This window comes from Rattus norvegicus, chromosome 8, assembly GCF_036323735.1.
Source record: "Rattus norvegicus strain BN/NHsdMcwi chromosome 8, GRCr8, whole genome shotgun sequence".
Classification (NCBI taxonomy): domain Eukaryota; kingdom Metazoa; phylum Chordata; class Mammalia; order Rodentia; family Muridae; genus Rattus; species Rattus norvegicus.
The window spans coordinates 80,742,742-80,886,920 of NC_086026.1; the positions used below are offsets into that span (position 1 = coordinate 80,742,742).

General features: G+C 43.7%; 1 protein-coding gene across 1 annotated transcript; it reads left to right on the top strand.

The window, feature by feature from the left end:
• The first annotated feature begins 15,899 nt into the window (after positions 1-15,899).
• Positions 15,900-95,150, top strand: Aldh1a2 (aldehyde dehydrogenase 1 family, member A2). The gene is made up of 14 exons (NM_053896.2): positions 15,900-16,025; positions 51,479-51,583; positions 52,204-52,344; positions 54,611-54,740; positions 61,043-61,104; positions 63,067-63,195; positions 63,315-63,428; positions 81,087-81,189; positions 82,834-83,018; positions 84,259-84,423; positions 84,532-84,689; positions 85,327-85,401; positions 92,852-92,940; positions 94,489-95,150. The coding sequence occupies exons 1-13, from the start codon at positions 15,909-15,911 to the stop codon at positions 92,922-92,924; spliced, it is 1,557 nt and encodes a 518-aa protein (NP_446348.2). The 5' UTR covers positions 15,900-15,908; the 3' UTR covers positions 92,925-92,940; positions 94,489-95,150.
• The last annotated feature ends 49,029 nt before the right edge of the window (positions 95,151-144,179 follow it).

Sequence of the window (144,179 nt, forward strand, 5' to 3'; positions counted from 1 at the left end):
TATGTCTCTCTATATAAAACTACATATATATGCATTGCTTGAATATATATATATATATATAATTTAGTATTTAGATTTTGATATACACCATTTTGGTACATCGTCATGTGCTGTTGGAACTCACTGAGAAGCTGTCTGTGGTAGTAGGGTTGATCCTTCTCCCCATATTTCCAGCATGTTCGTCTCAAGTGTCCTTTAAGGCCCATTGTCTAGAGATGTGCTGGCTCCCCTAACTCAGTAATAGAGAGGGAAAGAATAGCAAAGAATCCCAAGAGTAGAAACATCCTGTCCTTGGAAGCCTCTGGAAGGCAAAGCATTTGCAACAGAAGAAGCTATTATTTACCCCATGGCATAAAGGGGGTAGAGTTGAAAAAGGAGTAAGTTGGACATTCAGTCATGGGAAGCTCATCCGTGGGGAGTGGTAAGGGCCCTGTCCATCAAGAACATCAACCCATTGCCTCAAGTTCCCCAGTCAGTTTCTACTGGATATTTCCAAACCCTTGCTTGATTTAGTGATGTTATCTGTTCTTTTTCTTGGAAGTCACACTGGGTGACTGACTTTCTTTGCCAGACACCCTGGCTACCTTAGCAGGGCATCTCAGTTAGTTTCTGCTGGTTGTTTTGGGAATCCAATTTGATGTTATTTTGCTGTTATCTCTCTGTCTGTCTGTCTCACTACTTCCTTATGTTTGCTATTTATTCTTTTACTTTTGATTTACTATATATTAGTAAACTTACTCATCTCAAACCAAAAGTATGGTCATTCTCTGGACCATATAAAGCATCGGTCTACCTTAAATGTCATGACTACTCTGTGTACTTTCGAAGAGAAAGACAACCATTTGTGATTAAGGGACTTCCCTTTTCTTAGGTATTTGCTTTTTTTTCTTATGATGAATGGGTGCTGACATTTATTAAGTACTTCTTGTGTACTTCCTGAGACGGTCATGATCTTTTTAACTTTGATCTGCTCAGGTTGTGTCTCTCATGATCTGATTTCCTAATTTTACCGGAGTCTTGCTTTCCTGGAAAAGCTCATCTTACTAATGATCCTTACAATATTGCATTTTTTTTCAAAACTGTATTCATTAGCAAGATTGACCTATAACTTTGCTCTTTTGTAGTGTGGTTTTGGTATCAATATTAGGAAGAGCTTGGAGTATGAGTTATCTTTTTTCCAGAAAGAGTATCTGCCTTGAATATTTGGTCACAGGTGGGGAGTTTTGTTTTTGACAACAAATTGATCTTATTTCTTTAATAGTAAAGAAAATTTCTATTTCTTGAGTCAGTTATGTTTTCTATGTAGTTATTGCTTTGCCTTAGTTCTCAAATGTATTGCAATACGATTGTCTATGATATCCTCTCTTCTTTAAACCTGCAGCAACCAAACTTTGTAAAACAGATTTTATTCGTTTTTGTTTTATGTTTCTGGGTGTTTCGCCTGCTTGTCTGTCTGTGAAGCATCTGCAGTGCTTCCCTGGGTGCCATGTCTGAGGAGGCTGGCAGGGGACTGTCTTCTGGAACTAACGTTAAAGGTGGTTGTGAGCCTCCATGTGGGTTCTGGGAACCAAATCTGCCCCCTTTGTAAAACCCGGGTCCTCTTCAAGAGTAATACGTGCCCTTAATGGCTGAACTGTCTCTCCAGCCCTGGGAGATAGCTCTTTTCCTTCCGGATATCAGATTTTCTTCTCTTTTTCTTAAGTTTAACAATAGTTTGCTGATTCTAATTAAAAGAGTCAACTTTTAGTTTTGTTAATTTTCCTGATATATGCTTATTTTCTATTCAGATGAGTTTCAGATTTCTTCTATTTTATTTGGGTTTAGTTTGGAAATAATTTTTAAAATCCTTATAAAAGGTGATCTTTGGACAGTCTACAGTCTCTCTCTCTCTCTCTCTCTCTCTCTCTCTCTCTCCCTCCCTCCCTCCCTCCCTCCCTCCCTCTCCCTCTCTCTCTCTCTCTCTCTCTCATACAATCTGACTTTTTATTGATTCTTCACAAATTTCACACTGTACACCCCAATCCCACTCATCTTTCTATGCCTTCGCATCCACCTTCTGCTCACTGTGGTGACCAAGGGAGGTGCACGGCCCACTTTCCCAAGTGCTGCAGGTGAAGAGGGGTGAGAGTGAGAGGGCGTCACTCTCTTGCCCATGCCACCACAAAGAGGACAAGTTTCAGGGCCAGCTCTCCTGCCTGCTGCAGGGGCAGGTGTGTGTGTGTGTGTGTGTGTGTGTGTGTGTGTGTGTGTGTGTGTGTGTCTTGAACTCTATCATCATTATTTAAATTATTTACTTATATTAAATTGTCTACTTGTTTGTTTGTGTGTGGGGTGATGTGAGTGCATGTGTGGAGGTCAGGGGATAACTTGCAGAAATCAGTTCCCTGCCTCTATCATGTGGGTCCTAGGGATCAAACTTGGTCATCAGTCATAACAGTAAGCACTTTTACCCACTAAGCCATCTTGCTGGCTCCTTCCTCTCCAACCATTGGCAGCTTTTATCTATAGTCCTCTCAGGCGATGTTTTAGCAAAAAACAAAAAGTGGACTGGACCTCTTACATGGAGGCTCGGGGCCTCCAAAGGAGCAAGTGCAGAAGGTTTTAGAACCGGGTGGTTTGGTCCATCACTTGCACGGCATCATTTCTGTGCTTTTTTTTGAATCAGCAGAGCCAAGGCAGATGCTCAATGAAGACAGTAGCTCTACCTCTCCCTGAGAAGAATGGCACATACGTTGTGGCTCCACTACAAACTATTTTCTGAAGGCTCACACTAGTCAATAGCCCCATTAGTAGTGTTTCAGGGTTTCCATCGGTCTCCATGGTTACCAACACTTTGCAAAATCATCTTTTCTCATTTTAACCATTTTTTGAGTACATAGTAGTCTCTAAGCACTTAGTTGGCATTTCCCTGACTCCAAATAAAGTTTATTTTTATTTTATATGTTTATTCATTCATTACTTAGATTTCCCATTTTTATATATGAAATGATTTTTCAATATTTAATTGAAATTTGCCAGTCTGTTTTTTATAATTTGTTTTTTTAAGATTTATTATATTTATTTCATGTATATGAGTACACTGTTGCTATCTTCAGACACATTAGAAGGGGACATGGGATCCCATTACAGATGGTTGCGAGCCACCATGTGGTTGCTGGGATTTGAACTCAGGACCTCTGGAAGAGCAGTCAGTGCTCTTAACCACTGAGCCACCTCTCCAGCCCAATTTATTTGTTCTTTATACTCTTGGACATGAGTCCTTATCAGGCAGTCCTTACAAAGAAGGCTTTTTGATATTCTCTCTCTCTCTCTCTCTCTCTCTCTCTCTCTCTCTCTGTGTGTGTGTGTGTGTACTTTTAAAAACTATCTTAAATTGGGTGCTAGAGAAATGACTTAGCGCTTAAGAACACTGGCTGCTCTTCCAGAGGACCCAGGATCAATTCCCAGAACCCACATGGCAGCTCACAACTGTCTATAACTCCAGTTCTAGGGGATCCAGCACTCCCACGGAGACATACATGTAGGCAAAACGCCAATTCATTTTTATAAAAAGACATCTTAGCCTTACATCTTGTATTCTCTGGTATGTCTAGTACCTGACGTCTATGATTCTACTGTGGGATTTTCTCCTGCTGGCTCCTTCCATGACGATTTATTTTCCTAAGTTGTGGAGTTATAGCTGTTAACTCATGAGTGGCTATTCTCTGAGACCCAGGCTAAAATTAGGTTCCCTCAGACAAGACGTCAGCGCAGCTTGTTGGGAGGAAAGATTACCATTGTAAGGTCATTTTGTTTCTCTTTCACATCAATAATTTTAAAAACAACTCCAAAGTTACAGAGAAATTTGCAAGGATATTTTCTTCAACTATTGGAGAGTAAGTGGTCAACTAATGCTCCCTCGGGCTGTACCTTCTTCAGTTCAACCTGAACCTGATCCTCTTTTACATACAGGTTGCACCCATCCTTTGAGTGGGAACGTGTAGTTGGAGTTTTTCTTCTGTCCTGGTAAGATCATGACAGTTTTACAAAATAAGCTGGTTGTTTTCCAGAATATCCACACTTTGTGTGTGTTGCATGTCTTCTCCTGTTGTAATTTAAAACAGAACATGACAAATGGTACGAGATCAGGGTTGAAGGTAAGCTCAGAGAGTTGGATGGTAGCTCAAAGGAATACTTACCTTCAGAAGAAAGAGCTGTAAATGAGACTGGGTCAGGAGGGCAGTTGGAGAAGCCATGTCCCCTTGACCTCACTCTTCACAGCCAAACTTCTTCAAAGGCAAACCCCATCCACTTCCTCCTTGCCCACTCACTTGGTTCTCTCCACACTTTAGAAAAAACCCCTTTTAAAGGTTACCAGCAACCTTCAAAACATCAGATCCTATAGCTGTTTCTTGGTATCCACCCTCACTCTTCCTGTAATAAGTTCATCCCATTTTTATAGATACCCATTTGAAATCAGGCCACACATCATATGGTTCATCTGGGGGGCAGGCATTTTCCCTAGCTGCTGTCCCTCAGTTGTCACATCTGCTTTTAGCCTAATCTCTTTTCTGACTTCATACACTTGGCTAATTTAGACATTTCAGATAAATGGAACCAAATAATACATGGTGACTGTTTTGTTTTAGATCTTGAAACTGGCCTAAGGTTTTCAAGCTTTCTAATGCCAAGGCCCTTCGATACTGAGATCCCCATGTGGTAATGATCACCAATCATAAAACTATTTTGTTGCTACCTCAAAAATTGTAATTTTGCTATTGCTATGAAGTGTACTGTAAATATCTGCGATGTGGGATATCCAATATATCACCCATGTGAAAGGGTCATTCAACCCTCAGAGGGATTGTGACCCACAGGTTGAGAACTGCTGTTTTAGGTTGACTTCAAAGTTCATCTGCATAGTGGCTTGCAGTCATGGCTGAGTCCATTTCGTGGATTCACACATTGGCTTATCCATTCATCAGTCATCAGTCATGTGATATTTGCCTTTTGGCTGTTGCTAATCATGCTGTTTTAAATATCTTGTTTTGACCTGGAACCCCACATTATGCTGAGAGAAAAGAAAGAGGTAAGAATCTCTCACAGACCATTTCTTCTCATCACTCTGCCCCCCCTTTTCCCTTTTTCCTATGGCCCCAGGAATTCCTCCCCCAAAGACCCTTTGGCTCCATGTCTTTTTTTCTGCATTTGCCTTGCTACCTGTAAGGCTGGCTGGCAATGACACACAGAACACTTTCCTGGGATTGTGTATCCTCTGGCTACCCCATGTAGTAATACGATTGCATAAGCAGATTCCTGGGTATGTGAGAGACAGAGCCTATTTGTTCTTGCCTCCCCTTCTGCTAACAACATTTGACTTCTCATTCAGACAAATAAGAAGGCTTTCCTCTATGGGTATGTTTTATGGTAATGAAACCTTTTAAAAAATTTCCCTAGTCTTTCTACCACCCCCACCCACTTATCACTTAGGTCCAGTTCCAATGCCATCTTTCTAATTCTTGGGCAGATAGCACTTTTCTCTTTCACACCATTCAGAGCACAATGTCACCTTAGGGTGCTTCTCAAGGTTTGAACACAGCACTCCTAACACGAGGCCATGGCTCCTTCTGGACCCTGGGGTTCCTAATAGAGCTGTGCTTGCTTACTCTTTGAGGATGTGAAGATGTAATGACCAAATCTTGCTCATGCCACAGCTTTTTGTTTTGAGACAGGGTCTCACTGTGTATCCCTGGCTGGCCTGGAACTTGCTATGTAGATCAGACCCCAAACTCAGAGATCTGCTTGTCTCTGCCTTTCCAGCGATGGGATTAAATGACCCAGCTCATAGCACAACTTCTGTGGCCCGAGGGTACTTATTTCACAGTTTTAACAGATGCCACATGGCCACATGGATAAAGAGTTCGTTTTCTTTATAGTTAGAAAAATGCACTTGAAGAAATGTTTTAAAAATTTTTATTATCATGTGTTTGCGCATGCATGTATGTGCCACTGAACATTGATGGGAGTCAGAGGACAACTATATAAAGTTGGTCCTCTTGTTAAGCCCTTACTTGGATTCTGGAACCCAAGCTCAGGTCATCATGCTTGCACAGCAAGCTCTTCTGTCCATTTAGCCATTTTACCCACTCACATGGGTTTAGCCAATAGTGCTCAGTATTTGGGAGACCTTTTGTAAACATGTGTATGCTGTACCAATTCACTTTTTTTTTTTTTTTTTTGGTTCTTTTTTTCGGAGCTGGGGACCGAACCCAGGGCCTTGCGCTTCCTAGGTAAGTGCTCTACCACTGAGCTAAATCCCCAGCCACCAATTCACTTTTACATACTTTGTAAACACATACTTGATGCTATAGCAAGGATACTGTGACTTTGCACTTAAGGAATGTGATGTTTATAGCCCAGTGTAGCTCTTAGCCTTCATCAAGGAGTGGTCTCTTTGCAGCAGACAAAGACCATTAAAGGAAACCAAAGTGGGTCATAACGCAGAGAACAATTGAGAGTCTGTGCCCAGACCCAGTAGATACATTTACAAAACAACTCCTAGACTACCTCTTGGGCAACACTTTGGAAGTAGGGGTGGAAAGGGTGTAAGTGTCAGGGTACCAGGAAGTCTGCTCTGCTATCGATTGATCGTGTCTCCTAGAGATTTCTACTAAGGACAGCTGATAGAGGAAGAACTAGTTGTCCCTGAGGATGAGCCCCTAATTGGTTAACAAATGCTAAGTGGTCAACCCTGGAGTCATATATGTAAAAGCAACACTAAGTGGACTCAGCAAGTTGTAGCTCTATGTGCTAATAGATATATTTAACAACAGCAGAGGAAAAGAGGTCATGATTTAGAGGGAGGTATGGAGTTACATGGAAGGGGTGGTAGGAGAAAAGGGAAGGGGTTGGGGATTTAGCTCAATGGTACAGCACTTGCCTAGCAAGCACAAGGCCCTGGGTTCGGTCCCCAGTTCCGAAAAAAAAAAAAAAAAGGAGAAAAGGGAGGGGGAAATTATGTAATTATATTTTAATTTTAAAAATAAATATTTCAAAAAGAAACATGGTGTTTTAATAATACAAATATCTTCATAAATGTAAGGACTATAAATTGAATTTTGTCCCTCGGTGGAGTACAATGCAGCTGTTCTGAAATATTTTTGTGCTTCTGTGCGTGTGTTTGTTTGTTTGTGTGTACATGTGTGTGAAGGCTAGAGGTTAACATGAACCTAGAGCTTACCTAGTGGGCTAGTCTGGCTATTTAGGAAGTTCCAGGGATGTCAGCTCTACTTCCCCAGCACTGGGATTACAGATGCAGGCCACCACACCCTGTCTTTTTACCAAATTATCTCCTCAGTCCCTGAAACATTCCCTCTGATTCATTATAGACATCTGCGGTGGTGTGACTAGGAATGCCCCCCTAGACTCCTGTGTTACAGTACTTGGCCATAGAGACCAGCACTATTAGTTGTAGTCTTGTTAGAGTAGGTGTGGTCTTGGAGGAAGTGTGTCACTGTGGGGGTGGGCTTTGAGGTCTTCTATGCTCAAGCTCACCCAGTGTGACACACGGTCCCCCTATGCTGCCTATGGATTAGGATGTAGAACTCTCAGCTCCTCCTCCAGCACCGTGTCTGTCTGTAGGCTGCCATGCTTCCCTTCATGGTGATAATGGACTGAACCTCTCAACTGTCGGCCAGTCGCAATGGAATGTTTTTCCATGTAAGAGGTGTCTTGGTCATGTTGTCTCTTCACAGCAATAGAACCCTAACAATGTCAGTCTTGGTTTGACATGGATGTAACAGTACCACAGATTTTTGTCATTGGCTTTTCCCACCTGGCAGTCTTGGCACTCTTAGTTTTCCAAGTGAATTCGAGACCTCACACTCGTTTCTTGAAATTGGTGAGTTTTTCCTTAGCTACAGCAAGTGATGACCTCTTTAGAGTCAGAGAAATAACAGGCAGAAGTCCGGCAACTGAACATGTGTGCAAGTTCTTTTATGTTCTCTGAATTATCTGCACTCAATACAACGGAATTTAGGAGCATCCAGTTTTCTAAAGAAAGTCAATACACTTACTTCAAGCTGCAAAAGTCACATGACTTTGGAATGAACCCAGTACATCCCACAGTTAAAGATGTCTAATTTAGAGGCTGTGGAGAGATGGTTTTGGGTTTAAGAGCACTTTCTTCTCTTCCGGAGTACAGGGTTCACTTTCCAGCACCAACATGGTAGCTCACAGCAGCCTGAGACTCCAGTTCCAGATATGACAGTCCCTTTCTCACCTCCACAGTCTCCTTCAGCAGGAAGTGTACTCATACATACATCAGGGGATACATGCACAAATAAAATAAAATAAAGTATTTACAATGCTTAATTTGTAATAATAATTGTGCCCTTATGTATATTTTCCTAAGCATGTATTATTTTACAAATTTGCATTTTGAAAAAGTGATTGTTTACATGACAATGTAGATAGACCTGTATATTGAGGGGGGGCGTTAAAATGTGTTTTCAGATGTTTCTCTTTCAGTCTTGATTACCATATTCTTCCAAAAAGGGAGCTATCTCTGAGCAGAGACTCTCAAATGGAAAGTTCACGTGTTTAAACTACATAATAGATTGCTTCCTTTTTTGTAAATGGAAACTTTGAGTTTCACGTGGCAAGCAGATGCTGCCCCCATGCTGCCTCCATATTCATTAGCCTATAATGAATCTATTAATTGAATATGTAAGTTTGACTAATTAGACGGAAGACATTTCTTCAGATTTAAAGGGTAATAATAAAAAATTTAAATTGCAACACCAAATCAAGCATTTAAGAGTTGATAAATGTGAACTGGAAAGTGCACAATTCCAACATAAATTAGTTAACCGTCTCTGTTAATTTAGGTGAAACACATTAGTGGAAAGGTCAGTCCATTTGAGGCTCGATCTGTTTTTCACATACTAAATTTAAAATAGCAAAGCTAGAGCGGTAGGAAATGAGCCGGCATCCGAACCCGGTGAATACAACGCCCAGGCCCCATCTGAACATTAATCAATACCCTGTGACTCTTTTGAAAATGTAATAGAACGCTTGGACCAAGCTCACAGCCTTACCACTGAAGGAACTCAAGGAGAAGCCATGGAAGAACACCGCTCACCAGCTCACTCTCAGGTTCAGGGTTAGCTCAGCTTGTATTCAGTGCGGGATCTTCTGCCTATAGTGCCCTGGGCCCTCCTACATCAATTAACAAGGCATTCCCCTCACGGACATACCTACAGGCCAGTCTGATTTGGGCAATACTGCAATTGAAGCTTCGTTCTTCGGTGACTGGACTGTGACAGTCAAAACCAACCAGACAGAGAGTAGCCGAAGTCTCTGGAGTGGAGTCAGACATTCACACCTTTTTTTCTTTTTCTAACTCTCTAAATAATTGGAATTAAGGTTAAAAGTCTGGACTGTTGTTCCATGAATGTCTGTCCCCAAGCTCCTATATACGCAGGAGTAAGATGGCCAAATATATAAACAAGAAAACTGCCAATATTACAAGTAATGACTGCTTTTCTGCTGTGGGGAAAACATACTACTTTCTTCTCTGTTTCCTCTCTTTCTTCTTGCAGTGAAGGGTCACACACTTAAGGTCACGCCATCTGGATGTGGAAAGCTGAAAGTGGTGTCGAGTCCCAGCATTTGCTTTTGGGAATCCCATTGCTAGTGTACTGGATCACATCTGTGTTACCTTTGCAGTACAAAATGTCACAAGATGGGGTTAAGGAGAAGGTTCAGTTGACACAGTGCTGTGGCTCAGTCCCCAGAAGACATGTGACAAGCTGGCTGTGGTGGTGCCTGCTTGGTATCCACACACAGCAGGCAGACAAGTGAAGAGAGCTCACTCACTGGCCAGCCAGCCAACCAGGTCAGTGGGTTCTTAATGAGTGAGTCTCTCTTTTAAAAGAGGTTAAAGTAGGCAGCTTCTTGAGGTTTAACACCCAAGGTTGTCCTCTCTTCTCAAGGGCATATACATGAGCACACATATACATGGAAAAAGTCACAGGAGTTTTCTGTTGGAAAACCCTGTGTTTATCTTTTGGGATTTGTATCTGTTCCCATAGCAATCAAAAGTACAAAGAGACCCATGGAAGGCCCCACGGGAATAATTGAGGGACTTTTGCCTTTCCTGATATTGTCTTTGACTACCATTCTGCATTTCTCCTGAGGCTATCCAATGGCTTTGCACATTACTTACTGTCATTCAAACTCGCTACAAATTCTAGGATAGGGACATGTCACATAGGGGTGTGTGTGTGTGTGTGTGTGTGTGTGTGTGTGTGTTCTTTATAAACTAGTATTTCCAGGTTTAGCAGCAGCAGCCAGTTAGTCACAGTCCCCCTGAAGGGGAAATATGCATGCAGGAAGCAAGGCTTCTTGTTGTTTGCTTCTGGTTGTCCAAAATGGATGCTCATGTCCTGTCATTGAATGCCTCTTGTTCTGGCCCTGTGCCTTCCACACATTTATAGTTGAGAAGTAGTTAACTTTCCTCTACTGCTACAAAGACATCTAGTATCCCTCCTTCTGTTTTCAGTGGCCTTCCCAGAATGCAATGGAGGACAACAGGATTGTTCATTTAGTTCTGTTTTCTAGTGGCTATGAATCCGGGTTTTTATCCCAAACATTACTGATGTTCACATGAGAGCACCTTATTCCCCCAAAGATCCTTGGACTTCAATGTCTACAAAAAGCCATCACTTGGGAGGAAGTGTGTGCAGAGGAACCAAAGAGCTCTACAGAAAGCAACAACAGCCAGAATTCTTGAGGTGAGGGTATTGAGGTGAGGGATTTTAAAAGTCAAAAGAAAAATATAAACTCAGGAACACAAAATGGCGGGAGGTGGGAGGATCTGAATTATATGCCAAGCACTTAAATGGTTGAAAAACATCTATTAATATCTCCAGATCTGGGCTGTTATGGTGGCTCCGCATGTAAAAGGTACCTGGTGCCAAGCCTGACCACCTGAGTTTGGTCTTGGAGATCCCCATGGTGGAAGGAGAGAACCAAACCAACTTTTGAAAGTTGCTTTCTGTCCTTCATATGCACGTCATGGACTGTGCACCCACAATTCTCTCCCAACACAATATAAATGTAAACATCTCCTATCCTGACATAGTAGTAATAGTTGTGTCTAGTCTGTGACTCACACACCTCTAGCTCTAAAGTCTATGTGAACAGGTTCTAAGTGCATTTTCTATGCCGTATTTTCTATGGCAAATTTGAGCTTTTAGAGATATTTCAATGACAGTCTTTCTTCTAAGCTATCTTTAGCCTAAAACTTTTCTGAATCTCCAAGATGTTTTCCTGCACATTAACTTAAGTTAAATTTTAGTCTTAGCATCAGACAAAACACAATGAAGTTAAACTCTTATTCACCTGCACATACACATCATCAGCTGCAGAGGGCGCTGATGCCTTTTTCCTCAGGCCTGGCAGAAAAGACTGCCAGCTGGGATCTCCTTTCCGTTCCTCATTTAAAGTGTGGTTACTGATAAAACGCAAAGCTCCAAGGCAGAGCTGGATCGCTCACTGTGGCGTGCATATGAAGTAGAGATGGCTATTACAAAAACCACAAACCTAGTTCCCACTTTTCAAATCATCTCCCGGAGTCCCCCAAACATGGAGGATCCTTTTCAAAAGCAAAGTATTGTGCTCTGTATTGAAGCAGAGATTTGAAATCATATCCAGTCAGTAACCCACATCCTGCAGCCGCAGATATTCCTTTCAGTAGAATATGGTGACCAGGCCACATTAAGAAACGAGGGAGTTAATATCTAGAGAATTTTTATAGCTAATAAATGGTCCAATCTCAGCCTCTTCTGGGCATTAGGAGGAAGAGCTAATTAAATGGGTGTTTAGATGGCCAATAAAAAAGTTAATATTGATGTTAAATAGGTGCATTTGTTTTTATAGAATTTTCATAATAGGTCCAAAATACTTCATTAAACATTTCTGGGTAAAAATAGGTAACGCTCTTTATAAAAGCTTTTGTTAATGAATAAAATGTATTTCCCTCTAAATATACTCTGTGTTAACCTTGTCTGTCAGAATTTTCAGGAAACATTTTAAATAAAGTGGCCAGGCACATCCCATTGGAGATGGATGAGACCATTAGGAGACACTTAGACTTGAAATGAGCTCTGAGATCATTCTGCATACAACATAAGGGCCCTGATTTTTTTTTTTAATATTTCAAACAATGTGCCTCTTTCAAATCATTAGACATAAAGACATTTAAGGAACTGATTCGATTATCCGGGATGATAGAAAGGCTATAACATGTGATTTATTTTTTGGAAGATAAATTACAATGCCAGCATATCAGTTAGAAAAGGTAGGCTGTCAGCGTGGTTAGTGATGGAAAGTGGAAGCCATTAAGCAGGCCATCTGACGCTGAGATGCTTCCAGAACATAGAGGTTTGAAGTCCCAGCTGAGTGTTCATTGAAACAAAGGTACCTTCCTGGAGAGAAATCTTTATGTCCCATTCAGGTTCCTTTGTTGATTTAGAAAGCACATTTCTTTTTTCTTTTTTTTTTTTTCTATTTTTCGGAGCTGGGGCACATTTCTTAATAAATACTTGCATACTCTTAAAATATGCAGCCCAAATTGTTAGGGTTGTATCCCTTAAAGATGACCTTCACATAAAACCCAGGCCTTGAAATTACAGCATTGTGTTCTATGTTTCAGGTGAGGAAATATGAGGCAAGAATTTATTTTTCTCCTCTACAACTCCAGGATATTGGCTCCACTGGGCCTAATAAATTGTTTTCACAAGGAAACAGAGCATTCTGTAGCTTAGGTTACCTGATGCAGGGCGTTTCAAATGAGATGTATCCAAAACAATAAATAATTACAGGTTGGGGGGGTGGGGAGGAGGAACGTTGTAAGGGTGGGAAAAAGACGTCGTAACTAAATCAGGGGCAAAGACCAAAACTTAGAAATAGGAAGATCATTTCCAAAATTATACGTTCTACAGAGGAAATGAGACAGTGACAAAACAAGATAATAAAGAAAAAGGACAAAAGAAAGAAAACATCGAGGAGAGACATGGAGAGGGTCTTCAGCATAGAGGAACGTAAGTGCTGGGAGTCTACAACACGCAGACTGAAGAAGTATTATGGCTGCAACACTCTGTTCCCTGCTACATTTTGTTCCCATCTTGAAGTGAAGCTGTTGATCCAAAGGAGGATATAATCTGGAGTTTAAGATGCAGACGGTTTTCCTATGGAGGAAAGCATCTTACAAATGCTTGAACATAAACATGCATAGCAAACGATGGGACAAGTAAGGAAGCTTACAGCTTCAAAAAAAAAAAAGTGCTCTCTACTTGGAGAAGGTCAGAAGGTCTGTCCACTGTGGGAGTGGACAGCTACAATACTTTTGTCTCGGAACAGCCAATAGGAATGCTTTACAGTGCCTAGTGTTGTTTTAGGGACCGAGAAAGGCAGATGGGAAATAGAAGACTCAGGTCCTGTACTATCACTTCACCGTCTAATTACAAAGTGTTAAGGGAAAGGGGCCACGAGGGAACCATCCAAACCAGCTGTCATTGAGCATGACCTAGGAGATGTCCAGAGATGCTAAGTCAAAATACACACCCTTAACTCCCAAGACAGAACTCAATTTACCTGCACCAAATGTTGATAATGATCCATGCATACTGACTGGTCTTTCAAATTGCAGTTAGCAAGTAAGAGAGGGGTCAAAGGGGCAAACTTTCGGCTTATGCTTTTAGGCAATCCTTCCAGACCATTTTCAGCCTTCCGACACAACACAAGTTTCCCCGTTTGCGTTCTTCCTCAAAGACTTCTAATGGGTTTTCAGTACTTCCATCAAGATCCCCAGAAGCATTTAGGCTCCCACAAGCTGGAGTTAACTGCCTTACCCGCCTTGTGTGCTGCTCCCCCGGTTGCATCTGATACTCCCTGGAACATTCTTGCACAGCTCTAGGGGTTCAGGTGCCTTTGCAGACTCTGCGGCAGTTTTTCTACCTCTACCAGCGAAGTTTCACTTCTCTAGCTACAAGCAGGGCAAAGGTCAGCTTCCCTAGTTACTCAGCCTCGGCTTTAGGTGGAGCACCAAGGTCCTTGCTCCACGTCTGAGAGCTGTCCCTCCTGTAGTCAGTGATCCTATAGATCTATAGGAAAGGTTCTGAGCTTACCCGGGAGCAAGGCTAGATTCATCTAGTTTTAAAGTGACCTCCAGCATTGTGCCCTGCTTGAAAGATGGGGAAAATACCTCTGAACAAAACAAACGAACAACAAAAATAAAACACTCCAAACAAAAACTACAATAACAAGTCGAAGAACAGCAACAAAAACGATTTTCTGGGGCTTTTGCTCTTCCTTCGCCAAATCCTGAGATCACCCTCCCGCCCCCACGGCAAACACACAAACACGCACGCACGCACGCGCGCGCGTTCTCCCTCCTATAAGGGAGGATGAACTTCTAACCCTTTTGTCTCCACCTCCCCGGTGGGGTGCTGGAATTATAGGCATGCATCACTACCCCAGTTCTGTGTGGTGCTGGCAACTGAATCCAGCATTCTAGGCAAGCACTCTACCCACACAGCTACCTCCCCACCAAGTTCTTATTCTCAGTATCTGGTCCTCTACTGTTTAAATAAGAGCGATTCTTGGGAGTATATTCGGTTATTATGACATACTCTTCGGCCATAAATGGTCCCTGTGAATGGAAACCTCTCAGCTGCTCAAATTAAGCTCTATTGTTGCTCTACGATGCAGCCCACTCGGATCACTTTAGGCAGATTCTCAGAGCCTGAAACTGTCTCACAAACTCAATTAAGACAACAGCATTCTGTCTGCGTAGAATTTAAGCACCAATCATTAGGGAATTTTAGTTAATGACCACATCTATAGTAAGCGTTTTGTCGTAAACAACATGCAAAGAAATGATTCTGAGTCAAGGAGTTCTGAAAATGAAGGTAAGAATGAAGCAGTTGCTTGGGAGTTCAGTCTTCCACAGAAAAACGGGTGGAATCTGTGGGTAAAACCGTGAGGCTTTCACAGGGATCGAGGCGGAAAGCCTTATAAGGAGCTGTCTACATGGGGCCCTGACATTAGTCCAGTGACGCTCCCACGCTAAGTGGAGGGAACTGTTCCTGATCAGCGCCCATCTTTACTTAATTGTGAGGCTGCTTGTAGGACGAGAAGGGAATGGAGAGGGAAGCTCAACCCGGAGGTCTGACAGGATGCCCTGAAGAGCAACAGACAATCCCGAGGGTTTATGGTGTGGTTGGGATCAGGAAAAGAAAGGGCTGGGAGGAGAACATCAAGGACTGGAACTAACTACCTAACCCAGGGCAGATGAAGCCCACGGCCTCAGGCACAGCTAGGCCGCGGGGCCGGCAGAGGGCAGCAGTTGGGCTGAGAAGGCTGGCGGGGGCCAGCGCGGCGTCGGCGGTTCCAGAAGGTTCTCCTCCGGAGTGTGGGGAGCATCTATTACCCCACCAGCGGCCACGCGCCCTTCGCGCCACGTGAAAGCCTGGGCGAAGGCTCTCTCGGTCTGCTCCGGACCGCGGGGGTTGGAGGAGAGCGAGTGGAAGGAAGGGCGCATAGCTCGGCAGGGCTGGAGCTCGGGCGCCTCTCCTCCGGGTCGGTCAGCGCTTAAGGCTCGCGGGGCCGCCATCAGCCAGCGCGGTCCGGCCGAGGCGGCGCTCCGGCCGTCGAGGCCCACGGGGGCGCCCGCGGGAGCGTGGGCCGCGGACTTGACCGTGCGGGCGCCGCGCACGGCCGTATGCAAATGTCCTCATGGGCCGGCCCCCCGCGCCTGTGGGCCGCACGTCCAATAAGAAGCGCCCCCCGCTTGACACCTGCCTATATACAGCGAGCGCGCCCCGGCCGCGCAGCGCCCCGCGCACACCCACCCGCGGCCGCCCATGACTTCCAGCGAGATCGCCATGCCCGGCGAGGTGAAGGCCGACCCCGCCGCGCTCATGGCCTCGCTGCAGCTCCTGCCGTCACCCACGCCCAACCTCGAGATCAAGTACACCAAGGTAAAGCCGTCCTGCGGACGCTGCCTAGAAGCGTCCTCTAGATCTCTTCGGTGACCGGGTCCCGGAGGTCGCCTGTCATCCCCGCGCCTCCGCGGGGACCGCGATGCGGGCTTCTGAAGTTCCTCCCTGGCTTGGGGAGAGTCTGAGGGAACCGGTCCCAACCAGAAGGCAATGCGGGGTCCGCCGGGGGCGGCGGACCGTGGGGACTGCCTGGGGGGGTGGGATTTCTCAGAGCAGACCTGGGTCTGGTTCTGGGGATCCCTACGACTCCTTAGAACCGGCTAGGGTCCAGTCCTGAGGTCCCCTAGATGTCCCTAGGGCAGAACGAGGCTTAGTTCTGGGGTCCCTTAGATCTCAGAGCAGACCAGGGTCCGGTTCTGAGATTCCCCAGTTTTATCAGAGCAAATGGAGTTCTGCTCTGGGGTCCCCAAGTCCTGGCTCCAGCTGGCAGGGGTGTTCCTCTGGGCTTCCTCAGCGCATACCGGGGTGCAGTTCTCCCAGTCCCTCGGTCTCAGAGCAGACCAGGGTTCCCCGCCAGGTTGGCGTTGCAGTCCAGTGTCGCCCGGCGGTCCTTCGGATCCAGGGCTGTGCGACCGCGCCGGGTTAGCTTCCCTCAGAGCCCAGTCGCTGAAGGGTTGTCAGGACCCGAGTCCCACAGACTTCGCGGGGACCTGGCGGAGACGCAATAGGTCTAAGTCAGGATTTCCTCCGGATTTTGTAGGCAATGGACATTTTAGAAAAAGGGAAAACAACCGAATTCACGCAAATTAGGGAGCTCACTTTTGCACTGATAAGCCTAATGATTTTTTCCTAACGAATTCTGACATCTTAGTTTGTCAAGCACGAATTATTGTCGTTAAACTGCATTAAAAAGCAATACACGCCCGCTGCCCCATGTAAATTGATCCTCCACCACCACCGTTCTCAGGGGGAAAAAAATATCCACGAGGGAAATTTGTGAAATACATACACAAGGGGATTGAATGTAATAGCAAAGAGGCGACTGTAGCCTTTAAAGCCACACTTCCTGAGAGTTTATTTTAGAATACTCTTGTTTGATTTTCATTCCTACCGCAAACTTTTGCCAGTTAAATGCAGCGCACGCACAAGATACAGCTGGTAAGTGTTCCACCGCGAGCATTAGACGATACGCGAAATGTAGAGAAGTTAAGTTGCTCGCATCTGACAACTGTTAACGTCGAAAGAGAAATGCAAAAACGTCGTTTCTTAATTTTTGTTGCATTGAGTTTCAGAATAAGGATCGGTAGGATTCGTCTTTTTGAATGTGGATTTAGGTGGAGTTAATGTACCTGTTAGCTTTTAGATGGTGTGACAAATTTTTGAAAGCCATTTTAATGAGAGGTCGTTAATGGTTATAGCCCTTTAGGCATTGTTTGCATAACAATAGTGCCAGTGTGTGGCACATCTCGGGGTTTAGGAACAAGCCAGGAAAGCATGCACATAAAAGTTTTGTTTTATGAGGGTCCCTAACCTCTTCAGATGCGCTTTAGAGATCTTAAGAGGCAAGATCCACACGTGATTCCAGAGGGTTTGTTTTACACGTTTGATCAGATTATCCTAACAGCCCCTGAAAGTCTGCAGTAGATATCTTTTTTCAGAATTTCATTTGGAAGCTCCTCCAATTCTGCTTTTCTCTAGCCACCCCCTCTCTTCTCTCTCTTGTTCTACCCCAGTAGGAAAGACAACTGATTTATAGCTAATTGGAGCCTTTAATGTCGAGTCTTTTTAGCTCCATGAAGACTTTTATCCAGTATCCACTTTCCCACTTATTACCAAGAAAAACAATCAGAAATGAAATAATGGATTGTAACTTGATTCTTTAATTTGTGGGGAGGAGGCGCCTTATTTTTTGTCTTGACAAACAACCCTCGTAAATGGTGGAGTAACGCTCATCTACAGGCGAGCTCTTTCACAAAAACTTTGTAAAGTCAGGTATCTGTGAACACTGGAGCAGCTTCTGTGCCCAACTCTTCAGTGAGACTTCTACATTTTCTAAGACAGGAATCATGAAGAACCAGCTCTAGTTCAGTTTATTTAACGGAAAGATCAGTGACTGCTCTTTTGGTAGCCTAAGGTCTTTTTTTTTCTCCACCTCCCTCTTCAAAAGAAAGAGTTGGGAGGTCTTTTAAAAATTCATTCATGATCAAAAACGAGGAGGAATGTATTAACAATTTCAAACAGAAAAATGGACTAGGTAGATAGGCAGTCCTTTAGTGCTATCATATTTGTTAGGAAAAAATTTAAAAGTAGTATGCCTTGGGATCTGTTGAAAAAGAGGAAACAAAACATTTGTATCAAATAAAGTTACTATATGGCAAATAAATTTATCATTAATTCTGTATCATTAAACATGTTCTTATTGAATGATACTGTGACTTTTCTATGTGATCTGACAAGAATATAAACTGATTAATGACCAACATAACTGGTCAGATTATGAAAGTTTAAAAAGTAAGTTCTTCGAATATTTTGCATTTGTGATCGTGCATTTATTAGCCATTTTCATCATTTTACATCTTCTTCCAAAAGGACTTTGCACTTTTAAAATGAAGGAATGGGGAAAATAGCCAATATTATGTTAATGCCAATTTCTGTCAAAGGTTCTGTAAAAACAAATGCTGTGAAAGCAAAGTTCAATCTAGAAGCATTCTGAAAGAGCTTAAGTGTGGCTTTGTATTGGCTTTTAAGTAATTGCATTCCATTAAAAATAAAACAAGCCTGTGGCTTGCTCCAAGTTCTAATGTCCATTTTAGACTAAGGATAAATGACAGTAGTGCCTTTGGAATATGTCTGTTTTCTTCTTCTCCTAATACAGGAACCTAGACAACAAGTTTCTTAAATGATTCTTGCTAGGGAATGGGGGTTTTGTTTGTTTCAAGATGTACAGTCAAGGAAGAAGAGCACTGATGTAAGACAAGCGTGGAGGGCACCCGTGTGGAGCTGAGAGAGTGCATGCTCCTTTGTGTTCTTTGAAGACTGCTCAATAGTTGATCTGATTGTGTTTCGCTGTGCGTTTCTCAGTTTTTCTGAGTTATTTCTGTTTTATCTGCCTGGCTTTTTGCATCGCCAGCCATGTTCTGGGAGCGCGCACATTGTAAAACTAAGGCTTAGCATTCTCCTAAGAACTGCCCCTGACTTCTGGGAGGGGTGGGGTCTCTCTTCCTCTCAGGATGTCCCTTCCCTCCTTCTTTCTCTCTCCCTTTCACAGATTCCCAGGTCTTTAAAAAAGTTTATTTTGCTGCCTTTCTGCTTTCTCTGTTGGCTCCATCTTTCCTTCTGGCTCTACTGGTTCATTCCTGGAGTGAGCAACTGAAAAAATGCCCGTAGCTGACAACATGAGGCTGCTCTCCAGCATTTGATACTTTGGAGAGGTATTAGGGTCCACGAAGAGGGCATTTTTGGGCACTGTATGTTACACCTACAAGAGAAAACACAAAAGGCAGCTCACTGGGAAACATCAGGACAAATGTACATCTGGGTACCTATTGTTTATTCTTTTATCATTCATTTAATAACCTTTTAATAAGTGCACTCTGTTTGCTGGGGTCAATTTCAACTCAGTTCAAAGGGTTTTTTGAGGCGCCGTGTCCTTAACAACAGTGTAAATTGGATTATGGAACTGCTGCCTTCTAGGAACTTAAAGTCTTATTAGGAAGGTTGAATGCCAAAATTTTCTTTTCAACATATCAGTAGATCAGTTGATCAACATAATGAGAATATTTCAACATCGCCTGCATTTTCATAGGGCCAATTGCTTTACTTAGCATTTTCACACATGCACACATTTTTAGTTCTGTAAAATCCTTAGAAAGAGAATAAAAACAGAAATAATTGATAAGGGAGAACTTGGCCTCGAATTTTAAAAAGAGACAGAGCATTCCTGCCATACTCTTACTTTTCTTATTTCTGACACCTCTTTTTAAATGTAGAAAGCCTAGATCTTCGCTTTTTGTGCTACTTCTAATGGAAACAGGAGAATGGGACACTGATCTACTCCACTTAGAAGAGTCTCTATGATTTTCCTCAAAATACATTTAATTTTAGGTGTATTTCGGTATCCCTAAGTATGTGTGTGTGTACTACATGTGTACGAGTGTCTGAGGAGCCCAGGGAAGGCTGGGTGTCATATCCTCTAAAGCTGGAGCCTGCGAGCCACTTGATGTAAGTGCTAGGAACCAAACCCAGGTCCTCTGCGAGAATAGCAAGTGCTTTCAGCCACTTGAGCCATATTTCCAGCACCACCTTTATAATTTTTGATTCATTGACTTTAATTACTATTTGTTATTTTTGTTGTTATTCTTGGTCATCACCTCATCGTTCTTTTGGATCTTGCCCTTATGGATCTCATTCTAAACCTTCATTCCAAATCCTACTCATGGTCGTTGTGCTAATAAATTATCCATCTAGCTGCCAGTATATAGAGGACTTTTACCTATCCCTCCTTCCCTCCCTCCCTCCCTCCCTTTCAGAATCTGGGAAGATGGCAAAGTACTTGGCCTTCAAGAATGAGGGCCTGATATCCTCTCCTCACCACACATGTAAAAAGCTGGGTGAGACAGCCCACGGCCATAGTCTCATTACTGGCAATATGGACAGGAAATTCCCTGGGGCCTGCTGACCTACTAGTCTGACTGAATTGGTGAGCTCCAGGTTCAGCGAGAGGCTTTGTCTTCAAAAATAAGGTGAAGAGTAGTCAAGGAGGATATCTCACATTGACCTATGACCTCCACATCCTCTACTTCCCCCACACAAGCAGTAAAATACCTTTTAAAAATAAATATACAGCCTTTTAAACAAGGAATATGCGTCCCCTTTTAACCAAGAATAGCTAAATAATGTCATTATGGAACTTGGCTTAGATAAGTCTCCTGAGGCCCTGGCTTTCTACTTCAGAGACTGGATTATCACAGGGGACCATCATTTACTGAGGCATGGTGAACAACAGTTAAAGAATGGTGAACAACAGTTATAGAATTGTGAACAACAGTTATAGAATGGTGAACAACAGTTTTTCTATTTCAGTGAAGACTTAGACACCTGCTCTGTGAGGTCTGACTTCAGTCTAGCCAACTAGACTGGCTTTTTAAAGAAAAGCCAGTCATGTCTACTTGGTTTTCTCTCTTTTCCATTAGTGAATCTCAGTGATCCAACCATGACCAAGCCTTAGCATCTCAAGTCCCAATTGCTGGTCCTCCTCAGTGAAATAATGAGATGCAAATACCAATGTGTGATTTTGTATCTTTCGCTGTTGTTTGTTTGTGTCATTTTACTAACAGTTTACTGTGGTTGACAGACTGCACAGCCCACCTGGTTGTCTAAATATAGTTTCATTGTAACACAACCCTGTGTGTTCAGTAACATATTGTCTATGGTTTCATTTGGATTGCAATATCAGAGTTGAGTCCTTGTAACAGAGACCATATGGCCCACATTTTGAGAAACGTTTACAAGCCCTTGCCATGGAAAAAAGAAATGGTTTGAGCTAAAATAGGTATTTGATCTAATCCTGGTCAAGCATGTATTTCTTGACTATGTGAACAGTTAACATATATTAAACACATGGTGTCATGTCTTAGAAAGGAAGTAGTCAAGAGTATGTATGGGCTTCTCTCAAGGAGTCTCTTTATTGAGTTTCAGTTTCTACACTGATCAAAATTGGAATAGTAGTACCTGCTTCTCAGGGGTCTCATGAGTGCTAAACAAGAAAGTATTTATATAGACAATCAGCTAGTGTTAATTTTTGTTTTGCAGGCATAATGATTTCATTTAGATCATCATTATTATATTTGTAGTTCCAAATTGAAAGTGGCCAATTTTAAGAAAGGTCAGAATTGAGTTCTTATATGTTTACAGTGTATTCTGTACTCCCTCAGCATTTCTTCAGCAGGTTATTATATTTATCAAAAAGTCACTAAATCCATTTTCCAGCAAGTGTTTTAATAACAAATTCTTTATCTGACTCTTGAGTCAGATTTAACATTAATATATTCAGTTGGCTGGACTGAAATGCCAAGTTCTGAATACTTTTAAAATAGTTTGAACAAAGATGTAGCCAGAACTCAGAAGGTAGTTATCTTTTGGCAATGGAATGGTGTCTTTGATTTATGTAATCTGAAACTGAAAAAACTTTCGCTGGCTTTGACTACCCAAGATAATGCCTCAATTTGGGAACAGGGGACAGTCACCTTCCAGAAAGTGAAATATCTCTAGTGACTAATTGACAGCTTTCCTGGCCTCTTCTTAATGTCTTTATTTATGATGACAGGTCATTTGAGACCCTTCATTTCCTCTCAAGCACAAATCGAATGTCAACAGAGCAAGTTGTCACTATGCCACTTGGACTAATTTTTAGCTGCCTTTCAGACATTCTTAAAACCCTACTCCACGTAACCGTTCAAATGTTCCAAATTGGGAATTTCTTCTCTTGGTATTTATTACTTGTTTGTATTGTTTTAATATGGAATTGTATTTCAATTGTTTCCTTTTTAAATTATTAACTTTTTCCTAATAGGTGAGCTCTCTGCCACCAAAACGCCTAAAATCTTAACTTTCACTAGTGTATTTACTTAAGTCTCTGTCACGTGTCTCAGGCTTTGGAAGTTCCTGTGGGAATAACCATTGAATGGCTGCAGCACCCTGACTTTTGCAGGGCCCAGTGCTTTCCCAGGACTCACATGGGAGTTAATTGCCCTCCTCTCAATGTGGTTAAAAATTAGGATGTCCTGGGGTAAACATTCTTATTTTTATTCTAGAAAGAAGCCTTCCTGCTACAGCAGTTGGGCATTGATGCCTGGAGCACTTATCTGCTCAGCCTCCTTACCCACATTTGAGTTCTGGAGAACCAAAGTAGAAGTTTCTTTATCCCTAGATCTCCTGAAAGACACAGTTTGCTGTCCTGATGCAACTATAAACATCTGTCTCTTATTTGTAAGAATTTAGGGGAATATGAATATGAAAATTCCTTCTAATATTCATTACTAAAGTTTAGAAAACACTTCAGGGGGCTGGGGATTTAGCTCAGTGGTAGAGCGCTTACCTAGGAAGCGCAAGGCCCTGGGTTCGGTCCCCAGCTCCGAAAAAAAAGAACCAAAAAAAAAAAAAAAAGAAAACACTTCAGAATAATTAAGAGATTATATTTATATATTTAACCATAATTTTCTTTTGTCTAGCCTAACCCTGCCTATTTTAAGTTTGATACTTCAAGCGTTTTGCTTGAAGACAAAATGCTGTCGGTCACAAATCCTTTCGTGTAAATAGAACTGCTCCAGGAATTAAGTCTGACAAGATATTGAAAATTTAACAAACTCACTAATAAACAAAAATAACCCATTTTCTCTTTTTTCAGCCACCAGGGCCTATAGCAAATCTAAGGACTGGGTATGATGATGTAAAAATTTAGGGAAATAAGGTACAATAACAAGACATTGGCTAGGAGAAGGAAATTGGGAAATGCCTGTGTGAATTTATGGGAACAACTGGAGGTCTTTCCATAGGAGTAAAATTTGCACTTCCTCAGCAAATCCTTTGTTGGGAGGAGATTAGGAGTCAATATGAAACTTTGGTTTCATTCCCTAGCAAACATGAAACTGTATTTTAAGCCTGACATTCACGATACCAGTGTAACTTGGTAGAGAGGCTTTCCATGTTTTAATTTTATATTCTTTATGTGTGTGTTGCTTGAGTGTTTGTCTGTGTCTTGTGTCTGTGTCTGGTGCTCAAGAAGGTCAGAAGAAAGTGGTAGAATTCTCTAGAATTAGGGTTATAGATGGTCGTGGTCGTCATGTGGGTGATGGGAATTGAATCCAGGCTATCATGTGCTCTTAAGTGTTGAGCCATCTTTCTAGCTCCAGAGAAAGCTATCTAGTTGTATTGCCTAGGGTCAGTTTTTAACTGGAACTGGAGCTATCCTTTTGCTACAGGAATTTGCTCATTCATTTATCAGTTTAGCATTTATTAAGGCCTCTTTTGTACAAAACTTTGGTAGTTACTGTCTGACACAAGATGATACATAGATGTGGTCATCACTGGGAAGAACCTGAGGAGAAATCCCACTCAGCCACAGAGTGAGGATGCACACGTAAGTGACTCTCATGAGTGATCACAGAATAAGAGTGTATCAAGTGCTGGAGGAGTCAGAAGTAAGGAGACTTTTCAGGCTGGTCGAACAGGTCACTGTATTGTTAGATTATAAGAGGAATCGATATATGAAAAGGTATGGATGGTAACCTACATGTGTGTGTGTGCGTGTGTATGCGTGCGTGTGTGTGTGTATGAATATAATAATAGTTCATATCACGGATGATTTTCCAATCTCAGGTTGAAGCTGCCTCTAGTAAAAGAGTCATGAAACACATGTACGCTACCTGACATCACAGCTTAGCAACAGTGTGCTGCAGAGGAAGCTCGTGCATTCCAACACAGAGCTTCTAGAGCTGTGGCTCCCTCCCAGAGTCACCCGAGGGGGGTCTTTTTCATTCCCCCTGCTGGGGAAAAGAGCAGCATTTGAAATGTAGTTTTTACTGGATGGATATTGATTGCTTTTAAGCATAAATTTGAAAATCTCAAGTGAAGCCCTCATGAATTGGAGACCATCTGTAATTACCACGTCTTCAAGAGTTGCACTGAGACCCTCCTGCAAACTCCTCCCGTTCCCTGTTTCTTCCTCAGAGGTATTCGTCTTTATCTAATCCATGCGCACAGGTGAATCCATAAACACCATGTTGTTGTTCTGCATGCTGAGATGTTCTGTGTAGGTGTTGCATGCTACATATGTCTTCTGATAGATTTTGCTTTGCTTGGCATCATATTTCCAAGGTTCACCTGTGCTGCTGGGTGAACCCACAACTTATTCATTGTCATTATTATATATTATTTCATACTGTGTCTCTCTCCTAATTTTAATTTAATCAACTACTGACATAGAAAATAGTTTCGATATCGGGCATGAGAATGATACTGTGGTAAGCAGCCTTCAGTATGTCTCCTTGTATAACTCATAAAGAACTCCACATACAAGAGATCTGCTGGCTTGTGACTGTGCTCTGAAGGTTCAAATGGAAATGCCATGTCTAATATGATTCTATAAGTTTCCATCTTTGCTATGAGCCCTCTAGTGTCCCCACTGCTCAATATCCTCAGCCGTACTTGAGTTCTGATATTTGCCAGACTTGACAGTCTAAAAAGGGTGACACTTACTGCTGACATTTTCTCGATTTCTTGTGACACTAAGCATCTTATATTCATTTGCCATTTGGTTTGGCTCCTAGGTAAACCAGCTATTTTTCCCTTATTTTTCTGTGTATATGTGTTAGTGTTGACTTAGAGTAATTTTTTTCATTTTCAGAATTGTAGTCCTTTGTCAGATATCTAATGTGCAAACATTTTCTTCTTGATTATATTCTTTGCCATACTTTTTGTCTCATTTTCATAGAGTTTTAAATGCAAATGAAGACATTTTGTTTCCTGACTAAGAAACACAATGTAATTTGAAGTGCTTCGGGTGTTCTCACATTGTCCTGAAAGTTTTTATTTTTTTCTTCTTCTTCTTTTTTTCCTTTTCTTCTTTTTTCTTTTTTTTTTCTTTTTTTTTCGGAGCTGGGGACCGAACCCATGGCCTTGTGCTTGCTAGGCAAGCGCTCTACCACTGAGCTAAATCCCCAACCCCGAAAGTTTTATTTTTATTATTGGGAGTTTTGTTTTTGTATTTATGTCATGATCTCCTTGGGATTGGGATTGTTTATGTGCAAAGGCACATAAATGTGGAGAGCACTTAAATGGATAGGGCAAATGATGTGGCTTAGAGAAAATCAGTTTTATTAATGGGTATATTGTTTTGCATTGTCTTTGAATTTTGTTCAGTGTAATCCTATAATAAAATTAGGACATCTAGATTGTATGGTCTCCAAGCCTGGTCTTCTCTGTTTTGGGAGATGCTAAGAAATTGATGGATAATTTTAATAATATTGGATATTATTAGAATAAGGATACTTCTAAATGAACTTACTTTAAAACATTGAGATAATGTTTATTACAATTCACTCATGCCATATTTAATTATTCTTATAACATTCTTACGTTACCTATGATTATAAGTGCTTATACATTAGGCATTATTAAGCTGACATTTATGTAATGTCAGCTACTGTTATTCTCCCTCTTTGTCTCTTGCTTTCTCTCTTCTGTGAGTGTGTGTGTGTGTGTGTGTGTGTGTGTGTGTGCTGCTCTTCCAGAAGACATGCATTCAATTCCCAGCACCACACGCTAGCTCACAACGATTTGTAACTGACACTCTCTTCCAGCCTCTTTAGACACTCATTCATGTGGTACACAGACATATACTCAGGCAAACACTTGTATGCATAAAATAAAAGTAAGTAAAATCTCAAAAACAAAACAAAAAAACCCCAAGTAAGTGTGTGTTTCATCTCGCATGTGTAGAGAAATTGAATTATTCCTTCAGGATTGAAAATAACACCGTAGTCCATCCCACTTTAACACTTTAACTTATGTTTAAAAGTCAAAGCTTGTGTGCTACACATTTAACCTTGTGTTTGGATCTGCAGGCAGTGTGGTCCATGCAGTTGTGTGTGCCTAGAGTTACAAAGACTGCTGTCAGAGATTCTCTGTAACATGGAGTCCAGTCACTGGGTGTAGTCTCCCGTAACACCGAGCAAAGTTGGCTGCCTGATACACTTTTCCACAATGAACTTCTATGGCCTGTGTACCCATATTACTTACTTGTATTTCTTTGAAATTGTAGAACTTTGTGTTTGAGATTATACTTGTCTATATAAGCCTATTACTAAGTTGCAAATTCTTATTTATCAAGGTTTATCAAAAGGATGGGCTCTATGTATAGCTGTGTAGATGCTTTGGAAATGTTTGCTGAATGAATGACTACTGGAGAATTTATTATAAGTAGCTGCCAAATGGAACCGCTTCACATATGAGTCTATTTAATTCTATGGTAATCCTATGATATGAATATTAGAGTAATATCTCCCTTTTATAAGTGAAAATACTGAGCATATTTAAATTAAATGCCTTTTCCTGGCTCCTCAACCATAGTAGGTGACAATGCCAGCATGCTGTCCTTTTCTTTACTGTTGGTAACAGCAAGAAGTGCACAGGAACTCTAAGAAAAAAAAAATCCAATCCGGACCATGAGCTCTACTGACCTTTAACAATGCATTCCAAACCCAGTTCTTTGACTACAAACCCCAAATTTCCAGTTGAATGGTTAAAGAGAAAAGGCCAAGGGAGTGAAGGGAGACAATCTGACATCCTGGGTATGAACCACCTGCGTAGGTGTGATTCTGCCGGTGACTGTAAAGACAGAGGGTGTTGGAGGTTTCTCACAGGCTGAGGACTCACACACTGCCCCGAACAACACCTGTTTGCTTGCTTCTTTTTCATTTAAAAGGTGCTCCTCTTTGTCATGGTTATGGTGGTTCCCTTGGCAAAGGAGGGTGTGCTCCATGATTCATTCCTATTTGGAAGCTCCCCTCCCCCAGCTGATTATTTTGTATAATATTATTGTTACTTTCCCCAGTTACTTTTCAGAAAGAGTTGAGTGGAGATGTTTACTTTGGCTGCCTATGACAGCTTAACACCTGTCGGGTTCTGTGGGCCTGAGCAGGAACACAGAACAGCACAGCCCTGCATATCCAAAGCTTTCCAAGTAGGGTCAGTGACAGACAGAGGAGCTGACTGGGTGCATGACTACTTTTCATTGGAAATGACTCAAAACTCTATGCAAAGAAATGCTGACGTGAGTTGTCTCCTTTGTGGGATCTTAGAGCCTTTACATTCCTTTCTTCATTTTCAAAGAGGAGCTTTTTTCTCTTCACATCCTCAAAGCCCCATCCCTCACTCTGCCTCCTCCATTCTTACTCACATGTGTTTCTCTTCTGTGTCTCAGAAGTGTTTTTCTTGGGACAGACCTTTGATAACGGGCAGCCCAAGTTAGACTCCTGTTTTTATAAATAGCTGGTTGAGATGGGCAAGCTTTGTGGTTCTCTCTTCCAGCTGTTGCCCTAAATAGTCCTTAGGGAAGAAGCAGTGAACATGGAATAGCCACATTTGACTTCTATGAGCCCTCTTGAGAATTTAGTAATTACTTAATGGATTGAATTGACGACATACCAGATAACAGCCTGGGTTGCATTAAATTAACCTTTGCAAATGGGCATTTATTGGTGTACTCTTAAAGACCTACATGTGTTGGCAGTAATTGCTCTTCCGTGTCCCTATACACTGGTAGGTATTTGTACTGAGTGCACATCTTCTCAGATTAGCGCCTGGGTGGTAGTTTTTGCCATTTAGTGATGTGTGCATTGTGTTCGACACACTGAGCATAAATCCTGTCTTGTAAACAGCAGGGAGACTAATGAGGTTCGCCCACATTTGGGTGTCATTACCAGGAGTTCCAGCAGAGATAAAGAGAAGGCTTAGAAAAGAGGTGCACTGAACAGATTTGGGGACCTTTGATGAGCTGCTTTAATGAGGGAGATCATTGCTTAGAATTTACTGTAGATGTCTGTACACAAATATGGGCAAGAGAAATAAATGTGTCGCCCTTACTGAGCACTTGCAAAGTCACTGACTCAGTTTTCCAGAGGGGTAGTGTGGGATGGTTTGTATTTCTGATTGTGAGTGGTCTAAAGAGAAAGATGTCTGTAACCATGGGCGTGCCTTTTGCTTACGTGGACCCTCATCATTTCAGTCAACTAAAGCAAACCAAGTCTCTTACAGGAAGTCTTCTAAAAGGCAGTGCTTGAGATCTATTTCCAGCATCTGTCTTACTACTGTAAAATGAGGCAGATGCTGATGCTACACCGGAGAGTGTAATTATTGCTTAATGTTTACACTAACTTTCTTCCTGCATTTGATTCTTTTTGCTTTTGAAATTATTTTTTATTACAATTTTTTTCTATACAAAACATTCTTTCCCTACCCAAATTCCTCCCAAGATGCCCCCTGCCCACCAGGTTTCTTCTTCTTTCAGGTCGCGGTTCCTTTGATACATTGTGTACCCCAAACATTTGGTACACAATGAATGAATTAATTCATGAGCACACACTGGAAAATAAAATTGCCTCACTTACTTGTGGAGTCACTAATTGGTGAAATGTCAACTAGGAAGTGAGTGCCAGGATATCATTTTGAAATAACTGTCTCGTATGTGTTTCTTTTCAAGAAAACATACACATCTCAGGGCGGGAACCTCCTCTACTCCCACTGACTTGTGCAGGCCCTCACTGAGGGTACACATATAGGAGGACACAGGCAGAGCACTGGACATTTGAGGACCATGATCTGCCTCTAATGTGGGAGCGCTTAGTGGGTCCTCATATAACATACATTTCTTCAGCTAATGAAAGCAAAATCATTTGATTGCGGTTTGAGTGCCCCAGTACATTAGGTCCCAGAAACAGGGTGACACTTTGTGGTATTGAATGACAATTTCAAACACATCTTTTTTATTACTAATAACAGGACAAAATAAGATGCATATTTATTTATCTACTTATATAAAGAACCAGAAGAACTGTTTTCCCTATCTTGATGCTTTGAAACTCTCCATTCACCAAGCCCCAGAACCCGGGGTTATGAGAACAGGAAGGACAATACCGAACTTGTTCACACTTAATTGTCTTTCTGGGACCAATTTTGGGATGCTTTTGTTAAGAATACTTTCCCAAAGATATAGTGGTAATTACCAAAGAGTGGTCCACAAAAACCTCTGTTAATGATTCCCTTCCTATACATGAGTGGTTTGCAGTGCAGTAAAAGTTCATTGAGTAGGAATGAGTTCGGAGTCTCGTGTTTTGTTTTAGGTTTTTAAGCATATCAAAAGACAATATTTTGCTACATAAAAAAAGAGATCTCTGTATAAAAACACACCCAACAGAGATCACATGGGTCACATTTGCTCGATTTACAGCCCTAGAAATTAGAGCGGGGGCTGCAGTGATAACTCCTTCAGAGAGAGGGAAGGCTCGCAGTCACATCTTTAAGCTGTTGCAGCAGCTTTTCTGCCAAGCTAAGTTCAAGAAAACCACAGAGGGCCCAGAAACTCTGAGGTGAGAAAACGTGTCAGCGGCTCACAGCTTTTCACACAGTCTAATAGCGACTTAGCACTTGGCAGGTCAGTGCCACTGCGATTTGTCTCTGACCTAAGAGTTCTGGAGTTCTTCACATCAAAACCACATCTTGCTGAGCTGAGATCAAACGCAGGAAGGTAAGGACCCTGTCAGTGATTTATCATGCCAGAGAGAGTGCTCAGGCCAGATGGGGCCACTGGGAGTGAAGCTGACATCCCAGCAGCTCCTCATACACGACTATCATGTAGTTGTAAGTAGTTTTTCTTGAAGACGAATTCCATGTCACGTGGTATTTCTTAGACGGACTTATTGCCAACAAGGGGTTTATTTCACAATCAAGTACTACTGATAAATTGTTCTTAACATTTTTATTCTAAGTAGAGATTTCTTGACTGAATAAGCATTTGATAGTTTTCCCTCCCTCTCTTCCTCCTTCCCTTCTTCCCTTCTCTTCTTCCTTCTCCTTGGAAGGTACCTATTTAAAAAAAGAGGGAAGGAGGATGGGGAAAAAAGGAACAAATGAGTGAATTAATGAGCTTTGAGATCTCAAAAATTTAAAAGTCTTTCTAAACATTAGATGGACGCTCAAGGTAACAAGTAGAGTCCATAAACTGCAATGCCTGGCATTTATTAGCTCATTATCCTTTTACGTCAAAGATGTTCGCAATGAATCATTGTAAATAATCTACAATCTAATTCCTGAGGTAAGAGCCAGAAAGAGTAAGCAAGAGAGAGAGGGGGGGGGGAGGGAGAGAATCATATAAAATAGACATAATTATGTTGGAAATTATTTTATTTTCAGTCAGAAATTCACTGATTCCTCTCTTTAACTGTACCAACAGTATAAGAAAACAATTGCTTTTTATTTCTTGTCATGAGGAAACGAGGTGACTTTCAATTATTGGTTCAGAAGACGTTCTCGGCCTTAGACTATCCAGCCCTTTTAGCATAGGGTGTTCACTTTGCACCGCAAATAACAAGGACTACTCGCTTGTAAACCTGTATATTAATTTTTTATTCAGCCAAAGGTGCCAGTTGCCTTTTTGGCCTTTAAGTTTCTCTATGATGAGAAACGCTTCTGTAGGTGGACCGGACTTCTGTGCCTGGAATTAGGTTTATCCTGAGACTGAAAACTCATGTCATTTCCAAGATGTCACTTTATTCACACACCAGGGTTATTCTATCTGAAGAAACTCTCGAGCTCCGCCAAGAGTAAGGTTTAAGTGCAACAGTGAGGTGATCCTGCTTATTTTTCACTCAGCATCCTTGAAACACATGCCGTGACCCAAGAACATCTGATTAAGTTTGGCAGATAAGATATATCTAGTTAAATTTGAACTGGGTTATTAAGAAACTCTCTAGTGTAAGTGTACCCCAGGATTTCTCAGGGATTTGGAACATACATAAACTGAAGTTTCACTCATTTTCCCTTCTTAATAAATCCCTATGTTATTGGCCACCCTGTACCTTGTTGTAACTTGCTACCCAAAGCTATCGGACAGAAGGCTTATGAGTCTTATTTGTGAGCAACAAATAGACAACCGTTTATGTAAAATTAATTGGCATGAAAAGGAAGGAGGATTCAAAGAATCCTTTCTAATTGTTGTACTGGGACCACTGAGCGCCCTGGAAAGAGTCCTCTTAACCCTCGCAATACTATTGAATACATAGGCCAACCAAATCCATTGTAAAGACAGCTTAATCTCCTAAATGAATTGCTCCAACCTTCCAATTCAAAATCATACAAACAAAAACATTGAGATAAGCTGGGTGCTTTTCAAATGGGGACCCCTGTGGCTTTGAAAATAAACACTCCAACCTCTTTCCACTCCAACACCCACACCCACCAACCTTTCTGATGTCCTCTATTTGCAAATGAACGGTCAATCCTGAGAAAGACAGAAGACTAATTAAACCCAGGGAAGATAGGCAAAGAACATTTGTTTCCAAGCAAAAGACAAAAAGAAATCGTGTTCCGTTGGGCTTACTGCCCGTGTTCACTAGCCTCTCCCTAGCTTTTCTTCTCACAGCCCATTTCCCAGGCCACTGATCAGGCCCCTTTCCTGGCCGGGACTGTTTGAGGCACCTTGGGTTTTTTGCTTTTTTTTTTTTAAACCCTGCTTTCCTGCAGCACTAAGAAGGGTATCAGGGAGCCTAGATCATATGTGGGATGGCTGCTTCTGTCTTTCCAGCTCTCTCTGTGATGGTTTGGCAATGGATAGATGATCAAACACACAGGTGATTAGAACACTCACAAGTTGCCTTTTAAAGAAAGATTTATTTTTATGTGCATGGATTTGTTTGCCTACACTCACGTATGTATACTATGTGCATGCCTGGAACCTTCAGAAGGCAGAAGATGGGGTCGGATCCTCTGGAACTGAAGTTACCGAGTAAAGACTTAGCCACCACGTGGGTGCTAGAAACAGAACTCAGATCTCCTGCAAGAGAAACAAGTGCTTGTAATTGCTGAGCAGTCTCTTCAGCCCCTTGAATTGGTTGTTTACATCTTGCATCAAAATCCATAAAACATCTCAGTGCTCACTGGCCCAGGATTTTCTGTAATCCAGTACCTTATTCAATCAGTATTACCCCTTGGCACAGTGTTTTCCTCTTATGTTGTGTATGAGAAAACTGAGCCCTAGAATGCTCACAGGGCATACCTAAGTTATGCTCTTTAAGTAATTGTAACGCATGTAGGAATTTAACCCATTGAGGATCTATGTGAGGTATAAAGGGAGTGTGGGCACATGTGCATGTATGCCGCTGTGTGTGTGTGTGTGTGTGTGTGTGTGTGTGTGTGTGTGTGTGTGTGCGCGCGCGCGCGAGCGCGCATGCAGAGAGCAGGGAGAGACAGACAGACAGGTCAGGGGGAGGTGGGAGATTGAGATTTGATAAAAAAAAAAAACAAAACTAGGAAGGCTTCTAGGGGACAAAATCAAGTATAAGACTAAGACATGGCCTATGTCTGAAAGAACGTGGGAGAGCCAGGATGTCACAACTGGTATGAAATGTCCCTTTCAGTGCTTGGATTTATGCTCCAAGGGAATACAAGGTCTGTGCTGACCTGGAACACAGGGTTTCTGCATTTTTTATTGTGAATGACTTGAGAAAGCACGGAGCTGTTTCAGCAGCACTGAAGAGGCTAGGCATCTCTAACTCTTTCCCAGCTAATCTGGGGATAGTGTTGTCCCTCCTCAGGCTGGCCAAAGTGAACTGTCCTCTGGAGAATTCAACTGATGGCCAATCAGATTCTCCTTTTGTTTCTCTGCTTTCTCAGTGTCTTTTCACTTTTGGGGGGTGGGGGATGGAGGGAGACAGAGAGACAGAGAGACAGACCGTAGATGGCCAGCTCAGAAGCTGGGTGTCTCTTTTCGGTCTCACTGCCAGTATCCTGTTTCTTCCTCCCTGTGTTGTTACAGCTAATGTCAATACTGCATGTTGGTATCATATATTGGGCATTCAATGCTTGATTTAAAATACTAACTTACAATCATCTCAGAAAAATAATTGACTCAAACTGTTTCATTTGATTTTTAATTTGTGTGTCCAAATACTTTTAAGAGTGTAGTTGCTCTCTTTCTGGGAAGCCTATTCTCTTTTCTGCCTTTTGGTCCAGTACATAGCATAAGTGACATTTAGGTCACACTCTGTTGGGTCCATTATTTAGATTTTTTTTAGTTGATTTTTAATTAGAATTGATGAATTAAGTAATGGCAAAGTAAGTTTGTTAAAAACCATGCCTTTGCCAATAAAAGATCACATTTATTGGACAAAGGCTATGCCTGCACAATACCAAGGCAGAATTTAAAGTGGAAAATGCCATCAGTCACCTAGGTGGTTTTTTTCCATAAGATGAGAGAGAGAGAGAGAGAGAGAGAGAGAGAGAGAGAGAGAGAGAGAGAGAGACAGGGAGAGAGAGACAGAGACAGGCAGAGACAGAGATAAACAGACAGACAGACAGACTGATAGAGTTTTAACACTTCTTAGCCAAATGTTTTGGCATGAATCAAGAAAGGAAGCCCTCACTTCTGTTCCAATCATGGAGGTTGATATTTGAAGAGGGGGTTTGATCTTCACTATTAGTGAATTAGTGATCTAAACCAGCTCTGTCTTTTTATTTTGTATTTTTAGACTCTTAGCTATCAGTAAAATAAGCCGAGATACTTTTCTTAAGTTAAAAAGACTTTTGTTGCCTTTGTAATGCCTCAAATTATTAGCTTTACTGAGCACTGTACTGCGTTGGCCACCAGTGCTTGGCTCTCATTCATAGAACTGCAATCAAGTGTGTCCATCGAGACAGCAGGTAGACCTGCACGTGCAGGTGACTGCGCACAGCCAGTCTTCAAACTGTTGAGCCTCTGTATACAAACGGATGGATCTACTACTGATCCACTAACTGGTACTCTCCAGTGGTGATCCAAGTGCAATTCAGTGGCAAACTAAGTATTATTTAACTTCCCAAGGCACTGCATACTGCAGTGTTTACAACACATAATTTAAAGCATTGACTATAAAAATAACAAAACGTTCTACTATTGAAATTAAACCTGGCAGCTAAGTCAAAGGATTGATTGACAATAGGAAATGGTTTTCATCTAAGTCCTATCCATACCAACTGTTTAGAAAATTCCTCAGACTTCAGATTTTCTGGTTAGAATATTATTCATGACCACCCCTGTCTATACTGTAGTCATGGCAACTGTTCTGCAAGCTGAAAATGGGTTAAGCCTGATTCCCTCTCCAGAACTGCTTCAGAAGTGGTTAAATGATGCAGCTTGCATGGCTAATGTGCACCGTCGAGTCTTCTTCTCAGTAACTGATGAGATTAAAAAACAACTTAGTGCAACCGTTAGGATAATCTGTCCTGGTGTTAGCTAATCTAAATGCCTTATTCTGACTACCTTCCCTTAGGAACTTTTTTTTAATCTTTTGGGTATTTTCTCATGCTTGCTATCTTAGGATATAGGAGAAAGCAAATAAAACTCAGAGACTTTTCATGAAGGAATAGAGAGAGAGGGGGACCTTTCATTTTAAGCTGTAGGCACATACGTACTCTACCTCACTAATGGCACGCCAGCCTTGCAAGGTAGGTAGATCTTCCTTCCTCTTCCTATGGAAGAGGAAAAAGCTTAAAGAGGTAACTTGCCAACTTGCTCAATGTTTGTGGGCACAGGCAGACTGATAGTTATATGGATGTCTTAAACTCTGGTACTTTCCTAAGGGGCTCTATAAGAAAGATGAAAAAATACTTTCAAGGTTAGTGACTTCAGACCTTGGTGGCTTTCCTACTTTACTTTGTTTTCCATACATAGATACAACTCTCTGATCCTGGAGCTCATAGATTGGCTGCACTGACTGACCAGTGAGCTCCAAGGATCTACCTGTCTCTTCCCTACCTACTTCCTTATTGAGCTTACAGACACACACTGTACATCTGACTTTTACACGAGTACTAGGGATCCCAACGCAGGTCTCCAAGCTTGTGCAACAATCATTTTACTGTACGATGCATCTCCCTAGTCTCTCACTCCCAATGGTCTCTTAGAAAATAAAACTGTATAGGCCAACCCGATTGCCTTGAACTGATGTTAATATGCACATGTAGATGGTCTTTCTGCGTTAGCTCAGTAGTACAGCCATATTCTCCACTTACACATCTGAACATCTCTCCTGGAGACAATGAGTTGTCTATTCTTTTATGTGGGAAGGGCCACTCTGGCAGAAAGCATTCACTATGGTGCATTGTCCTGGTTAGGCTTCTTGAAAGCATACCTCTGGGAAGATGGTATTTCTGAGAGAGGAAAGTATTTTATATGACATTTCCTTCCCAGGTGCTGATCATCTAGGATGTTGTAAAATATTTACAGAAGGGAATTATACTTCAGTACAGAGTTTTTCAGATGCTCTCCATGTAGTGCCTCTAATAAAGTGCCAGTGTGGATTTTTATTTTCATGCTCTTAGCCAGGAAGGGAAACTGTTGCCAAACAGCTGTGACTGGTTCATAAACACTTTGGCAATTGATGACTTTCTCTTGCTTGGCTTGGATACCTAGATTCTACAGAGGAAGAGAGTATGAAAATGCACCTACTCACTCAGATGTAGTCAGTTCCTAAAAGCAGTCATTGGCCATTCCCCCTTTCTTTCTACTCATCCCAGGCCAGCCCTTCTGGGCCAAGTCATTAGGATAAAATTGCTTTTGAAGTCTTCCCTTGTAGCTGCTATGTAGATGTTCATGGTTTTAAGAGCGCACAACTATTGTTTAGGAATTGCAGAAAAAGAGTGCTATCAGAAGTTCATCATAGTCTGGTTGCTATCTGTTCCCTGGCAAAAGTTCTCCTACACCTAGGGACACCACCGATGGAGATAGCCTAGCACCACATGTCGTAATGTAAGCCAGGGTTTCCTCAACACATTGTGCCTTTAAACAATGAAACGTGGCGTAACTGTCTCTCTGTGCTGGTTGTGCTGGAAGAAAAGGGGTCTTAGATGCCAGTGAACTTTCTTCTGCTGAATAATTTCTAAGATATTCTATTAAGATTTCTAACAAACCCATGAAAGAAGCAGGGAGGGCTAGCTCATGTACCTTATTGGCCATCCAGCTGGCTTTTCAAGTCAATATCAGCAAAAATTAAATGTAGGAAAAACACTGGCATGGGAGTCAGAGCATGGTGGCTTCAATTGTGCCACTTTCGGGGGACACACAGTCATTGACAAGGGATTGGATTTTATGTACTTACGTATATTGTGTAAGTTGTGTCTTAAGGCTTCTTCTAGCTCTGTGACTGTGTCGTTGTAGCCAAACCCAGATTCTATTCATATTCAGGCCAGACAAAGATACTCATGAGTAAATATTAAAATAAAACGTTAGTAGGCTAGGCTGTCAAAGCAGTAGCATGCAGATGGTTACACAGCGGGGACCAATGCCTGTTCTCTTGGGAGAAGTATGGGGCACAAGCCCAGCCGGCTGGTGTTTTCCGACTCTTCTACCTAAATTTTATTATTCTTTGTGATGTCTTTGTAGTCATCGTTACATATTAAAGCCTAGCTGTAATGGGCAAATGGTACAAGCAACTTGTGAATGCAGAAGGTGAATTCAGCAGCTGTTGTCTAAATGACTGTGAAACGTTCAAGCACTCTGAGGGTATAGAACATTGTGCTTTATCACAACTTCTGATAAGCATCTTACCAGGTGCCGGCTGGTGTTGTGCCCGCTCTTTTGGACCTCAGATATAAACAAATGAGAATGGCAAGGCTGGTGGAAATGACAATGGATTTGATCACAGCACCATTTCTCAGTTAGTCGATAGGAGATTCCTAAAGTACACTTTCAAACCACACCCAGAAACTCATCCAGAAAGTGTCTGTCAAGGGGTGGGAAGAGTTTGTGTCACAGATGCCATACATGAGCCTTTCTTTGGTTACCAAGGCTGAGACCCACAGGAAGACAGTGAAAGCTAGTAAAACAGTCACTTGCCATGTATTTAGCATGAAGCTAGGATTAGAACACAAGTAGTCTTTCTCCCTGTTTCTTCTGCTTCTCCTCCCAACACACACTCCCAGTGCCATCAAAGCAAATACTCACATAAAGTAATACCTCCTTATATATAAACGCTTGAGTTTGTTGTTAAGACTGTTTGTTTCAAGCAGTCTGTTGAAATTGAACTGTAGACTGGCTACACTAAGCGTTCGCTAGTGGTCAGTGTATTACAAGGGAGCCTGCAAAGCACCTTTGTCCCTAAGGGCCATAACAAGATATTGGCATTGTTTTAGGACACTAAAATCATATTCTGGTTAAAAACTGTCTACAAGAAACACACGCAGACAAATATCCTAATAGTGTAGCCTAACCTTGGAATCCAGACAAGGTAAGGGGGAAAATAGGCAAAGTGATATTCAGTGTTGACTGAGGGACAGCTTGTCTCAAAGGTGAGAAAAATGACTCTAGGAGTCCAAGAACCTCGATTTTGAAGGGCATATTCTAGTTCTTAAAGAAGCACTTGCTTCTTAGGCAGTATCAACACACAGCAGGGTTGGGGATTTAGCTCAGTGGTAGAGCGCTTGCCTAGCAAGCGCAAGGCCCTGGGTTCGGTCCCCAGCTCCGAAAAAAAGAAAAAGGAAAAAGAAGAAAACACACACACACACACACACACACACACACACACACACACACACACACACACAGCAACTTTTATTGAGCACCTGCTAAGGCCAAGTTCCATTTCCAGATAGCTATAAAAATGAAGATGGCATAGCGGTGTAGTTGTTCTTAAGGAGCAAACAGCAAAGCAGGGACATCTATAAAAGTATTGCAGGCTAACACGATAGATAGATAGCAGATGGTGGAGGATCTTGGGAAGTCTTTTCCAAGAGGTTGTATTTGAACTGTGTTTTGAAAGAGTGACGTTACTTTAATATTTTAACAAGTAAAGAAAGGGAGCAGCATATTCAAATATCCTGGCTCATAAAAGTTTACATCTTCCTAAAGAATTGCTTTAGTTTTAATGTGGAATTTGGGAGGACTGAGAGTGATAGATAGTCTGAATATCTATATCTTTCCCCAATTTTTTATGTTGCAACCCAAGTGATTAGTTAGGCAAGAGTATTGAAGGTGAAATCTTTGAAGAGTGATTAGACAGTTCCCCAGGAATGGGCTATGTCCTTACCAAAGAGACCTAAAACAGATAGCCCATCTATTCTGCCAGTGAGTGCAAAGGGGAAAGGTGTCCTCTGTGAACCAGAGTGGCTCCTCACTAGATACTGAACCTGCTGGTGTCTTGATCCAACTCTCAGAGCTGTGAGAACTGAGTGTTGTCTGTAAGCCACCTGCTTTCTGTTGTTTGTAGTAGCAGTTGAATAAATTTAGAGAGGAGCTTAAATCTGCAGGATTTATGGCGCTGTCTCCATTGGTTTATGCAAGGCTGTTGGTTCTCCCCAGAGGCACCAACTCCCACCGTATTTAGGTATGGACACATACTTGATGGAAAATACAATGTTGGGAGTTCAGCATGAAATGATGTTCTTCTGCATCATTGTTCTGGCTTAGGCATAGGTGAAGGATTGTCTGGGCCAGATCAAATAGGAAGAAACACAGAGGTGCCTTGCTTAAGACAGTACAAATGCTACTCGCAGGTTATTCAACTTGGAGGAGGCTGACTGGTTACTGCCCTGTTTCCAGTCCACACTCATGCTGAGCAGAAGGTACCTGGTTGCTGAGGTTTTGGACTCCAGATCCTTTTTGTCCGTGGCTGCTGGCAGATTCTTTATATTCCTGAACCCCAGCATCCTCATCTCTAGAACAGAAAGCACTCACTTCATTGGCACTCCTGAGCATAAAGTATCTAGAACCATGCCTGTATAGCCGATGTGTGCAAATGTTGGATTCCAGTATTCCCTTGATAGCCATGTTTTATATTTGACTTTACAGTCATATTATTTTTCTCCTGCCTTGACTGGACAGAACACAGGTCTTTTTAGTGTCAGCTTGGCAAACAAAAGGAGGAAGCCTAGGAATGCTGAGTAGAATGGACAGAGCTCTGTCAACAGACTAACTTTCAGGTTTTTGCTATGTAAATTACCTGTGGCATGAATTTGGGCTTGTAACACAAATCATAGTTTATTCTATGGGAAAGTAAAACAGTGCGTACATCACAGATTTGTTATATAAATCAAGTGAGATAGTGAGGGTTCTTGGTACGTTTTGGGTAACTGATGGTATCAGCTGCTCAGGATTGTTTTTCTGGAGTTCTACTATCCATGTGCTTCACATCAAAACCAAGTGCCTTCCTAGATTATTATTACTTCTCTTCTGCAGGCTGTTTCACTCTTCACCGTGTTGTCCGAACCATGTATCTAGACTCTCAGCGTAGTTCTTTAAGAACTTGTGCTTTAGTAGTCCTGCCTCTTCAGCTGTGCACTCAAAGATGAAGCCCAAACCCTTTCTTCAGAAGAATGGAGACAGGCAGATGTGGTTGCTATGGCTGGGTTTCAGGGAAGCACACAAATTATGCCTCTGATAATATTATATGCAATTTGAATATAAAACCTATCATTTTGATTGGAGTTGGGGAAATAGTTCAGTCAATAAAGTGCTTGATTTGCAAGCACAATGTTGTGAGTTTGATCCCCAGAACCCATTTAAAAAAAAAGTAAGCATGATGGTGTGGATCTGTAATCCCAGCTCTGTAAATGCAGAAACTGCTGGCTCCTTGGGACTTGCTGGCCAATCAGCCTACCCTTCTTAATGAGCTCTAGGATAGTAAAAGACCCTGACTGCAGAAAAAGTGGAAGACGCCCGAGGAAAGACTCCTCTGGCTTTCACATTCGCACGGACACTTGTGTATGCACACACACTGGCAGACATGAACACGCACAAAAGAGTGTGCCTAGGCGCGTAGGAGATACTCAAACTAAGTGTTGCTAAACATTGCATTCCTCCAGGAACAGCTTGGCTGGTCTCCCCATCCATGGCACTACGCACTTGGTGTTAAGAGTAGGGCTAGTCTTACCCACCAGTGCCTAGCATGGTGCTTACATAGAGTAGATGTGTAGTAAGTGCGTGGACCAAAAGGAGTAATGAAGAGGGAGATAAGAAATAGGTACCAACTGCCTCCCTGACCTTTGTTCTCTCCTTTTCCCTTGTTCTTTTCAGTTCCTCTCTTTCTCATAATGAACAGTGTCATGAATCCCTTAAGTATCCTAACTATTACCTTTTAAAGAAGATAATACTTCTTTCATTTTCTCTCCACAAAAATGAAAAGTGGCATGCCTCTATTATAAAGAAATGGCCTCAGCAACTTCTGGAAAAGCACTAGTGGTTAATCAGTTACTTTTTATTTAAATACATATGCTTAATGCTGAATTACATTGTAAAACTCTCAGGGTGATTTATGGTCTAAGTCGGCCTTAATTAACATCCATTCCAGGGGAACAGTAAATGGGAATGGCTTTCACAATCGAGGGCGAACAATGAACTCTCTGGGTGTTGTCCAATTTGTAACATGATTTACATGGAAGCAAGCCCTTCTTCTCTCGGGGTTATCCCTTTTTCATCTGGTGTTTAGGACGGGTTATATATAATCCATAGATAGGGACATTTGCTGTCAAATATGCTGGCTGATTTAGAGCTAGGCCACAAAATGGTCACTATTAATAAAGAGGGGGAAGAGAGAGACAGAGAGAGAAATTCTCATCTGAGACTTTGCAGGGATTCCAGGTCCTTGCTATGTCTCGTCGCTTGTCCAGCCCATGGCGGTTTTACGAAGTGACCGTAATGAAAGTCAGATTGAATGCACAGGATACATACATTTAATCAACAGCCATCGGAGCCTGGAGTGCTGCAAGCATTATAAGTGCCCCGTGAATGCAAATTTATGGTGAAAGAGTCCACGGGGCGGGAGGAGATGAATGTCTGCTGGATGGTACTACCTGACACGGGACACCAGAAGACTTTGCAGAGGGAGGGATTTCAGTGTAAGGCTTGCCTTGTAGAGCTGCCAGCTGCTTGGTTTCAGAACTTGAAACATTTCCAAAACCTTAGACGAGGCACTTTATACACGCACTAGAGTAAATACTCTGGTTTTACTACCAATTTAAATGTGCTCAGTTTACAGTAATGAGCTTGTATAGGCATTACCTTGTTTATAGAAAGTGGAACAGGAAGAAATGAACATTATCCAGGACCGGTAGCAGTTCCCAGTGCCTTCTCCTGCCACACGGAGGGGTGGCCAGTCTAGTTTCTTCCAGTTTGGGACTATGTCACAACCGACACTGGTGTATGTGCTTGGCTTCGATGCCATGTTGCTCCAACAGAGTCCCAGATCACCCAACCAGCTTCTATAAAAGCCACCCACTTGACTGTTTCTTAACTATTTTTAGTATAACAGATGCCAGTAGCACGGTTAGGAATTATGGGACAATGGAGTGCACATGGTTGGTTTTATTTTAGCCAAGTCTGTTTTCTACAAGTGATTTGGTCTCCAGAGTCATTTCTTTCCTCTTAACAATATTTGCATATGATTTGATGTGGATATGGAAGCCCTGGTCTTTGTCTCCTGGAGTGGTGAGTCAGGACCCTCTGTGGCCCTCTTACTGATGAGATCATATGCTAAGGTCAGACAGATGTGTTTAGACTGAGGGACACAAGGCCCTTGGCCTAGAGAAGAAGGAAAACAAATCTAGGAGACCCTGGAAAGCATGGTGTCTAGAAGAGAGTAGACACTCAACAAATATTGGTGAAAGCGATAAGAAGCACAGAGAAGGGGGAAAGAGACGGGTGCTAATAACAAGAGACCAGAGAAGCCCAGGACCAAGAGGCACAGCCTCTTGAGTTCATCTGTGTTTAGATTTTTTGAAAAGAAAAACGAGGGGAGAGGCCACATAGGAACATTCTGGGGTTAACAAACAAGGAAGCGTGGACAAGGATGGCATTGATATTCATGATAGAGATTTATTAGGCATTATAAAGAAGAAAGAAAAATTTTCTGAGTCCCATTGACCCCCACATCTTTTGGGTACATTGCCTACATACAGCCCAAGACTTCTGATCTCTGGGGTCTGGCTGCTGGTCTTTATTTTCCATTTCTTTACATGGCTTCTCAGACTCTTTGGGACCAAGAACACAGACTTGCAGCTATCAGTATGGCACTCCTCCAGCATAAGCACACTCCTGCAGTCCCTCCCTCACTGTGGAGGGTATTAACAAAATCCAAAGACTGCTGAAGCCAAGAGCTGGACTCAAGCCTACAGCAAATTAAGTTCTCATAGCATAATCATTATGTACGCCTGACAGCTTTTGTTTGCTTGTTTTCATGTTCCAGGCTCTCTGTTTGCTGACTGGGCTTGCTTTAAAAAACAAAACAAAACAAAACAAAAAACAAAACAAAACAAAAAACAAACAAATAGGTTTTCATGTTGAGAAAAGAAAAACAAAGCTAGTTATTGCGCGGAATAAATCAGAATGTCAGCGCTTACACTCTGAGTTCTCCTCGGAGCTGAAACCTCTTTGCCCTTGTATTCCCTCTTTCTGTCTATTCCCTCACCTCTCGTTCTTGAATACCTTCCCTAGTCATTTATTGCCCTGATGTGTTCCCCATCTCTCTGTTTCCTTGCCTTTAACTCACAAATTTCTTCTCTAGTCATTTAGTTACAATATTAAATCTATGAGGCTATTTTGGGGCCTCTTCTCTTTTAACAAAACTATATTATAAATATTTTTTTCGGGGCTGGAGAGATGGCTCAGTGGTTAAGAGCACTAACTCTTCTTCCAGAGATCCTGAGTTCAGTTCCCAGCATCTACATGGTGGCTCACAGCCATCTGTAATGGGACCTGATGCCCTCTTCTGGTGTGTCTGAAGACAACTAGAGTGTACTCATATACATAAAATAAGTAATTCTAAAAATTTTTTTCTAGCATGATTTTAGTGACTTAATGTATTATTGGAAACTTCTTTTCTTTTTTTTTTTTTTTGGTTCTTTTTTTTCGGAGCTGGGGACCGAACCCAGGGCCTTGTGCTTCCTAGGTAAGCGCTCTACCACTGAGCTAAATCCCCAGCCCCTGGAAACTTCTTTTCTCTCCCATGATATTTTCACCCCATTTTATCTTTGTCTTTATAAATGTGGGATTAATTGATAACCCTGAAATTTGTTTCTCTTTTGGCATGGCTTCCTATTTTCTATGACTGGCTGCTTCTCATGTGGTTTTGGATTTACTTGCTATTGTGTGTGTAGATTTCCATGATTCCTGAGCCTTGCATCCCTGAACGTTCACCCCCTACGCTGAGGAGGACGCTGTGGTAGAGGCTGGTGTTGAAGAGCGAGAGGAAGCTCAATCCTGTGAGCTTTCTGTAGGGCCAGAGACTTGGTAATGGGAGGAAAAGCTAAATGTGCCTTTCTTCTCTGCCACACTTAAGCCTGGAAGGATGTCAGCTGGTTCCTAGAACGGGGCTGTAGTCAAAGAGGGCCTGCCAGGACAGCGGAATCATTTTATTAGGGATAGAGTTTCTGTCTTCTACCTTCCCTGCCCTATCCCAGGCCACCCTTCCTCGTTATTTCTTGTTTCCTGTAGTATTCTTCTAACATTTCAGCCACACCATCGCCCAATACCTCCCTCCTCTGTAAAGAACATTTGCACTGCTTATCTCTGCTGTCCATCTTGGCACTAAATCACACAATCCCTCACTTCACTTAACTCTCCTGAAAGCAGTCTCATCTGTGAAATATTATTATAAGTCCCAGAACTGCAGAGAATACATCGTCTCTGTGTTTTCAGTAGCACTTACAAACAAGTCCAGTCTTCCTTTAGTAAACATTGTATAGGGTTTTCTTTTTCTATAAAATAAAATTTTTGCTTAATCCCCCCTCCCCGCCTTAGTTCCAAGTTATGCTATTTAGGTCTTGTCAGTTTATTTGACAGGGGAGGATGTTAGAAAGAGTTGTGCAGATCTCTTAATCTCATGAGTTGTTGCATTTCAAGCACAATTCATAGCTCTTTGTTTTGGACTTTTCTTTAAGCAAGCACTTGTGCATTTCCGTGTTTCTAGAGGCTAGTAGTTGCTGCTGGAATAGTGACACAAGACTTTGCTTTAATCAACGGAGGAAAGTATGACCTTTAAGATTCTTCCCAGTCGCCCAGTGTACCTAGATCTTGGACAAATATGTACAAATGTGTACATATGCACATTACAATTATATATATTTAAATCTCAGTTTCCAGGGATCTTTGATAGTATGTCAATCATATATCAATCTTACATGCTAAGGTTGTGCTAGAAATTTATAATCCTGTTTTTGTAGATTTCTTAGGAATTTACATAAATAATGATGACATTTCTAAAGATGATTTTCCCAGTCTCTGCCTTATTATATATGTTAATACATAATCATCTGTTATAACATGAAATGTTACACTACGAACGAGAAATACTAAAAGCAGACATCCTACAGCTGTTACTTTTAATAATGAAAAGGAACAATGCCCTGAAAAGGAGCAGAGAGCTAAAGGAAACCACAAGAGCTAGGTTCTCTCTCGCAGCAAATCCAGGCGCTGGGTCTAAGAACAGTAAGATAAACCTGTTCAACACAGCAGGATGCTCAGAGAGCAGCCAGTAAGGTGGACACATCCAGGGCTGCAGACACCATTTAACAAATTCCAAACAGTGGCAATAAGACAAATACGCTTCCAGACCACAGAGGGATGAGCTAGAACAGAAGGACAGCCGTACAGTCCCACCTCCTTGCAGTGCTTGGAGGCGGAACAGCATAATTCTAAACCATACCAGTGCCAGTGGGGGAAAGAACTCAAGAGAAAGTGAAAATATTTTGAACTAGATACAAATAAAGTATCAAAATAATATTGGATGTATATATTAAAAGAAAATTAAGCTTCTGTTTTAGGAAACCAGAGAATGAAGAACTAGACTAGTCTAGACTAAACAAAAGAAAATAATTAAAAAAAACAATAGCAGAAATGAGCTAAATTAAAAAAAAATCAGTAAGTACCAAACTGCTGGCCTAGCTAGCCAAAGTGAGAAAATTCAAATTACTATTTTAGGAATGAAAAGGATTCATTTAAAATTATTAAATTAAAAATTAAAAGAAATAAAAAATTATGAACGACTGTGGACCCACAAATTTGATAACTTAAGTGAAATAAACAAATTCTTTTAAAGATGCATTCAACCAAAACTTAAACAAGGAAAAATAAATTTAAATAATCTAAATGTATCCAAGAGATTGAGCTGGTAATTAATAAACTTAAAAGGATCAAATCCAGATGTTTTGTATCAAACATATAAATTCTTCACATTCTATTCTAGAAGGCAGAATGGGGGGGACATTAATTTTTTATGGGGCTATCATTATCCAAATACCAAAACTATATAATGACTTTATAAGAAAAGAAAACTACAAAGTAGACTCTCATGAACATGACTGCCAAATATTCAACAAAAATGTTAGCAAATTTTAGTCCAACAACATGTAAGAACAGACGCCAGTGTGTTTCCTAACCAATGAACTGATAAAGGAAAAAACTGTATTATCATGTTGCTCCAGGGAAAAATGTTTGACAAAATCTTAATGCCCAGTCAAGACAAAATGCCTTTCACCAAACTAGGAACAGAACGAGAATTTCCTCAACTTAATAAAAAACATTTATATAAAATGTAGAACAATCAGTATATTTAATGGTGAGAAACTAGATACTTTTATTCTTAACACTGGAAGAAGACAAGGTGTCCCCTACTGTCACTCATCTTTAATAGTGTAATGAATTCCTAGTTAGTCAGTAAGCTTAGGAAAGGAATAGAAGTATATGGTCTGAGAAGGAAGAAATGAAATGGCCTTTTTTAAACAGATGAACTGATGTTGTAAAGTCTCTAGGACACTACCCCTCACTCCACAATAGGAAGCTCCTTAAGACTAGTGAGAGATTGCAACAAGGTTGCAAGAGCAACCTTTATACAAGAAACAAGCACTGGGATTTAAATTTTAAAGTACACAGTACCATTGAGGGACTAGGCAGATGAGAGAGATGGCTTCAGTGTCTTTAGAAGAATATATTCTTCTTCTTCTTTTTTTTTTTTGGTTTTTTTTTTTTGGAGCTGGGGACCGAACCCAGGGCCTTGCGCTTGCTAGGCAAGCGCTCTACCACTGAGCTAAATCCCCAACTCCGAATATATTCTTTATAAGCCATAGTTTAGCTAAAATAATTCAAAAGAGTGGAGAGATATCCCACGGATAGGAAGACTTGGTATGTTAGAAGTCAGCTCTTTTTACCTTGATCAGTAGATTAAATAAAATCACAAAGGCTCTAGTAAATTACTTTGAAGCCATCAGCAAATATAATATATTCTAAGATGAATATGGAAAGGCAAAAGACCCAGGATGGTTAACCATTCAAAGAGGACAAAGTTGGAAGGCTAGCGTTATCCAACTTAAGACTAACTAAAAAGGTCTAGTAATGAGGCAGTGTGGTACAAGAAGAAAAATCAGTAAATAACTTATTATTTATAGAGATAAAAATGATGGAGCTAAGGCCTACATTGACAAGTTCACATCAAGGTGTAAGGTTGAAGCAGATTACTCAGTTATCATAGGACGAACAAGTACAATTGACTGTAGCCATCAGCATCCCATTCCACAGGACTGAGACAAGAGTCACAAGAGAGCTGCCTCTAATAGTTAGTACCGGGGCAAGAAAAGCAAAGAAGATCCGTAAACAGAGATGAAGGGAAAGACCAGCTAGTTGTTAACTCTAGTAGCAGGACGGGTTGAGCTGGAGGTAGGATTACCGAGGAGCACTCAGGAGGGTTCAGCGATGCTAATAGGCTAATGCTTGCCTGGTATGTTCATAGTGTGTTACAGATGATATGGCTTAACTTGTGCTTTTGTGATACAGACCCTTTTGTATAAAGTGCAACAGAACATAATAAAAATGTCCGGCCCAAATGAAGTCTTGGTTTTTCACGTGTTTGAGATGTCGTCTTGTTGCAGAGCAGAGGCATTATGTTTCCACTCTTAATCTGTACAGATGTTAGACAGTGATTCATGTCCCCTCCCGACAGACACTCCATTCCGGTAACATTGATGAAGGCCCCATCATATCCAGTATGTCTCTTAGTACTAACAACAACCCATAAAACATCAGTGGGACTTTTCACAACTATGAAAATAAAGTTAACGTTCATAAGCTAATTTGTCCCATCCTCTTAGGAACCTGAAAAGGCCAGGTGCCTTCCTTTATGGGCCGTCTGTTTCTTTCACCACAGAATTATGTTAAAAGTGAATGCTCATTGTTTGTAAAGAAATAAAGCAATAGTCAGGCTGGGAGTCAGATATTTTTTCTATTTTGAAGCACTCCAGAGGGGAAAATCCACATTTTTCCTTACTCTTACCCTGAAACCCATAACACTGTAAAACAGAATTTCCTAATATCTTGCTAGCAAGCCTTTGAGTGGAAATAACATGAAAAACATTAAATTAAGCATTTTTGGCAACAGAGGTCTATATTTTACGTTAGTCTTTGAGTTGTTTTATTTTCCACACACTGAACTTTAAAGGATGCTTTGGAAAAAGGAAGGTGTTGAGACATTTATTTCTTCATTCATAATGTTTGCTTGACATTTTATAGTAAAAAAGGCACTAAAAGAAGACTCATAACTCTCAACATCTTGATTTTTAAATAATTCCAATCAACAATAAGTTGAAAACTAGTGTTAAATCTTCACCCAGATTCTCCAGATGTTCTCACATAATCACAGTATAATATTAAAAACCAGAAATTTGATCTTGGCCTATTATTCTCTAACTTTAAAGCTTTAATCATAGTTTATCAATTCTCTCACTATCTCCTCTAGTGTTCTCCCTCTGGTCCAGGAGCTGGTCCATGGTGACACGATGCAGTCCTTTTTGTGACTTATTATTCCTCTCCTTCTTTGCGGCCTTGACTCTGTAGAAAAGCATGGGAAGCTATTCTTTTGGGTGTTGTGAATTTAGATTAACCAGAGTTTTGTCCTGACTAAACCCACATTGTCATTGGGAAGCGCTGCAGAGGACACCTCACACCTCTCGGACGTCACAGACTGATCCTAATTTGTTTCATCACTTCTGTCAAGTCTGATCTCAGGACTGAAATGGTGTTTGCAAGGTAGTAGTTTTCTCTTTGCAAGGAATAAGTATGGAAAGAAGATCCTTGAGGCATGAACACAGGAATCTCCATGTTCTCATTAGAAGTTTTCCTTCTGGTTTTTTTCCGTCAGTGGAGATCACTGCTGTGTTTGATGGATGCTAAGCATCCAATCCCGTTCTTTCATATCTGCTCTCTGGACTTTGAGGACTTTTACTGTCTCTCGTTTAGTCATTAAACTATATCACTAAATATCAGATGCCATTGTCATTCCATGTGTAATAATCTGTTACCATCATTAGTCATTTTGAGTAACAAAAAAAGAAGCTTTAGAAAAAAAATAGAAACCCTGAAACTAGCAGCTTAGGTCCAAGTGATGTAAGAATTGCTGAGCTGGAGGAAGGAGCAGCTGTAGCACAAGCCACGTGGGAGGGGTGCAGACACCAAGCGTGAATTCGAGAGCACTGGAGTTCTAGGACTTAGATCCCATTATTGACCACGGGGAACCCCTTCATGACATCAACACTGTATGCCAAGAAGAATACACATGTCCCTTCTAACTCAAATAAACCCTTGCTGATATTTTTAGCAAGGCTTTACATTTTCAGTGAGTTTTGCCAACTGTAGAGAGATGATAACGGACTGATGAGAGCACGGTAAGAACCGAGGTGTGGCAAGTGACACTGCCACTCCGTACTGACCCGGGGTCGAAGCATTAACTGTGGCAAGCTTGGCGGGTGAACACTGTCACCCGCACAGCAGCCGCCACCGCAACCTGGAACATCTTTTTCATCTCAAATACAGATCCCAGATTTTAAAACACAGTTCTTCTGGGTTGCACTAGGTCCATGCTTCTGGTTCTTCCTGCCCCTGCCTTCTTTCAGTGCAGTCTTCCCAAAAAGTTTCAAGGTTCATCATTTTGTAGAGGAGATCTGGAAGAGCAGTCAGTGTTTTTATCCACTGAATAATCTCTTCAGCACCAATGGCCACTTTTTCTTTTTTTAAAGATTCATTTATTTTATTATATATGAGTACACTGTAGCTGTCTTCAGACACACCAGAAGAGGGCATCAGATCCCATTACAGATGGTTGAGAGCCAACATGTGGTTGCTGGGATTTGAACTCAGGACTGCTAGAAGGGCAGTCAGTGCTCTTAACCACTGAGCCATCTCTTTGGCCCCGATGGCCACTTTTAAAATATTATTTATTTATTTATTTATTTATTTATTTATTTATTTATTTATTTAATATTATAGTTTAAAAGTCTTTCAGTTTTGGTTTTATACAAGTTGTATTAAGTAAAGTTTACTCATAGGTATCATAAAGATAAAAGTATTATATGTATTTCTATTAAAACAAGATGACTTGGTGCCTTGGTAGCCTGCTTATACAGTATTAAATGATTACATTCTTACTGAGTAATGTTTTTCTCTTTCTCTGTTTTATGGGGGGTATGGCTGTTTGCTAGCAAGCTTTTTTGCTTTGTCTTCTTTTGTTTTTCTGTTTTGGAGATCACATCTTGGATCGTGTATATGAAGCAAACATTCTGTCACTGAGCTACACTACCACAGGCTAATGCTTTCTTCAGAGTTTGAGAAAATTTATCTTACAGCCTCTTAACCAAAGATTTTACTAGATAGCCCCTGTTCCCTCACCAGAGCATCTCAAATGTGCCTCTGCCTCCACCTGCTGCTCTGAGGATCGGGCAGCTTCTTTCTCTGTTTACTGCCCTTTGTCCCAGGACAGAGAAACTTAATTCTGAATTCTTGACTCTATTCAATAAAAGGTTAAAAAATATGGCCAATATTATGTCTCTGAACTGTTTTCTGTGTGCCACAGTGGGCACCCATGTATACATACACACTGGAAGACAAATAAATAAATGTAAAAAAAGAATAAAAAATAATTTTTTATTTGTTCTTTAGAAAAGCTCTAAGAAATAATAAAATTCATGCAACCCTTAGAAATACACCCCATAAGAAAACATAAAAAGTAAGCTTAAATCCAAAAGACGATGGGGTTATTTCAAACACTAAGGAGTGGTAACACTGGGGAGAGTTCTTTAAATCCCTTCTCAACTGTAAGAAAAGCATGCCTCTAATAAACTCTTAGACCATTTGAAAGTTCTAGAAGCCCTCTGGTTTTGCTAACATATGTGCCTTGTAATTTGTTTGACTCACTAGTTAGACTAGGTACAGTCAATTTTAATTCAGGAGCTGACTATAATAATGGATATACTTATTCTAGCACCGTTTGAGTTCTGTGAAGATTCCCTCATGCTTCCAACAGAAAAACTGGTATGAAAGTCCTAATGACCATCACTTTGACCCAGGGTTCTATTATCTGTAGATAATGGTCAGAAATTGGACTACCAATAGTGTTAGCATTTATGTGGAATTGTGCACAAGACGCTTTGCCTTTCTGTTTTTATTGATGGAAGGGTACTCTTAATTGGTTGACATGTTCACCTAAGTTAAGATTCCTACTACTTTGTCTTTGGATGAAACAGCTGTCATGAGAATATACTCCTCCTGCTTTAGGAGAGAGGTGGACTTGATACTCTTCTGAATGCCTTTCAACACTTCAGAATCTGTCTGTACCTGTAAGGGAAGAGAAGTGGTGTTACCATGGTACCTCCATATCGCTTGTCTTGTCTTCTGATCTCCCAAATCTCACATCCTATTTTGTTGTGTCCTATAGATCTTTATTAACAATGAATGGCAGAACTCAGAGAGTGGGAGAGTGTTCCCTGTCTGTAATCCAGCCACAGGAGAGCAAGTGTGTGAAGTTCAAGAAGCAGACAAGGTGTGTATTGCTTAGAAGATCCCTTGTGGAATAACCACCAGTAACAGCACAATGAATATGTGTTCCGTGTGCCAACTTAGGTTTAAAGCATCGTCTCTTTGATGACAGCATGTAAGAGGGGTGTGTGCGTGCATGCGTGCGTGCGCGTGTGTGTGTGCGTGCGTGCGTGTGTGCGTGCGTGCGTGTGTGTGTGCGTGCGTGTGTGCGTGCGTGCGTGTGCGTGTGTGCGTGCATGCGTGTGTGCGTGCGTGCATGTGTGCGTGCGTGCGTGTGTGTGTGCGTGTGTGCGTGCGTGCGTGTGTCCGTGCGTGCATGCGTGTGTGTGTGTGTGCGTGCGTGTGTGTGTGTGTGCGTGCGTGCGTGTGTCCGTGCGTGCATGCGTGTGTGCGTGCGTGCGTGTGTGTGTGCGTGTGTGTGTGTGCGTGCGTGCGTGCGTGCGTGTGTGTGTGCATGCGTGTGTGCGTGCGTGCGTGTGTGTGTGCGTGTGTGTGTGCGTGCGTGTGTGTGCGCGTGCGTGCGTGCATGCGTGTGTGCGTGCGTGCGTGCGTGTGTGTGTGTGTGTGCATGTGCGTGTGTGTGTGTGATGTTTCTCTTCAGTTGTGCCTCTTCCTCTTTAACAGGTGGATATAGACAAGGCAGTGCAGGCGGCCCGCCTGGCCTTCTCTCTTGGTTCTGTGTGGAGAAGGATGGACGCTTCTGAAAGAGGACGTCTGCTGGACAAGCTTGCAGACTTGGTGGAACGGGACAGGGCAACTCTTGCAGTAAGTAAAATAAGAAAGCTGTTATGTTTTTACTCCAAAATGACCACTCAGCTGCAAAGTATTCTGTGAAGTGTTGTCATGTAGGGGAGCTAGGGGAGGGTATAGTATATATATGAAATATGAGAGATCTTTGGGGAAGCTCTTTGTGGGAGAAAAAAAGGCCGTAGCATTGCATCACTACTAAGGATCTTCCTTTCTCATTTTCTCACACCTCCCACAAGCGAAGCAAAACACATCCACTTGACAAGCAAAACAAAAGCATCAAGAAACAGGACTTCCAGACTGTTTGTAAAAGACAAATGCCAAGTGGCTCTTTTCAGATCAAATAGGAAAAGAAGGATGTGTACCCTCATACATTCTACTTCGTTTGCTCTGCCCGCTTTTAGAAGTATGATGGAGATTGCCATTTCTTTTCACTACCCTGCACACGTACCCTGCAAACATAGGAACTTCTTATCTGATGGACTTTGTTGTTTTTGCTGCTGTTGTTTTTAAAGTAAAAGTTGCATTGAGAACTGGAGTGTTGGCTTAGCAGTTAAGAGTACACCTCTTTCAGAGGACCTGAATTAAGTTCCCAGCAGTTCATAACTGCCTGAAAATCCAGATCCAGGGAATCAGACCTTTGGCCTCTATGGACATCTGTATTTATATTTATGTGCTCACACATATGTGTGCGTGTATATGTGTGTGCACACACATGCACACTTTAATTAATAAAAGAAATATTTTCTAAATACCTAGTTTCTTTGAAAATGAAGACTTTCTGGAGATTAGGACCACTTAAGAATGTAAATGGGGAGGCCCTGGGTTCGGTCCCCAGCTCTGAAAAAAAGAACCAAAAAAAAAAAAAAAGAATGTAAATGAGGGCTGGAGAGATGGCTCAGTGGATAAGAGCACTGACTGCTCTTCCAGAGGTCCTGAGTTCAAATCCCAGCAACCACATGGTGGCTCACAACCATCTGTAATGGGATCCAATGTCTTCTTCTGTGTGTATTTACACTGAAGACAGTTACAGTATATTTATAACAAATAAATAAATAAATAAATAAATAAATAAATAAATCTTTTTAAAAAAACAGAATGTAGACAGTGTGTGCCACGGATCCATTCTTGGACGCTCCTCGATTGGTTATAGACTCTGCTTCTTCTCTATGCTTTGTAAACCTTGGCTCTTTGCTAGCTAACTATGTAGGGAATTTATTATCCAATTTGTGAATATATAAATGTTTCTAGAAGGACTTGGAACTTACTGAATCTTCTTTCATAAAAGTGAGCCGGTGGAGTGACAAGCAGCATTTAAAAATGAGCTCCATTTTGTGCAGTAAGTTGGTGAGCCGTGCTGTCATCACAATGAATAGTGTCCTTTAACTTCAGTGAATGGAAAACATTTCAACTGTAGCTTTGTCAGTAATTAATTTTATACCAGTATGTGTTATAAAATGTTCTTCTAGAGAGAGATAGTAAATTATAAATATCCATTTTTGTTTATTTCATTTGTTAAACATCTAACAGCCTAGTATTTTTCAAATGAAAACAGTCTTACTTCATTGTTTCAGTGGTCATTGTTTTTGTAACAGACTTAATCAATTTAGGAACATGTCATTAAAATAATGTTTATAATGTAAAGCTGTTTATTATTGCTATTTTTATAAATGGACCAGATACTTTACTCTTAATAGATAATGGTTGTTAACATAAATGTTTACAAAAACCAGTCTTTAAATTGTTAAAGTCTGGGTTTCCCCACAGGAGATCTTGTTTATTTGGTGGTAATAAATAAGCTTGCTGTGCACCGTGAATATTTCACTTCTCAGCAGGGGTCTTGGCAGCTGTGTAGAACATTTTATATCCATGTTGAATGCATACAAAACTGATGTCCCTGCTTCTCTTTGTGGATTCGAATTACCAGAGCACTCTCAGGAAGATCTCCATTCTACTCTGACCATTAATATAACAGAAGGAGGTTTGACAAGCAGAGGATTCTTTATCATCAGTTAAAGAAGCATTGTGTTTATACGAAGGACAGTAGTTAAGGAAAATGCACAGGCACAAGAATAGCACATGTGTGTCCATGTGGTCTTTTACTAGTAACTAAAGCAAGCCTCTTAGGACTGGACACCTTCCTGTTTCAGAAAGTAGAGTTGAACAAGTGTGCATCACCACTCACACCCCAGCCGGGTTCCCTCTGTTCCTTGTTTCTTCTAAAGAAACTAGTGTGTCACTATAAAGTTCTGAGGTCTTAACTATTCTATTTCTTTTCCTACAGACTATGGAATCACTAAATGGCGGTAAGCCATTCCTGCAAGCTTTTTACATCGATTTGCAGGGAGTCATCAAAACCCTGAGGTATTATGCAGGCTGGGCTGATAAAATTCACGGAATGACCATTCCTGTAGGTATGTGAAACGCGAGTGTGTTAAAAAAAGGGAAGTGTGGGGCTCTGTTAGTAGTACTTCATTGAACACCAGGAGAAGCCGTGTACATTGCCGATATGAGACACTTGTGTCAGCTTGAACTGAGCATAAGGCCAAACATTATGTCACTAACCCTGACAATGTTCCTTTTTTGTGTGTATAGATAGTCTACATATAAGTATGAAGGGACATTTAAATCAGTTTATCAGTCAGCTGGGGAGCAGGTATGCAAGGATTTGCTGCTAAGAATTAGGTTAAACCGTCAGCTAGAAGTGTTTGAGGGCAGAAGGGGATTCAGGAGTATCTAACCACGAGATAAAAGAAACTTTATAGGAAAGAGATTGACGGAAGGCAACATGCAGACCCACCTCCTGGTGAGGGGTCTGAGACTAAGCCAGGAAGCTTCTGAGGGAGATCTCGTCAAAGAGATCCTAATTACTTAGATGCTTATTCTTAGATATTCACATTTGTCTTTTGCAACACTATAATTCAATTATCAATTTGATTTCATTGTTGATTTCTTCTCCAGAGTGAAGTCCAGAATTTAAGAAGGTCATGTGGTCTTTATGTGTTACCTGCATTTCTCTGCAAAACATCCCCAGTGTTTGTTTGACAATAGAAGACAAGAAATAATGAATGTTTATTTGCATAGCAATTGAACATGTTAAGTGTTCTTTCATATTTAGAATCCAAAGACCCTGAGTAAGGAAGAGTCCAGTGTAAGACAAACTGGAATTAAAGAGTGTATGCCTAATGAGATAGTAAAACTTAGTGCCTCAACAAAGTCACTTGGTAGTAAATGTCAGGTCTAAGACCCAAAATGTGTGTTAAAAATTACGGCACGGTGTTTTGTGCACTTTGACCATAGATGGGCAGTCAGGTACAGAGAAAAAGTGTCTACCTTATTTATCTTCTTGAAGGATAGCCTTTTGCCAGAAGGCTTTGGGGGAAGGAGAGTGGTGATCATTTTGAACCTTCAACAAGATGCTGTTTTCCTCTGACCTGGTGGTTTCGTCCCCACACTGTATTCCACCTCATTCAAGACCCACCGTCAGCCGCTATTGCAGAATGCATTATCTTTGGGTCGGCAAGGGCCTGGTGCTATTCTCTTTACAACCTACCCATTATTTCCATCCTCTCTGACCGTAAATCCCATGCTTTGACCCTCCTTTGGCAACTCCTACTTATGATGGTTAATAATAATCATTACTTGGATTTATTGGACACTTTCCTTTTGCCTGTTTATTATCTCTTCTGCTATAGTAGCCCTGAGAAGTATTAATCCCCCCTTTCAATCTCTGTAACTCAAATCAGAGTCCTCTGTTCCTCTCCTGCCCATAGCTTCCCTGCGATGGAGGATAGATCAAAACTTACGTAGTTTGCTAAGGGTAAAAGAAAAGGTGTGGTGCTTCCTGGTTTCCTCTGAATGAGTGATGATTTTATTGATTTTATAGTAAGTGGGAGAATGTGGTCCATACTTTAAGCTGAATTTTGTAATAAAGTGGCTTTATGATATGGCAACATATATAGCAAAGATTAAAAACTACCCAAACATATATAGTTATTTATCAGTTTCATTTTTATGTCAGTTTTACCTCTTAAACTGAAGACTGAGCTAAAAAGGCAGATAATGATCAAACCCTAGGCTTTTGCCTTTCGCCAGCTCGGTCCGGTGCTGTCAGTAGTGAATGGAGGGTGAACTCCAGTCCTGTTTAATCACAGTGAGAGCAAGGACTGTTTGTTGCACCCACTTGAGGAGAGCCCAGGTAGTTAGTAGGGTATGACTTGATGGTGACAGGAAGCCATGAAGTCGGCTCCTCACCAGGAACCTTTGGAGACACTGCAGAGATGCTGCAGAGGTCCTGAGGGATCCATAAAGCCAGCCTCATTTTACAGACACAGGAACCAAGTGGAGAGGAGAAAACGTAAATCTTTTCACGACTGTGCAATGAAACAGAGATAGAATTGAGACCTATTCATGGAAGACCGGGGAACATATAATGTCACTTTTTAGAATCTACCAGTAGACTCCTGGAAGGAATAGTATCAGTGCTAATTTATGCTAATGTAAAGTTTCATTCCTTGAGTAAGCAGCCACAGAATTTGTCACTGTTGCAAGATGCTCAAACAGCGCTGCACGGTGTCTACACACACTGGAATCTACTAGAGTATAGAATAGAGTAGTTCTCCAATTTTATGCTCAATGTTTACTACTTGGATTATTTAAAGGGTTGCTATCTCCTCCAGAGTAATTCTACTGCAGTCAAATGCTCTACCACTGAGCTATGCCCTCAAACACAGAGTAATTCTATGTGAACATTAGAGAGAGCAAGATGGCGTTCATTATTCACTGATTTCACTGATTTTTGCTACAGATTCTTATGTTACTAAAGGAACCCGTTTTTATTGTTACTGGCTGTGTAAGACTTGATACAGCTGTTGGAATGCTGTCGTTATCTTGGGAGCTTGGGGTTCATGTCACATATCTCAATTTCTGATATGTTAAGATTTGTTGACTATAATTGCAATTATATCATTAGACTTTAGTTTATTCCAGGATGTGCCAGAATATGAGAATAAAACTTACATTAATTTAAAAAAAAAGTTTAATCCCCGTCTTTAAAAGTAATATCTTTCTTAAAGGAATTACTCAAATACTAAACTTTTGATTAACTAAATATGGAACTTTCTCTGTCTCTCCATCTGTCTCCCTCTTTCTTTCCATCCCTTCCTCTTCCTTCCCTCCCTCCCTTCCTCCCTTCATCTCTTGTGTAATTTAATCCCTAACAAAAAAGCGTAGGGAAGTGGCTTGATCTTTCACAAAAAGTCTTGTTCTGTACTGTCTGCTCTAGGACAAAAGCGTGCCCTAATGTACCTGTTGGGAGTGCATACTCCACAGAGATTAATGTAATGTTCAGCTAAGCTTATAGCACAGTGAATATCTAATTGTAAGGTTTTCACATTCTTTATGGCCAGAGGGTTCAGAATGTATACGGCAAGATCACTGGGTTCTTAGAGCATTGAAGTGTGAAAAGTACCTTGTAGCATCCAGACAGCACATAGAGCCTGCAAAACAGGTTCCAGGCAGTAGTGAGGGAGGAGATTTGTTTTATTTTAACTCTCAGGTTTAAAGACTATGGGAAGAAAAGTGTTACTAACTTGTGAAACTTGTCACTTGGTCATTTTCCTTGAAATGAGGCCAGCAAGTAGCTAACTCTTACATTGGTAAGGAGTGAGCTAACTTGATCAGGCAAGTGACTTTGGGAAAGATTAGGAAGGCATCTCCCAAATGACTGCCCCCCGGTAACCCTGATCTAGAAGCCCTGGGGACTTGGAGCAGGGTCCTGATAGCTGTGAAGGACCCCCAGTGCCATCAGTTCTTCCCAAGGGCCCCGTAGAAGGTACATGTCTCGTGTTTTCCAGGAACCACAGCTACCTAATTGGGGGTATCCCTTGGACATGCAGGAGCACCCTCCGAGTCCACAGGGCCCAGAGCCCTTTCTTATTCTTTTCAGTCAGTGTTCTCTTGGGAAAAGTTCAAGAGACAAGATCCCCATGTTTATTTAGGATTTAGTGAGACCAGCCACAAGGACTGCAGGAGCTGGTACCCTTTCTGTGCCAACCTTTAGCTCAGTGTATATCAAATCTGTGAACAGATCATCAAGTACATTGTATTCCTCATAACTCAGTTCATCTTGGGACACAACTATCAAGTCAAGTTTACTCCCCGTTGGATCAGCTTCGAAAGCTGTTGTCTACATTTTTCTTTCCTTTCATTTTTCAGTAGCTTTCAACACTACGTGATACATTTACAATCTTGTAGATATAAGAAGCAGATGGAGAAACCTATGAGGCACCTTGCTGTGCTTCCATAGGTGACTGGTGAACCTTCTGTGAACCACCCATTTTCTCATTGTATTCTTATGTCAACTACCCTGTTCTTGCAGCTCATCTGTCCCCCATCTCAGTGTTCATCCCTTCCCCTCACAGGTTCACTGCTTCGTATTTAGTCACTGGAGTGCATCACCTCAGCTAAATCATAGTTTAGTAGAGAGCTTTCCTTGCCAGTGGACTTTTCTTGAGTATTGACCAGTATTGTGCTGCTCATGAAAGCCCTTTCCAGAGAACGATAAACCGATGGGTTTGTACTGATGACTTGTACTGGCACAGCTGATGAGATCCACTTCGAAGATTCCCGAGTTGGCTCCACACTGAGTTGCTGTAGGTTGGTCTTTAAAGTACCACTTGGACTAATGTCATCCTGTGGATGCTTTTTGCATATTGGCTTGCTCGCCCACCTGCCCAAGCCTGCCTACCTCCTCTTTCCTCCCCTTAGGCTAGACTCTCTTAAACAACACCAAGGGACTAGGTGAAGATTGAGGAAAAGGTCTGCAAAAGCATGACAGAGAACGAACTTTTTCACAGTGTTCCTCAAATAACTAAAACAATGAAGGACCTGAGAGAAAAGGGGCAAAGGATTTAAATTTGAAGGAAAAAATTGAAAATGGTTAGTACGTTCATCCTTAAATATCATTAAACACAATTCAAAATTAAACACAGAACAAGTTGCCATATTCTAGATTTCAGATTGGCTAAAATTCAGATATTCAGAAAGCTGGTTAAAGAGTAGAAAACAGCATTGTTGTTAGGACTTTTTATAGCTTTGATAAATGATGATTTTCAAATATTTATCAAAACATTGAAGACACATACACTTTAATCAAGAAATCCCAGTACAGATTACTAACACACATAAAGTGCTGTCCTTACTGTACTCTGTGACTGAGCCCGGGGAGAGACTTGTAATTAGCTGGGCTGAGAAAGGGGGAGGGGAAGACAGCAGCATGAGTACCCTTGTGAGGAGGAGTGAAAGTTCTCAGAGAAATGAAGGTAGGAGATAGCTAATTTGGGGAAGAAGGATTGGGGATCAGAGGATAGGAAGGGCCTGGAGGAGAAAGAGGAGCAGAAAGAGAACTTTATTTAAAAATGTAATTTTGAACTTAGCTTAAACAACCCTGGGTGAGAAACGTTAGCGGTTAAGATGTGCTGAGAGATGAAGATTAACAGCCTCCTTCGCCATCTGTCTCTGTCTCACCACAGCCTCCTGTCCTCACCTCCATCCCCAGCTCCAACAGCTCTCCTGCCCCAGTCTGGACTGTAGCTTCACTTTCCTTGGGGGAGGTGCTGCTGCTTTTGACAGACAATCCGCTAGTGAAGTAACCAGCAACAAATCGGGAAACAAAGACTTGGCTCCATTAGCTTTAAAAAGTACCCAGATAAAAGCAACAGCATCTTTCTAAAGAATTTGGTTGGGGCTTCCTGGCTGCCTACTATTTCCATAAGAGAAGCAAGGCTGCCCAGTGTCTCAGGAGCTTTTCCTTCAAGCCCCAAGGGGTACCTGCCTGTGTCCCCAAGACCCAGGTCATGCCTGGGACAGTGCATTGAGTGAGGGGATATATTTTCCTTTTTTTCTTCATATTTTCCAGCTGCCCAGCATTTGAAGTGTGCTCAATTACATTTCGTTTAATGGGTTTTAATTTTGAAAACTACCCAGAAAAGCTGTTTAAAAACTTGGGGTACAGGGCTGGGGATTTAGCTCAGTGGTAGAGCGCTTATCTAGGAAGCGCAAGGCCCTGGGTTCGGTCCCCAGCTCCGAAAAAAAAAAAAAGAACCAAAAAAAAAAAAAACAAAAAACAAAAACAAACAAACAAAAAAAAAACTTGGGGTACCTGAATATTTAAATTAGCCTTTGTGTATCATAAATTTGTCCTTCCTTTAGTTGTAGATGTCCTCTCATCTGTTCTGGTCATGTGGTAGGTTTATCTGTAGCTGCCTGTGTGCATGCATACACACACGCGTGCACAACACACACACACACATGTGCGCGCGCGCACACACATGCACACACGCACACACACACACGCACACACACTCACACACACAGTGCACACACACACTCACACACATGCACACACTCACACACACGCACACACTCACACACACTCACACACACGCACACACTCACACACACTTGCGCGCACACACATGCACACACACGCACACTCACACACACACTCACACACACTCACACACACTCACACACACACGTGCACACACACACACGCGCGCGCGCGCGCGCGCGCACACACTCACTCCTGAGGACTGGTGCTGTAGTACTTGGAGAGAAGGATGTTCCTCGGTGTCATTTCTGGTGTCAGCTGCCATGTCAGCTCTCCTCTGACTCCCCCGACCCTCTCTGGAGTGACCGTGCTTATCTCTTTCAGATGGAGACTATTTTACCTTCACGAGACATGAGCCCATCGGAGTGTGTGGACAGATTATCCCGGTGCGTGCATCTCCTCGCGCTTCATATTTATTTTCATTTGACTCAGTTCTCTTAAAGACACAGAAAACATGGTCCTTAGTATGTGTGTTTTTCGTTACTGGGAAGAAAACCTGAGCTCATGTTGTTGACATATCTCTAACAGCCTCTCTGCAAATGCTTATTTGAACAGGTGAATCGAGTTTCGGGCCTATTACCGTGAATGGAGTTCTCAAGTCATGGGAGTCTCCTGATAAAAATAAGCAAAGCCAAGGACAGTGTATGAACAACCCAGCCTTGGTTATGAATACCTATCTGCTTCTGGGGAATTAACATGGGGTTGTATTTGCTGTGTCTGTTTCAGATCGGCAGCTCAGCACCTTTCTAGGCATATTGTTTTATATGATCCCTTTAGTTCTTCTTTCTCACTGTCTCTTTTCACAGGAGTCTAAAGAAAGGTGCTTTAAAAGGCACAACAGCACAGTTAACATCATAGTCCACATTGAAACCTTTCTGGGCTGTTGTCTATCTTGTAAAGAAAAATAGATGTAATGACTAGTGTTTGGATTGGAACATTGAACACTGTCCTTCACTCTCTCCCGTGCACACCCTTGGCACAGCACAAAGCATCACGCAGGCTTCAACAGTACTATCTCACAGTTCTGGCTGGGATTTCAGGGGGTGGGGGGCTGTGCTGACACTAAAGGCAGTATAGATAAGACACGAAGTTTTTTCTTTCATCACATAGAGGAATGATTCAAGAATAATCTTTGAATTTGGAAGCCAAAGATTCTTAGGGGCTTATTAATATTTGTTCAAATGATCAATAAACCCTGGTTTATTTGTGGCCTTCACTAGAGAATGAAGAAAGGAAAGAGAAAGTTTTGGTTGAGTTCTCTCTCTACTCTCTTCAAGGAAACCCCTCTGTGTCTGCTACCTTCTCTGCAAGCATCAAAGCTGCCCCTCTTGCTCTCCCAGGTCCTCAGAGCCTCAGCTTCCCTCACAAGGCAAGAGCTCCTGTCAGCCAGCTCCCTCAATTACTGCCTCCAAGATTTACGCACTGTAGATGGAATTAAAACATCACCAAGGACTCCTAAGTTTATAAACAACTAAGGGGAAAAGAAATTGGGTGTTTGGTGAAGGCAAGACACTTGTATATTTTTGCAGCTTGCCAGAGCAGTGAGAATCCTTCAAGGATGGCAGCTGAGAGGCTTCAGGCAGAAACACATTGTATCAGGGGCTGAAGCTGGGGGCCTGGAGTGCTGCTTTCTTCATTGATGTAATCATTAGACACTTGACAGTAAGAAGTCTTATGCTTATGACAATACAGGCTTAATATTGTATCAAAATCAGCTTAAACCATGTAGTTCCCCTTTTCATATTCTCATAAAGATACTTTAGTTTGGTTTTCATGCTATTTTGCTGGTGAAATTTTTTTATTCATTGGTAGGTACATTTTATAAAATGTATAGTTGTATTTTTATGACAGTACATTCAAAAAGGCCACATTGAAGTCTTAAAAAACAATTGATAGCTAGGGTTTCCGTTTCTAGATAATATACATAAAACATTTTTCAAATCAATGTGAAAATCTTGAAGTAAAAATCCAAAATTCAAGAGGAAACATTCACATATTGAGACTTTGGAACAAAGCCCAGTTTAAGAAATATGAAAACAAAATAAAAAGTAAAGCTAAACAAAGAAACGTCGCTCGCTGCTGCTCCTCAGCTCGAGCTTTCCTAGGTGGGCATTTGGAGTGTGAGGATACACGGAACAGAGAGGAAGGAGACTTGGAAAGCCAGTGCCGCTCTCTTCATGGTGATGTCATACACCCACGGTCTACACTTGGTGGCGGAGATGATCTATGTTCAGAACAGTTTTGAAAATCTGAGAAGTCACAGTTTCTTTCTTTCAAAATCTGAGAAGACAAAAATAAGCAATGGAGAAACATTTTCCCCATCTATTAGCCTTGCCTTTCCCTTTCAGTGGAATTTCCCCCTGCTGATGTTCACCTGGAAAATTGCTCCCGCACTGTGCTGTGGTAACACTGTGGTCATCAAGCCTGCAGAGCAGACACCACTCAGTGCACTGTATATGGGAGCCCTCATCAAGGAGGTAGGAATAAACGGACTCCAGGGGCTTCTTCCCCTCCCTTATGTGGAACCTGTGAAGCAGAGCACAGCCAGCCTGAAGGGTGATACACGTACACCTTTTTTCCGATTTGTGTTTCCTAGGCTGGCTTTCCACCCGGGGTCGTCAACATTCTGCCAGGGTATGGGCCAACAGCAGGGGCAGCAATAGCGTCTCACATTGGCATAGACAAGATTGCATTCACAGGCTCTACTGAGGTAAGTACCTGAGAGACCATGGGCTGAGGGGAAGTCCCATGAGTGAGTAAAGGGGTTGAATGGAAATGCAAGTGTAGTGTGCACGTTTGCAATCTCCGTTCTGGGGAGGTGGAGATGGCAGGTCTCTGAGGTTGCTTGTCAGCCAGCTTTGGCTACTGGCAAGTTTTAGGACAGTGAAGAGGGTCTGTCTCAACAAAACGAAACAAGGTGACTGCTCCTGAGAGTGACAGACACTTGGGGTTGTCCTCTGGAACACACACATATGTGCACACACGTGTAATGTAATACATACATACATACATACATACATGCTGCAAATAGTGCCTATAGAGTCACACCCACAGAGAGCACCCAGGCCCCTCAAGGGGCAACATCAGTCTCATTTCTAGATCACCAATGAGTGTGAAAGCAGAGGTGCACACTGACTCTTTGTGATTCTGTCTGTGTAAAAACTACCCCACAGGCTGGGACTCTTTCTTTTCATCAAGACACAGGACAGAAGCAAGAAGAGAACTGAGGATCTCTCTAGTCTATAAGGGAGGAAACAGACAACTTTCCCCTTACATCTCGCCGGGTCCTATGATGCAAGCCGTAGGAATGCTGTAGAGGTTTCTCTACATGTAGGAATGTCAGCAGGGCTTTCTGTGAAAGGCCAGACACTTCGGTGTTGGAGACTTCACAAGCAATGCGGTCTCCATTTCATACTCTACTACGCCTAACTGGTACCACGCATGCGTCACATGTGAATTTATGAATCAGGCTGTATACAAGTAAAACTTTTACATAGATGCTGAAATTTGGATTCGATGTCACCATAAGGTATTTTCTACATCACCAAATACCTTATTTTTTTCAAATAGTGAAAAATATAAAGACTGTTTTTATCTAGTAAGTCAAACCAAAAACAGCAAGGAAATACGCGCTGTGGTTTAGTTCATCCTGATCATCATGCCCTATCATGTCTTCCATTCCGGTTCGGATGACGACAACGTTTCAAGCTGTTGTTAGAGACTAGAAGCGATAGAGCGCCTGCGTCTAGTGAGGGTGGGATCAGATAACGGAACTAGAAGTGTTGTTCTCGCTATCCCTGTGAGCTAGCACTGTTCCAGAACCGCAGCTGTCCTTTTGGAACCCCATGGAGGACAGCAGCACTGGATGTGGGAGATCCACAGGGCTGTAGTAGTCAAGCTACGAGAAAAAATGAGAGTTATGTCTGCCAGAGTAGAAAAGGAAAAGGAAACACATGAAATTGGTTTATAACATGTTTAATACAATATTTTAAAAACATCATTTCAGCTATCTCTATACAATTACTAACTCCATAATTTACGTTCTCTTTGCCGGCGAAGCCTATGAGATCTAGTGTACGATTTACATTCACACTACAACTCAGTGTCATTAGCTGTGTTTCAGGTCTTCTATAGATATGTGTGACTTGTGGCCAGTATATCTGCCAGAGAGATCTAGAAATTTCTTTAAGTCAGGTGATGCAAAATTAATGATATTCAGTTAAATGGTTTCTTCTGGCTTTGTATAAGCTAAATAGACTTGCATGCTAATTTACACTCTCTGTTTCCAAACTTTTATTTGACTTTTACTTGCTATCATAATTTTGAAATGTATGGAATATGCAACCCAAAATGTGAATGTGAAACGACGCCGTATTCTTCTGGGTGCACAGAGTCTGTTGCTTTAAAAGTCTTTGCTAAAGACGCTAAAGAGCACCTGCATCCAATTACAATCAGACTGGAAAGTAATATCCACAGAGCAAGCCACTGGGAGGAACTCTGAACTAAAGACGGAGGCTAACATCTAGGCAGGCTGTTAAGGGGGTCACACGAAACCCCCATCTTTGTCCCATGTGAGGAAGGTTGGCAAGAATCCTGAACAAGATACTTCCAAACAGAATGAGCCTTTCCAATCTACAAAGGATTATATACCACAACCAAATAGAAGTTAATCCAGGAAGGCAAGGTTGGCTTAATGTAGAAAACAATTCAACACTCTATATTAGTTGAATAAAAAGTAAAAGTTACATGATCACCTTAGTAGACATAAAAAAGAACTTGACAAAATCTGCCCAGCGCAGAAACCTATACACAGCTGTTTATAGCATTATTATTCCTTGAAGATGTCCCGAATGTCTATCAAATGATGGATAGATAAAATGTAATGTATCCACAAGTGGTATATTATTCAATAATTAAAAGGCGGATGAAACACAACATAATATGGGTCGACTCTGGAATGTGGCGATGACAAGCTGTATATTTTATGATCATACTTAATTGAGAAGTGTCTAGAAGAGGCAAATGTATACACTCAAAGCAGATTCGTGATTGCTAAGGGCTCAGATGAGTGACTGTGGATGACTATGAAATTTCTTGTGGTTTTGTTGAATTTAGATAGCTGTAATCATTGTGGGAGTTGCACAGCTCTGTTAATAAACTAAACTGCCTGAACCACATACATCAAAAGGAACATCTTATAGGGTATGAAATGAATCTCAACAAGGCTGTAGAAAGTGAATGATTCTGATGGAGGCTTTAGACCTTGGATATTAATAGTCAGCACTGATTGAGCAAATACTTCTTAATGCTAGCCAAGTGCTTGTCATCCTACCCTGTGCCTCAGTGCCAAAGAAGGTGCGGGGATAAGCTTAGCCCAGCTGAGAAGGCTAAGTAACTTATCCTGCTACATGCTAGTAAGTTACGAAGCTGTAAGCCATACCCAGAGCTCCAGTGCCAGACAGTACAGCTCTGCTTTCTGACTGTATTTTCACACGTGCCTTCAGCAGCCAGGGTTCACTGAAATCCAGAATAGCAGATACTCTCAAAGAGAATTTTATTGTTTGTTTTATTTTTTTCTGAGAGCTCCAACTACTTTTTTCTTTTAATTTTTTTTTTTTACTTATTCACTTTACATCCTGTTTACTGCCCCTTCCCAGTAAGCTCTCCCACAATCCTTCCTCCATCTCCCTCCTCCCCTTCTCCTCTGGGAGGGGCTTATTTTTTGAAGCAGTATTACTCTGCAGGCCACGCTGACCTCAAACTTATGACAGCCCTACAGCCTTAGCCTAGAAAATTCAAGGAATACAAATGGGACCACTAGGCCCAGCTCTCGAAGAACATAGTTTTTAGATAGTGCAGGATTTTTAGAGGAAACTGTTCCATTGCAAGAGTTGTTTAAAAGTATTTAATTCTGAAAGGCTCTCACCATTGTTCTAATTATTTTTTTCTAAATTTCAAATTTGGATTGCATCTTTTACCTCTGTTGTTTGATCTGGTACAGGTTACTTTAACGTTTGACCCCAAGTCACCCCAGGTCAGTCCCACCAACCTTTCCCGAGCACCGAGCTACCATCTGCTGCTATGCTTTGGGGAAGCAGCAGTGAAGCCTGGGTCAGGATAGCCCACAGGGCAGCCTCTAAGTGGCGCATACAGTGTGCTGTGCAAGCTCAAACAAAAAGTTTCCTTTAAAGTTGCCTGGTTTTAAAGATGTGTTCTAATGGGATCGAACCAAAATTCTCCTCAGGAAGTTGCCATGTATCTTTTGCATCTAGAGAAATTTCACTGTTCAAGACATTTAAACTTGAATAAAGAACTACTTCGTTTAAAAAGAAAAATGCATTTTTAAATTAAGACCATTCCTCCTTCCTTATTTTTGAGATGATTTAAAAAGAATCATATTGCTTTATTTTATGTGTATAAGTATTTGATTGCATGTATGCACGTACAACACATGCATGCAGTGCCCATAGATGTCAAAAGAGGGTCCCCTGGAACTACAGTTATAGATGGTTCTGAGCCACTATGTGGATCCTGAGAACTGAATGAGCCATATCTCCAACAGTAAAAAACATTTAAGGAAAAAGATAATTCTACCTCTAAACTCTGTGGTGGCTACTGCCAACTTGGGAAGGATTTGGGTATACTTTCCTTTTAATGTGAAAATTCAGGTTATGGAACCGAATTGTGAAAGAAGCAGGGAGGAAAGGACTCAGCTCTGGAGACCGCTGTGAGTGTGTTGCCTGCCATTATTAGCTATGTCTCAAACCTAATCCCACAGCCAAGACCAGTGCCTTCCGAAAGCTCAGTTCTTACTTTCCTGTAGGACGGGGAGTCAGTTTTTATGCTCCCTAGCGATAAGGTGGAGGTTTTATTTGTTCATCTTTCCAGCAGATATTTAAAATTCCAAAGCTGCAGACTACATACCAATACATAGGCTTTCCCTGTCCAATAAAGTCTTTTCCAGATAATGCGGAAAGATGGGGCCAAACGCCAACTTAAAAACTTGCCACACCAGATGGCACCTGTCAGTCAGTACATGTTTGATTTCCTAATGTCATCCTCACTTGAAGGTCTAGCCTGCCTGCCCTGGGTCTCATACCCCCAGTGACTGGTGGACATGGAACCTCTGAGTTCTTGCTGGGCTATTTAATCTTTAAGGAGTACAAAATATGTGAGAGTAGATAATGGTGAGGTTTCCTTTATAACTCTTTCCCTAAATCATCTTGCTAGACTCCTGGTCATGGTCCTCAGCCATATTAGACTGAATTAATTTCCATCTACAAAGCTATGCAGGGACAATAGTTGGTGGTCAGTTGAATTAGCCTCATACTAAGCAAAAACTTCTAGAATCTTACATTCACTTAGGAAGTTAACTTAGTCCAGCTTGAGTTCGTATCCCTTGGTCTTTTCCTTAGAAAATGAAGTACAGTGCAGCTTGGGAGAGCACTGGTATTATGCTACCCTGTGCCTTTCTCTAGAAAGCAGTGGATAGAGTTGTAGCTTTTCAGAAATTCAAACATAGGATTCAAATCCCATTAAGAAGAGCAATTAAGATCACATATGCCAGATTTGTACGTGAAATCTCAGCTTGCTTTAGATGCCTATTATGGTTGTATGCACTTGGTTACAGGACTCAGTACCGTGCAATCTTTGCAGTCCTCAGATTTCCTTCTATAGATGAGGGATGATTTTTATCTACTTTGTGAACTGAGAGGGTAAAAGAAACTGGACTGAAGTGTTTGGCATGGGGTCTGGTTCTCAGCAAAGTGTCAGTGCAGATGAGCCATCCTTGTTTTCTGGATTTCGTTGTTATTTGTTTGAGATGGTAATCTCACTGTGTAACCTTAGCTGGTCTAGAACTCGCTCTAGTTAGAGGCTGGTAGAACTCCATCTCTTTAGTCCTGGGATTAAAGGTATGTGCCACCACAGGCAGCTGGTTGCTACTTTGTTTGTTTGGGTGTCTTAAGGGAGGTGGGGGATTGAGTCAGGGTCTTACTGTATAGCCCTGGTTGTCCTGGATCTTGACTGTGTAGGCCCGACTAGCCTGAAACTCACAGAGATCTGCCTGCTTGCTTCTGTCTCCTGAGTGCTGAGTTAAAGGTGTGCACCACCACACCCAGCTCCCTATTTATTTCTGAGTGACATTTATAGGGCAATCTAATCTTAGGGAAAGTGTAGTATAAAAGAAGGGCCAGTGGATTCTCCCAGATAAGGGTTAGGGCCCAGCTTTCTTACTCTGTGATCTTGGCCTCCTTCCTGTCCTTCAGTTTTATGTTTGGCAGGCTGTAGGAACTCTGTAAAGGCTTATTTGTGGGTTGGGACAACACATTTGAAAGGTCCACCCTTACTGCTTGGCACACTGAAAGATTTCAGTAAACACTAGTTGAGTTTGAAACCCCCATTTGCAAAGAATGTCTGTCAGAGGCTAATTCCCACTCTCCTCTGGCAGCTTCCCTCTCCTTTTGTTTGTTTTGTGGCTTTCATAAATAGTTTACAGATATTTTTGGCTTCTAGCAAGTAGCATATGTGTGCTTCTCTTCTGTTTCATGTTTTGGAAGATTGACCCAGTGCTAGCTTGCATAAATTCCTTTAAAATCCTGTAAATTAGTGGACCACTTAGAATGTAGCCCAGGAAGAGATTGGTATCCATTCAACAACTCACTTAGGATTCCTCGCTGTGATTTAGAGTAGGGGCCTCGCTTTCAACCAGGGTTTGCCAAAGTGACATTCTGTTACTTGGGAGAAGCATGTAATGTAGATAGGATTGCTTTCAGCAGTTGCTCAGGACACCTCGCCTGTACTGGTGGGAACTCACTCAGATTCAGGTTGCTGGACTTCACCCCAGAGCTTCTGGATTAAGTTGGACTTGGCAGTGAGTCTAAGAATCCTCATCCTAATAAACTTTTCTAAGAATTCTTAATCCATGGTCAAGAATCAGTGGTCTACTTGGATTGGATCAGTTGGATCACACTCCACATCCATTTAGGACGCCATGATGCTGAGTGTGTTAATCCGTGCTGAAACAAGACATTTGTATTTACTAGAAGACCACCCACCCACACTGTCTTTAGATGCAGTTTCACTGCTGGCCATTCTGACAGACTCTTCCCAGATTACCCAGTGCTGCACAGTGAGAGAGGCTGAGCTCCTGTGCTAGAACTTATTTGCAGTGAAAGCCTTGTGTGTTCCCATCCTGTGTGCCAGAATTATTGGGTTTTTGGGCCATTGATATATTCTTTGTTTTATTTTTGTTTTTCACTCAACTTCTCTTCATTATTCTTTCCCCATCAGGCTCTGCTTATATTAAATTTTAATTAACTTATCTCTAATACATCTATTAAACTATAAATCTATCACTCCATACCCTAGCCAGGCACATAGATCAATGTAATTTTCATGTTAGTAGTCCACAAAGGACAAAAAGGAGCTATGTGGAGCAGTTAGCCTATACCATAACTATTTATTTGCTTAACAGATTATTACTAGTAGATTTATTGAGGCATGCTGTAGATATAGTAGACCTCATGTATTTACAGCGTACTGCATAGTAAGGCAGGCGTGTATAGCCATCCCCTGGGAGCACAAGCTCAATTACACAGCACACGGGCACCACACTCAGAAGTCTTCTCCAATCTCCATTGTCCCCTCATCCCAGCACCTACACTTTTGGGTACTTAATGATTTTGACTAAATTATTTTCATTTTCTATAAGTTTATATAAATGTATCAATAGCTTTTTTCTTTCTTTTTAAAAAAGGATTTATTTATTTTGTGTATGTGAGTACACTGTAGCTGTCTTCAGATACCAGAAGAGGGCATTGGATCCCCTTATAGATGGTCATGAGCCACCATGTGGTTGCTGGGAATTGAACTCAGGACCTCTGGGAGAGCAGTCAGTGCTCTTGACCACTGAGCCACCTCTCCAGCCCCAGCTATTTTCACTCAGAATAATTAATTTGATATTCACTGTGGTGCTGTACTATCTACTAATTCTTACTACTAAATAGTATTTTATTTTATGGATGGATCATAACTTGATATCTTGTCAGCTGTTGTTGGACATTTGAGTTGTTTCCAGATTGTATTTAGTACAAATAAAAAACCTCTGTGAACAATCCATGTATAAAATAAACCTTCTCTGCTTCCTCCCACACTCTGTGTGTGTGTGTGTGTGTGTGTGTGTGTGTGTGTGTGTACGTGAGTGTGCACATGTGCATGTATGCATGTGCATGAAGTGGGTGGGGCTATGGCAGGTTGAAGTTTTCATACCATTTTATATTTCTATCTGCAAAGGAAATGCTTCCAACTCCCCCAGTGTTTGATATGGTTAGTCTTTTTAATTTAATCCCTTCAGATAGCTAGATGATGTTAATATCAGTGGGGTTTTGTTTAGAACTAATTCTCTAGTATTAAGATTTTTTTCTTTTATATATTTGCTACAATGTATTGTCTGGTGGGGTTTCTTTTAATTTTTGCTCCTTGGGAAGGGAAGCATTTTTTTTCTTATTGTAGAAATCTGAATGTTCTTTCTATATTCTGGGTATAAGTCTTAATACTTTGTAGATCTTTTTTTTCCCTTGTGGAAGGTTCCCATGGGCACGTGGAGTGGGGGTGGGGGCAGGGACAGAGAAGAGCAAAGAGCCAGAGGGGAAGGAGGAGGTGAGAGGGGGTGAGAACTGCTTTGCAGATCTTAACTCCAGTCTGTGCTCCTAACCATCTTAACAATAGTTTAGAGAAGAAAGTTGTTCTTAGGTTTGATGAGATCCAGTCCAGCAATATTTAATTTTATAGATCAAGCTTTGGAGATTATTGCTGAGACCTTTGCCTGCTTTAAAGAGCTCAGAGATTGCCTCTGGTTTCTCCCTGTGGGGAATTTTGGTTTTGTTTTACATCTAAGTATATGTACTGTGAGTTAATTCTTGTGTTTGCTGTGAGGAAAGATGGGAATTCTCTCTTATTAATATGAATGGCTGGAGTTGTCACCACTTCTTGAGAAGACCCCCTCCACTGGATTACCCTATGTCTTTCTCAAGCATGAGTGTCCACAGTTGTCTGGTTCTTTCTAGACTGTTCTGTTTTACCTATCTGTTTTCATTCACCAATACCACATGATTTTGATGGCAACAGCTATATTAAAAACAGGAGAAAATACACCAACAACTAAGTGCTCACTCTTTAAAGGTGGAGGCAGTCTATGGAAAAGAGAGATAGAGGGGGAGTGTGGTGATTTGGCTAAGATGGCGCCCATAAGCACATATATTTGGATGCTCAGTCATGAAGGAGTGGGATTATTTTAAAGGATTAGAAAGATTGGGGCTGCAGTCTTGTTGAAGGAGGTGTCACTGGAGACAGCCCGTGCCAGGCTCAGTCTCTCTCTCTTTCTGCTGCTCCAGTGTCCTGCTATGTTCGCTCACTGCCTTGATGATAATGGACTAAGCCTGTGAAACTGTAAGGCAGCCCCAATTGAATTCTTTCTTAAGAGTTGCCTTGGTCATAGTGTTTCTTCACAGCCATAGAACACTAACTGAGACAGGGAGGAAGCCTGGAGAGTTTGGGAAAGAGAATCAGCAGAAGGAGACCTGTAACATGCTTGGCTGGTAAGAATGTGTACCATAGTAAGAACCATACTCCAGTGTGCATTGTTCCAGATAGCTTTTTCCAGTGGAGTATATATTTGGTTTTCTCAAGGGAGGCTTATATTGATTCAGAGGGGAACCAGTTCTGTGCCTTTGGAAGTATCTTTGTGTTTTTCTCTCTGGAATGACATCAGTGGCAAATGTCAAAGGACCTTACGTGGAACATGAAAATCAGGTTGTGACTATTCACAGTAATAGTGAGCAAACAGAGGATGCTCACAGGCAGAGCAAGTGGACCACATGGTCTATCCTCCTCATCCTCCTCTGCCTGGGATTTATTCACCTACTATTCTTTTACAACTTTTGGTTACTTGGAAATCACAGAATCTTACAGATCAAACATGTCAACTTAAAAGTAAGTTTGATTACAGCTTCTGTTAGGATTGCTCCAGGAAGGAGGAGCATATTGACACATTACGAAACTTCTTCAATAGTCTGAAGCAAGAAGCTCAGTTGAAGTGGCTGCCTTCCATCTTACTTCAGCAACAGCCTTTAGAAAGCAAACAGTACTCAGATTAAAGATAGGAGCGGCTTCTCTTTATGCAGCTAAATACATAAGCAATACGTGTAAATATTTAATAAGTGAATATGAAAGACTTCTTATAAACACAGAGTCAATAAACATCCTCAACAAAGTACGGAAAGACAGCTTGCATTTCGCTTGATATAATGTATTTTTTTTCATTCAGTTGGATTAACAAACCATGATTTCATCATTAGTCAACAAGATAGTAGGGAGACCATCAAAGCAAACTACAGGAGAGTCCAGACTGATCTGTGCCAAGCCAATGTTTGTAGCGAGCAGCTGTGTTACCACTGATGCTAATTCACGCGGTGGGGCTCTCCTTTCATTCCCCAAGTGGGGTGGCCATCCTGTCCTATGAGGCTGGCCCATTCCTGCTGCTGGGGTGGTGAGCCAGGTCAGCGCTCTTCCTGCTCCCTCAGCCCTTTGGGTAGTTTGTGGTTTGGGGCAGTTCTAGGTTTTTTTTATTTAAACAGCAGAGAGGTCTTTTCCTAAGGCTGTGAAGAATCCTGTAGTGAATCAAAGGATCTTTAATGAAAAAAAAAATACCAGTTTGATATGACAAAATGTTCAAATGTACGGGTTCTAAAATTTTTAGCTTTTCTTTTTAAAAATTCCTAAATCATGAATGTGAAGGGAAGGAAGCGTGGCTCTGCCTCTTCTGGCTGCGGTGCTCTGGATCCTCTCTCATTTGTAAAGCAAGGATTCTGCTGTAGGCTCTCTCCAGGCTGAGGCTGCTGAGTGAGGGCCTAAGAAGCCTGTCCTTTCGGCTCAGCTAGTTGGTGGGATATGCATCTTTCTGATTTGAGTAAATCAACCTTCTTCCTATTAAAGTAAAATAAGAAATCAGGCCTTGGGGTTTTCATATTTATTTGAATAAACGTTTTCTGTGACAGAAGGATGGCAAAGTGGACAGCCAGGAGACTTGGACTGTTGGTCATAAGTTCCCGGGCATGATAGCCAGACTCACATAGGAGAGGGGCCCTAACCCCCACACATCTGGGGAAGAGGACTCACCGAAGAGGCACAGTAGCAAAAGCTCTAAGCTCCTTGTGGGCATTCTAGGTCCAGTCCATGCTCTGTTGCTTCGTAGGTACCAACCACTAAGTTACTTCTAAACCTCTGTGAGTCCTGTTTTCTTCCAACTATAAAATGGAGCGATAGCTCTTGCCTCTCATAATTGCGGTGAAGATTAAAATAATGTGTGGGAAGACAAACAGCATATAAAAGGCATCCAGTCAGTCAACAGTGGTGGAGCCATGGTGACAGACCGAGAGCTGTCCTTTAAGATGGGCTTTGACTTGGTTGGTTTTTGACACCCCTCTTCCAAGTCCTTTTGCAATTCTGGGAGTTGAACCTGGGGCTTCACAAGTGTTACTGCCACTGAGCTATGTCCCCAGCCTGGTCCCATGGTTCTGAGTAGTAGCAGAATGTTTGGATACTCTTGGGATCTTTTGAAAAATAACCACAGCTGTGTGCCCTCAAGCCTGAGCTATGTACACTTTCGAGGTAGAGCACAGACACAGAAAAGGCTGTGAGTGGCTGAGCTTCCTAGGTACAGTCAGTCTTTCAGCTGTGCAGCCATCCCTTGCATGAGAGGTGAGGCTCTAAGATCAGAAAGAGGAGTGCCCAAGTCCATGTTGGCTGCAAGCTCAGGTAGGGATGGACTTCCCAGTCTCTCAGCTCTGTTGCCCTCACTTCCAGAGTCTTCATAAGAAGCTAGACTTACTGGCTCACAAATATGACTGAAAACTGTGCACATACACTTTCACACACATGCACACACTCATACACAGGCGCGCGCGCGCGCGCGCGCACACACACACACACACACACACACACACACACACACACACACGCACATACATTTGCACATGCGCACACAAATCAAACACAACCCCTGGTCAGACAAGTTTAGTCTGGTGAGGAAGGCACACAGCTGGTAAGCAAGTATGGAGTGAGAGTTATGGGCAAAGCACAGGGGCATGGGAGGAGAAAGAGCCAAGCTCTGCGGGAAGAGTAGGGGAGAGAAAGCTCACTACTCAGAGGAGGTGCCTAGAGGGAGATCTGCAAGGAGTTTACCAAGTAAGCCAAGAGAGGAGAGCCTTGCCAGGCAAATGAAGCACTTTGTTCAAAGACCCAGAGGATGTTCCAGGAAGAGTGTGTGGTTTTGTGGGGGCTCTGGTGGTAGATGGGTAGTGGTGAGGATCGTGGGAACAAAGGCCAGAAACATAGTCATGGTTGTATTGATTTCCATATCTGCCGTTCACAGACAGTGCTTTGAAATTGCTGTTACCATGGGAAAGTTGCCTTGGTCTTTTGTTTCCTTCTGGTGAAAATTGAATAGATTAATATAGTTTGTTTTGTATTTCAGAGGGACAAAAATGCCCACTCTGTGTATTTTTTGCCATTCCTATATCTGCCTCCTCTGGAACCAGGAAGTGTAGTTCTGAGAACTTAGAAGGAAGGGGGAGAGGCAGGGTGGGAGACTTGGGGTTCGGTTTAAGAAATGGACATATGCTAGAGAAAGTTGGCATCTTCAGAAGGTGGGCTGGGAGCTTTTGTACAGGTCTGTTCCCTGTTTCTTAAAAGGCACCTCACCTCTGAGAAGGGACCTAGTTTTATTAAGGTAAATAATTCATGAAAATTTTTATTCAACTTCAGAAATTGTCAAGAGAAAACACCTTGTATAAAAATGGCCTTGAAAAAGCCTTTTGTGTTCTTTTGTTGTTGTTGTTCTGGATAACAAATTATTTTCTTTGTTGAGAGCCAAATTACTTCCCTTTGCTGCCGCTGCTGTCAAAAGGGTTCTGGAGTGCTGTGGCTCTCCACTCCTCTTATCAATCTTGAAGTCTATTCAAACAAGGGTGGGAGGCAGAGTTGGTCTGTGCCAGCAATCCTGCTGAGAATTAGCCCAGTTTCACATGTGTGTGGGAACCCCCACTCACCACCCGTGCCTGCTTGGGGTACTGAGATAGGGCTGAGTCTCTGCAGGGAGTGTGGCCTTAGGAAACAATGTGACAGGGACACTATGCTTACTCTTTCATAAAGAGGACTGTGTGGGGAAACTCAAAACAGACCTGCTTTTCTACTGCTCCGAGCAGCTGTGGTGCTCTTGGGAAAAGCTACTTCTGCCCCTTATGGCAAGGAAAACAGTCTCGGAGTGAGTGCAGGCCCCAGGAGTCCCATCTGTCCTTTTAACTCCAGTTAACCAGAGTGCTAAGGGATGAATATGCTGCTTGGGCTGAGCCTTCATTCTTCAACCGAAGAAGCTGAAACCAGGGAAAGTGAAGGAGCTCAAACTGAACAAACTGCAGTCTGTTAGGGGCAGGGCTGCTTTATACTGCCCAGAATTCTCTTCTCCTCTCCTCTGCTCGCCTCTGCTCTCCTCTGCTCTCCTCTCCTCTCCTCTCCTCTTCTCTTCTCTTCTCTTCTCTTTCCTTTTTGTTTCTTTTCTTTCAAGGTAGTCTCACCTTGTAACTCTAGGTGGTCCAGAACTAGCTATATAGACCAGACTGGTTTTAAACTCAAAGATCCATGTGTCTCTGCTTCCTGAGTGCTGGCTTTGAAGGTGTGGGCTGACATGGCTGGTAAGCCTAGGACTTCTGATCTGATCCTTAGGACACAAACTACTCCACCGACCTCCATACCAATTAGCCAGGCATGTCATTGCAGAGTGGAATGGGGGTGGTAAGAGTGTGCCGTGAAACCTTTTGAAACCAGGTTCTTATGATTTCTATTCATGCCATATACAAGACTTCACTTCCCAAACTACGAGTTTTCTCTTTTCATCTACACATTGTCTATTTTATTCAAATGGGCATGGCTTCCATACAGTTTGCCCATTATCTTGACCCTTAAGTCTCCTTTATCCAACATGCACGTCCCACTTTCTGGACATGTGGGAGAGGGTATAGAATGGAAAACTGCACCCGAACTCTGCCACCTAAGAAGGGGTAGTCAACCTCAGGGATGTTTGTCTCATGTTTTCAGTCACTCTTTCTTAGACTTTCTAATCCCATAGGTTTGGTCTGATGCCTTCCTTCATACATACCAAGGAATTGTGTGTGTAATGCTTTAGCTTGGCTCGCTTGGCTTGCAGACAGATTAGCCCAGGTTCTCCCTGCAGTCTGACTTTAATCACATCACTTTTCCCTGCTTTGGGGTCGAATTGATTCTGTTTTTCCTTTGTGATAATGGCAATAAGGGACAGTTCTGTTTGGGGTTACTCTCCAATCCAGGGAAGATTCATGAGTTGGCAGTATTATTTGTGGAGGAGAATTTGGTCTTTAAACTAAATACCATGGATAGGCCTATGATGCCTGACCCTGTAATTAAAGAAGACTTTTGCATCCTTGCCCTATTTCATAGGTGAGGATCAGAGTAGCCCGACTGGGTTGGTTTTAGTGAAGAACTCTGTTAATGTTAAAGTACCTCTGTGCTTTACTCCATTTGGATCTAATATTAAATTAGAACCTATTTGGGTCTACTGTTAAATTAGACCCAGATTTTGAAAGTGCACTGCAGAGCCAGCCACACTTGTTGGACACCTTCTAGGTTTACATGAGTCTTTCTAGCTGCAAGTTCCTTGTTGGCAAGGGACTAAGCCAGCCTTGCACCTGCAGAGAGTAGAACTGAGACTGTGCTGAATGCTGGAGGTCTGGGAGCAGGTGGATTTTTAGAATTGCTGTTCTGAGACCACTCCAGAGGGAAGTTCTCCTCCCATTGCTACCAAATCTGACTCTCTTGGAGGCCAAGCTACGACTGGAGCTTTGTCTACAGACCAAGAGGGAAGGTATTATTCATCTCATATTTGCCCCACAGTGCTTATCATAAATAATCTTGGTTTCTAAGGAAAGGCTGGCATAAGAGAAAATATTCTCTGATGCACATGGGCTGTATAGTTACTGTAGCCATGAAAATAATCACTGGACAGTAAACCTAGTGGCAAAGCCTGACACCTCACAAAACTGTCTGATGATCCACTCATCCCTGATGAATGTCAGGGTGTGGGGCAGAGAAAAGCAGTGCCAGCTGAGCTGGTACTTTCTTTACCTGCCGGGGCATTTATTTATTCAACATCTTGCTCAGTGTAAAATCCATGGCTTCTCTTTGATGTACCTTCTTTCTTAAATGTAGGAGCTGTTGTTTTCCCTTTCCATCAGTTTGTAGTGTAGTGATAAGATTTGATGGTTTGTGACACACATTGCATTCTTTCCTTTTGTTTTTTTTTTTTGTTTTTTTTTTTTTTTTGGCTTTTAGGAACTTTGTTTTTCTTTCACCATTTCCCCCTTTGCTCAGGTGTCTGTAGCGGAGCTCAAGATCACTCAGTGGTACCTCCAACCCACTCAGTAGCCTGTACTGTGGGAGCTGCTGACAGTCCTCAGTGGCTGGCTGTGCACTCCAGTCTTCCGTGGGCAACTGCTGGACGGGCACAGAGGGCACCTGCACACCCTCAGACCCGTCGGCCACCTCAGGCTGAGCAGCAATGAACACAGGCGCTGGTGCGGTCCATTCACCCTGGAATTAATTTCTCCTTGGTCACAGCCTTTCAACAGCACCCTGCTCCTCCTTCTTGATCTCCTCTGAGACTCTGTAGAAGTAAAGATTACCTCGCATGCACAATATTTCCCAGGCCAGCATCCACCATATCAGACCCACTGAGTGAGCTCCCTTTTGTTCCATGGGATGGGACTGTCCACATAGCATAGAGGAGAATCTACATACATTTCATCCTTGGTGACATAGAAAAGGAGGCAAAAAAGGACAAAAAAGAGAGGATTGAGTGGAGCCTCAGGCTTGAGCCTTACAGCAAGCCTGTTACTGACCGCTAGGGAACCTGATAATTAACGTTCATTAGTTTCTGATTCTTAAATCTGATGTCTCTAGAATGAGATAATACATCCTGCTGGGGTGGGGGTTGTGGGCAGCGTAAATGAGTTAGGACATGTAAGTGTCTGCCCTAGACTCATATCATAAATGGCATCTTCATGAATTTCAGTAACTGTCTTCTGTAGCAATCCAGTTATTTATCTCCTAAGACTTTAGAATGTGCCCACATCGATTACAAAGAGCATGAGACTCAAGCACATTAAAATTTGTCACAAGAGTAAGTAAGCAGTCACAGATGGCCAAGGCTTCAGGGACTCCTCTGAAGAGCTGACATGGAGTCTAAGAGTGGCTAGTTCATGAACTTCCCATAGGTAGGTTTCTGCCTGTTCCTGGTGTCTCAGGATCTAGTCATAATTTCTACCTCACACTGTTGTCCATCCCACCAAAGGACCAGAGACTTCCTTTGTGTCTGTGTGTTTTCTTCTCAGAGGAGAGCGAGAACACGCTTGCTTGACTGAAAGCTGCCGTTTACTGAGCCCATCTTCCTAGTTTGTGTAGAGACAGGAGAGAGCTCAGCTAGAAGGACAGCAAAGGGGTGAACCAAAGTCAGTCCATTAATATTCAGGACCCGATTTTAGCATTTTCTACACCTTTTGAATAATATTTTTGTACAAAACAAGCAGCAGATTGTATGCATTTCAGAGATATCCCTTCTCTGAAAAAAAAATTGTTCTTCTGATGTTTATGAACTGTAGAGTTACTCTCGACATGGACAACACATCTAGGGACAAAAGAGGTTGTTTTCTGAAGAGGAAACATGATAGTGAAACAGTCACAGTAAAACACAAAGGCATTCAGCCCAACTAGTACTCAGTATTGGCAACTGGGGCTTTTCCTGAGGTAATTACCACAGTTGGGAAGATCTGGGGAAACCTGCACTGGAAAGTCTGGTGGATCCTACTCTTCTAGCCACCTGGCTATGTCTGCATTAAACTCGGAAAGACCGGCCTTCCTTGTTCCTCAGCCCTGTATGTAGTTAGGATGTACAGGCCCTTACAGTGTGGGTTCTAAGAGCATCTGTGTTATGTCACTGTATCTCAGCATATCTAAAATCTAATGCACGTAGTATCTTTAATCCTTCTCTACCAAGAAGGGAACCAAAGCTCAGAAAGTTGAGTATGAAGACAATGAAAACTCTGGGTAGTCTAGCTGGAAGCCTCTTCTCTTAACTCCACCTCTCCACTGCCTATGAATTGATGATCCTGCTGCAGTCTCAGTAAAGCAGCTAAAACACTAGGCATGAACATAAATGGATTATTTCTCTAAGAGATTTCTAAAAGTTTTATTTATCAGTAGAATTCCATACAAGTGTCATTTCCTCAGCACAGGGTCAAGGTGTTTGTATAGGCTACATGACAGTTCAACATGTCCACAGGGTGACCTGTGTTCTCCAGTGTAACACCCCATTTGCAGGTGGACCCTCTGAGGCCATCACTGAGCTGTAGTTTTTGCACAGGGATCCATCAGGAACCTCTGCCAGAGGGAAGATGAGTCACAGCCAAACTCGACAGCTGAGCCGCCCACATTGGGCATGGTGGGGTGTATATGGCACTGCAGAGAGGTCTTGTGCTGGACAGGGCCTTTATACTCTTGCTGCCATCAGTGAGTGGGTGTAGGCCATCCCAGAGAGTGTCATCCCTGCTTCGGCAGACCCTGAGGGATTTGGCAGCCGCAGTCTTCTGAACGCATCCTCGCCCCCTGAGGTAGCCTGTTCTTTCTTGATCAGAGCGTCTCCATGGCTCATTCAATTTCATCACGGCTGATATCTACTTAGTGTCAAGCGTTTCATTTTTCTAATGGCTTCTTGGTCACTGGAATTCTAGATGAATAAGTATCTACAGTCTCACACTAGGGAGAGAGACTCCCAGGCATCTAGAATACTTTAATGCTAGCCCAAAGCAGAGCAAGGCTGATTTTGGAGATAGATGAACAGCTTTTTGTTTTGACATGGTGGCTTCCAGGTGGGGTCAGTTGGCCTTTTACCCCCAGAAGCTAGAGTCTGGAAGAATAAGCCATAATGTGATGGTGAAACCTTTAGTCGTGTGTTGCTTACTATTTGTCTCTAACACATTCTTCTAGCCCATGTCTTCCGTGATGAAAGGAAAACATTCTTCCCTCGCCCTTCAGCATGGGCCTTCAACTGTACTCACCTGCCTCTGTTTCGATCTCCCAAGCTGACCACAAAAGTTGTCCCTTGGGATTATTTTGCCTTTAGCATCATTTAACTACCATGCCCCATTGTTCCTGGAGCTGGCTCTGACTGCTGACTGCAACAATACACGATGTGTCAACCCACGTTGCATTTCCTTCCTTTCAGGTTGGAAAGCTTATTCAAGAAGCAGCTGGAAGAAGTAATTTGAAGAGAGTAACTCTGGAACTTGGAGGGAAAAGCCCTAATATTATTTTTGCAGATGCTGACTGTAAGTGGCCCACAGATCTCTCACCTATCCCAGAATGCTACCCTTCACCTCCCTCTTCTGTATGTCCACTCTTGACAGAATATCTAGAGTATTACTTTTGAAGTTAAGGACATCCAGTACTCCGAGGAGAAAATCATTTAATATAGGAGAAAGTTTGACTGAACAGTTTAGGGTCATTTCGACTCTCTGATGCTGTAGAATGGGGAGAAAAGATGAAGGTTTGGTCATTGATATGTATCGGAAAGAGCAAGGTTCTAAGACTCTGGCACCTTAAATAGACCCTGCCTAGATTCTAGAAATCTTGAACTTCTCAACTGGGTCTAGTGGTTGGTCAGTCATCAAAACTAAATGCTGCTTCCAGAGCACTGGCTACATTTTCCCAGACCAATGCCAGCTTCTCTGCTTATTCATGCTAGCTCCTTTCCCTTGCACCTAGAACTTTCGGGGGGACAAACCTGACAGAAACATAGATTGGTAACCTAGGAAACACTCCCAGAAGGGACCTCCCGATCTGTCTTATCTTGAAAACCTCTCTAGAATGAAGTTCCCAACCCCGCTTCACTCGCTCCTTGTCTTCCTCACACGTTTCAGGCAGCATCCTTTCTCAGTCCTAACTGGGAGAAGTTAGGAGAGAGAAAGTGGACTGGTTGAGCCCTGCTCCAGCTTGGGGCTTGCTGAGTTCACCTTTAGCTTCCTTGTCAAATCGGAGATCCTGGGACTGCAGAGACAGCCTGTGCTCCTCTCCGTGGACCTGAGCTCACTGGGTGGAGCAGGTGACTCCCAGCTGTCTGAAACTCAAGATTCAGTTCACCCGCATGCAGACGGAAACACCACACAGAATTTAAAATAATAGAAAATAAATCTCAAAAAAGTCTGAGATCTTGCACCTCTTTTTGAGGAGGAGGCCGACTGCTGTCACACTAGTGATTCACTCAGTTATCTAGCAACCAGCACATGGATTGATCAATATTATCCTCAACTGTAAGATATCAGAAAGGAGGGGGAAAGAATTATCACACTGCTGTTGAATAATTCCATATAGAGAGATGTAGTATCTGCAAAGAATCACTGCTGTTATAGTTTAATCGCCAAAATTATAAATAAATATACAAGATCCAGCTGGCCAGGAGTCCTAAGTGGGCAGCCCACTGGCCAAATATATAGAATATATGTTTACTTTTACAATTATTATCCTAAGCTTAAAGGCTACATTAAAACTTTGATTTCTGATTTCCTTAGGACTGGAAAGGTGTGGTAAGCTCTGACATTCATTCATGTTAACGGTCAATTCTGGTGGCTTCTGTTCATCTCTACTGCATTTCTTGGTCACCCGGAGGGTTCCATTATCATCCTGGGTCTTTTGTATAGTGAAATTTAAATTTCCTGTTATGAGTGATGAGGGCTGGTCCTTCTGTTTGCCAAAACAAGAATGGGGCTCAATGACGTGAGGATGATCAAGTTCACATAGCAAGTATTGTCCAGTTCAAACACAGCTAAATTATGTCCTCAGAGCTGAGCTACTCACTGGCATAGGTGAGGATGAGCAGGGCATCCCATCTGGGCCTTTGGAGTGGTGAGGAAGGTGACTCCCTAGACACGCCACAGGCAGGGCTGTGTTAAGGACACGGATGCTTCCTCTTGTAGTGGACTACGCTGTGGAGCAGGCTCACCAGGGTGTGTTCTTCAACCAAGGCCAGTGCTGCACTGCGGGGTCTCGAATCTTTGTGGAGGAGTCCATCTATGAGGAATTTGTGAAAAGAAGTGTGGAAAGAGCCAAGAGGCGCATTGTGGGGAGCCCCTTTGATCCCACTACTGAGCAGGGTCCTCAGGTAAGAAACCCTCGTATACTCTAACCTGGGCTGGCTAACACACTGTGTGCTAATAGGACCCAGTGAAACAACCTGTTCCATTTTCAGCCACCTTCTCATTTCTATACCTTATCTTCATAGTTGAAAATGCCGGCACTGGGGCATTGCCTCTCTTTACATTATTCCAAGAACTATGGAATCAGAATTACATAAGATGTATTTTAAACTTGGGTGGTTCAGCAGAAAGATCTCTGAGTATAGCCCCACCCCTGGCCTCCTAGCCTCTTCTCAGGTGCTGTGATCAGGAAGATGGACATCTCCTTCTCAGACATTTTTCCTCTTTACCAGCTGCCCACAGTTCTCTCTGCTACCCTTCTGTGGAATGGAAAGTTGGGCGACTTTCTTCTTTCTCAGACTGTGTTGCACCCATAGTGCTATAGAGACATCATAAATGTACTTTCTGAGAAGCACATCTGAGCACTATGGGCTATCTATAACCATCAGGATAGGTTCCCAAACCTGTGTTTTAATCTAGTCAAGGTCAGAATTTGCAGGAGTTTGTCTGAACTGGCTCTCATCTGGGTCTCTAAGCATGAGTTTTCTAGCAAAGCAAACAATTTCTCAGTTTGGGGATGTCTGGTGAGAAGATTGATTAGTTCTAGCTAAGAAAGCCTGGGTGACTATAGTTATGTCATTCACCATAATGACTGAGTGACTTTAGTGTTGGCTTCTGTTTCCAACCAGGAATCATGCCCTTAGGAAGTTTAATTCACTTCTCTAAAGGCAAAGCAGGACTTGCTCTAAGGATAAACCCAACAGTGTCTTGAGGCGGTGCTACTGAGAGAGGCTGCGTGCAATCCCTTGTCTTTGTCTTTTTAGTGTTAGTACATGGCCTGCTTCTTAGTCATCTGGACACAAGTACCTTTATAAGAATATATAAAGAAGTACAAGTATTCTTTATAGACACTGAATAATCATTAAGCCGGGTCTCTAGCATTTGAATAAATTTTAGGTCTTGACCTGGTATTTCAGGTTAGGCAGTCATTAGAGTTCTTTGTACTCTGTAAAGAGCAACCATATAACATTCCCACTTGTTTAATGTTCAAAATTCAGTAGGTAGTATCAATTATCAGTTTGATATGATTCAACTGGATATGGTGACATTTGGGGAAGAAAATCACATGAAGGGGTTCATGAGAATGTGAATATTTCCATTTTTATGGAAGACTTTCTGAGAGTCATCAAGTGATTTCCCCTGTAGATTGATAAGAAGCAATACAACAAAATCCTGGAGCTCATCCAGAGCGGTGTGGCCGAGGGCGCCAAGCTCGAGTGTGGAGGCAAAGGACTGGGAAGGAAGGGCTTCTTCATTGAGCCTACCGTGTTCTCCAACGTTACAGATGACATGCGGATCGCCAAGGAGGAGGTATCACGGGCCTTCTTAGGGTAGCCACACCTTTGCTGGGGTTTGAGAGCATTTGGGCAGTAATAAAGTTTTAATGTTTTTCATCCTCACACACACCATTTGTTGCAGATCTTTGGTCCTGTCCAGGAAATTTTGAGGTTTAAGACTATGGATGAAGTTATAGAAAGAGCCAATAACTCAGACTTCGGGCTTGTAGCGGCTGTCTTCACTAATGACATCAACAAGGCTCTCATGGTGTCCTCTGCAATGCAAGCTGGGACAGTTTGGTAAGACATATCCACTGGGGATGTAGGAGGCCTGTGTTAGCACGCACGTCAGTACAGACACTACATGCTAACTTTCAGAGAGGGGGCACTTAGTCCAGTGAGCATAGTTAGACCCTTGCAGGTCCTTTCTTGGCCATGTTACCTCATGGGAGATGGCAGTGGAAGAAGAGGTCACGTGGCCAGACAGACATCAGAGAGCAAGATTCAGGGGTGAGGCCTGCTCTTGGAGCAGCTTGCTCTTGCAGGAACTACCTAAATCCCTTTCTTCTCAGAATAGCTCTCCTAGGGGCTAAGGAACCCCCACCAGGCTCCACCTTTAACAATCCCACCTTTCTCCAGTCACTACACTGAGGACCAAGCTGATGAAGCTGGTGACACCTGAGCCCTTGAGGGACAAACAACACAAAACTGTGGCAGGGGTTTCCATTCTCAGGGAGCCAGATAAGGGTCCTCTGCAACGATGGGGAAAATAGATGACAGCCAGATGTCAACCTGAGAAAACTCTCATTAACGAGGCCAGACAAATCAAATATTATGAACTTTTCACTTTGAAAAAGAAGTTTCTCAAAGAAATACAGCAGTTGGATTATCTCTATGAGGTGAGAGTCATATTAACAGTGCTATTTTCTTATTTTAGGATCAATTGTTACAACGCCTTAAATGCTCAGAGCCCCTTCGGGGGGTTCAAGATGTCTGGAAATGGGAGAGAAATGTAAGTGTGGGAGATCCTGCTGTCTACAGAGATGGGTTGAATCAGCACTGGGGGTGGGGGAGTGCTGACGAAACAGTTCGCTTCACCTCTGTGCCTCCATCCATAAGCTTTGTTTATACTGTTGATACAGGGTCTCATTCCGCTGCTTAGAAATACCTGGAACTTTGTAGAATCAGCAGACCTCAAACTTAAGTAATCCTCCTGCCTCTCCCTCCTGAGTGCTGTGATTACAGATGTGAGCTACCATGCCTAGTTTAGTCTAACGTTTTACTGAGCATAAACTCCAATGAGCTGAGTGTCACTTGATACTGAAGTGAGCAAGGGGCAGCTCCCCTATACTCACAGTGGACAGGAAATAGATCCATTATTCAGCTGCATCCTGTAAGCAGAGAGGAAAAGCTCTCTGTTGTCTGGGGAGGGCAGAAAAGACCCCTACCCTAGGAGCACCCACTATTGCGGTTTTCAGGGCTGTCACTCAGCGGCTGCCCTGCCAGGGCCCAGATCCTGCCACAGAAACATTTCACTGTCTGTGCAGCTTCAGAAACCTTGGGTTGACACTCTAAAGCAGGAGGCTTTATGTAACGCCTAAATGGCTTGTCCACATTCATCTACCAGGGCAAGATTGCTAGGGCTCCACAGATCTAGGACTCCTATGACCCCTGCACCTACAGGGGCTGATGCCTGGTGCCATTCCTTTTGTGCCCATCCATCATTCGTGTACCACTGCTCAGCCCCTATGGATCTTCTAGAGTTGGGATGGGGGATTAGGACATGGGTCTGGGGAGGGGATTTGCTGAAGATATAAATTGAACACATATCAAGGCCATCCAGGGAATTGCTTGGGAACTGAGGAGACATCAGTTTTAAAGGCTAAGATGCCTAGCACATAGTTGTCTAGGCAGGGCCCAGTGGAGAGGATGAATAGGAGAGCTTTGTATTAACAGTAGCGGGTGTCACTTCAGTCACTATAACACAACCGTCTTCTGGCAGTGTAAACATTAGGAACTTAGTGTTCATGGTTCTGGGAACTACGTCCAAGGTCAAGGTGCTGGTCGATTTGGTGTCTGGGAAGGGCTCATTCCTCACAGATGGCACTTACTTTGTCCTCATGGAGTTCAGAGGAAAGGAAGTATGCTGGAGCCTCTCCTAGCAGGGCTCTGATCCCATTCGTTAGGGTGGAGCCCTCATGACTTAATCAGTTCCCAATGGCCTGGCCCACTTGTTAATACAATCACTTTGTGCAGCAGGTTCCAACATACACATTTTGGGGTAACACAGACAGCTGGACCTCAGCAGCTGCCCTCAGCTAGGTAGCTGCTGCCTGTCTGGCTTGAGCTAACTTCTCTCCTCGCATTATCCTGCTTGACTCTCTCAGTGATAGAGATGCTCTTCTCTTACCGTGCGGATGGCCCAGCCAAGGAGCTCAGGAGAATGCTCAAAATCTACCCAGCTCACAGCTGGTGCATGGCAGCTCTGACACTCAAGTCTAAGCCTCAGTGGTCTCAGAGAGATAATCTTACCAGCATCAGTCATGGGGGCTTAGGGACTAAGGACAGGCTTCAAAACTAACACAGTTGTCCTGAGGTGCTGATGACCTGTAAAAACTGGGTCATAGGAGAAGTAAACTAGACAAGAGACTCACTCTAGACTTCAATATAGATTGACTGGTTTTTGAATGGCATTCACTGAATGAGTAGTGGCCAGGGACTCCCTCATCTGACACCCTCATTTAAAAGTTCAGCTCTGTTTGAAAGGAGTGGCTCTATTTTCCAAATCCTGGGGCTCACAAGAAGAAACATTATCCATACCCCTTCCTCTGCCACTACTGAATGACTTCCTAAAAGCAAAGGGTTGGTTCGCAATCTTCCAACCAGTAGTGAACACACACAGCACTGGACTTGGTGTGTGCAGGGACTGCAGCACATTGGGGCGCTCAGGCTGCCCTTGGATAAATGACGTGCACAGCGTTGCAGGGATCAGAAGGGCCCCAGGGAAGATGCTGAAGTGAAGAAGAGGCTCAGAAATGAGGGAGATTGCTGTGAAGGCCTGGTCAGTGTTCACCATGGTCTTGCACTGGGCTTTGAGTTGGCTTTCTTAAGGAGGGGAGAAGTGGGGCAGATGGAGAATATTCTTTTGAGCTTGGAAGGCAAAACAAGGTAGTAGAGGGGGAACGTGAGCAGAAGTTCTCTGGTAAAGGTAGGGATGCTGTCTGTGGGGTGTGCAGGGACCCCTTAAACGTGAAGAGGGGATCCACAGGCTTCACATACTGCAGCTGGCATTTTCTAGCCTCTCAGCATTGAACTGTCTGGGTGGAGCAGCTCTGGGGCTAAGAGTAGTTTATAGTCACGTTGCTTAGATGCAAATCTTGGCACTTCTGCTTCCTGTCTGCAACTTTCAGTCTTCCTAAGCCTTGATGTCCTTCTCTGCATATAAAATATGAACGTAGTTATAGCACCCGCCTACGAGTGCTGCTTTGTGGATATGTTAGGATTAAATAGATAAACATGTAGTAGCAGTGCCTAGAAAGCCTTCAGAGAGAGAAGTTGCCACTGGTGATCAGAGAGGGGCTGCTAGGAGGGTGGCTCTCTTAAGTTCCTTAAGGAACCTGTTACCTCCGAAACAGAGCGGTTTTCCTCCCTCCCAGCCAGTGGCACCGCCCTTCTACTCCCCCATGTACCTGGGCCTTGCTTGCTCTCCACACACGTCTTCCAGCCAGAACTGTAATCTGGATGGAGTCCTGCTCTCACAGGACCTTGTGCTCTGTCCACTGCCTAAAGCACACAGGACCTCTTCTTGACTCACATATGGCTTTAACTCTCTGCCCCCATTCTTGAGACTGCATTCCACTTGCTCTCTCATTTCCTGCCTCTGTGGCTGTCCTCCCCAATCTCTCTGAAGTGTTGGGGCAGTCATTGGTCCTGGGAACACAGTTCTCATTCAGTGTTTTGCTACAGATCATTAACATGGTGAATCACCAGTATAAAGTAAACTTGTAATAACTATCCTGTGGGTAATGAAGTACAGTCCCATGCTACCCCGTCCCTCATCAGAAGCAGGCTCTGATGGGATGCAGACTTTTGATGATATGGGAGTCTGCTCTCTTCCCAGAAGAAGTGTTCCTTTGCTGGAAAGTTGTTTTGGGGCACAGTTTGGCTCTGTCAAACCGTATACAACAATGGCCAAGGAACCTGAAGAGCAGCTTCTCCCTACTTCAAGACATGCTGGTGACATGGCCGCCCCCCTGCAGTTATGAAATAAGATGGATGGTATTCTTTGATGAGACAGATTGCATTTCATCCAAGTCAAGGGACATGTTACCTCCAAAATAGAGGGGTTTTCCATGTGTGACCTTTTTTGCTTCAGAAAATTTGAAACCCTGAGTACGTAGGTATGCTAAATAGGTATGCAACCCAAATATTTCCTGTTAACCAATCATAAAGAAATTTCTTATAAAATAATTATTTGGAATATATATAATTATACTATTTGTTAAAAGTTAATGAAACTTCATATTAATGAGATCGCATGCTTGTTTATTTTTATATAAAGAGCTAAGTTTGCTGGTTATTGGATGCTTGAGGACAAAGAGCATCTTCGACTCCTTTCAGAGCTGAGAACACTGCTCCACGTGAATATGGGCTGCCAAGGAACAGCGGCATATTTATGGTCACCTCAGAAAGTGCTGGAAATTCAATCCCAATCCAAAGTCAAAATTCATTTGACAAATGTTTACCAAACTCCAATAGCAATTTTTAAAGCCAACCATTGTAACAATAGGATCCAACACTGTACTGTCCCTTGCTACTTACAAGCTGAGGAAGGGGAGAGGAAATACTAAAAGCCTTTATTTTCTATGATAAAAATTATGTTTCTATAAGGAACCTTGTGTCCAATAACCATGTGGTTCATAGCACAGGTCCAGCCTCATCACAGCAGTGTGAGCCTGAGCGGAGACGTGGAGGTTGGTAGAGAACACGAGGCAAGCACTGCACTGTGTGCTGTGTGCTCAGACCGAGCAGGCATGCATGAAGCCACAGATGTGACAGGGGCAAGCAAAGCCTGACACCTCAGATACATTATATATTTGATTTTGAATTAATCTTTGGCCACTGAGTATTCAGAAGTGTTTGACTGTTGCCAACTACACAAGCCCCTCCTGACTGCCATTTAAGATGCTGCAATGTGAATAACCTAGTTTTTGTCTCCACTCGCTCCCATGTTTTCTCTGTTTTAATGAGTGCTGGAAACACTTTAAATAAGAGATCCTGTTCCACCTTCCATCTAGTGTGATAGGCTCCAGAAAAATCCACTTAACCTTCCCTTGGGGAAAGCTTCTGTGCCTCACATCCCAGAGTCTCCATGTCCACACCCACATGACGCAGAGAAAGGACCCTTCCAGAAACAAGCTCCAAGAAGACAGACTACCAAGCCTCAGTTTCTTTTGGAGCTGCAAGAGGGCTGCCAGCTACTGGTTATCTGATGTGCCCTCCCTCCCCTTTGTGCCTGGGTCAGAGGCTGAAGGGGTGCTCACCAGTGCTGCTGACCTGACAGAAGCTTCCATCTGTTCACTGTCTGTCTTTCTGCTGCTGCCTCATTTCAGTCTCTGTGTGAAAGACGGGGAAATAAAAGCTACGAAGTCACACTGAACTGAAGGGATGGAGAGAGAGCTGTGGACGTGTCACTAGCATTTAGACAACAGGGATCAGGGCTGCAGGAGTGAGAGTGGGGTTGACATGCTGAGCAGCCAAGCTGCTCAAGTCACACACACACACACGCACACACATGCACGAATCAAATGATCAGAAGGCGACTGTGGCCTAAGGGGTTGAGATTGTGAAATATGCTCATCTTAGGACCCACTCTCAGAGACTTGAGTAGACCTGGGCTAGAGCCCAAGATCTTCATGTTCTGCCGAGCTTCTGGCCTGATGCTGGGACAGCTGGGGCAGGACCTCACTCAGAAAATTGTTGCACTAAGCCCAATAGAAGCACAAGGGAAGGGAACGCACACTGAACAGAGATCCCAGGGTTTCTGAGATGGTTTACTGGGTGCCACTAAAATCTAACATTTTCTCCTTTACTCAGGGTGTGCCCATTTCTTCATCTCAGTGATTAACCTAGTCTGCTTCTCGGGGTCTCTGTGCCTTGTGGCAGTGTACAGGGACAATGGTGGGCACATGGCTGGAGGTGCTTCAAGGAAGGACCTGGCTCTCGAGCAGTGAGGTTCTTCTTGTTAACTATGCATCTAGAAGTGCTCAGACTTAACTGTAGTGGAAAGATTTGAGAGAAAGACCCTAGATTAATGTGATGAAATTATTGAAGAATCTAAACTTCAAATATTTTAGAGTCCCTTGAATAGTCAAAGAGTGGGCAGAATGACCAGCTCTACCCTTCCTCATCCCTTGCCAGACTTACAGAAACAGAAACTTTGGTGTGGGAGGGTCAAAACCCCACAGTGTAGTCATGCTCCTTGGGTGATAACTGTATATGTATTCTGGGGCTCAGGAACTGCCACAAGGGAGGTGACTGGGCACCAAGAGGTGAGGGAGAGCCAAATGGGGCCCTTCAGCCAGCTATTAGAAGAGCCATCGTTTCCCTGTCCACTGACTCCAGGACTCTGTGTCTGTTCTGTTGTGGCCTCTCACCAGCCCTCCTTGATATCCTAGGCACATGGCCACCCCTTGACTGTAGGTTTAAGATACCTCCTTTGCCTCTAAGCACTCTGTGTATCGATATCCCCTCCAGAGACTGGGCAAGGACCCTCCAACTAGTAAGGCTACCCTTACTAGTACACTTGTACAAACATGGTGGGAGCCAATGGGCACAGTTAAATGCAGCCATAGTGACATGTTTCTGATTGTATAGACTCACCCCTGTACTCACAGATTGGAGACCATAGTCTCCAAGAAAGAGTGCTTCAGGGTCTGCCCAAGTGCATGCATAAGGAAATAGAAGGCAGTGAGTAACCTCACTGCCATCAGGAAGTACAAAATGTCCTGATGAGGAGACACATTCCGAATTGCCTTAGGGCAGGAAAAATCCAGAGAAATCCAGTGTAAGCTGGTAATAGACACCCAGAGCTTGGATAGAGTTGGTGAGGGTATGGCATAATGAGGCCCATCTTGAGTGGCCCAGACAGTGATGGTATGCTTGCAGAGTTTGCTTTGTTGACTGATGTATCCCAGGAGGTCCTTGTCAACTTGGGTGTGGTACCCAGAGGAGCTACTGGCAATGCCGTTGGAGCTGTGTAGGGTCATGGAACTCCAAAAGAAAAGGACAGGCCATTGCTCTTGGTATTACTTGTACAATCCAGCTGTAGGAACTGTGTCTTCTGTGACTCACTGGTGCAGAAGACAGCTTTCTCACTAGCCTTTCACATACAGACACAATTCTGAGTGGTTAACCTTCTGATAGAGACAGTGTGGCAACAAGGTAGAACTAGCAAAGGAGCTATACAGCAAAAGTCTTCCTCCACCCTCTGGTCACCTCCCCTCACCCTGTGTCCTCAATGTGCTAGGTAGTATAGCCAGCCCACAGTTGTAGGGAGGTCAGAAAGCCAGATGAGTGGGCTCAGCTCCATAGGGACAGAAGTGCCATAGCGGAAGTGACACTATGACAGAACCTTCCTCTGATGCACTCACATGCAAGGAGCTTGGGCAACAACTTACTTGGCTTTGCTTGCCAGGAGCCCAGCAGTGATTTCTCAGTAAATGCTTCCTGACAACCCTTGACCTGCTACCAGCCACAATTCCAGAAGGGAAGTAACTGGGGAGACTCTAAGGGTCCCTAATGGTCACCTCAATTATTTCTTAAATCTTCCTACCAGTTTTCTGAGGCCATGGTAGTAGCTGTCAGGACCATATTGAAGATGGTGCAGGTAGTTTCTCTTTTCACACAGTAGGCCTTCGGCTACCTGTCCGTCCCTGTTTAGGAAGTATAAGGAGTGAGAAAGTGGAATTTTACAAACTGGTAAGGATTCTAAGACTCTCCTCTGAGAGATGAAAACCATCTCTCTAGGCAGGCTGCAGACATCAGAAGTCTGCAGAGACTGGAGCAGGTTTCTACTCCGGTGGAAGGACCAGCACTCCCAGAAGATGGAAATGGGGCCTAGGTGTTGGCAGACCTTGGGTCTGGCTTTTCGCTGACATGGTGCTCAGCTGTGAGCCATCCTGCCTTGGCTAAGCCCAGGCCTGACTCCCAGGGTACCAAGGAATCTCTTCCTTTCTACAATGTGCTCTGAAAACAGGGGGGCCTTTAAGGAAGGGTACTTGCCCATGAGAGGGTGGCTCTCTGCTCTGAGGAGGGCTTTGCTGTTCAACTTGGAGTTTGTACATAGAGCCCCATGACCTTCTGCTCATAGCCGACAGCTTCACCCTCTCCAGGGTGCCATCACAGCCCAGGCACCATTCTCTGGGATGTTAATATCTGAATCTGCTCACTATTTGTTTCAGGGGTGAGTTTGGCTTACGGGAGTACTCAGAAGTAAAGACCGTGACGGTGAAGATCCCCCAGAAGAACTCCTAAGAGGCCCAGGCCGAAGGTGAAGACACCACTGACTCCCTGTAGAGCCCAGCTCTGAGGAGTACAGGGTCGAGCCCATCCCTTCCCTAAATACTGACTTGATGACATAGCAGGCAGATTACAGCACCTTTGACCCAAGCCAGCATGGCAGGGTTTAGAGATACTCTGCAAGGAGTCACACTCATGATACCAAATACTGGGAGCATGGCAGAGACAGGGGAGCACTCGGCACAGCCAGTGGTGTTCTGCAGGGCATGGGATGGAGTGAGGAAGCTGCAGTAACTGATGCCTTTGTCACAGAGAGCTTTCCTAGAGGAAAGGTTGTCTTGGCGCTGTCTTCATTTTCCTCCTTCCAGTTCCTGCCCACTCCTTACTCCTCCCTCTTCCAGGGAGACCTCAGTTGAGCTCATTTAGGGCAGATGTTTGGGCCGGGAACAATTTTCCAAGGTTTTGCAGCCAAATTACCATTTCATGTTATCCATTTCTTCAAAGCAAAACATGAAATGGTTTTAGTTAGAGCCAGGGCAGAGTGAAAATGCCAGGAGCTGGTACACTGCAGATGTTCTAAGTGGTGGGGATGTAGTATAGTCCTTTTCTGACTTCCATAAATAACACAGCAGAAAGAAGATGTGAATGAGGAGGTCAGAGGTTATCTTGTGTAGTTCGCAGCTTCTGAGCAGTTTGGTGTGTGTGTGTGTATGTGTGTGTGTGTGTGTGTGTGTGTGTATGTGTGTGTGTGTGTGTGTGTATCAGTGGTCATGACCCACAATTAGTGGGGGAGGTATCAAATACCCTTTCGTAGGGGTTGCCCAAGATCATTGGAGAACACAAATATTTATATTGAGATTCATAAGAGTAGCAAAATTAGTTATGAGCTAGTAACAAAAATACTTTGATGGTTAGGGGTCACTACAACTATATTCAAAAATCTGTATGAGGAGCTGTATTAAAGGGTTGCAGCATTAGGAAGGTTGAGAGGTGCTGATGTAGACTGTGATGCAGGTTACAGGTTAGCACTTACTGCATGGTTTAGAGAGAGAGTCAGAGTTAGTCTCTCTTTCTCCCTCCCTCCCTCTCTCTTCCCTTCCCTTTCCTCCTACCCCTAACAGGTGTGTGTGTGTGTGTGTGTGTGTGTGTGTGTGTGTGTGTGTGTGAGAGAGAGAGAGAGAGAGAGAGAGAGAGAGAGAGAGAGAGAGAGAGAGAGATTCTTGATTATTCTAGAATAAAGCAAGGGCCACAGCCCTTGTTTTCATTGATGAGCGAGATATTTCCCAAAGTTCATCCTGGGACCAACTGAAGCAGCCCAGGTAGGCTCAGGAAGCTGGTGATGCTAGGACCTTGCAAACTGAGTGTTTCTAAGGCTAGCTGACAAGACTTGAGAAGTGAGTTATTGCTGGAGTAAAGACCACAGCCTCTCCTACATCCTTGTACACCTCACTGCTCCAGCACCTGATGTTTCTGTGCTATGGCTATCCTGGCCCACTGTGTCTAGATCACCAACCTGAAATCTGCTGTCAATGCATTTGGAAATGTGAGCCAGCCCAATGACTCTCTTCTCTATTTGCAGAGCACCAGTGTGCCAAGACTGCCACCTATCACCAGGCCTCCTTCGTCATGCCCTGTGGCCCGCCCGACGTCGGTTTACCACTCTTGCCTCACAACAAGTGAGCTTCAGCCTGCAGAAGGGGAGCTGTGAAGCAAGCCTGACTCTCCTTCCTTCCAACCCCACCCCCTTCCCTCTGCCTTCCAATGAACCCCATTTTGTGTGAGCAGCACTGGCTTCCTTCCCTTCTCTCCTGAGCTGCCAAATCGAAGCCAGTCTCTAACCTGGGTGAATACCATTTATTTAATAATGCCAAACATAACCTAGGTGTAGAATATGGTCATGTATCTATTGCCTTCTCTATTTAATGGTTTTTTGCTTTCTAACCAAACCAGTTTTCAGTTTTCTATTTATAACCTGCCTGTCCACGATGTTTTCAAGCAAGCCCTCCATACTGTTACTGACAAATGAGGACAACGCGCTCAGCAGACAGCCCTGACATGGGCTTTGAGTCCTTCCAGCAGGCGCCCTGCTCTTCCTACAGCGCACCCATGTGAACACACGATTAACCAGCTAGCTCCCTTCAACCCACAGTATAGAATGTGAAAAGGAAGATTTATGACTTTTAATTTACTTCAAAAGAAACCTCGTGCTAGCAATAAAGCATTTATATTGTGTACACCTCGGGACTGTTTGTGTTTGTGAGTCTGTCCCACTGAGCCCGTTTTTGTCTTTACTTCCTAGCTGGGAATTTTGGTGGGAGTGTGTTCTTACGTGACTGAGCAGAAGGCCGAGAGGGTATTTTATAGAATACATTAAGGTTGAACAAACAAACTTGTGCTTTGACACTGCTTAAAACTCGTGTGTTTACAGTTTCCTGTAGCACATAAAATTCAGGCATATGTGGAACATCAGATTTCAGGAAGAAACCTCAAAGGACTCTGTTATGTGAACTCACAAGCCCTGAGCTCACCGTCAGGGTTCCCGCTGCTGGCAATTCCCAGTAGCTTCACTCACTCAGCAGAGGGAAAATATGCCCAAAGGCTGGGGAGCTGATGTCTGCAGCTGTCTGTGGGACTGCACTGTTGGCTAGAGCTTACTGACACTCTCTGCTCTCAGAGTCCAGCTTTTACTTCTAGAAGGCTTAAAATTTTTATTTCATTTGGTGTGTGTGTGTGTGTGCATGTTTGATGTGGGTGGGAATGCCCATGCCAGATTGTGGGTGGGGGCCTGAGGACCACTTGCTAGAATTGGTTTTTCCTTCCACCATGGGTCTTTGGGATCAAAGTGAGGTAATCAGACTTATGTGACAAGCATTTTTGCCCACTGAGCTGTAATCAGTCTTAGAGTAGAGCTTTTGGAGAATGGGTCCCATATTTAGGAGCTACACAGTCCTCACTACCAACTCCTGGAATCTCTACCTAGGTTCTGGTTAGGAGAGACAAAAGGTGAACCAATGAATCTGCCCAAAGCAAACCTGCTGTGAGCAGAGATGCTCGCTGTGGTTTAGGGTTTATTACAGTCCTCCACAGGAACAAATGGAATTTCCAAAATGGGGACCCTTGGGCAAGAATCAGAAGTAAGGCACAGCTCCTATGAATCGCCTCTCATTGAGTAGATGGAGCAGGAAAAGGGCCTAGGGTAATGAGTCCTTTAGAACACCATTGCTCTGTGTGTGTGTGTGTGTGTGTGTGTGTGTGTGTGTGTGTTAATGAGTGAGGTTAGTATAAGAGAGTAGTCTTGATGGAAGCAAAAAACCTACAGAGACAGAGGTGAGACCAAACTTGGCAAGACTAACAAATGGTTGACCAGGTAGGTCCAGCATGATGGCAACAGGCCCAACCAGAGGCTCTGGATTTGGGTTTCCTATAGACTGACAGAGGCAGAGGTCAGAGAAAGAGACAGTCTGACACAAGACTAGTGTGGGCCACAGGGACAGAGAGAGAGGAAGGGAAGTAAAGAAGTTCCCAGCGCTTGAGTGAATCTAAAGCAAAATGTTAATTGCTGTTTCAGAGTCAAGTCAAAAGAGATGGATACTCTCCCAGAAATTAAAACAGATCAAAGTTGAGGGATGAGATCTTGACTTAGAGACTTTGGACATTGTTGTTGATCCAGAAATAACCAGATAGAACTTATAAGCAGGTATCGCTTGGGTGACTTCCTATAACCTAAACTTGAAAGGACTGACACCAGGTATACACGAAATGAAACAAGGGCCAGGGAAGAAGCACTCAGTGAAATAGCCAGAGGCTGTGGTCAGGAAAGCAGCATATGAAGAAAGCCTTCTCACCCTCTCTGTGACTCTTCCCTCAGATGTTCACCATGTCAGACACTGACAAAGGTGGTGGGCATAAGGGAAGCTAGTTGTACCTGTTGCCTTGCAGATCTTATGACATAAAGTAACTTAGCCAACAGTGACTTCACCATCTCTTGAGCCTCTTCCCAAGGTGGTACAGCTTTTCTAACTTTGCTCCATCCCAACTTGGCAACCTTGCCCATGGCAGTAGCTGGATGACATTGTGGTGGAGTGGATGGGACAGCGTTGTGTCACAGGGAGTTAGAAGACAGATAAAAAGGAACTAGAAAGATGGATCAGTAAAGCATTTGCCTCATAAGCATGAGGCCCTAAGCTCTCTGGTGTAGTGGCATGGGCCATGTGTGGAAACCAGAAGACACTGCTGTAAGTGTCCAACAAGAAGGAACTGAAGTAAATTAAGCATCAGTTAGACACATCTGTCTAGAATCACAGAAGGCGTCTTTCTAGGGCCCCAGAAATCTTGCCTTTGACTGCAGGTGTGGTAGGGCCTGGAGAACTGTCCACTCAAGAGTGCTGGAGTTGGTCTTCTCCAAACACTGAATGACCACAAATGCATCTCTAAACACAGACCAAGGAGGCCATGCTGAAAAGAAAGTAAGACATCTGGTGTAACTAACATCTCTAATTTGACTTAAGATCTTGTTAACAAGAGGAAAACCATGCCAGGTACTAGGAATCTAACCAGTTACCCAGGGCTAGTGAAGTTGTGGATCTTGGAGGAGAACTTACAATCACCAGTCTTCCAAATCAGCACAATCTCTAACCATATTCTATGTATTTGTCCTTACACCACAGGTAAGTGTAGTCCTTATCCTTTATCAAGGAACTTTGCAATAGACAAAGACTTACAGAAAACCACAACCAATCAGAATATAGAATTGTGGAGTCCAGTTCCAACTGACAACATCTATAACTCAACTCTTGCACCTGAGGCTCAGGGTTTATTACAGAATAGGGGTTGGAAAGTTTGTAAGAACCAGAGGAAAAGGGTTTGTTGTAAGATTGTGTCTCCTAGGCATATCTGAAGCTACACTCACAGAGTCTTCTCACCAGTTGTCTTCCTAAAAGAACTGAACAAGCTCTTTGCTCTGCTCTTTGCTCTCTTGCTCTTCCCCTCTTTCCCTTTTTCCCTTCTTCCCCCATTTCCTCCCCCCCCCATCCATCCCCGTGCTCATGGCCGGCCTTTACTCCCCTCTTCTTTCTTCTCTCATTAAACCTCTCCACACGGAAAAAAAGAACTGAAGAAAGATGACACCAATAGATATGATAACATGGTTAGGAGGAAGCCCAAGAGGCTCATCAGCCTTACACAAAGAACTACAAGCAGCTGAAGATCACTGAGAGTGGAAGAATAGACGTTCCCAGGAAAGAGCACGTTAATTGGTTACCCAAAACCAATGGCCTGAAAACCTATACATAAGTAGTGTTATGCAGACTGAAAAGTTCAAACACACACACACACACACACACACACACACACACACACACCACCACCACCACCACCACCACCACCACCACCACCTAAAGAAATTAAACAGCTACAGTCCACTTGATAACACCAACTTCTTGAAAAAAGGAAGGAAGGTCAGGACTGAGTTTGAGACACAAGGGGTCCCAAAGGCCTATGCCCGTAGTATGTTTACATCCTGAAGCAGTGGCCTGGCTAGACCCTTGCCACATAGCTAGATGGCCAAAGGAAACCTTATCCAAGCAGTTTCACATCAAAGGTTGCCAGACAAGCTGACCTTCCTCTCAATATGGCCCAGAAGCAGAACATCTGAGAGGTTGTCAGGAGGAAGGGGCCTTGTGCTACTTCAGGGGAATTTCTCCCTGCTCCCCTCCAGCCTGTACATTGGTGAGCACTGGTCACAGGACAGTCAGAGTGATTCAGACCACTCTGTCAGAGCCTCCTGGTCCTGCAACAACCCTACAGTATGTCTGAACAATGCATCCATTTCATTTGTCCTCTCACTGGGTGAAGCACTCAGAGGAGGTTTGGCTTCCTGACAAGCTTCTCTCACCCAAACTTTCCCCTGAGGAAAAATATCTTGGAGAGCCAGGGTGTTCATGTCATTCTCACAGCTGGGAGAGTCAGCATGAAGTCTGACGTCCTATGGACTGGCGCATTTTACTTTCTGTACCTGATTAGAGCTGTATGTCCTGCACGTCTTAGGCCAACTGAAGCTGCTTCTTCCTCTTGTTTCTCTGTGGAGCAGGTAGAGGGAATGATCATGAAAACCCACAGGAGAGGAGGTGGAAGCCCATGGAAAAACAGCTTCTAAGTGATAGCTGAAGAAAACTAGATGGGAGCCTCTCTTCCTATTTTTTCTCTGGTGTGTGCAAGTGTTCATGTGTATGCAGGTGCCCATGTGCCTGTGTGTGTACATGTAGAGGCCAGAGGACAACTGTAAGCATCACTCTTTAGAGGTTTCCCACCTTTTTTTTTTAAGACGGGATCTCTTATTGGCCTGGAACCACCAATTCCATTAGGCTGCCTGGCCAGTGGATCCATGTGTCTCACAGATTTTTATGTAAGATCCGGGATCCAACTTGGGTCCTCATACTTGCAAGGCAAACACTTTAGGGACCGAGTCATCTCCCCTGATTTCTTTTCAGCACTCTCTCCCTCTCTGTTTAGAGAAGTAATTTTGGGCTCATAGTCAATGTTCTGAGGAGCATAAAGGCTAGACTGACCCCAGCACTCCTGGGTGGACCAGAGAGATCTGCTACATCTGCAGCTAAAGGAGTTCTGGGGCCTTCTGTCATCCCAGACAGATATGTCCAATGTATGGACTGATGCTCAATTTACTCCAGTTCCTTCATGTTGGTTTCTTATGGTGACAACTCTTGTTACTCCTCAGAGGTGGATACATAGTAAGAAGCCAGAGCCCATGCTCCTTAGCTAACCAGAGCTTGGAAAAGCCAAACAGAGGGAGGAGTTGTTTGTAGAGCAACAGAAATCCCAGTCTCCATTGGCCATGCAGGAACAATAGAGGATCTGTGTGAAACAGAACAGACCCCATATGCTGGGTGAATAGAATTAATTTGGGCTCCCAGGTAGTCCTGAGGGAAGTACAGTGCCCACCAGTACTCAGACTGCGAGCGCTATCTATCCACTCCTAGCCCTGAGCTACCTCTGCCTGCCCAAGGCAGCTTGTCAGTCAAAATAAGGAGAACCATGAAGGAGGTGGATAAACAAGGCTGCCACGTGTCACTTACCTTTGTTTTGTTGTTGTTGTTGAGATTTGACACACTCTTATTCCATAGAGGAGAGCAATGTTCGCAAGAAAATGTTTCAAAAGGCCTTCTGCCAGCATCTAGTCAAGAGCCCGTGAATGCCCAGCTGTTCAAATTCTCCATTTCCTTGCCTCTGGAGTGGGATGATGAAAGGATGCACCTTCTTCACTTGTTCTGTGATGGTTTGAGATCACGCATATCATGGGATGCTTGGTCCCGGTTGAAAAGCTCAAACAAACACGGCCAGTGAGGCCTCCATCCCTATAGCTGTAGTTCTGAGAAAGTGGCTCATTTCACATTTTCTTGTGTAGACAGTCAGACAAGAGGACACCTCTGTGGGTTTGTACTCAGTGGCACAGCAAATGCTCTGGAGCTATAAGGTTAATTGCTATTTAAAAATCCCGTGTGTGTGTGTGTGTGTGTGTGTGTGTGTGTGTGTGTGTGTGTCCATCCAGCAGCTTCCCTCCTGGGGAAGCTATCACTGATGCCCAGATAGTTAGTGTCAACTGGCTGCCCTACCTTCCTTCTGTTTGAAAGGACAGATAGCAAGAAGGGGCCAAAGGTTAGTGGTTGACCTAGGGGGGCTTTGACACACTGTACTAAGTGTTGGCTGGATTGAGGTCATTATTGTCGTTGCTGTCTCATAAATGTAAGAAGTGAGGTAACTTTTTGCCTAGATCAGTGGTTCTCAACCTGTGAATCTAGACACTATTGTCCTGCAATGCTTGGCCCTGATTTAAAAGCTGTAACAAAGAACACAGCCAATGAAAAGTCTCCATCCTTGGTTCTGAGGAAGTGGCTGACTTCACATTTCCTTGTGTGGAAAGCTTGTGGTGGTCACATTACTATTACATACAATTCATAATAGTAGCAAAATTACAGTTACAACGTTGTGATAAAATAATTTTATGGTTGGGGTCACCAAGTACAATGAGGAACTGTATTAAGTGGTTGCAGAATTAGGAAGGTTGAGAATCTCTGGAAGGCAGAAATCGTGAAAGTCCTTAGGAAGGAAATTATATTCCAGAGGAGAAATTTGAAAAATACTCTTCTGGACTAGAGAAGTGGCTCAGTAGTGAGGAACATGTGCTGCTCTTCCTGAGGATCAGAGTTCAATTCCCAACAGCTGGTTGAGAAGCTCACACATGATGGCACATGGGCACATACACATGCATGTGCACAAACACATACATACAGACAGACAGACAGATACACACACAGACACACACAGACAGACAGACACAGACACAGACAGACAGACAGACAGACACACACACACACACACACACACACACACAACTGTAACTCCAGCTCCAGGGCATCCGACACCTTCAGGCCTTCACAGGTAGACGTTGGCGGCACATGAGCACACACACAAACACATACACACAGGCACCCTCACATGCACACACACATCCCCCCCCTCACACACACACACCAATAAACCTTTAAGAATCCTCCCCAAAGCCCAGTTGGGCCCAGTTAGGAAAGACCAGGTGTCTTTGCAGACAGGAGCATCTCCCCGGCAGGGGCCAAAGTCCCATCAGTTAAGTCTGAAGGACCACAGATCGCAAACTCCTAAGAGCCTAGAACAGTTCCTCTGTTGCTTGTTTGGTTTCATTCCCACATAAAACCGATATTCTTGCAAACCAAATAAAAGGCTTGCCCATAAGACTCATTGATAACCTTTAAAAACTTAGGATAAATAAACTCATCTGGGGCACCCACTGAATCTTGAGGGCTTAGCTTGGGTCGTGACCCAGGAATTCTGGTCTGCCATCTTTTCCTTCTCAAAGATAACAAAGAAATTAGTGCCAAAGCCACATACATGTTGGAAACACTTATCTTTCTCTTCCCTCTAAGCCCTCAGAGATATCCGGCTTTGGAAGAGTTTGCACTAAACAAGCTTGTCAGGAATTCTTTTCAGGAAATTAAGCCACAGCTTTAATCTTGTCTATTCAACACATTGTTTAGAAATGTTTGGGTAACCATAACCTTTAAAGTTTGTCTCCAGTGGAGAGGTTCCCATACCCTCCAGTTGAATTCTTTCTGATCTTGAAGGTCATTAAGACTCCAAGATATGTGCTCATTTATATAGGTTTGAGTCACCCATCCATGTCCTCAGCTGAGGGGCAGGAAATCATGACACTTAAAAAGAGAGCCTTCTATAGAGCTGCCATGGTGTCCTGGGAAGAAAGAGGAACCTGTAGTTGTGGCTTCAGCTGCCCACTAGGGGGCGTCACAGGGTGATGGGAATCAGCCTGCTGGGGAAGGGGCCAAGGTGTTAATGGGTTTACAAGGTGGGCAGCTCCATGAAAAGCTATACACGATCCTCAAGTTGAGGCCTTTGCCCCCAAGGCCCCAGTGTACCAAGTAGGGTCCTCTCGGTCCTGTGAAAACTGGCACGGCAGAAACTTCAGCACATGCGCGTTCACCTGTGCCTGTAGCAGCAGCATTCCTGAGGGCTAAAGGCAAAAGGCACCCATATCCATGGGTGGAAGGATGGAGAAGCAAAGCGTGAGGAATGATGGTCTATGTATTTCTTTTCTATGCTTCTTCCCCCGTAGTGAGTCCCAAGAACTTTCTTCTGGCTGAAGATGGAAACGTACTGAATTTCCTCACCGACCTCATCCTGAAATGACTGGTGTTCATGTTTGTTTATCCTATGCATTGTACTTGACAATGTAAAATTTACCTGCTATGTATTAATATAAACATTATTATATATACTATTCAACCGTGGCATTGGAAAGTTAGAACATCTTGGGATCAGCTCAAACAATAACGAATCTTTAAGACAGTATATATAGATGAGCCAGTTACAAAAGGACAAATACTAAAGTATTCTGCTTCAATGAGGTTCCTGGAGTCACTGTGGTAGGGAAAGGGAGGGAGAGAGGGAGGGAGGGAAGGAGGAAGGGAGAGAGGGAAGAGAAAAGGTAAGCATCAGGGGGTTGGAGAGTGGAGCTTGGGGTGAGTACCCCACGGGTGTAGAGTCTCATGTAGGTGTGACAGATAGTGGCAATGGCAGCCCACAGGGTGAATGCTCTAAATACCACAGAACCATACACTCAGAGTGATTAAAATGGTGACTTTTATGTTTTGTATATGTTACAATACACTTTTTAAAATATGCCCATAGTGAGATTTGATATGTCCACATATGCACACGCACACACTCAGGGTATGTGGCTGATAAGACTTGAAATGTTTCAATAACATCTGTATTTTGGCAAAAGCAAGACCTTAAATCATGGTTCCTCCTCCTCCTCCTCTCCCTCCTCCTCCTCTCCCTCCTCCTCCTCCTCTCCCTCCTCCTCCTCCTCTTCCTCCTCCTCCTCCTCCTCCTCTTCCTCCTCCTCTCCCTCCTCCTCCCCCTCTTCCTCCTCCTCTCCCTCCTCCTCCTCTTCCTCCTCCTCTCCCTCTTCCTCCTCCTCTTCCTCCTCCTCTTCTTCCTCTTCCTTCTCCTCCTCTTCCTCCTCCTTGTCCTCCTCCTCCTCCTCCTAGCTGGGACATTAGAATCTGCAAGGAAATGAACACTAGAACTCCCACACACACACACATACACCACACCACACATTCACACAGCACACACACACATACACAAAGCACACACACACACACACACACACACACACACACACACCTATCCACCCCTGACCATTCTCCAACATGAACCTTGCTTGCCTCTCTCTGTGATGCTGGCTGACCTGAGTCAGGCACATCCAAGCTGAAGACAGCTTCCCACGCTGGGTTCTCTGCAGCTCTTACAGGCCATTTCTCATCTCTTGCCACTTTTCTTCTTTTTCTTCTTTTTTTCTGATTAAGACTGAAATTGGCCACCCACACAGATTTGAAAAGGCACAGCTTATGCTCCAGGTTCTCAGAGCCATAGGCATGTCAGAGGAACAGGAACTGGCCTCCCAGAGGACAGTAATTCTCACCCATGTTTCAGACATAAAGTTGATTTAGGCAGGAATTGTAATTGTATAATGGCATTTTAAGAAGTAGAGAGGACATTGGGGATTATTTAGTCTTAATGCCTTCATTTTTCAGATATAGGAAATGAGCCAAAAAGAGAAATGACTCCCACAAGACAAACCTTTATGTCCAGGGCTGAGAGTCTCCATGTCTCCTCCTCTGCCTTCTGGGCTGGCATTTGGAGAGAGCTAGTATCCTGCTGAAGAATACAAAGAGGTGGCTAATGGCAGGTGCTTCCAGAAAGTTCCATGAAGTGTGCCCTTAAACACATGATCACTTGGCTTACAAGATTAACTGGGGTGGGGGGGGGAAGCAGGATTTTTGCAGACTATAACATTTGGAACAAAATCCTTTTTGTGTAGAAAGAAAAATCAAGAAGAGAAGATGGAGAGGTGCAAGGGATGGCCATTGTGACAGACTTTTACATGCGTGTGCGTGTGTGTGCATGTGTGTGTGTTTATACTTGTATATTATCATACATGTGCATTTGTATGTGTTGTCTGAACACGTTTCTATGGGTGTGTGTGTGTGTCTGTGTGCATAGGTACGTGTATACTCCTGTATGCACATGAGCGTGTGTGTAGGCTAGAAGCCACTAACAGGTGACTTTGAGCCATGTCTTCCTTCTCTTTGGAGACAGGGTCTCTCACTGAATCTGAGGCTCGCTGACTCAGAGAGACTAGCTGGTCAATGAGTTTGGGGCTGCCTCTGTCTCAGTCCATGTAGCACCGGGGACAGCTTTTACATTCATCTTTTACATGGATGCTGGAAATCAAACCTCATCCTTGCATAGCAAGTATTTACCAACTAAGCCATCTCTTCAGCCTGCGTTTTTCCTTGCTGTCCCCTACCCAAAAGAGGCCTTAAATCAATGCCCACTTCTTGACCTTAGCCCAGCCAATGTCCTTCAGATTTTAGCTTTGATACTTGTAATGTAGGGGTGCTGGCTGGGGAGGGAAGCTCGGTCCTAGAGGGCAGTGGTTCTTGAACGAGAGGCAGAATCATGTCAGTGAATTGGTTCAATTTCTCTTTGGAGAATGTGACTCAAGTGAACTAGGAATGAGGTCCTAGGTGGTATTTATTTGTCTTATTTTAAATTCGAATTATTTTAAATGTTACTGATAGTTAATTACAAACATTAGGTTTTGCCTTCAAAGGGAAGAAAAATGAATGTGTACATTGGTCATTTCCCGCCAATGTCCATTGTACCTTAGCAGTCTTTCCTGAGACTAACCTGATCTTGTTCTTGATAGCTCTCCAGAGATGTTCTCTGAAGTCTCAAACATCCCAAATAATTGTGCTGCAGCTGGACTTGAGACAGGCCTAGGGCCTGCTCTGCACAGTTCTCTGCCTGGCATGCCCCCGAGACCCAGAGTACAATGGCTGACGTCCTGCTGAAGACCAGCACTGCTCAGGGACCTGAGACCTACAGTTGTGTTCAGGCCCAAGCCTCTTTCCTCCTGCAAAGGAAAGCAGGTTCCCTCTGGCCTGGAACCAAGACGAGAGGGGCTCTTGCACTCAGAGTGTGACAACAGGGGTTTGAGAGTTTCAGGATAGATGACTGGAGAGTCCCGGCTACTGTGTGGGAAGGAGGTTGGTTAGGTGGAAGGTGTCCTTCCCCAGGCCCCTGGGAAGATGGGAACTCTGTACTTCTGCCTCTTGCCCTCCCTCTGTCCTCTGTAGCAAGGGAAACTGAGATGCAGAGACCATTTCCAAAAGCTGACTGATTGTGTATCTGAGAAAACAGCCCGATGCTAGGGGGCAAAGCGTGCAGCTCCCAGGGCTAGAGCGGAAAGAGCTCACGGATCATCTGTTAATGGTCCTAGCACTCTGTGTCTCCACGTTCTCCACTCTTAGTTAATAAATAGCAGTGAAGCAGGAGGCTGGCTTTTGGATAAATTATCTTTTCAGCACTTGGATCCTTTGACTTCATCGCTGGGTTGCCTCTGGTATCCCATCCAGTTGGCTTAGCTCAGAGCTGAGCCTGAGTGTGGGCTCTCTGTGTGAGTGTAGGAAGAATCCCTTTGCATTGTTGAAAATCTAGAGGGCCCTGGGAATGGCCCAGTGCTGTGGGAGGGACCCCTACTAAGATCCAGGCACCTGGGTTCTGGTCCCAGCTGTGCAGCTGTGCGCTGACTCCACGCTCTTGGCTGTGCTCTGTAGCCTCAGGGCTGCTTTCTCTTCTCCACATGTGTCCCCTGTGTTCACCAGAGTTCTTCATGTTACATCGCTATGCTTAAATCTCACCACTCCCCGGGGTGAGAGCTATGAGTAAGCCCATTTTATTGACAACAAATGAGATTGGAGAGGGTATTAGAACAACAAGGCAGGAGCTAGAAAGCAGAGCTCTTCCTGACTGCAGGGTATTACCGGAAAGGATGGAGCTCCAACCCTCAGCCTCTGCCAGACCACTCCCCAGAGGCTCCCTTCCAACCCCCCACTCTATCCGACAGCCTCTGCTTCTTCCCCCACAATCCATGCTTCCAGTCTGGTCATTCCCCTTGGTTGTCCCTAAGATAGCACAGCCTGTGTCTAGAGCCCAACCCTGTAGTGGATGTGGGGACTGAGTGAGTGGAGTTGGTCCTCGAGCATGCCCCTTCTTCAACTGTGACACAGGAAGCAAATCTCAGCAACATCCTGTGATAATCTTCCATTACCAATAAGAAGAACTGCTCGGGGAGGCAGAGGAAGACAGTGATAAATTTTGATAAGGGGAAAAGAAGTGATGACATCTTGGAAAGAAATTTTATGGGGAGGATGACATTTGAATTATTTAAGGCCTCCCTTGCTTCTAAAGGGATTTTAGAGGGGATGGGTGGAGGTCAGAGGTCCTCCGAGTGGGAACGCTGATTTACTATGAAGTCTACAAGGCCTTTCCCCTTGCTCCAGTGGCACACAGGTGGAAGATTCACAGGCCTGTCTACAACGCAAATCCTGAGCCTTATGCTCTGACTCAGCTGCTTCTCAGAAGAAAAGGGAGAACTTGACAGAGATGACTGACTGAAGAAAACTCTACCTGTATCAAGTCTACTCAGAGAGGAGAGCAACCATCCACCATCAAGAGTAGGTTTCCTTAGGAAAACAGGGCCGTGAGAACCCATTCCATCCTGAATGGACTTTGCAAGGAGAAGCATGACTCCAGAGGGTAAGCTCAATGCCAGGCTTCCTTCTTCGCCCTGAAATCATAAGACGGGGAGGATCACCAGCTTCTCCAGTGTCCCAGGCTGGCCGGTAGACTTACGACTGCTCTGCTGGAGTCCCCAGGAGAGCTATAGATGGGAAGAAGAAACCCAGGGCAGGATCCACACAGAAATCAGCCTGAAGCCAAGGGCACAGGTGACTGGGGGTGGGCAATGAGGGAAAGACAGTTCCAAAGACACTGGACCATTCAGATACCAATGCCAGAAAACTAGAACTCCGGACTGCCAGAGGCAAGGCTTCCACTCAAGGGCTGCCAGCACCCGTATTTCCCATGCTCTGATGCTGCACTGTGAACATGACTTAGCTCCTGCATCCAGGGGCTTGTGGTTTGACTCATCCTTCCTAGGTCTTTTTCTCAGGGACAAAAAACCTGGTGGGATTTGAGTCTCTTCTCACTTCCTATCACAAAATGACCTGAATGACCATCTTTGCATTTGGCCAGGGGCACTGGACCTGCAGCGGGACAGGCATGCTTCAAAGGCAGGCTTTGGCATTCATGTGAGACTTGGGAACTCTGCATTGCATATTCCTCACCTTAAAAACTGGTGGGAGGGGGTCAGATGACTCACTGGGCAAAGCATTTGCTGCTCAAGTGCGACGACGAGTTCAGACCCCGGGCACCCACATTAATTCCACACAGGCATGCAATCTCAGGGCTCCGGAAGAGAAGGGAACAGGGCATCAGCAAGCTGTGGAGCTGGGCTAGTTGAAGGCTCTGGGTTCAAGGGAGAGACTCTGCATCAATATGCAAGGCAGAGAGTGACTAAGGAGACACTTGAAGTCAGCATGGGGGCTCCACAGGCATATACATGCACAACATCACCCCTCATACACTCACAGACATACATGTACCCCCCCACATGAATAAATATTTTTATATTAAAGGGAAAATGGAGGGGAAAACAACACATGCAGTATGCCCGCTCTATGGGGATTGCTGATGATGCACAAAGGACACGTATGAACTCAACACACCAGAATAAAATATTTGAAAAACATACAACATACAAAATGTACCAATTTAAGAATCAAGAGCTCCTACCAAATCAGTCCAAAGTACCACACCAACAGAAAACGGAGCAAGTAATGTGAACAGGTGATCAGCAGGAGAGTGACAGCCATGCAGATGTCACTGGGGAGGTGCCATCGGTGCTGCCTTAAATAAACACTTGTGTGGTGGCTCTCTAGCAGAGTCGACTACACTTACTAACTTTCTGTAGGGGAGGAAAAGAGAATGGCAAGGTTTTAAGACACTGTCAAGTAGAGAAAGCTGCATGACTATACCAGCACATATGCAGACAGAGCGGACAGGTAGACAGCAGGGTCCTACTAGGCTGGAAGGATGCTCAAACACACCTGCGCACTGTGTGAAACCACGATTGTCAGAGAGCAGAGAAAGGCCTAGAATACGTCTCATCAGACACAACAGCCTGTCATGGAAGTGAGATGGACAAAGTGTGCTCGATCTCTGTGGGGAAAGCTTCATTTTACCTTAAGAACATTTCCTCAGTTTCACTGAAATGGATAAGTTACATGAAAAATACCAAGTGTATTTAATAACTTGTGTCAGCTTGAAGAGAAGTTAGAGTTTCTGAGCCTGGAGCTGGGCCACCTAGATATGCACCTGCTCTACCACCTCCTCCGAGCCCAGCCAAGCCATCTGTATTGGCTGGTTTTGTGTGTCAACTCCACACAAGCTAGAGTCATCAGAGAGGAAGGAGCCTCAGCTGAGGAAACGCCTCCATGAGATCCAGCTGTAAGGCATTTTCTCAATTGGTGATCAATGGGGGAGGGCCCAGCCCATTGTGGGTGATACCATCCCTGGGCTGGTAGTCCTGGGTTCTATAAGAAGGTTGGCTGAGCAAGCCATGGGAAGCAAGCCAGTGAGCAGCACCCGTCCATGGCCACATCATCAGCTCCTGCCTCCAGGTTCCAGCCCTGCCTGAGTTCCTGTCCTGACTCCCTGTAATGATGGACTGCGATCTGAAAATGTAAGCCAAATAAACTCTTCCCTAACTTGCTTTTTTTGTCATGGTGTTTTATCACAGCAATAGAAACTCTAACTAAGACACCATCTAAGGTCACTTTGCCTCAGTTTCCCCATCTTTTATGTGAAAGAAATAGTATTTACTAGGGCAGTTGTGTGACCACACGAACCTAGCATGTTAACAGTTCAGTGTCTGGCATATGGAAGACTACAGTGCTGTAATCCACACAATCACTTCCTCCTTCCTGTTGCAGGCCAGGAAATCATTGCGTGCTAGGGTTGGGAAGGCCCACAGTTAGCCTGCTCTCATCAACTGTTAAAGAAATTAACGGCATATTCAACACTTGTCCCGGGGATGGTGAACTTTAGAGCCCGGATCCTGGTTTGGTTACTGCTCTCACATGGGAAGCCAAGTTCCTCAATGCCCAGCAATCTCTAGCCCCCACTTCCCTTCAAAACACCTCAGTGTCTTGTTCTTCACAGTCCTTCCACCAGGCCTCCTTAGGGGACATGCAACTCCAACAGGCTCCTTGCGCACAGCACACATGTTCTGCTTAGGGGCAGAGGGAAAAAACGGTTCTGGGGTTGATGGATCCCTTGCTCTTGTTCTTGGTTAGCGTTCTAAGAACCTGATACCTAATGATTGTCCTTCAAGTACTGCCACTTAGGGTCCCATCAGTTCCCGATACTTGCTAAATCTGGTCTTATCCAAGTGAGACCCAAATGAGAAAATCTTGAGGAGTTTTCCCAAGAGTTTTCAAGATGATTTCTTTTTCTACCGAACTGGGGCTAGAGAGATTAGCGTTAAGGGAACTGACTGCCCTTCTAGAGGACCTAGGTTCAGTTCCCAGCACCCACGTGGCAGCTCGGAACCATCAGTAGCTCTAGTTCCAGGGGCTCTGGTATCAAAGGTACTGCGTGCATGTACATGAACAAACATGCAGGCAAAATACCCAGACACAGAAAATAAAGAAAAAAACCTCAACAAAACCAACCCTTAATGACAAATTTTAAGTTAATAAAATTTGCTTTCAGAGGTAAGCAATTTAGGGGACAGGAGAGATATCTCAGAAGTTAAGAGCGTCCACTGCTATTGCAGAGAACCGGAATTCAGTTCCCTCTCAGCTGCATGAGGTGGTTCACAACCACCCGTAACTCCAGCTTCAGGGGACCTGACATCTTCTATCCACCTTTTGGGAATACAGCTGCTTGGGTCTCCAGCACTATATGCAGATCTACCTAGATCTGTGAGTTGATCGTCCTGTCCCCCTAACACCCACCCCCCATCAGTGAGTCCCTGTGAAGAGACCTGGGCATCCCATTCTCTCTAACCCCCAAGGCTTGGAGTGGGACACATGTGTCCAGGGAGACTTATGTAGCCAGTAGTAAATGAGAGAAAATACTGGAAGAGCTTTAGTCTACAGAGTCAGATGCTTGGAAGACTTGAACACCTCTGAGGAAGGCTGAGGTTTGGGGAGGGAGTTGTGGGAACAGGGAGCACCTTCTCCTGAGAACATTTTAATGGGCTCCCACCTTGGGGTCTAGCAGGTGGTGACGTGCAAAGGACAAACTGAAAACAAAGAAATGCAAATGGGACCCGGTGGCTCGGTGCAGCCCACCCCAGGAGAGCCCCCGGGCAGGACTGGCTTTGAAGGTGATGGATGGAGCTTGGGTTCTCAGCTCAGCTGGCTTCAGACTCCCAACCACCTCATGGAGAACGTAGGGTGATCAGATTCTCACAATCACACCAAGCTTCTTTGTTATTCTTCAGGACGACCATCTTTTAGAGATAGCTGTGAGTGTGTCAGTGGAATTTTTTGCTGCTGAATGGCCGGAAGCTGTGGCAGGTCCTGAGCGCCGCTAAGTAAGATTTAACAAGCTTGTTCCTGAAGTGAGTTCTGGCTACGAGGTGTCTCCTGGCATCCCCACCAGAGGCTCCCAAGGATTGAATCTGTCCAATCATGGACTAGACTCTGTGAAGCCAGGTACTTTGCGATGGTTACAGAAAGCTAAGCAACATTAGGCATGGGGGGACAATGATGTGAGGTCTATTCGGACCAAAGCAATAAAATTATGAGTTGTTCTCAGCTGCAGAACACAACCATGACAGTGACTAAGCACTGAGCAGAGTGGAGGCTGAGCAGAGGTCTTGACATCCTCCAAGGAGGATGGAAATGTGAGCTGGTCACCTGGATCCTCCTCAGCCTTGAACCTGGAACCAGTGAAGAATCTCTTTTCTAATGGCTCAGTTTTGAGACAGGGGTGAAACTAGAGGCCCGGAAATGTAAAGTCCTGCTGTTTGTTGTCAGCACCGAGAAATCATGGGTAAGATCCAATCAATTCCTTTGGTTCAGAGTGTTTTCACCTCAAGTTTAGCCACTCCCAGGTGAAGAGGGTCATATGAGGCACATTCAAGGTGTGCAGTCAGCCTCCCAGGGGTCAGGGCCAGCATGGTTATGGGGCAGGACACAGGACACACCTCTCTGGCATCTCATCAGCCAACATAGGTTCCTTCTCACCTTGGAGAACCTATGATTTTAGGGTCTATCTCTATAGGATTCTGGGGTTTGTATCTTATAGAAATTAAGTCTTAAATGTTTCAGGGTAAAATGTCTATGATTTCGTGAGGTTTGGGAGTGCTCTTTGCCACCACTACGTAAGTTCCTTCTCTCAGTGGCTGTAGCTGTGTCTGCTGGTCCACAGTTCACTGTTTTACCCTTTGGAGATTTTCATTTGTAACAAGAAATCAAAGAACAGAGGTGAGATTGAAGTGTGCCTATTTACCTAGCCTACTAGAAGACAAAAAGGAAGACTAAGGTGGTAAAATGCTAGACCCTTCCCTCCTCTCCCCTCCCTCCACTTCTTTCTCACCCTTCCTCTCCTCCCCTTCCCATCTCCCTCCTCTACTCCTCTCTCTCTTCCTAAACTTCAATTACTTCCTGTATCTATTGGAAATCTTATATTCTGTTCAGATTTTTTTTAATGCTTTTTCCACTTTCTGGAGATGAAGTAATTAAAATGTTTTGGGCTGGAGGTGTAATTTACTTGATAAGAGTGCTCACCTAGTATACACCAGGCCCTGGGTTTGATCCCCAGAAAACAGGTATGATGGTGTATTTCTATACTGCCAAGATCTGGGAGTATATGCAGGAGGACAAAAAGTTCAACTTCAACCTCAACCTCAGCAGCAGAACTGAATTTGAGGCTAACCTAGAGTCCATGAAATCCTGATTCAGAGAAAAACCTTACACACACACATATATACACACACACTATATGTATGTATGTGTATATATATACATATATATATATATATATATATATATATATATATGATCATAAAACAGAAAATCCCAAGCACTCAACCATCCATGTTAAAGGAAATAATTCACTGTCCAGGATCACCTGCTGATACCAGTCTGTCCATCCAACACTGGCATTCTGAGGTGGTTGCATTTGCCTGGCCTGCGACTTCTCCCTTCAGCAGCCTGCTGACCTATGACTTGGAGAACAGGTGAGGGTGTCTCTGCTCTGTTTACTTCAAGATAAAGAGCGCTCCATCTAGACAGTGCAGGGCAGCTGAAGTGCATGGTTTGGCCCCGAGACTCGGTCAGAGGAAAGCCCCAGTATTCGTGAGAGCAGTCCCTGCTGAGAGTGGTTCCAGTTGGCCACTCCTTTTCTCAAGCACAACTGTATGATTCCAGGGTAATCTGTGACAAATGGCTTCCATGTGCTGAGGCTGCGGAGTACCCGCATATGCCAAGCTCCAGCTCTCAGCATAGCAAACATCTTTTCATTCAGCCCTGGCCATGCACCAGCAGCAGGCTATTTCTGCACACACACTCTAAGTCCCTTAGACAACTATGAAGGTGTTGTGTCAGTGCAAGGTGAGGGATGGGGTGCAGGTAGGCCCCAAAGTCTTCTGTGTTTCAGATTTACCAGAACACTTGCAAAGTAAAGATCTCCAGGCTCTCTCTAGACACACCAGAGCAGTTTACCTATCTGGGAGTCTGGGGTGGCACTTTTGGATCTGTGGCCATACCACCTGGAGCACAGCTCATATATTATTTCAGAAACTAAGCAGGGCTGAGCCTAACTAGTGTTCAAATGGGGGACCCAAATGTCGGCTTCCCAAGCGCCTGAGGTAGGTACTTGGAACCACCCAGCAGACAATTGTTTCCTGACAGTAACTTCCCTGAAAGGAAATTGGTTTCCATCTAGAACTCTGGCTTAGCCCAAAAACTGTTTCTAAGCATGGTCCCTCTGTGGAACTTACTCATTTGAAATTGGCCAAGGCTATCACAGTTGTTCGTAACCACACAAGCTAATCTCCATCTGTATTCAGACTAGAAGAAGTGACTTTAAGTCTGTGTCTATGTCCTGGTTACTCTGTATGTTGGTTGATAGGGAAATGAAAAGAACGGGGTATATCAAAGTCAGTGGAGATTAGTAAGGGGAATAATGAAGGCACCATTGACAGCTTGGCTTGGGTGCCTGAATGCCTAAGAGTGTACTTCCAAAATAGCTGTGGTTAACTCACAAAACCGGGGTAGGTTTCCAAGAATAAATAGTGGAAACATGCCTGTGCTCACCCGGTTGACATCGCTTCTCTTTGATGGAAGGGATAGCAATGACTCCTGCTCTCCTGAACCATGTGGTATCTGGGACTGCATTCCAATCCTTTCTCCTCAACCAATGGAAAGTTTGGATCAAAGGAGGTGTGGAGGCCCACGCCCGAGGACCCATCTGCTGGCAAAGATCTTGTTCAAACCTTGTCCTGACCCAGAATCTTTTCCAAGGTTCTTAAGGGTTCAGTAAAAGTGTTTGATTGTGTCAAAAGCCTCCATTAAATAACACAAACAGAAAGTGTTGTTTTGCTTGAAGCCATTTTACTCACCACCCTGACCCCAGCTTAGGAAGGGTCAGGAACCTGTGCATGGCAGGAGCGGCTGGCCCTGCAGCTGCAGACAGTCAAATCTTGCAGAACCCAGTTAGTGAACAGAGAAAACAGGGAACCACCTTACAGACAAGACCGGTTCCAACATAGAGGCTCAGCCATCCTGTTAGAAAGATCTCTCTGCCTCTGCCTCTGCCTCCTGGGTGCTGAGCGTCAAAGCTTGCACCATACCTGGCTTGTTGTGACTGTTTATGACTGAGAAGGGTAGACAGCAGGGACCCAAGACCTCTTCAGTCCCTGCCTGAGGGCTGAATTCTCAAAATCTGTGGGAGAGTTGACGGTGATGGTGTCCCGGTGGATGGTGGGATTCGGAGGTCTCTAACACGGCACTTGCATAGTGCCTCCTGCTGGTGAACACCTTTAGTTCCCCTACGACCCATGTCTGTAGAACAGGAGCATGTCATTGTTCCTACTCCACAGAGGAATTGGAGCCTGGACCTGTCACCCCCGACCTGGGAAATAGGGCAGAGCAGCCTGGCAGGCCCACCCTACCTCTCTCAGAAAGCTTTCTCACTCTGCCTTCAAGACTTTGGGCTTGTTCCTCAGATACCCCTCAAGTGAATTCCAGCTCTGAAAATGGGACAATAAACAGCCTTCCTCCTGCACCCGCTAAAGGAAATAACGCACGGAAGTTTGCACAAACTTGAGGATGTCTCGGTAAATATCAGCTATCTCTGAGTTCCAACATATCACTTTACTATGTCACTATGTTTCCTGCTACTGGAGAGATGTTTTCCCAAGAGCCTGTACTAAACCAAAGGCCAATCAATGCGTGGCTGCTTAATAACAAAAGGAAAGAGCAAAACTAAAAACAAAATCAAAAATAACAAACCAGGCATTTCACCATGTCTAAGGCACAGCTTAAGTTCTCCTGCTACTTAGAATTCAAAGCAAAAGGCGACCATGAAAGGTGACGATGTTCTTCCAGGTTCCCAGAAAGGCTTGCTGTACGTATTGGCTTGACGTTGTTGACAGTCCTCCGTGTCTTGCAAGTGGACCAGCTCCTGGGGTAGGCAGTAGTTGGGGCTTTCACCGTTTGGCAGTTAAGTAGAGAGCACAGATAGAGGCACCAGGGTGTTTCTGAGGTCTGTGTGATACCATTTCCACGCTGCTGACAAGGCTGAGGACCAGGCAGTGTGTCCTCCAAGCACACCGAGTGGTGGAAGTCCTTCCCCATAAATTCACATCTCTGTGGCATGACTGTCCTGCACAAGGACATTCCGCAAGTGCTTTGAAGATGGTGGGGGTGGAAAGGGATGGAAGCCTGGGTGTATTACTTGGGGCACTATGGGTTGGGAAGGATATCTTAGAGGAAGTAATTGAGAGAGAGAGAGAGAGAGAGAGAGAGAGAGAGAGAGAGAGAGAGAAGACTCCCATTCTGTGTGGCTGTGGCTGTGTGCAGTAAATGCTTGGCCAGTGATCTGTCCAGCTGGGGAAAGGCCAAAACTAATTTAACCTTTGGTCCAGTGGCTGGGAGTCAGCTAGTTTCCCCTCTTACATCACTCCCAGAGATCCAGACAAAAATAACATGGTCCCGATTACATGACATTGCAGGCTCTGAAAATCCACTAGGGAGGAGGGTGTTGAAACCCCTCAGAGGCAAATTAATCCTAGCAAGCAACAGCTGGAAGATTGATGTGAGAGGAGAGGCTGCAGCATATTGCTTCCAGGCTTGTATGGAAGTTTATTCTAATCCAAGCGATTTCAAGAGGGGTTAAAAAGCACTAATTTGAAAGCACGTCCATGACTTTAAGATGGGGCTTGGTACAGCCATCCACATGCTGTGAACTGTTGGTCAGCACACTTTCAGATTGAATTCCTGCGTCCTGATGTTTATCTTGGTTGTTTAGTATTGAGATATCTCCTGCCATGGCCAGAGGGTTCACCATTGCTGTGTTGGAAGTGGTGCTGGGGCTCTATGGGCAGTACAAGGTCGAGGTCTGCCTGGGCTATTGACTGAACCCAGCAAGTGGAAGCTGGGTACCTGTTCCTTCTCCTGGGGCTCATCCTGTCCAGAGTGGACACTTGAGCATTTCCTGCAAGCACAGCCTGGAGCCCCTGGAGGACAATTGGCAGAACCTGTACGCACCATTTACATTCACAAAGCGAAATATTTCCTCTCCCCAGGCCATAGCAGTCCTCTGAACACTGCCTGTTCTGCAATGGGATGTTTCTTGGAGACCCAACATGAACTCTAGACTAGAAGTGTCCCAGCTGGAGTGGAACTGAGCTGCAGGAAACACATTTTAGCACAAGAGAGAATCTATAGTGATGGTTATAGGCCTGGTCTCTGGACCCTGGGCTACCTGAATATACTCACCACTCTGGGCAAGTCCTAGTTGTACTTGCCTTGTAGGCATGAGGAACTGAGTTCGATCCCTGGAATCCTTATTTTATAAAGAGAAAGTAGGCTATGCATGGTAACACAGACATACAATCCCAGCCACTCCCTACAGCTAGCCCAGCCTAATCGGCAAGCTGTCTGCAAACAAATGTGCTTAAACCGTGATGTTCACAGTTGTCTTCTGATCTTCGAATGCACATTCATCCGTAGTTGCACGCATGTGAACATGCACATGCATACACACACACACACACACACACACACACACACACACACACAGAGCTTGTTCTTATTACCAGAACACAATGGTCTTAGAAGTTTGGGCGAATCTACTTCAGAAGCTGGGTGGTGACTAGAGCCCCAATGCAATGTTCAGGACCAGATTCAGTTTTAGCCCTTTAAGTCATAAAAGCAAAGACATCTGGAGATTTGAACATGTGTCCTATAGTATCCCTAAATTGGACAATGGCCTTATGCTCCTAGCTCTGGCTCTCTCAGTGTTGGTCTTCTGTGTCTGCAGCAACATCACTATTTTCAGATCACCCTGGGGGCAGCAGTTAGACCAGAGGAGAACCTTGACCATGTGGAAACCTGTCCTGGGTTAGGCTGAGTGTCTTGTCTATGGCCACACTACTGGTTGGAATGGAAACAAGATTCTTGGCTGAGGTTAGCACTTTGCTCCCAGGCTCACAAGTCTGAGCTCTCCTCAAGGCCTCTGACTCTTGACTCTTTCCCAGGGAGCACTAAGACCCAAGTGCCTCTAAGGGCTTCCCTAGAGAAGTTCTGTTCAAAGCAGACTGATATTTATGGAGAAACTAGTCCTTCCTTGGAGATCCTGGGTCTATTCTGAGATTCCTCTAGTCACATATCATTTAAAAAATAAAATGAAATGAAAAGGAGGGGCTGGAACATAGCTCAGTTGGTAAGATGCCTGATGTGTAAGCTTGAAGACTTGAGTTTGCTCCCTAGCAAGCGGGGCTTGATGACAGAGCCCTGTAATCCCAGCACCAGGGAGGTAGAGACAGGTGAATTCCTGGGGCTCACTGGTCAGTCAGCCTAACATACGTGGTGTACCCCAGGCCAATCAAAGACCCTGTATTAAACAAACAAGGTTGAGTGAGTACCTCTGAGGAATGACAGCTACCGTAGTCTTCTGGCATCGATGTGCACACATTCCTGTATGGGCAAGGACATCTGTACACACAAAAATGTTTTAAATATACATGAAATAAATAATGCAAACTGAGCCATCACCGATGTGCTAACACGACACCCACTGTGGCTCATTTGGCTGGCTGTGTTCTCGAGGCCCGGTTTTCAGGTTACTTAACACAGCAGGATCATATTTACAACCTCCTCAATGAATCTTTTGCTAGTACATCACATAACTAGTGGGACCTCAACCCCAATCTTTTGACTCCCAGCCCAGTGGCTTTCAACTCCAGCATGAGAAGTTAGTAAGGAATCCTGTTTGGGATATGTGGAGGTTACAAAACTGGGGGCTGTTCCAAATGGAGATTTCCCATGGGCAGGACAGGGCCAAGGCAGATGGTCACTCATCTACGTAATGAACAATTGTTGGACGCCAACAAGTCAAGCCTTGCAGATTCCTGGAGAATAAGTTAGACTCTGTCCCACCCTCATGGAACTAATACTTTTCCAGGAAATTCAAATAATAAACACAAAATTGCACAGATAACGGTTAATGCAACAGGGTTGAGCTCAAGGTGATGCAGGGAGGTCTCGTCTAGACACTACGAGAAGAGCTTAGTAAAACCTGTCATCGGCTTCCCGCACCAGGGCCTAGTTAGTGTTATCTACCACCCTACCTCACCAGCGTGGAAGAAAACAATCTAGAGAATCCTTACACCCCCTCACTGAATCCCTTCACTTCAGTTTCTAAATCCTTTCCAGACTCTACTGCTGTCTCTTCTGGCAGCATACCTTCCGGTTAGTCCACCACAGCGCCCTCTACTGGTCCATTCTCATTCGCTTAGACTTTTTCTATGCACTCATCGCAGCTCCCTTCACGTTCATAAAGGGCGTCTGATTACTCCACCCTTCACTGCCCACCCTCCACTTTCTGCCCCCACGTCCTCTGCATTCCCGACTTTTGTAGCCTGAGTGCCGTCCCTTGACTGTTGGAACTGAGCCAAGCTCCAGACTCTGTGATGGTCAATCCTGAGTGTCAACTTTAACGAAGGAGAGACATGGTGGAGGTTTATGACCCGCACACACTGCAATGCGTCCTCTTTTGGCCTCTGAGATGCCTGATGAGGAGGATCTGAGGGAGATTGGATCTGACTCAGAGAGCTTCCTGGCTCCACGCTGCAGGAAAACATTTATGTGGTTCTTTCCCCAAGTGACCCTCTGACAGCCCGGGTCCCTGAGGGCAGCGACTCCCTCCGCCACATGATTTGTGTGGAAGTGGGGTGCCTGTGGGATTCCTGGCTTGCTCCTTTGCTTGTGAGATGGCGGGTTCTCACTTCCTCCTTTTCATGGCGTGCTCTCTCCAGTTGTGTTTGGGAATGTTACATAACTGCCCTTTCTCATTCCCATCTCTTCCCGTGGAATGCCGTCCGGGTGAATACATGGCTTTCAACAAAACATATTTGTCAAGTGCCTGGCTTAGAGTCAGAGCTTGCCGGGCATGTTTTTCTGTAGATGAGGGGCCGACAAAGAGAATTCCCCTTCCTTAGAGGATTGGGTCTATGAAGTTCCTTCCTCCCAGGGGACCTCAGGTACAGATATGGGTATTATAAAACTACACTAAGAAAAAATAACTCAAAACGCAGCCGTGCTGAGCTCATTAAGGAATGCCAAAAGTGGGCCAGCTGACTCAGTTGTCCTAGCTGGCACAAACAGGTCTTGCTTCTCTCCCAGGCCTCTCCTTGCTACCTAGGCAGCTTAGCCACACCCATCTTTCTCTTGGCCCCTCCTCTCTCCAGCCTTCTCTTTCTCCTTGTCACCATTTGTTCACTGTCACCCTCCCCTGTGCCTGGCCAAGGCTGGAAAAAATGTCAGGAATTTTTAATTGGAAATACCATGAGAACTGTTATCACCGCGGTTTCACCAGGGAGAGATCCAGGCCTCGGGGGCGGATGATGGGTGATTCCCTGAGGCGGGCGAAGTTTAATATCTCACCTAGGTTAACCAGGGCAGTTGGCTCTAGGAGCCAAGGCCCCCGGTGGAATGTGAGAAATGAAGTCCAGTCTGACAGGAAGGAGGGTGGGTGTGCTGAATAACCCAGAATTCCTATAAAGTCTGAGGAGGTGGGAGAAACGGACAGAGCAGGAAATCAATTAGAAGAAGGAAAACAAGCTGAGATTCCACCACCCTGTCTCTCTCTCTCCAACTGCCCACATAAAAATGACTGTGAGGGAAAGCAGGTACCACCTGGAGCTGGGAGAAGGCCCCAGTGCCTCCTCCTTTCCTGCCTGGAGTAGTTCAGGCCTCCCTCTGTTCTCATAGCTGTCCAGCCCTGGGTCAGATGAGCTCAGCCTCTTCTGATCTCCTCCCCTGTGAGGTCACCAGCTCCCTGAGCTCCCCTGGCCTTCTCCCAGGTCTCGGGCAGTCTTCCCATCTGCCAGGGCCTCGGGAACCCGGTAGGGCTGGGGAAGCTGAGGATGAGGTGAGCTGACAGGGGGTGGGCTGGCCCAGTTGTCACATGGAGCCTGTCTGAAACAGACAGTCCTATTTTCAGCTCTTCCTATGGGGAGAGAGAAGGCACGAGGTGGAGGAAGCATCAGTGAGGGGCCAAGCAAGGTCTATGGTCCTGCTAGTCTCACCCACCAGAACCGGAGGGGATCTGAATCAGTCTGCCTCTGCCTCTGAGTCTACTCAGCCTGGGCCCTGGATTGGAGTTGGACAAGCAATATTCCAACTCCCTTGAGTCCCAGAAACCCCCAGTTTGTCTGCCTCCTACAAGAAGGCTTCGTGCAAGACTTTGAGTAAAGGATCCTACTTCTGACAAAAGCTAAGCGCATGATCTAGTTCAAGTTGCTTGTGTTTACTTATGAGCAAACATAGTCCCACAAGGGTCACATGGTGAGTCGAAAGAATATAGCAATAGCTAGATGGTTGTACTACCTTGTCTTTCATAGCCTCAGCCGACTTTTCCTATGACTGAAATGAGGAGGAGGAGGAAGAGGAGGAAGAAGAGGAGGGGAGCAGCCACATCATGCATCAAACTTACTGAAGGGGAAATTTATACTTATCCTTCCTTACTACTCTCACAGCTCAAGTTATCCAAGCAGGACTTGAGACCCAGAAGGTCTGTGTGTTCTCAGAGGTCTAACATTATGTCCTTTTCAGATCTAGAGCAACACAGTCACATAATCTGTGACTGTCCCCTCCAAGTTGGGATGACAAAGCCACTTTTACTACCAAAGAGATATAGTTTCCAGCTTTATAAACAGCCACAAGCTGGCTCCCCAAAGGTAAGAATCAGTAAATCATTAAAAACATGTTTAAAAGCACAAGAGGAAAAAAGAACAGAGAAAGAGAGGAAGGGGGAGGGAAACAAGGAGGAGAGGGAGAAAGTCATATTCGCCGAATAGGATGGCTAGTCCTCTTATTCCTAAGGACTAGTTAGAAAAATTCAAGGCAAAGGAGGACATTTTTAGCTTCCTCCTGTGCTATGTCAGCTGGAAACTCTGAGTTGTTACAAGGCATATTTCCTGTGAAAATTTTCTAAACAAAGACAAAAGTAATGAAGGCTACATAAAGCTGAAAGGGGGCTATGGAATTGGTTGTCATCTGGATAAGGAGGTGGTAGGACCTAGGGTGCTGTGAGAGATGCAGCCAGTGTGTGGCTGGGAAGGGTGACTGCTCCTCCAGGGTCCAGCCCAGGGGACCCCTTCTCCCCAGACAATGCTCACCCAGCCCCAGCATAAGCAGTTAGGCTAGCACATGGTGTTTTCTTCCCCACCCCCCCCACCCCCGAAATAAAACATCATCACCTGGTCTTAGCTTAAGTAACTGTGAACTTGTAAAAGTCTGTTTGTTCTTCCCCAGAGACCCATTCAAGTGGTTTTTCAGATGAATTTGTTCATGCAAACACTTGCAATATTTCTCTAATTGTTTCTCACAGGCCTGGGGTGGAGAAGGATTGTTCCAGCTCCCTTTCCTCAGCCCTGCTGCAGGTGAATAAATTGAGGCCCATAAAAGAGGCCATGTGCAAGGCAGGGGCCTCCTCTGACTCATCCTCCCAGGGCTGGGACACCCGTGTGTTCCAAGACTAGAGCAGCTTGCCGGCCTCCCAGCTGAGTTACGCCTGTAGACCCAGGTGCCTGTTTGGTTTGGCCATGACAAGCAGCGTCCTGTTGATAACCATTAAGTACTTTCACAGCTTGTTGGGAGCTCATACATTTGAGTTTTAAAACTACTTCAGGGGCTGGCCAGGTGGCTCAGTGGGTAAAAGCACTTATCCGAGAGAGAGAGAGAGAGAGAGAGAGAGAGAGAGAGAGAGAGAGAGAGAAATTATTTTAACAAGTTATATATCATACAATAATGTAATATATAACCATATGCTAATACAAGTATTACTAAATGTATAAATATGAATGTTAAATGAACAAAGTGCACTAATTTAGTGTGTGTGTATATATATACATATACATATATATGAATTAAGTGAACATCTAGTACTGCATGCAGAGCTATTTCTGGTGCTATGTAGATGTGCTGGGGTCACAAAGCTGAGGGAGAATTTCAGGGTAGATGTGGGCTGGGAGGTGAGAGTCAGATGTGTCAATAAAGAACAGAACATTGAGCTGTCTTCCTGCTGCTTTCTTCTCTGTGGTTGACCTGGCACTTCCCAGAGCGGCTGCTTCCAAGTCCTCTGCCACCAGCAATGGTGACCCGAAAGAGAGCAGAAATAAGGAGTTTTATGGAGCAGAGGAACCGAGCAGAGGATGTGTGCTCCAACCCTCCACACCATTTCTACTCTGTAATAGATGCTGGCCTTTTCTTCCTGAGCATGGAGAGTCATAAAGATGGTAGCCTGGGACCAGGTGCTGGGATAGGGCTGGAGAGGGAAAACCATGGCTGTCAAGAGCCAGGTGCATCAGAAATGGAAAGGGTCCCTACCTGGCTCTGAGGCGATGTGTCCTGAGTTGATAGACTGAGGAAGGGAGTCGGCATCTGACATAGGGGGCCAGGGCTGGTTCTTGGGGATGACCTGGGGGAGACAGTTCAAGAGGCTGGGGGAGGACAGGTTCACAGTGGAGGGGAAGGTTGGAGATGGAGGACATTGGTTCATTTTATGTCTGCCCCTAACCATATGATGTGGAAGAGCCGCCTCTACCTGGACATGTCCTCTCTAGTGAAACACAGAACTCTACTCCTCTCTACCCTAACTTCTGGTTCTGCTCAGAATCTGGACTGAATGGACAACGGTGCCTGAGCTCAGGCGGGAATGAGGACATACCGGCTGATTCTGGCCCAGGAGCATGTTTTGGATAACAAGAGACTGCCCGGAAGTAGGAGATGTGAGTGTCGACCCTACAATGGTCTGAACTTAGCACGAATGTGGGCAAATCATTTCACGTCTGTAGATTCATTCTTATCTACAAAACTAAGTACCGATCTTCAAACTTTCTGTCACTGTTTTAACCATTTTTGAAGGGCAATGTTAAATTTTTACCAAGGTCCCAATTAAGGCAGAAAACACAAGACGTCCCTGGTTGAAGAAGTAGAGACTCATGAGTCTTCCCCAGCCTCAGCAAATCTTGCTTTAGTCTGACTACGCTCTCCAAACTTGATGTTGAAATCTGACTGCCATCCTGGCAATGTTGGGAGGTGGAACCTTCAGTTGGTCACTGAGCCGTGAAGGATCCAGTCCCGTGGTGGACCAATGTCTTTAGAGAAAAGGCAAGTGCGGCCTCTTTTGTGTGTGTATTTCCATGTCTGCACCAGTTTGCGGGGCAGGTACAATGTGTGCGGGTGTACATGTGCACACATGCGCATCTGCGTGTATGTGAGCCAAGAAGCCAGAAGACAACCTTCAGTGTCATGCCTCAGAAGCTATATGCCTTGTTTTTTGAGGCAGAGTCTCTCAATGACCAATTAGGATAGGCTGGCAGGCTAGGAAGTCCCAGCTCCTTTCCCTGACAGTGTGGCCAGCTCTACCCTACAGTTTCCAGGGGGAATGCTGAGATTCCCTTGGGTCAGCCTCCTTGCCTTTCGGCCTACATTCTTTCACTTCCTCCACCCTCTATTACCCACAATGCCACTGTGCTGCGCTTCCCTAGTCCGTGATGCTCAGACACTGACTGGACTGTGAATGGATTCGAATGTGTAGGATCCCCACGTTGCTTTCTAGCTGAAGGAGGCGGGTTTGGTTTTGCTGTTCTTTGCTTCCCTGCTTTTTTTTTCTTCCCATGCTTCCTGCTGGCTTTAATTAAGCCTATGGAGCCTCCCTCAGGGCTGGCCCTCATGAAATGAGGTGACCCAGCTCACCAGGGCTGTTCCCCAGAGGCCCCTCAGCTCCGGGCTTATCACAACAATTTCTGCTTCACATTTTCCACAGAACATTGCAACCTGAACAGGAAAATGGAGCTTGTAAGTGCAGGAGCCAGCCAGGGCACAGAATCCCAAACAGGAAGACTCTGGATGCTCTTGCTGCCCAAGGGGCTCAGCCTACAGAGAGGCTGCCAGGGAGGAAAGTAACTTCTCAGTACCAAGGAAAATGGCTCCTGGGCAGAGACACAGAGATCAAGGCATAGTCAGCATAGCCCCGCAACTGGGCCATCACTCTTCCATAGGTGTGTAAGACTCACTCCCCGGCTCCTAGCTATGGGGAAGAGCAACCATCGACTCAATGCAGACTCTATTTTCAGGTCTGGGATTCAAGGGTGGCGACAACTTTTTCTTTCTCTTATGTTCTGAGGTTATAATCTAAAACTCTTCTACAGATCTTTGGAAAAATAACCCCCTAAAGAATGCAGGATAGTGGAAATATTATTCATGTAAGATATGTTGTGCCGTAATGACAAACAGCCCCACAGGTCAGTGGCTTGACCAGCCAGAGTCTCTCAGAAACCTAAGGTATATAGTTCCCAAAAAAGAACACCTCAGGTTCATCCCTGGCCTTCACACATGTGCACACACATATATATGCATACACACACAAATGAGTTATAACATACACACATAAATCGGTCCTCATTGATGCACAGTCCTGTAAATCCTACCAAACACACGCTGTTTAGTAACCAGCAGCCTAATTTGGATACAACACTTGTAGCACTCCAAAAATTCTTCCTCGTGCCTACTGTGGTTGACTCCTGCCCAACTTTGGCTCGTGGCCTGTTTCCTGTTTTTATAATCTGCATTATAATAATGTCATATGTTGAATCATACATAAATATGCATATATGATATATGCATATATACACATATGATTTAATTTTGGCTTACTACAGCCCAGTCTGCTTACTCGTTCCATTCTAATATTTGCCAGTTTTGTGTAAATCTTCCATAGACATTTTTTGTGTGACCATCAGCTATCATCTCACATGGGTAAAGATTTAGGAAAGAGGTTGGCAGGCAGCATATGTATGTTTAACATTTTAAGAAATCACCAGATTCTTCTGCAGGGTGGCCAGACCAGTTTGCACTCCTGTGAGTGTGTGAGAATTTCAGTGGCTCAGCGTCTTTGCCAGAATCCAGTTTTGCAGGCCTTTGCTGCTGTTGGCCTCTTTAATGGGGACCCTCAAATGCTCAACAACGCTGAGCACCGTTTCATGAATTATTGTTCCCGGCAAGCCTTGTTGGCCAAGTGTCTTTTCAAACCTTCTTTCTAATATTTTTAGGTTTATTTTCTTATTGTTTGCTCTTAAATTTTTATTAAGTTGATTTATTTTTGGAGGCCAGAGCACAACATTTGGAAGTCAACTCTTCATTTTCAGCTTGTAGCTCCAGGGAATCAAATTTAGGCCTTTGGACTTGGCAGCCAACACTTGTTCCTACTGAGCCGATCTCATGGCTCTGTTATGAGAGTTTGACAGTTCTTTCTGTGTGTATCAGCTATGTGCTTGGCAAATAGTTTCCCTCAATTCCTAATGTATATTTTCATCCTGCTAGCAGTACATTTCAAAAATGCAGCATTTAATTCTAGCACTTCTGATTTATCAGATTTTTTTAACCTTGGTTGTGCTTTTTGGTGTTTTATGTAAGAAAGTCAAGTTGTCAAAGGTTTTTCTCCTACTTTTTTCTGAAAGCTTTGTTTGAGGTGTTACAGTTCTATTATTAAATTTGAATTAATTTTTGCACATTTTAGAAAATTTTAGTTTTATTTTTCCATATATCTGATACATGTTCATTTGGTTGAAATATTTAATCATCTTTAGGCTTTCAATAGAAGTCAATGGACAAGAGTGTGTAGGTCTGTTTATGGCAGCTCTGTTCAGTTCCCTGGGTCTATAGAGCTGTTCTTTCATTGAGATCGGATCTTCTTGATTGTTGTAACTTTATGGGAAGTCTTTATTTCAATATTGTTCATCTTTTTAAAATTTTTTGATGATTCTAGTTATTTTGTCTTTCCATTAAAAATGAAAATAACTTGTCCATTTACACATACATGCACACACACACAAGCACAAGCACACACACACATACACACACAAGCACATGTACACACACACAAGCACACACACACATACACACACACAAGCACATGTACACACACACAAGCACACACACACATACACACACACAAGCACAAGCACATGTACACACACACAAGCACACACACATACACACACACACAAGCACAAGCACACACACACACTGCTGAGGCAGATTCTCATTAGAATTGTGCTCCACCTAAAGATCTATCTGGGCAATTAACACATGTACAGTACTGACTTTTCCAGTCATGAGCATAGTGTAGCTTTCTATGTAGGACTTCTCTGATTCCTCTGATCAGTTTTCTACAGTTTTAGGAATGAATTGGAGCTTTCCTGTGTTTGTACACATAGATGTTACATATATAATATGACACCCATAACTATGTATTATCGTGATGTTATTATCTCACTTAATTAACCCCATGGCTTTAAAAACTCTAACCTAGACTCTTGAATAACTTACTGTGCTATCTGAAATAAAGCTTCCTGTCTAGACTCCTTGATTTATTCTTTTGCTTGATTACTCTCCCAGTATAATTTGAACAGGACTGTTGAGAGCAGACATACATACCTTATTCCTAATCTAGTCTTTCTGATCAAGGACACTATGTGACGGAGTTCCATAGGTAGTCTTTATCAAGTGAAGGAAATTCATTTCTATTTCAGTATTTATCATAGATGTATTTTCTCAATTATTGACATTTATGATCATACTTTTTATCCTTTATTATTAAGGTTAGTTGCACTGATTTTAAAACTTTAAACCTACTTGTATTCCTGGAAAAACATTCATTATTACATGTTACCTTATACTCTATATATTCTAGAATTTCACTCATTAATTTTTTAAGGCTTTCATATCTCCATTCACGATAGAATCATGATTATACTTAATTTAACATATAATATAATTATATTTTCTTTTTATAGTTCTATCAGAGTAATGTTGCCCACATATGTTGAGCTGGAAAGCATTTTCTTGAAAGATTCATACTATATAGCACTTAAATTATTTCTTCTTCAATTATCAGGTGGAGATCAGCACTGAGCACATGTGATCCTGGAGGTGTTTGTTTTGGGATAAGAAGACTTGGGAGCACAAATTCAGGTTCTTGTAATATTTGTGGTGTTCATGTTTTCTGCTTTACCTTGGGTGAATTTGGCTACAGGGTTCCTTAAGAAGTTGGCCCATTTCATCAGAGTTGTCAGATATGTTATAATAAATTTGTTCAAATATTTTTACTATCTTTTCAATGCTTTAAGATCTATAGTGATGATACCTTCTTCACTCCTGATATTCTCATTCTATAGAATCACCTCAAAAATCAATCTTGATAGATGTTTATTAATTTTATCGAGTTCAACAACCAACTTTTGTTTCATTGGTTGTCTATCTGCTTTTTCTTTTTTATGTCTTTTTTTTTTTGCTTTTACATTTATTATTGTTAATTTTTTTCTTTTCCTCTGTTGCCTTTGTATGGAACTTAGATTGTTAACCTGAGTAGTTTCTTTTAATGTATGCATAATAGTTCACATAAAATTAGTTAAGTAATGATTTAGCTGTCGTTTCCAATCCTGACACACTGCATTTTTGTTTCCATTTGGTTCAAACTTTGACTTCCTTTTTATAAATTGCTTTTATTTCTGGACCCATGGACAACCCTGACATACATTATTTAATTTCCAAATGCTTTTGTTGGACTTTGTAGTTATACGCTATTTCTCCTTAGTCTAATTTTGATCGGAGGATAAGTTTTATAGGGTTTTAATATTTTAAACTTATTGAAACATTTAATAACCCAGGATGTGATCTTTCTTGACAAGCATTCCACATGCACGCACTTGAACCCATTGTGCCCACTGCTGTTGTTGATGGGTTCAGTGACATAAAAGTACAAAACATAGGCAGGTAACCAAAGCCTGAACTTCTGTAAGAACAGACTTTTCCAAACTATAGTTACAAATGATGAACACTGTGTCGATTACAGTTTGGAGAAAGGACTGAGAAATCAGGAAAGTCATAGTGGATTTAGGACTGTAGCTCTCAGGGACTGAGCACCTATAGACTATCATGCTGAATGCCCATGGCATTCTTTCAGGGCAAGAATATCTAACCTTCTTGCTTTGATAAAGTTACCCAGACAATATTTAAAGGAGATGTTAGGGTAGAGATCTGAACCTAGAAGCAGAAAAGGAGGAGGAGGAGGAAGAGGAGGAGGAAGAGAAGAAGAAGAAGAAAAGGAGGAAAAGGAGGAGGAAGAAAAGGAGGAAGAGGGAGAGGAAGAAAAGGAGGAGGAGGAAGAAGAGGAGGAAGAGAAAGAGGAGGAAGAAGAGGAAGAAGAGGAAGAAGAGGAAGAAGAGGAAGAAGAGGAAGAAGAGGAAGAAGAGGAAGAAGAAGAAGAAGAAGAAGAAGAAGAAGAAGAAGAAGAAGAAGAAGAAGAAGAAGAAGAAGAAGAAGAAGAAGAAGAAGAAGAAGAAGAAGATCACACTCCTAACTCTAGGACATAGTACTTAGGGCACTGAAAAAGAACAAAGCCTGGAGTCATGAATGTGTCCTCAGGCAAGACATGTTACCTATCATCTATACTGTGGCAATGACATTTTCCTAACTCATGATTACAACAGAGTTGGACTGACATGAACTATGAGAAAATACCTTTGAAGCTACAGTGCTAATTAAATGGCCACTGTCTTCATCCTCTCAGATGCACACACAGGGGACATAGGTTGATGGACATGAGGCTGCACATGAACAGGCAAGAACATATTGATCTCAACTCTGCAAAAATGGCATCTGAGGGAATCTCAATTCCTAAACCATGTAAGCACCCTCCATTGTAATGTTAATGAATTTCTTTTGACTTGAGAGAGGCTAATTCAGGATATGTGAAAGAATACATTGTGTTATTGAATAGACAAATAGTAACTTCTTGTGACATCATTTAAGGGAGTGGTTTGTGCTGAAAATCCAAATGAGTTTAAAAGGTTCACAGTACAGGCCATTATCAAGAAATGCACAACCCTATGCTCTTCAAGATTGGGATTGAGACGCTTCCCCCATTTCTTGAAGCTGGTGTATAAAATGGGAATCTGGACTGTATGGACAGAACTTTGGCTAGACAGATAGAATGAGACCTGAGCCAGAGTGGATCCAAGAGAATCATGCTATAAATGCGAAGTCAATATCACTATAGGAATGTATGGGTGGCAAGAACTGCTAGGACCAGTTTCTCTGCTAAAAAAAATTAAAACAAACTTGTCTGTGCATAGATTCTTGTTGACCTTTGATAACCCTCTCTAGCCTCCCAAGTTCAAAGCCACACTAGAGACCTTGACATCTCCCAGAATGGTTTTGCACACGAGTTCAGAAACCCCAATGCCCATGAGTCTCCACACTATCCTCACCTCCTGAAAGCCTTAAGCTCTCACTCCTTCCAGCACCCATGCCTCTGAGTCTCTTCTGACTGTTTTTTTCCTAGTCCAAAGTCTTCTGAAGCTGACTTCAATTTCTATCCCTCTTCTTTCTCCAAATCTTCCTGAACCTTTAAATATCTCAACCAGCTCAGACCCCCATTCCTAAACCTGACTGATGCCAGACCATTAACAGGGGTGAGGCTCCTCACTTTGTGTCCGTTGTCGGGGCCGCCTTCTCTGCTCTCCAGTAAGATAACTCTCTCTCCCACTCATAGCAGCCTTTGAAAACTCTGCTATTATCCATGCTGCGACTACTAACTTCTGCCTCTTTTTCTTAGCAGATGTCTTGGGCCATCAAGTAGAGTCTCTTGATTCCCACTCAGAAGCTGGATTCATCCACCACCCCCTTCCCTTTTCTCTCTGAGGTGACATCCTTTGGTACCTAGAGCTAATCCTCTAGCAGAGCTCTGTACCACAGACCCTCCCATCTCCTCCACATTCCTTCTGTGCTGATTTTCCCTGTTTAACTTTTTCTTTTCTTTTGTCAACATTATCCCCCTTTACTGTCTCTTTTCTCTTCCCCATAAACACACTTAGCAAGACAGTGGGCTATCTTCCTTATTAAAATCAACCACACTTCCTCTCTTGGCTCTTGGATGTCTTTTAGCTGTTGTGTGGATTCTCATGTTTGCACGGCAAATGTTCTTTTCCTTGTTACTTATGCTCACCATATCTGCACTGTAACCTTCCACCTGTTTCACAATGGCTTAGTGATGTGGAAGGATGCTAGCTTTCTATCTGTTAGACCTGGTTTCTGATGTCACCAAGGTTTGTCTAAAGCCAGAAAGAACCTCAAGAAGTAACTTCAAAATCTTACCGTCAACTTCTTTATCCATACAACATAGCAGATTTTCAACTTCCTTGCCCATGAAATAAATTATCTTGCACTAGGCACTGATCTAATGGCTTCTGCATACATAGGGAAGGAAAAGGCTTGATCCATTCAATCAAGTCTCTCAAAACCCTATGTGGAAGGGTTTTTTACCTTACCATCCTCATTTTAATCTGAAGCTCAGAGAAGCTGAATGGTTTGTCCGAGGCCACACAGCTAGTAAGCACAGAGACATATAATAAATCCACAGACCGGATTTTATAGTCTCAACATTGCCCTCTATCTTTGATGGGGACACCAAGATTCATTTTAGCTTCCAGTGCTAAGAATCAAAATAATGACATTCGGAATGGAGCTCTGGACTCTAGAGACAAATCCTCCAATGTGGGAAGATGCAGCCTGCCCTCCCTCTCCTCAAGGATCTTCCCTTTCTCTGCCATAGCTCCAGGCCAAGGCCCAGAAGCCATGTGGCAGATCATGTCTCTGCCCAGTATCTCCTGAGTCTCTTCACCCTAGGAACCCCAGAGATGACAGGCTTGTCCTTGAAGCTTTGCTATCTCCTAAACCATTCTGTCTTCAATTTAAGGACTCACCTTCTCCCTAGGAATGTACTAGATAAAGGTTAGTGGAGCCGATGAATAGGGAGACCAGAATCCCATGTCACTGTGAGTTCAACCAGTCTTTAACCCTTGAGTCTCAGGGCTGTGAGGATAACTTACCCTGGATGCCAGAGGGGTGAAAGGACATGATGAGACAATGAATAGAGGAGCGTGTGCAACAAATGTAAGCCAAATTTGTGTATATATGCGTGTGTTTATATGATATCTGTACTATAGATATCATAGGCCTTCTAACCTTAAAACAGAAGACCAATAGGACCTTTGTAATATCTGTGCCTGGAGTATTCCAATACAAAGTATGCAGCCTAAAGCAGAGGGATCACAGAGATGACTCCTGGGGTCCCTTCCTGAACCCCAAGAATGAAGGCTGGAACACAGGACATGCTATGAGGGAAGCCGTGTTTACACCTGTCCAGTCTTGAGACTTCTGAGAGGAAGCCGGAAATGGCTTACCGTTTTTCTTTCTTTCCCTTTGCTGTGCACCCTGCCTTCAGGTGTTGTGGCAGATGCTCAGGTTTCACAAAGGAGGCCCCTGGCCTTGTGAGCCCTTTGTGTCCCAGGCCTGCTACATCTTACCAATTGTTCCCCCCTTTTCCTTCCTGATTTAATTCCCCTTTGCTTCTAGCACTGTCAAAGCTTGGCAGGCCCTGGAGTCAAGATTATTTGAGTTGAATAAACAGTTTAACATGGTTTTCTTTCTTTCTTTTTTTTTTTGTTTGATTCTGCCCCAACTTAGAAAAAGGGGAGCTCGAGTGTGATGGCATCTGGGAAGTCATGGTAGTTTCACTGTTGCTCCAGGAAGAGTTGTTGTTGTTGTTATTATTATCATTATTATTACTATTATCATCATCACCAGCATTGTCATTATTATTATTACATGTGTGTGTCCTTATGTATATACAGAGGTGTGTGTGTTTGTGTATGTGCATGTGTGTGTGCTCCCATGCATGCACCCAGAGGACAACCTTGGATGTCACCCTCAAAAATACCACCCACCTCCTTTGGGACAGGGTTTCCTTTTTGCCTGGAACTTGCCAATTAAGTGAGGTTGGCTGGCCACTGGAACCTCTGAGACCCTCTGCCTCTGCCAACCAGACCTGGCATTTAAAGCATATGCTTCTATGCCTTGTAATCACAATGAAAATAATTTACAAATTGGAAGTGATCAAAGACACAAAAGGTTAGGGATGTATCTTCTTATGGCCTTGTGGTCCATTGGTTTCCAGCTGTTCTCACATGAAGAGCACGGTGAGTGTGTGGGGCTGAGGTGGGTTCCTTTGTACATATTGTCGTGTTGAGTGTCATTCTGTGTCTTGGTGAAACAGACAGCCATGAAGATGAAAGAAAGTTACTATAGCACGGGGAGGGAGTGTAGAGGTGCTGGTGTGGATGCGTTTGTGAGTGTAGAGTTAGCGAGTAGCTTCATTAAACACATGATTTAGCCACTGTAGAAGTCAAGGATCTGAAAACACAGGATCATGGGTTCTGGCATTTGGAAGCATTAATAGAGAATACAGTGTCAATAGAAATACTTAATACTATTAGATTCTGTTATTGTATTGGAAACACAATCTTATCAGGAAAAACCAATGGTAGAGTAAAATCATCTCTGTGCCTTTCTTGGTCACATCTCCCACCCCTACCATTCCTCAAGCTTCGTCTTAAGAAAACCAGCTAAGAAACAATACAGTGACTATCCTCAGCATATGGCTTCCAGAAAGTTCTCCTGGTGCTTGGTCAAGAAAAGTGGCACTTCCCCTCACCTTCTGCTACAGTTCATATCAAGGTCTCATGGCCCACACAACCTAGCGGGTATCCAGCGGATGGATAGACCTGCTTTAAAATTCAGCTACATGTTCTTCAGGTTGAGTGATAAGCACCTCTCCTCAGTAGTGCAGTAGAGAACGGATTACAGATAGAAGGCCTGGGGGACAGGCAGAACTGAAGAATCTTGAGTCATTGACCAGGAAATCGTCCTTCAGGGGAACTCTTTCAGCAGGAAGGCTAGGGAGCAACAGAGAAGCTGGAACTCAAGTTCAAGTTTGAGTCTTCTACAGCCTAGTGTGTTGGTCAGTCCTAAGGATCCCAGTCAATGTTGGGGGATGCAGGGAGGAAGAGAGAGGGAGAGAGGGGGGAGGGAGGAAAGGAGGGAGGGAGGGAGGGAGGGACAGAGAGGTAGACACAAAGATAGATAAAGAGAGATAGAAGGAGGGAGAGAGGGTGGAGGGACAGAGAGGTAGACACAAAGATAGATAAAGAGAGATAGAAGGGGAGCTATAGATGAGAGAGTTAGAGAGAGACTAAGACAGACTGGTTTGCTTTGGAGCTGATGACTAGAAGATGCTGTCCTGTTTTGTTGTTGTTGTTGTTGTTGTTTTTTGTTTTTTGTTTTTTTTTCCCCCGGGGCTGGGGACTGAACCCAGGACCTTGCACTTCCTAGGTAAGCGCTCTACCACTGAGCCAAATCCCCAACCCCTGCTGTCCTGTTTTAATATCCGAGGCTTCCCAAAGTGCTGAAGGCTCGGTGCTCCTGTCACTTTTGTGTGGAAGAAAGGATGGGACATCTGTCACTATTCTACCAGTATACTCACAACAGCCTTTGGGGCGACATTTTCAAGGCCCTCATCCACTTGGCTAAGGGAAGAGGTGGATGGTACCTTCCTTCTACCCTCTCTGCTCCAATGTCCCAGGAGTCTTCTGTAGAAGCCTCTAGTAATGTCTCCTAGATTGTGTCCAGTAATAATGACGGTAATGATAATGATAATGTAATTACCCCAGTTTATTGATGTCAAGTGCATGTTGATTACAAATGGAACAGGAAGTATTTACTTGCCTCCTGCTTCTCCAAGCTGGTTGTGAAATCAGAGCTGGGCTTTGGAGCAAGCATGAAGTCTGTACCTTTCATAATGGTAATGGGATCCAGATGTGGCTCCGTCCCATGGAGGCAAGTGATGAAAGCCGCAAATGGGTCCCATACACATGTTCTCCGCCCAGGTGGGGTCCACTCTGACTCTCTCTCTGAGCCAGTGCTGCTCCACATTTCCTCCAATTAACTCTGATGATGTCGAAGGACTAAAATGCGTCCCCGGTGGACACTTGCACACAGTAGGTGCTTGCATATTATTCCTTCACTTACATTCTAATGACAACAGCCACCTCCAGGAAAGCTCTGTGAAGATGGAGCATGTGGTGGTCCCCAGTGATGCCTGGTAGGGTGGAAATTTATTGATGGAAGAATGAACCAGTGGTTGGAAGTAGAAACCATGGAGAAGACGAGGACTTTGAGGGAACCACTGCGGGATGCTGAGCCCAGCCGTGGCCCAAACGACATCACTCCAGGCCTGTGAGTTGGAGGATCAAGGGACACAATGTTATGAGGTCAGAGGATGATAGTCAGGACACTGCACTGGCCACCCAACTACACTGAGTCCTGTTGCGCTCACTCTCCCTTTCAGGAGTTCCTCTGCTGAGGGCGGAGTGTATTTCTCTATTTCTTTCCCTCATTCCTTTCCTCCACATACATCTATTTTCCCTCCAGGATTTGAAGTGCATTTCTGTGCTACTGCATTCATGGCTTGAATAACAGTTTGGGGAAAAGGCTGGGCTTCAGTGAGGCATGTGAAAAGGCAGATCCGGGTTCCGTTTTTGTGAACACCACCTTTGGTGATGGTGGAAAGAAGTGAGTTCTCACAGGCCAGCAAAGAAGCAGAGCATTCATGAAGCAGCAGGTCCTGATAAAGCAGCAGGTTGCTGCCCAGAAACCACGTAATTCCATCTACTTGATTGTTCTAAATACTTGAAGCCGATTTAGGCAAGAGCCAAATACTGGTTTTTAATCTCAAAAAAAAAAAAAAAAAAAAAAAAAGACCTCACTTTCCCCATTCACAAATCCACATGTTCACTACAAAAATTTAGAAAATATAAATATATGAGAAAGATGTTACAAGAAAAAACCCACAACCAACCAACCAAACAAACAAAAACCCCACAAAACAAACAAACAAATAAAAAGAAATCCCCACACTGGACCAAAATCTATCACTCCATTTTTCACAAACTGCTCTTTCACAAATGTGTAGCAGCAGAAAGGATCACGTTCACCAGCATTCTGGCGGGATACTTTCCCACTTCCGGCATCTCATCCCCATGGCGATGAGTGTGTATGGGGCTGCCCCGGGGAAGCTGGCACATATGATCGGTCAGATTATTTGCTGGTCACCTGCGACGCCTCAGGCTTGTTCCTGGTGCTGGCTGACTGCAGTAAGCAGAGACCAAAAATTCTTGCTTCTGGTCATTATCTGTGAACACAATTCTCAAAAGGATTGTTGGATTCTTGAAGGAAAGCACGATCCTGAAATTATTCCACAGGATAATTCTTCATGTAAAAGAGCCAACAGGGGCCCAGAGTTCCTGTTCTCTGGGGCCAGGCGGTGCCAGTTGACAGGAACAGGCTGGGAATCCCACTTGGGCACTGCTGGCCTTGTACTTACTTCACTGGGGGTACAGAAAGTTCTACCTTCTGTTCATTGGCCCATGGTTTTGGTTACTACTCACATATTGGCAAAAATGAAGAAATGTCAATGCCACACAGCTTTTCAGACTGTGGCTGTTTATTATATATCTTTTAAAACTCTGAAGCGAGTTAAAATACATTTATAGTTAGTTACCAATAGATTCTTCTTTATTTTTTAAAATAGGCTTCAAAACAACTAGGTTAGGCTGGACCTCACTAAGTATCCCAAGTTGGCCTCAAACTCATATCAATCCCCCTGCCTCAGCCTCTCAGATGCTTGGATTAAAGACTTGAGTCACCACAACCAGCTTTCCTTAAGTTGTAATAAAACATATTGTTATAATAAAACTATATATTTTAGGGATTGGAGAAATGGGTCAACACTTAATAGCACTGGCTGCTCTTCTGAGGACCTGGGTTTAATTCCCAGCACCCAAACATTGGCTTACAACCTTCTGTAACTCCAGTTCTGGGGATCCGATGTACACACATGGTACAGAGCAAATCACACATACACGAATAAAATATTTTTCATTAAATAAAAACAACCCGGGCTGGAGAGATGGCTCAGCAGTTAAGAGCACTGACTGTTCTTCCAGAGGTCCTGAGTTCAATTCCCAGCAACCACATGGTGGCTCACAACCTTCTGTAATGGGATCTGAAGACAGAGACAGTATACTTATACACATTAAATAAATAATAACTTTTAAAAAATAAAAACAACCCCTATTTTTTAAAAAAGAACTGTACATTTTATAATGTTAAATTAAATTGACTTTAAGTGTATAAAAATCAGTCAAAATAAGCATGCATATAGTCACCACACACATACCGTGGCTAACAAACGGTGGAAGGGCTTCCTACGAAGCAGCTTTCCCCACAAGTTTAACAAGTTTCTCCGGTTGGTGGAAAGTTCTGGAAACGTTAGGCAGTGGAGTCTCATTGGAAGAAGTGTCTCACTAGTTACACCTGGCTCTCAGGCCCTTCCTCTGTACTTCCTGCCCATCATAAGATGAAGAATTTCCTTTCCTATCATGATGTCCTGCCCAGGCCTGTGGAACCAAGTGACTGTGAACACACTCTGCTGACACGGTAGGTTAAAAAAAAAAGAAAAGAAAAAAGAAAAAAAGAGCAATTCCTCAGAATCTTGTTCAGAGCAGCAGCTACAAGGCTGAGTTGGGATTTGCTGTTGCCCCCTCCCTTTCTGTCAGGGGTTGGGGGAGGGGAGACAGCTCCTGAAGGCTGTGAAGCTGGGAATCTTCTGGAACCTCCCTGGAGACACTTCTAAAGCCAGCTGAGTTATAGCTGAGCTGGAGGCGGTGTGGAGGAGGTACAGAAAGAGGAGCAGGAAGTAAATGCCAAAGGACTTGGTTATCACTGGGGGGAGGGGTCTGGTTTCTCCCGAGGGTGCTGAAAGTGCCCCCTTCCTTCCTTTCACCATCACCAGGACACCAGCAGAGAAGAAGCAAGCCAAGAAGGTCGGGGCTGAGGGCTGAGGGCGCCAGGTGACTCTTTGGGCTCAGGAAGCAACATCTGTAAAAGTGGAGAAAACAGGGTAAGTCTGGAAGTTGGAAAAATTCTGCAGTGGGAAGGTCTGGATACAGAACAGATCTGAAAAGGAGACCTGAGTCCTTGCAGGGAGGAAGCAGAAAAGGGCAGACTGTTGGTCCCTTCTCTGATAGCCAGATTAATTTTAAATCTACTATGTCTCATGCAAATCTGGAACATACTCATGCTAATAATAATAACAACAACAACAGCAGCAGCAGCAGCAGCAACAACAACAACAACATTTTTGTCTGAAATTCAAGTTTAATTGAGCACCTTGAATCTAATTGGCTAAATTGGCAACCTTGCCTCTGCCCATCCCCAGCCTCCTTCCTTTTGCCAGACCTTCAATACCCTTGCTCCACAGTTAGGGGTTGTGTGAGGCCCTTACAAGGCAAGGAAGATCATCCTGAAAGCAGCCACCTTATGTGGAATGAACTAGCTACTGAAAGTCTCTGGACCCACGGTGATCCCCCACTTTGGAGAGGAGTTGCTATACAAGGAGAAGGTAGGTACTCATGGCCCCGCCCTCTCCTAGATTTTTTTACCCTTGTAATCATGAGGTATCTTTGTGACACGTTTCTTCATCTGTAAATAGAGCAAGCGACACTTCTTCATTTCACAAGTATGAAAGGCAATGGTGTAATTAAAACGCCGAGAAGAGCAAAGTTGTACAGGAGGCCCGTGACTAACACTGAGTTTCATATTCCCAGAACCTGCAGGATTCATACATAGACTAAGAAATTGCAACTGTAAGTCTGTCTCTTCTCACGATGGTAAAAGGCTTTGGGGCTGGGGAGATGCCTCAGTGAGTGAACTGTCTGCTGTGCAAACCTGAGGACCTGCATTCAGATCCCAGTACCCAAGTAAAAGCTGGGTGTCTGTAATCCCAGCTCCGATTGGAGGAAAACAGGCAGATCCTGGGAGTTCATTGGCTGACCAGCCTAGCGGACTCAATGAGCTCCAGGTACAGTTAAAAGACCCATCCCAGAAGACAAGACGAAGAGTGGCTGGGGAAGATCCCAGCCTGGACCTGGCCTCCACGGGTTCATACCCACATGAGTGCGTGTGTGCCTGACACATTCATAGCAAATGTATACACACACACACACACACACACACACACACACACACACACACACACACACAGACACGCATGCACGCACGCACACGGTAATGGATTCAAGAACAAATCATCATCACCATCACCATCTAACTGAGCGAAGTTACGTGGGTTCTTCTAGCTCAGTACCTTGCGTCCAGTGTGGTCAGGGACCAAGAGCCAGTGCCACATACTGTCACGTCTTACACATGTGTTCTGAAGCTCCAGTCAGAGAATGCCAGATCACTCTATTTGAGGAGAAGAATGTAAGTTGTTTGAGGTAAGGGTTTTCTTTCATTTCTTGTAGAGTTCCCCCGTGCCGAAAGCAGCTTTAAGGACACAGTAGGCAGTCAGAACATAAATTTTAAGTTGATAATTGAAGCCTGTGGTGCTTTTTCAAAGTACTAGGCGCACGGGCGGTATCATAGACTCAAGAATGTGACATCTCATCTCTCGATTCATAGCAGCGCTGGTGGTATCCCTGGGGGCTGTGCGAGTATTTTGCCCACTTGGCAAATTACTTACAAACTCCTACATAAACTCCAGATTCTGAGGCTGGGTGGTTTTCAAGGTTAAAATTCTCTTGCTATAAACCTTTGGGTTTTCATGACTGAGTGTTTATTTTCAGGGTTTTATGTGGAGATATTTTAAAGGTAATGGTAACCACATAGTCCTTGCTTCCTTATAAGAGCCAAGTAGTAAATCGAATCTTGACACTTGTATTGAGAATTAGGAGGAGATAAATACTTTTCCTAGTGTTGTGAGTGTCAAATGATGACGAAGTATACCGGCTGTTATCATTAATACAACTGTACCTGAAGCAAGAGGTTGAGGCCCAAGGAAGGCACATATCATTGTGTCCCCATTCCCATTTTCATACTCAAAGTAACAGTCATCGTTTTCTTGCACCCATGGGTTGTATGGTGGTGATCCTGTGGCAGACATCTTACATGCTTTTTACATGTACTATTTCCACAGTGTTAAGATCATTGGAGGCCTCAAGACTGGTGGCTGATAGGTGAAGGTAAAGATTGTAAGGCATCCCCTCTCATAGGCCTGAAGGTAATTCCAGCTACCCAGGACCTCAGCTGTGCTTCTCAGAGGAGATATCAGCAAACAGCCTCTGCCCAGGATGCTCACAGCATGACATCTTGAGGTGTTTGAAGTCTTTGGATGAAAACTCGAGGATCTAGAGCAAGAATCTTCAGAGAACCATACAGGTGCTGTACTGCCTTGATGTGCACGATTCCTCCTTGAAGTTACCTTTAACACTCTTGCCGTAGCCCCGAGTGTGTCCAGATCGAGAGAGAGAATGCAAACTTCACTTCTTCTGTAGCACATTCGTAAGAAGTGCGTAGATGCTAGACAGTACCATTGTAGCCGTCTTTGGACACCAGAATCGTGAGGGGAAACCATCCGATTGTTTTGAGCAGAGCAGTAGTAACGTGATCTGATTTGCCTCCAAAACTGGAACAAAGGTAGAAACATGAAAATAATTAGGAAACCATTATAACCATCCAGGCAGGAGGTGGCGGGAGCTAGATGAGGGAGCAGAGATGGATGTGGTGAAAAGCAATGTGGACAAGCCTACAGAAGTGTTGCTGGGGCTCCGTGGGCTTAACCGGGAGCTCATTTTCACAGATGTGAAGTTCGGGTGCTGGGTGATGTTCACATCTCGAGTTAGGGGAAAAGCACGGACCGGTGACATTTACATACAGAAGGTGCAGACACTGAAAACCATGAAACTGAACGACATCACCAGACTGTAGACAGGCAAGAGAGGCATCGTACGACTAGAGTCTCGAGATAGACCCAAAGCGAGATGCCAGGAAGATCTGGACATGCTGGCTCTGAGACTGAAGAGCGAGTAACCTGTGATGTAAAGGGTTGTGGTATAACCCTGGCAACCAATGGAAAGGTTTTAGCAACTGCTGGCTCTGGGCTCAGCAAGGAAGATACAAAATGAGAATTTCCCGTCTACTCTATCAACACAGATGGGACTTGATGGAGTGATTTTAGTGAGGTCGTTGAGAGGACGTTTTGCAGGAGGGAATCATGAGAAATTGCAGACAACAAGAATAATCCTTGTGTGTGATATCTGGGGAATTTTTCAGGAAAGGGAAGAAGGTTTTAGAGAAGGAACTAGCATCAAGAGAAGGTTTCTATTTATCATCCAAGCTGTCATTCATATTAGTGGGCAGAGTATCATTTATAATAGAGAGGGTAGGCTGCCATTCATACTAGAGTGGCCAGGCTGCCATTCATACTAGAGTGGCTCAGCTGCCATTCATACTAGTTCAGCTGTCATTCATAGTAGAGTGACCTGGCTGTAACTCATACTAGAGTGGCCAGGCTGCCATTCATATTAGAGTGGCCAGGCTGCCATTCATATTAGAGTGGCCAGGCTGCCATTCATATTAGAGTGGCCTGGCTGTCACTCATATTAGAGTGGCCAGGCTGCCATTCATACTAGAGTGGCCAGGCTGCCATTCATACTAGAGTGGCCAGGCTGCCATTCATATTAGAGTGGCCAGGCTGCCATTCATACTAGAGTGGCCAGGCTGCCATTCATATTAGAGTGGCCAGGCTGCCATTCATACTAGAGTGGCCAGGCTGCCATTCATATTAGAGTGGCCTGGCTGTCATTCATATTAGAGTGGCCTGGCTGTCACTCATACTAGAGTAGAGAAAGGAAAGGACAGCAGCATAGGCTTGGAGCCATGGTACCTTCTTTTGAAATTCGCCTTTACATCTCACTATTTGTATGGACTTGGGCAAGGCGACCGAGCTGTGCCTTAGTCTCAACTAAACACATAAAATGGTTATCTCAACTCATTGTAAGATAAAGGATAAGCAGCCGTGGCTGGCTTTTGAAATGATTCTTGGTATATGGTACATGGTCATTCAGATAAATGATTACTGCATTGATGGTAAGTCCCCTGCTGAGGTGATGGCCCCAGGCTTCTTTTCTGTGCCACTTAGGAGGGAAGTGTAAAGGTCCAATGGCAAGTGAGCTACTGATAGAGTCACCATGTCACCATTGGATGAGTGTGACCCGGAATGATCTGGAAACTAATCCCAGTGCTGGCTCAGACAGACAGATGAGCTCAGGAGGCTAGAGACATGACTCGGTTGATAAAATACTTGCTTCTCAAGCATAGAGATGTGAGTTCAGATCCCCAAGACCCACATGGGCTAGAGAGGCCTTGGACTTCAATCCCCAGCACTGACGGGTAGGTAGGTAGGTAGATAGATAGATAGATAGATAGATAGATAGATAGATAGATAGGTAGATAGATTAATTTAGAATATGGGAGTAACTGTATATTTATAAAGCCAGTGCTGAGGAAGTAGAGACGGGAAGGCTCTTGTTATTCAGCCCAGTGGATCAGGGAGCTCCAGATATAGACAGTTTCTGTTCCAAATGCTGAGGTGAAGACTGACTGATGGAGACTCAGCATTAATCTCTAGCTTCCATCATGTGAGCACACACACACACTAACACACATAAAAACATAGACCCATACATGCATGCATACATAGTCATACACACATTCACACACACATAGTCACATATACTGTCTCTCACACACACCAACATGCACACAAACATACTCACACCAGACACACACACACACACACAGTCAAACATACTAACATATAAAATACTTATACACAGACATACACACATTCATACCCACATAGACACACGCAGTCACACTCGTACACACACAAACATATACATATTCATATATACACATACAAACACATACACACATATTCACGCGCCCATGCATACACACACATACCCCCCACACATGAATGAGAGGGCAGACAAGGCACCTCCACAGGCTTACCCACCCTCTGCTGAGGACATACACATTTTCTTTTCTCTATCTGGCGCTACTCAAGGAACAAAAGTTTGTGGCAGAAAATTTTGTTTATAAATCTCATTTCCTGAGGATACTCCCTGAATAAAAGGTTCTATTTTTCCTTAACTGGCCCGATAAAGATGTGCATCATAGAATTCAAAGCCATTTCTGGCTTAAAAAGAAAATATCCAGCTACAAGTTATCTGATGGCCTTTAGCAAGTGCGATTTCTCAAGTGAAAGGTTGCTGAGGCAAGGAAGTCAACAGCCCCATCGAACTCTTTAAACAGCCTGGGAGGTTTGTCTTTTTTCTAAATTATTGTTGGATTCCTACTGAATTCATGCTAGAAAAACTTTGCAAAGGCTACAATAGTTATTTTTAAACAAATCTCTCTCCTGCTTCCATTCGCTAACTGGATTTCCTTGCCTTATTAAAGACAAAGCTTTGAAAAAGACAAAACATATTCTTCAAGTTACAACTAACCAGAGAGGATCCCCGCGGGCGGGGTGGCCTTGTAATGTGTCATCGTAACTAAGGCCCTTTTTATTATGAGGACATTTTTAGCAATTATGTAGGGGCAGTTGACACTAACTAAATTCATCCTGAGTTACCCAGAAGGTACCTTTGAAAAATTCAGAACACTTACAACTTCCTAATTATACTTAGCCTTCAGGAGGAAGAAAGCCTCTTGTAGGAAGAAATTAAATATGGAATAAGAAGAAATAAAGTTTAATGTCTTCAGAATCTTAAGGGAAAAAAAAACTCCTCTTAGAAACTATTGAAAGGGAGCTAAAGAAAAAAAAAAGGTCAGTGGGTAAAGTGCCTACTGGACAAGCTGTGACCTGAGAGTGTTTGTCCTCTGCTCGGCTGGATCCCAGTGACTCCTGTATTGTGGGTTAGGGAACAGCAGATCACAGGGACTCACTGGCCAGCCAAGCTAGCCAATATGGTGAGGTTCAGATTCAGTGAGAGATTCTGCCTCAAAAACAAGGCGGTGAGCAATAGAGGAAGATATGTGATGCCTCACACATTGGAGGCCTAACACACACACACACACACACACACACACACACACACACATACACACACACAGGCAGACAGACACATACCCATGCACATGCACACAGATACAGACACACAATACAGGCAGACAGAGAAACACACAGACACACAGACACACATACATACTATACAAACAGAGACAGAAAGACACACATACTACACAGAGCCAGAGACACACAACATACTATACAGAGACAGAGAAACAGACACACACATACTATACAGACACAGACACATACACACACACGCACACACTATACGGACAGACAGAGACAGACAGACACAGTGAGACAGACAGACACACAGAGAGACAGAGACAGAGAGAGACAGAGAGAGACAGAGACAGCGGATTCTTGAAAGCTGGCTGACCCTCCTTGAGCCAGACTGGGCCATGACTTCATCTCTAAACCATCAACACTAGACATAGGAGGAATGGGAGATCCCACCTTAGGCACATGAACTGAAAAGTAGCCCTCCAAAAGATAGCTGTAAAATACTTAAAACTAAAAGGAGAGTGGATGCTGGACAGGTAAAGAATCACCAGCTGGGTGAGCTTCAAAGACGCACGGCCCACACATCCTTCAGCAGCAGTCTCTACTGGGCTATTGCACTGGTTTATACAGATAGGATCCAAGGAAGCTCCTTGACTAACAGCCACCTCAAGGAGTCACTGATAACCCAAGTTTGCTTTAGGAATGTCTTCCATAATGTAGTGTGTGTGTGTGTGTGTGTGTGTGTGTGTGCATGCACACCTTTGTGTCTGTGACTGGGTGTCTAGGTGTGTCTAGGTGTGTGTAAAACTTTATAAAGATTTATTTCACTTTATTTCTGTAAGTGTTTTTCCTTCTTGTATATATTTGCACCATGTGTGTGCCTAGTGCCTGTGGAAGTTAAAAGAAGCCATTAGCTCCCCTGAAACTGGAGTTAGGGATGGTTGTGAGCCACAATGCTGGTGCTGAGAACTGAACCCTGGTCTTCTGCAAAAGGAACAAGTGCTCTTAACTTCCAAGTTCTCTCTCCAGCCCTAATGGACTTTT

Excerpts from the sequence above, each read along its gene's own strand:
- Aldh1a2 (NM_053896.2), top strand. The coding sequence starts at position 15,909 with ATGACTTCCAGCGAGATCGCCATGCCCGGCGAGGTGAAGGCCGACCCC. Across the intron at positions 16,026-51,478 it reads TCGAGATCAAGTACACCAAG|ATCTTTATTAACAATGAATG; the intron begins GTAAAGCCGTCC and ends TGTGTCCTATAG. Across the intron at positions 61,105-63,066 it reads TGTGTGGACAGATTATCCCG|TGGAATTTCCCCCTGCTGAT; the intron begins GTGCGTGCATCT and ends TTTCCCTTTCAG.